At 43.2% G+C, this 121,896-nt stretch overlaps 2 protein-coding genes and 3 non-coding genes across 8 annotated transcripts; 3 read left to right on the top strand and 2 right to left on the bottom strand.

Moving 5' to 3' along the window:
- Nucleotides 1–1,825: 1,825 nt before the first annotated feature.
- Nucleotides 1,826–1,898, bottom strand: TRNAR-ACG (transfer RNA arginine (anticodon ACG)). The gene has a single exon. It is a non-coding gene; the product is annotated as a tRNA-Arg (tRNA).
- A 348-nt stretch (nucleotides 1,899–2,246) lies between these two features.
- On the top strand, nucleotides 2,247–2,339 carry TRNAY-GUA (transfer RNA tyrosine (anticodon GUA)). Its single transcript has 2 exons — nucleotides 2,247–2,283; nucleotides 2,304–2,339. It is a non-coding gene; the product is annotated as a tRNA-Tyr (tRNA).
- On the top strand, nucleotides 2,263–63,753 carry TRIM55 (tripartite motif containing 55). 4 transcript variants are annotated; one of them, XM_062188418.1, is made up of 11 exons: nucleotides 2,263–2,438; nucleotides 12,900–13,128; nucleotides 13,666–13,838; nucleotides 21,580–21,745; nucleotides 22,081–22,176; nucleotides 37,144–37,377; nucleotides 37,708–37,730; nucleotides 37,829–37,953; nucleotides 39,275–39,528; nucleotides 40,921–41,208; nucleotides 62,444–63,753. In XM_062188418.1, the coding sequence occupies exons 2-11, from the start codon at nucleotides 12,961–12,963 to the stop codon at nucleotides 62,564–62,566; spliced, it is 1,650 nt and encodes a 549-aa protein (XP_062044402.1). In that variant the 5' UTR covers nucleotides 2,263–2,438; nucleotides 12,900–12,960; the 3' UTR covers nucleotides 62,567–63,753. The 4 variants fall into 4 exon arrangements, with proteins under 4 accessions (XP_062044402.1, XP_062044401.1, XP_062044403.1 ...); XM_062188417.1 differs by lacking the exon at nucleotides 2,263–2,438 and having other exon boundaries at nucleotides 12,838–13,128; XM_062188419.1 differs by lacking the exons at nucleotides 2,263–2,438; nucleotides 62,444–63,753 and adding an exon at nucleotides 49,556–49,705 and having other exon boundaries at nucleotides 12,838–13,128.
- Nucleotides 2,771–2,859, top strand: TRNAY-GUA (transfer RNA tyrosine (anticodon GUA)). The gene is given in 2 exon segments: nucleotides 2,771–2,807; nucleotides 2,824–2,859. It is a non-coding gene; the product is annotated as a tRNA-Tyr (tRNA).
- Nucleotides 63,754–64,912: 1,159 nt separating the features above from the next.
- On the bottom strand, nucleotides 64,913–65,497 carry CRH (corticotropin releasing hormone). Its single transcript, XM_062189565.1, has one exon. The coding sequence runs from the start codon at nucleotides 65,495–65,497 to the stop codon at nucleotides 64,913–64,915; it is 585 nt and encodes a 194-aa protein (XP_062045549.1).
- Between the last annotated feature and the right edge of the window lie 56,399 nt (nucleotides 65,498–121,896).

Here is a 121,896-nt window from a genome sequence, read left to right as displayed (position 1 = left end):
AGCTCTGCAGGGAGAAAGGTTTGGTCTCTGCTAATTTGCAGAATGTGCATGAATGGACCGTGGTTTCCTCTCCGCTAGATGTGTCAATTTCACAGAAAACTGTTCCTCCTAGAACTTATTTAAAATTTCTGGTGTGCTGATTGTGCTTACTATAGTTTTCCACATTGCAACAGATTTTTCTTTTTATGTGTCTTTATCTTTTCAATGCCCTACTGAGAAGCAAGGGATACACTCACATATGCCCAACCATACATGTTAATTCTCACGCCTGGACTCTGAGGGCAGGAGAGTGAGGTGAGCATCTAAATAAGGCCAGAACAATGGAGGGTTTGAGACTCAGGCCTGAGAAAGAGAAGGGACTCTTGGGGTTAAAGACTGGGAGGGATAAAGCTGGGCAACTTTTAGGGTGGGAGGGAGCACCATGTTTCCAAATGTATGCACTACAGAAGCACTGAGGGCCGCCCAGAGGCACAGGGAAGCCTTTAGGCCTAGAAGTATCTTGTACTTGGTTCCTTAAGTACACCTCTGGATCATTCCAATATATGTTTCTTGCTTATACTAGCTCTTTGTGATTTTCAGTTACAACGAAGAGCCAGAAATCATGCTCTCTTGGCTTTCCTGGAACCTGCTATTTGGTCAAGCTTAGTGTTGAGGAAGTGGGCAGAGTAAGAAGGGGGTACCCCAAGAGGCGAGGTTTGGTGTGGCATTGCAATAATAGCCACGGCGGCCCTGAAGTCTGCAGAGAATACCTTGTTTGCCACCCTTGTAAAATAATGAAAAGGCAGGATAAAACACAAAAGTCCTTTCCTCTTAGCCTAATGTACAGGGTTCAGTTCATGAACATTAAGAAGGGTGCAACATATCTCCCCAGCTTCCCATGGTGGTGATTTTTAAACTCTCAGAAACACTATGTAACTTTAAAGAGGTGGCAGTTTGTTAAACACAAAAATGTCAAAATGTACACAAGAAAACAAAATAAAAACCAGCATCATTTTGTCCAAATAGTCTGAGCTTGTCCTCCACTTAGATTGTAGCTTCTTTCGACCATCTGTGCAGTCTTAGGGAAGCAGCTTTCCCACTTAGAAAAATAGGCCTTTCATTTTCTCTTTCCTGACGACACTGTATTAAAACTTTCACTTTTGGAATTTGCTATCTTATTAGGGGAGATTTCAAAAATAATTCCAAAATTCCTTCCACAAATAAAGCTGATAAATTAGTACAAATTCAAGTTTGTTCAAAACAACACTATGCCCTCTGAGGTCAAAGACCCCTGGGTGGGGTATCCCAAGACATTAAATAATTTTTGTGCAGTGCTAAATAAGCTGGAGAGCCCAGCACTTCGAGAATTGGTCGCATATCATTAATTCGCGAATCACCTCTGAAAATGACTTTTCAAAAACGGCCGGACAAAGCAGGGTCACAGGCCTGACCGGAAAATGAACATCTTTGTTCAAATTAAATATAAGACAGGAACGCGACCAAAGGGACACTTTACGTTGGTTTTTCTCTCTGCCTTGTCGGGGGTGTGTGCAGGAAGGCTCCAGTGTCTTAGACCTGAGGAACCGAGCTGCAGCCGAAGCACTGCTGGGGTTTTAACCAGCTCTGTCTGCGTGACCTGGGAGCTTCCCTCGTCCCCGGGTCCCGCGGCGCCAAACGGGGGCGAGCGGTCAGCCCCGGGTCTTCCTCCCTTCAACCCCGCAAAAGCTGCAGGGTTGGAGCCAGGAAACCAACAGGGAGGCGAAGACAAGGGCAGGCCCCCAACTGTTAGAATTCACGGTCGGGAAGAACGCAGAGAAAGGAACTCTAAAACTGAGGTGACAAAAGCCGAGCCAGGCAGGAGTCGAACCTACAATCTTCTGATCCGTAGTCAGACGCGTTATCCATTGCGCCACTGGCCCTTCACACACGCGCTGCCCCCGACGAGCCTATCCATTTACAGCGCGGTGAGGCCACACCCGACAGTCGTTCCAGGTTGGTAAACCCGAAGTGCGACAGGCAGGCAGGGGTGGCAGTGTTGTCGCAGGGTCTTGTCCCGCAGGGCCAGGACACCCGGGGTAGTAGTGGGGCGCGCAGATACCAGCCGCGCCGTCATTCTGCGCAAGCGCAAAGCACCCAGGCGCCCACTGCCTGCGGAGGGGCGGGGCGCGTGTGCGCCGGACTACGCATGCGCGTTGCCATTCCCGCCCGACGAGGAAGCGGGCCTACACCTGGGTTGAATCTCAGGGGGCGCTCACTGTCACCACGTCCCTTCGATAGCTCAGCTGGTAGAGCGGAGGACTGTAGCTGACTCCCCAGCAGGAGACATCCTTAGGTCGCTGGTTCGATTCCGGCTCGAAGGAGACGGCTGTGTCATTTTTCCACGGCGTCCCCGCCTTCAAGGGTCCCTCCTACAACTTACACCCCAGCGACCAGCGGGCGCCTCTGGCACTTTCGCTGCGGTGCGTGTGTGGCGCCGCCCGTGCGGAAAGTTTTGCGATCGCGGTGTCGGGCGCCAGGTCCTGGCCTAGTGCTCGTTGCTAAGCCAGGGAAGGGGGCGAACGCGGCCACGCCCGGCCGGGCAGGCTCCCCGGGGCCCAGGCCCGGCCGTTTCCCTCAAACCCCGGGCCGCTCCGCCAGGCGAGGGCTCGCTCCGGCGGCCGTGAGGAGGCGGCGGGTCCGCGCCGAGAAGGGTTCAGGAAGCCGGGCGTCCGGAGGAGGACGACACAAAACGCACGACGCCCGAAGACGGTGCGCTGTTGTGGGGCCCCAGAGGCGGCCCGGCCTCCCGCTCCCTTCGATAGCTCAGCTGGTAGAGCGGAGGACTGTAGGCGCCTGCCCGCGGCCATCCTTAGGTCGCTGGTTCGATTCCGGCTCGAAGGAGCGGCGGCTTCGTTTTGTCATTTTTTCCCCTCAGTCAGAGCAGGAGCATTAGTATTGCGGAGGGACTTTATCTTCTCGGCCTCAACGCTCTGACCCTTCTCTAGAGGAAAAGATAAGCAGCCATTCCCAGCGGTGGGGGATTAGCTCAAATGGTAGAGCGCTCGCTTAGCATGCGAGAGGTAGCGGGATCGATGCCCGCATCCTCCAGTTTTCTTTCTCCTCGGGGTACGTTTTTCTTAGACTCTAGAGTCGGAAATGAAATGGAGGGCAATTTTGGAACTACTCTGTAAAAATCCCCAGAAAAAAAAAATGACAGGTACTGCTCATTCGTTTTCCCAATTTTAAATTTTTAGACGCGTTTCCTTTGGGTAACCTAATTAGCTATTTTTCTTTCACAAACAGCGACGGAGCACCGTCACGTCCATTACCTCTGCGATTGCTTTGGTGATTGATGTCTGTTCTACTGGGGACCCGTCTGACGCTAAGACGCCCAGAGTTAGGGGGAACTCACAGAAGGAAGAACAAAACCGGAAATAGAACCCGGGCAGGTCAGCAACTTGAAACTTTGGTCGAGCGGAGGAACCGGGCACTCCTCCTCCTCCTGCTCCGCTCGGGGTGGGGGTGTGTGTGTGTGCGCGCTCCGGGCAGCTCCGAGCTGGCTGGGGAGCCGAGAGAGGCCCAGAAGCCAGGGCTGGCAGCTGGAGGCGGGTCTTTGTAAGCCGCTGTCTTCCTGAGAAGTAGCTGTGAGACCCGCACTGAGAATGAACTGGGAAAACAGTTCTGTCTAGGGCCGAGCTTGAGCCCGTCAGTTGTGTCAAAGAAACTCAAAAACAAGTTCACTGAAAGCCAGAGCTTCAATAGGATACACGTACCCAGACTTTTCTCCCAAATCTCATTTTCTAGAATATAGCCACACAGAGAGACAGTTGAAGCCATCCTGAGCCTCACAGCACAAAATAATAAATCTTCCAGACAAAGGCAGAAACATTACTCTTTTTAAGGGTTACAATAAATCAGTGATATTTCTTAATCTCTCATTTTAGGATCTCAGGAAACCTGTAGACTTTTGTGACCTGTGTGTACAACTTGCTGAAGTTTATTGCTGTGTCTTTCATGATTCAGCATGGTCTTCATTTTTACTTCATTTTCCTATTTTCAATAAAACTTTTTAATGGAATGTTTAAATGTCTTTTAAAAAATCATCATAGAGTTCATGAAAACATTTACAAAAGTAAGGAGAGGAATATTTTTGTTAGATAATAGATTCCAATTTCTAGTTTGAGATTATGTGTGTTCTAGTTGGCTAAGGGGAGAACAGTCATTCAAACTGTAAGTAACCAGGAAAGAAAAAAGCAGGAAACATGTAATAAAGAAAAAGGAAGGACTGAACCCCAAACCCAAGTGGGGGACAGATGTTTGGAACAGGTGAACTGGGCCAGAATAAACAACATCTCGAATCAATAGCCTAGGTGGAGAGGGGAAGTCACAAGTCACATAAAAGGTTCAGAGGTAGAAGCTGAGAGGCAGTATGTCATAGTGGTTAGCCATGTGGGCTGTGCAACCTGAAGGCTTTTCTTTGTCAATTGTTACTGCATGACCTTAGAAAACTTCCTTCACAGTTTGGGGCTTTAGTTTTCTCATTTCTAAAATAGAAATGATAATAATGGTTCCCACTTTTAATTATGGCACAATTTGGGAAGCCTTTGGTACATTGTCTGATACATAGTAAACACACAATAAGCATTACTGCTATCAGTGTGGAAGGAAGGAAGGAAAGAAGGGAAAGACAGGAAGGTAAAAGGGGAGAAGGGAAATAAGCATAAAATGTCATTTCCCTGGCAAGCTATAGATACTGGCACACATTTCAGTGCCTAGAGGCCTGGCAAGCACACCATACACAGAGTGAAGACTTAGAAACATCATTTGAGGGTTTGAATATGTGTCTATATAAATTTTTAGACATGCAGGAAAGAGGTGCTTGGATCTATTGTTCATGGAAAGTAGAACAATCCTAAAAATACAATATGATGATTAAATACATTATGGTATGACCATATAATGGGAATATGTATAATCATTGAAATTATATTTGTGAACAACTTGTATTGACATGAGAAATATTAATCAGATGCTAAATGAATAAAGGGTAATATAAATAATAACAATATAAGCAAGCATAAGTTATTTCTGGACAAGACTAGAACATATTTTAAAATGCAGACAGTAATAATATTTGATAGTAGGATATTGTGAAGCTTTTTTCCCTAAAATTTAAAAATATTTTCCAAGTTTGAAATAAACATTTATCATTTTAATTGGAAATGTAGATAACTTTTAAAAAGTTAAAAGCTAACTTTTATCAGAGTTTCCTCCAAGCCATGCGCAGTTCTAGGTAATTGACACTTATTAACTCATTTATTTCTGTCATACGGAAACCATCGGGTCCAGCTGGCCTCAGTGGTGAATTCTACTGAACATACCAATACCAGTACGAACTACACTCAAACTCTTCCAGAAAATTGGAGAAGGAGTATTTCCCAATTCATTCCATATCATCCATTCATTCAATATCATCCTGATGCCAACACTGGACAAAGACACTACAGGAAAGAAGACTGCAAGCCAATATGTCTTACAAACATAAAAATGTGCAGAAAAATCTTTGCTAATTAAATCCAATAATATACAAAAAGGATATATATCATGACCAAGTGGGATTTATTCCAACATATACAACTGGTTCAACACTCAAAAATTGATGTAATTAAGTGTACTGAAGAAGCAAACCATGTGATCATCTCAGCAGATGTGGAAAAAGCATTTGATCCAATTCAATGTCAGTGAAAAACTGTCAGCAAACTTGGAAGGGAAGGGAACTTCATTACTCTGATAAAGGCATGAATGAAGAACATATAACAAAGATTTTGTACTGAAAAAAAAAAACTGAACACTTTCCTCCTAAGATTAGGCACAAGGCAAACATGTCTATTATAGGCTTTTGACTAACACCAGTGTAATAAGATAAAAAAGTGAAGGAAAAAGGGCCTCTAAATTGGAAAGGAAGAAATACAACTCTCTGTTCCAGTGTATCATTTTTATTTTTTTTAAGATTTATTTTATTTATTTGAAAGACAAAGTTACAGAGAGAGGTAGAGCCAGTAAGAGAGAATCTTCCATCTGCTACTACTTCACTCCCCAAATAACCTCAAAGGCCAGAGCTAAACTGATCCAAAGCCAGGAGCCAGGAGCTTCTTCTGGGTCTCCCATGCAGGTACAGGGGCCCAAGGACTTGGGCCATCTTCTACTGCTTTCCCAGGCCATAGCAGAGAGCTGGATCAGAAGTGGAGCAGCTGGGACTCGAACCAGTTCCCATATGGGATGCCGGCACTGTAGGCTGGGGCTTTAACCCGCCGCACTATAGTGTTGACCTCGTGTATCTTATTTTTAAAAATATTGATTACACATCATAATATTTTTGATTTTTTTGGGTTAAATAAAATATTCCCTTAAGAATTTATGTTTTCTGTTTCTTTGCAAAATTTTGAATGTGGCTCTCAGAAAATTGAAAATCACACATATTTGTCACTCACATCTTGTTTCTTCAGACATTACAGATGGGAGAGATATGCCAGGGGTAGATTATGTCAGGCCCTAGGGACCTCAGTGAGGTCTTTATCCAGGGGCTATATAACCACTAATAGGATTTAAATAAGGACAGATATGTGAGAAACAGATTTCAAAAGGCCTGAATGAATTCAGAGAAATCCGTTAGCAGAGTGAGGTTGCACAGGACAAGAAGAACTTGTGTTAATGTTTTTGCTGTTTATTGGGAGTGTCACTGTTTATTTCTGGCATGTGAATTATGCCAAGAAGTGTTTAGAAGAAAGCACGATATATTCGTTTTCTAACATTTTCTCAAAGATCTTTATGATGAAGTAAAATTTATATACAATATATTCAAAGGAGTAAACAAAAAACTTTCAACCAGAAGTTTGCAAACTATCTAATGAAAGAAGTGTGACAGTGTTGGCTTCTGCTAAGTGCTTTTCAAATTTATTCGTATCTCTGATGTTCAATTTTGTGAAACCTTTCTTTTTCATTACAGACTGAAAAGTCGTATATCCAAGCTGCCTATTGTCAGATAAAAAACCAATGTGAAAATATTAACAATGTAGACAAAAGGAAAATGTTAACTTTTTGCAGATGTCATAAATCAGGAATCCTACTACCTGAAAGAGAATTCTGGGTTATGTTTTTTTCCAATAACTTTTAAAGTTCTATAGCATCACTGACACTGATTCCTTGGGACTTTTCTAATGCCTCTCATTTCCTGAAATTTCGATGAAAAGTTGGTGCTACTCTCATAAATATTCTAGGACCAGCAGGGATCTATACTCCCTAGCCAGAGAGTACAAAACCTGTCAAAAGAAGGTAACCCAGTTCCTCTGGAGAATCACTCATATGCATTTTAATTTTATTTCAAGATTTTTTTACATCTCGTGTTCTAGGGCTGATTTTCTAATATAGATAGTAACCACTAGCCCCATGTGGCCATTTAAATACATGTCTAAATTAAATAAAACTTAGAATTTAGTTCCTGGGTTGCACTAACTATACATATTCCTAGTATTCAATAGACATGTGGGCTAGAGGCTGACCACCAGATATGGAACTTTTCCATCACTCCAGAAAGTTCTCATGGATAATACTGTCCTAGTGCATGGTGTGGTACAGCTTAGTGGCTGAGGTTAAGGGCTCTGAAGTCAGAAGATAGGTCTCTGAGTTTGCCCCATAGCTCAGCAGACATATAATTCAGGACAACTACTTAACTGTGCCAGCTATAACCAGCTTACTGGAGATAACGAAACCTATTACAGAGAGCTATTATACTAAGTGATTGCTACTCAGAACATCATTATTATAGTTGTTATACTGACATAGTTGTCAAAGTAATTTCAGCATCTCCTTGTCTTGGTGTCTAACAAAGTATCTGTCTGGCCTTTGTCCCAAGTTCCTGGGAGGGAGCCTCTAAATTCTGAATGATAGGTATGTCTTTGTTCTTGGTGGTGGGCCCTGAGAGTTTATGCTACAGAGCTAACCCAGAGTGGGGGCCATGCCTCACAGAAGAGCAACCTTGAGATGAGAGTGTTGGGGCTTTGAGGCATATGACTTTTAGTTCAACCTCTTGGGAAGGTTCAGTCATGTGGTCAGTGATTCAATCAATCACACTCACGTGACAAAACCCCCACAAAAACTCTGGACACCGAAGTGCATGTGAGCCTCACTGGTTAACAGTGCTCTCTGGGTGCATTGTTATGCCAGGAGGGTGACACACCTTGACTCCACTGAGAGAGGACATGGTGGCTTACGTTTGGGAGCCATCCCTAACCTTGTCCTGCGCATGTCTTCTTTTACCTAGCCAAAAGTTGAAAGAGATCAAAAGACTTCTCTTCCTTGTTGTCATCCCTTATTGCCAAATACACTGTTGTGTGCATTCTCAAGTCCTTAGGAATCCATCGCATATCCTTAGACTTCCAGAAGATTGGGAAACTGTTGGAAGAGGGCAGAGTGGTGGAGTTTTGCCCGTTTCTTTTTTCAATATTTATTTATTGTTTGAAAGAGACAAAGAGAGTTTCCTTCACTGGTTCTTTTCCCAAATGCCCAGAATGGCTGATATTAGGAGCCAGGAACCCAATTCAGATTTCCCAGCTTCCTTAATTTCTTTTCTTTTTTAAAATTAATTAATTTATTTGAAAGGCAGAGTTACAGAGAAAGATGAGAGGCAGAGAGAGAAAGAGAGAGAGAGAGAGACTCTTGTATCTGCTGATTCACTCCCCCGAATAGCCACAATGGACAGGGCCAAAGTCGGGAACCACAAGCTCCATTTGGGTCTCCTATGCAGGTGGCTGGAGACTTGGGCCTTCTGTTACTTTCTCAGAAGCATTAGCAGGGAGCTTGATCATAAGTGCAGCAGCAGAGACTTGAACCAACACTTATATGAACTGATGCTCATATGGGATGCTGGTGCTACAGTAAGTGACTTAATCTGCCATGCCATAACACCAGCCCCCCTTAATTTCTTAATGTGTGTCAAAACTACAGGGGTACTTCAAAATGTCATCAAAATGGATTAAAAGAAGTTTATTTGGTGTAAGAATTGAAATCCAAGAATATGAAGGGGTCTTCAAAAAAGTTCATGGAAAAAACATATTTTGAAAAAAACCTATGTATTTCAATGTGGTTTCTATTTATTTATTTATTTATTTATTTCACCAAAACAAAAACTACTGCTGATGGGATTCAAGAATAAGGAGTAAGTAGGGCTTCCAATCAAGGCAGCTTCCTGTGTAATTGCTTCCAACTGGTTTCAAGCCCTGTCCTAATGTATGTGATGAGGATGGAGGTAGGAGTGGAAGAGGTAGTATGCCCCTTCTATATTCATACAGTACAGGCTACCTTCAGGAGGCTAAGTAGATTTCATGTCCCCATAGAGGCTTAGGTCCACTCCAAATCCCAGTCTTAAAATGACTTAAATTCTGATTCAATTCCAGAATTGGTCCTACTTCGTAGACTCTGTGAATGATTCGGGAATGGACTGAAGTTTCCTGGTTCCTCCTTAGAACAAGACATTTTCCTTGTGTCTCACTTCCAGTCCACATGCCCACTCCATAGCTCACTGGTCTCCGAGAGAGGGGACAAGCAAGGCATGCTGGGAAGAGAATGTGGAGGGGAAGGGAACATGAATGATCCACTAGGTACTTAGTCCCATGGGAGTCTTGCCAGCTTACTGTGTGACCTCCAGGCACAGTCCTAGGAAAGCGTGAAAGGCAGAGAAATTGGGGATCCAGTAGACATCAAATAATCCACTTGGGGATTTTCATAGTCAAAATTGAAAATTTTCAGAACATAATGCCCTGTCCCCCAACACACACAAATCTTGCTTCATCAGGTTATAAACTCTGCTCACTTACAGATGAAAGAATTGTGATGTACTGAGGCAAGGTCACTTACTTGCCTTAGTCCATAAAGTGAGGTGGACATAGAGGCTAGAGAGAAGTCTGTAAGATGACTCACTCTGCACCCTCACTGTTTGTCACTGGTCCCTCAGATTCGGGCCATCTGAGTCATTGGACTTGATTTTCAGAATAACCCAGAGGCCCCTTCCTCCTTTGCTTCCTCAGTTCCCTCACTCAGGCCAGGACACTGGGGCCTCTCATCTGGTTCATTGGCAACGGTCTTCAATCTGGCCTCGGGCCAGGTTCCTTTGCTCTCATTGTCCGAGACACCCCTGTGAGATAAATGTAACCAGTGGTGCTGTCACAGAAACAGAAATGTGCTGTGAGAAACTTCTGCAACTTCCTGGTGCTTAATTTATGAAGTGCTGAACACTCTGCAGCTCAGTATTCATGACTGCCAGCTCCAGTTCCACACGTTTGGGGATTCTTGTACATCTGCGCCTCTGTAGCTCTGTTCTGGGCCTTCCTCTCTGTGTCCCCCTAGCTGTCCAACTCTCCAGTACTTCTAATTGCACAGTGAGTCAATCAAATGCTAACCCCACCCATGAAGTTTTCCTGACTCCTCCTACTGTGCAATTTTGCTACTTTTGATCATATTGTGTCTGCCAGCTCTTATCTCTACTGTTAGCCAGAGTTTCGAAGGACAATGACCTATGTTTTGTTCATAATTTAGTGCCTGGAGCCTCGCACGATGGAGACACATGATAAATACTCAAGGAATGCTTTATGAAGGAATGAATTCCTTCTGTGTGAACAGGTTCTGCTCCACTGTACAGTCACACAGCACATAATGAAGCTTCAGTCAAAGTCCGGCTGCATATAGGACAGTAACCTCTTATGATTACATTCCCTAGTTGGTACCGTAGCCATCGAAGTATCCAGCTCAGAGCGTGACTCACCTTTGTGGTGATACCGGTGCAAACAAATGAACACTAATGTGTATGTCTACATCTGAGTTTTTAACAGAAGTTTAAAAAGTTAAAAAAAAAAAAACAACTTGAGGCCAGCACCTTGGCTCACTAGGCTAATCCTCTGCCTACAGCGCCAGTACCTTGGGTTCTAGTCCTGCTTGGGGTCCCAGTTGCTTCTTTTCCAGGCCAGCTCTCTGCTGTGGCCCGGGAGGGTAGTGGAGGATGGCCCAAATGCTTGGGCCCTGTACCTACATGGGAGACCAGGAGGAAGCACCTGGCTCCTGGCTTCGGATTGGTGCAGCACGCCAGCTGTAGCAGCCACTTAGGGGGTGAACCAACGGAAAAGGAAGACCTTTGTCTCTCTCTCTCATTGTCTAACTCTGCCTATCAAAAAAAAAAAAAAAAAAAAAAAAAACTTGAATAGGAAAAATGCTTACAGAATATCAGGAAAGAAAACTTTGTACAGCATTACAATATGTTTGTGTTTTATGTTAAATATCATTACAAAAAGGTCAAAATTTTAAAAATTTAAAATTTTTCCTAGGAAATATCTCACATACTATGCTCAGACTTCCGTAACCACTACAACGATAAACTCAATTAATTGCCTAGGTTAGATGAAATGAATGAACCAAGTTTAAAAAAAAAAAATACCTCGAATTTTCTTCCTTGTTTGTAGTTGTTAAATCAGTAGAGAAAGGAATCAGAAAATTCTCCAAAGATCCTCAAAATGTTTGTGAATATATATAACTTATTATTAGTTAAATGGAGCTTATTAGAGTATCAGTAAGCTCTCAGGGCACACAACGCTAAGACTACACAGAATAGTCACACCGACCTACCAGCAGAGGTGCTCCGGGGATCACTGAAAAAAGGTGTTCACTGTTCAAGGTTTTTGAAATCAAGGAGAAATAAGATGAAAAGTCTGCACACAAAAACAGATACACATTTCCTCATTGCTTTTAATATGTTGTAACATTTTAAAATACACTTCTCCTAATTAAACAGTTGTTTCACAAAACCCTGGAAAATGTTAGTATTGATGCTTATGAATTAAGAACCCATCAAAAGTATCAGATATAACCATGGAAAATATTGATTCTTTAAAAAAAAAAACACCTTGGAAAAAGGCAAAAGTGCAAAGGAGTAAAGGTATTTCCACAGGTAAAACACAGGGACACAGGACTGCATTTTTGCTTCAGTTGTCAAAGGCCCTAATTTGAGACCCCTGATGTGTGGCTAAATGAACACATGTCTGCGATCCCGTGTGATTATTGCTGCAAACTAAGTTTATAGTTTTAAAAGCTACCCAAATTTTCGTGTATTTTCAGGTATGTGTAGGGGTGGAAAATACAGGATGAAAGTGGGTTAGGGAGGAGGGAAAGCAACATGGAAGGAAAAAAGAGCACACTAGAGTCTTATGTCACAACCTCTTGAACCATCAGATCATCAGTGTTTGAAAGTTTGCCTTTGTTTAAGTTTTTGAGCATCTTTGTGTTGAAGTCAGCTTTTACGATGGGTTTTTCCCAGACCACCACCAGGACAAAGGTGAACATTAAGCCAGTCTGAATATTGCCCTATGAAGCTAGGATCACGGTTTTCTACACCTGTTTGTCTGTTTCCACCTGTGAGGCTCCTTGTGGTGACTCGCTTCATAGATTCTCAAGATGGCGATGGCGTTTGTGGTCCAGTTAGATTCTCAGCCCTTGTTCTGCCCCTTCCTGGAGAAGCCTGTCACCAGGGTCTGACCGAGCACTCACGGAGAGCTTGGCTCAGGAACCAGGCATGCACACTTGCACTTGTTGACAACTGTCAGCTTCCACCTCCTTCTCCTCACAATCCCCCCGTCCCTGTCTAAATGGGGTTTGTAATCCTCCTTCCCACCCACTCTCTTCACTCCCTGGGGTAAGAATGTTGACTCCTGCTCTCTGTCACCTGTCAGAATCCATCCTCCTGTCACTGGCTTATATGGACAAGTCAGCTCACGGTCACGTGACCCTGGGCTGCTAAAAACAGCTCGGGCACCCACTGTGAACCAGGGCCTGAAACAATGTCCTCCACGGAGAGAAACGTAAAGGACACTTGATCATACAATCCTTGGAATTATTTCTAGGAAACACTTTTAGAAGCCGTTCGGAGCACCCTTCCCCTGGCAGAACTCAGACGGCCAGGAGATGAGCGCATCTCTGAATTACAAGTCTTTTTCCAAAGAGCAGCAGACCATGGATAACCTGGAGAAGCAACTTATCTGCCCCATCTGCTTGGAGATGTTCACCAAGCCCGTGGTCATCCTCCCCTGCCAGCATAACCTGTGTAGGAAATGTGCCAGTGATATTTTCCAGGTAGGTTTGTTTGGAATTTGGGGGGGGGGGAGGGGTTGTGTGGAAAAGATTCCCTCCTCTCCCAAAGGAGTGCTTAACATGAGCTGAATCCCTGTAGGAAACTTCATAAGGCTACATTTATTCTCGGGAAAACTTTATTTGGAGGATTTGCTTTGTGCTTTGCTGTCAACTTCCTTCTTATTCCAAAATCTAGTTTGGTTTTACTGCTAAGAATCAGCATCCATGTGTTATTTTTTTTCAAAGAAAGCCAAACTGTTGAATCTGTGTCAAAAAGAAAATGAATTACTGCTCAAATCATGAACGTTGGAGTTTCTGGCAGGAAGTTTGGGTTGTGGAAACACTGGATGGGAAAGCATCTCAGGCTCACGACGGGGCCTGTGTTTCACGGTCACTTGCTGATATTGCCATGAGGGATTATCTCATGGCAAACTCAAAGTACAAATTCATGCTGTTTGTAGTCCAAGAGAGTGAAAGAAGCCTCAGAAAAATCTCTGTGTGGCACTAATCATTTCTTGTTTTCTTGTTTGGCAAGAACAGGCCTCCAACCCGTACTTGCCCACAAGAGGAGGCACAACTGTGGCGTCTGGGGGCCGATTCCGATGCCCATCCTGTAGGCACGAAGTAGTTTTGGACAGACATGGAGTCTATGGGCTTCAGAGGAACCTGCTGGTGGAAAACATCATTGACATCTACAAGCAGGAGTCTACCAGGTAGTACTGCTGTGTCAAGCCCACTTTGAGGCTTGTTTTGTTTGTTTATTACACTGAATGATTGTTTACCAATCATAGACTAATGTTTTTCACTGGAAAATATTTTCCAAGTCAGTCCTTCCCAGTGGGACCGAGATCACCCAAAGGAGGAGAGAAGGAAGCTGGTGTTAGAGCCTTTGTGTCAATTTAGGATCCATTACCATTAATCCTTTCTAGATGGTGATGTTGAGAGAGGTATAATATTATGTCCCACCTTGATGCCTCTCATTACATACATTTTAGACAGTTCCTTTGTAGCACCAAATGCTATCTAGCAGAAAAATTCTAGCACAAAGCCTTACATAAAATGAACATACATGGCATCATCTAAAACGGCCCCGTTCCTTGTTCAGACAGTCTTGCCTTAAAATGACTGGATAATAATAATAAAAACAAAATCCTTTAACACAGTTTATCACTGTATTGATTTCCTGGGATGTTGTAAAGCCAGGAATAGTCCTTGCTTTAATGGACTTAATTTTGGAGATCTGAAGAAAAAAAAAGGTTGGAGTTCAGATTGTATTTTCCTGTTTCTTAGACTGTATTTACTTACTCTCTTAGCATCCACTTGTTGATTGACTGATACATACTATACATATACACATAAGTATATACATTCATTCACTTCAAAAAAGACTCCTTATTCATCAAACCAATTGGCTATAGAGTTCCTTTCCTAGAGGCAACACTGCGGGAGCTATTCCTAGAAGGCATGACATAAAGAGCTCTTTTTCAATTATGCACAGGTCAGTCCAGTCCACAAAGCTTGGTGGCAGCATTGAGACCACCTAGCAATGGCCTCATTGTGATTCTTGTTAAGGGACAAGTATTGATGGAACATCTGCAGGGCTCTAAGAGCCTTGAGCTCTTCGGAGGAAAGCTGTTCTATAAATCTAACATAATTGCTGTAATTATTATGGATATCACTTTCTGCCCAAGATTCAAAACTAAATTAGATAGTATCAGGATATGGGACTGGAGAAGAAAAACTGATGGCATACTTGCAGAGTTTGTAGCCAGCTCCTTCCCTTGCTCCCAAAGTTTCTTGCCAAGAAGCAAAGTACTACTTTTGTCCTGTTTCCTCATAGATCTGATCTCATTCTATTTCATTACTTTAAAATGCAAATGCACATACTAACTCTTAGAAAAAATGAAGCAGCCAATTAATAACCAACCAATTATCCAAGGAGTTTATCTGAAAACTGTTTCAGTACCTCCTACAGTGCCTTGCACAGAATAATTGCTCCGTAAATGCCTACTGATTAAGCAATACCACAAATATTCTGACATGTTCTATTGATGTATTCCAATAATTTTCTGCTTTACTACTTGCATTGTGGGGTAAAATGTGAAAAATAACACTTGTGATAATGCCCAGAGATGTTAAAACTTGTGGCATTTGTAAAACTATAAGATGTAACCTACCTTTAATTATGAAGTCCGCTTAGTACAGCTGCCAAAAATAGTACCAAGGGCTGGGAAGCAAATCACATGAAAGCAAAGAACCAAATTTCCAACAATAAAGCTCATCTCTGAGTAGACTAGGAATGTTTCTGTGAGTGTCAAATTCTTCTTACACTGTTGTTTCTTGAATCTGTGACTTGCCTTTGGGGCATTTTTACTTGGGAGTAAAACCACAAGTTGACCAGAGGACTTGGCCACTGTGGGTGTAAACCCACTTGTTTTCTAAATATTGACAACATTGCCATATCAGAACCCTGAGTCTAGGAGCACATTAGATGACCTTGGAATGACCTTGCATGTACAGAGTGAGATGAGCCCATAAGTCATTAGGATGTGGTGGTGCAAAACAGAGGGGGATGTTAAATACAGACTGGGAGGTACTGGTTAATTCTGACCTCCCACAGAACAGCCAGACCGTAGGTCTCGACAAAACCTAGCTTCTGGTTCTGGAATGCCGCACGGTGCTAGACTAGCCTGTAGTTTGGGGGATAGCAAGAGAAAGTACTAGTTTGGTTAATATATTTTTTAAAGATTTATTTATTTATTTGAAAGTCCGAATTACACAGAGAAAAGGAGAGGAAGAGAGAGAGAGAGAGAGAGGTCTTCCATCTGCTGGGTCACTCCCAAATTGGCTGTAACAGCTGGAGCGTCTCTGAAGCCAGGAGCCGGGAGGTTCTTCTGGGTCTCCCTTGAGGATGCAGGGGCCCAAGGGCTTGGGCCATGTTCTACGGCTTTCCCAGGCCATAGCAGAGAGATGGATAGGAAGTGGAGCAGCTGGGACTAGAACAGGCGCCTATATGGGATGCCAGCACTGCAGGCAGTAGCTTTACCTGCTATGCCACAGTGCTAGCCCCTTGGTTAATATTAATAACATAATAATTAACTTTAAAATATAATAAGTGAAACTATGTGTTATGTGTCAGACATGTTTCATGTTTTACACATGAATCATCTTTAATTCTCACAACAACCTTGTGAGATGGTGATAACTATTAATATCACCTATTGAAAGGTTTTTAATGTTTTAATCAAAATAATTTACATACATGACTTAAAAAATTCAACAGTACCACAAGGCCTCTAGTGATAAGTGTAGTCCCTGCCCCACTCTCTTCACTCCAAGTCTCACTCCCCAGAGTCAACCTCTTTTAATTCCTTCAGCTATTTTTCTATTTATTGACAATGATATGTATATACCTATCATGTCTTGCACCTAGTTCTTGATTTTGCAGTTTTAGACATTGCTGACTTTCCAGCACAGGTGTCTCAGGACTGAGTCCCTCACAAGGCTGACCTTTACACTCTACCAAGGAATTTTCTTAACTCTCCGCCCATTTAAACCCTTGCTTCCTGGATCCTGTGTTTTTTATCTTCATTGATTTACTCTCTTGTTTTTATGGAATACATCCTTAAGTAAACTCCTAAAATGTCCAGCCCCTTCCCTACTCCTGACTTCAGGGTGTTTGGCTCTGCAATTCCAGAACATTCCCAGGTTTCCACCGTGCATGTTAGCTTGCTTTTTGTAGACTTCTTCCCTGCAGACATAAGATACAAGCCAAATAGGTCACTTCCTTTCATCAATATGTCTCAACTTTCCAACATTTGTTGGAGATCTCTCATTCTGCTCACTTTTTGTTCTTTTTCATTTATACTTTTTTATTTCCTCACTCTCACTTAAGTGGGATTTCAGAAAGATAAATAATATAAATGCCAGTGTTCATTCTGTCACAATTAATTAGAAGATCTTTTGCCTTATTTTTATATTTATTTTTAAAATTTTTATTTATTTTCATTTTACTTGAAATAGAGAGAAAGAGAGAGACAGATAGTGATCTCCCTTCCACTGGCTCACTCCCCAACTAGCCACAACTGCTAGAGCTGGACCTGGCCAAAACTAGGAGGTAGCAGGGACCGAAGTCCTTGAGCCATCACCTTCTGCCTCCCAGGGTGCACACTAGCAGGATGCTGGAATCAGAAGCAGAGCCGAGACTCCAAGCCAGGCATTCTGATACGGGACACAGGTGTAACAAGTGATATCATAGTCATGGCACTGAACTGCCACCCAGTGACTTTTTTAGATATGAGTAAAAACTGTGTCTAACAGAGGTTAAGCAGGTTGTCTAAGCCCACAGAGCCACCATATGGAGAAGCTGAGCGGGAGTAAAACTTTAAGGACATATGACCACAGAGGTACTGCCAGAATCACCTCACCAAGGCCAGATGCCCACTCTTCAGGAATCTCCAGAGTGGTCCCAGAAGCCTCAGAGACCAAAAAGAGCAGGCTATATCCTCTTCCATCTGGCCTGCCCTGAACTGCTAAAGACCACTGCCAACATTTGGCACTGAGCCCTGAACCACATCTGTGAGCTAGGGCACTCTCTCCTCATTAAAATATATTTTCATCTTTATTCCACATGCAGTATTTGTCTCTAGTCTATTAAACGTGTAAGTTATTCAGAGGTTTCTATTATATGCCCTTTTTAAATGGGTAGTACCCCTGGGCTGTGTTGCAACCTAAACAAGAAAAATTCAATAAGAAATATGGGAAATAGTTCTCTCTGTAAAACTGTATCATGAAAAATAATTGAACCATAAGCAGAACCAAACACAGAGCCTAATGGCTGTTTCCACAATTTCAGTAACTGCACACACTGCATACATCTGTGCTCTCCATCACTGTCTCTGGTCATAGCAGTTGACGTCCGAGCAGCACATGAGACACAGGCTGCCCTATGGAAGATGAGCCGTGGTGGTACCGCCTGTGCCAGTTTCCGGTAATTGTGCTCCAGGTCCAGCCTCACCACATTGACTACAAGGCAGAGATTTGTGCGAGGAAAAGCTTCAGAGGTGCACCTGCCTTTGGCCAGATGGAGACTGACAAGCCAGTCCCTAGATGACCCCCAGAGGGCTTTGTCATCTCTGAATTCGGTGTTCAGGTTGTCTGGTCTCTTCCTTTGCCATTCCTGAATGCTAAAGTAACCCCAGACTTTCCCATATTTCCTGTGTCTGGGTGGTGTTAGATCAGAGCACTGGAAATACTATCCATTAATTAGGCAAATTTCCTTTAAATTTCCCACTGGTTCTATCAACAAACACTGAATACTGAGTCTCTCACCCCCACCATGTGAGGTACTGTTCTGCAGACTGGGGAGCCAGCAGAAAAGAAGACAGCTCATGGCCTCTGCCTTCATGGAGCTCAAGAGCTCACATTCTAGTCAAGGAAACAGATCCAGAAGGGGGCATCTCCATTTTCTCAATTGTGGGTCTTACCTTGTTTATCTGAGTTCCAAGCGAATGGCCAAGAGAGAAGGTCATAGGTTTCATGGAAAGCATATTACTACAAAACAGAAATTTCTTTTGCAAAAATCAGATTCTAAAATCTTGCAACTGGAAATCTATGCAGTTTGCTTAGTAGCCTCAGGGCTTCTCTCAATGGTTAACTCAATCTCAAGTATTTGACTTCTTTCTAGAGCCTTTTGGAGAGAGGTACATCAGCAAGTCCTCTCTGCCTTTCACTGAGTTAGATGCTGCAGCTACAAACCACACACACATCAGTGTTAGTGGGGTTCAAACATTTGCATTTGTGGCTCACAGTAGAAAGCATATTTTACACTATGGTAGGTATATGAATAGGTCTGTATTGAATACATCTGTTGTTTCAGGTGTATAGTCACATGTATATGTGCATGAAGTACTTCAAAAAGTTTATGGAAGATTCAATTAAAGCTAAATTTATTTTGGTGCAAAAAATATTGAAACTGCATGCGAGAAGTCTTCAAAAAGCTTATGGAAAATGTACATTGTGAAGAAACTGTGTATGGATTTCAAAACATTTCGCACCAGAATAAACTTATCTTTGAATCTCATTTTTCCAGGTAAAAGAGATCTATTTTTTCATTTTAAAGAGCTAGACAGAGAGAATGAGAGACTCCATTTGCTTATTCACTTCCCAGATGACTGCAATGGCTGGTCCCGGGCCAGGCCAAAGCCAGGAGCTAAGAGCTTCTTTCAGGTCTCCCACGTGGGTAACAGGGCAGTCCAAGCACTTGGGCTCTCTTTCCCAGGCCATTAACAAGGAGTTGGATTGGAAGTGGAGCAGCTGGGACAGGAATCAGTGCTGATATGGGATACAGGTGGTGGCTTTACCGGCTATGCTTGAACACTTGCCCTTTCCATAAACTTTTTGAAGTCTCTTCATGCACATATACACACATGCACATATGCATTATATCAATACTCATTCTTACTGCATGCAATTTATAATATTTCACAGTAATTCTTACTACATGTAATTCACAATATTTATAATCCCATTTTATTTTGATTTTTAACAATACTAGTTATAACCGCTAAACTGGTTTTATGGTCTATAATAATAGATTTCATGACCCATAGGCTGGCGCCGCGGCTCAATAGGCTAATCCTCTGCCTGCGGTGCTGGCACACGGGGTTCTAGTCCTGGTCGGGGCACCAGATTCTGTCCCGGTTGCCCCTCTTCCAGTCCAGCTCTCTGCTGTGGCCCAGGAGTGCAGTGGCGGATGGCCCAAGTGTTTGGGCCCTGCACCCACATAGGAGACCAGGAGAAGCACCTGGCTCCTGCCTTCAGATCAGTGCAGTGCGCCAGCCACTGAAGGGTGAACCAATGGCAAAGGAAGACCTTTCTCTCTGTCTCTCTCTCACTGTCCACTCTGCCTGTCAAAAAAATAAAGATAAAATAAATAAATAAATTTCATGACCCATAAAAACCAGTAGTTTAAAAATGGACCTCAATAGCACCTTAAAAAAGGTCTCAAATCTAAGATGTTTCTAAGTAATTCTAGAAATCTGAGGACAGCTTTTGGATCTGGATTTGAGGTTTTTCAATAATTACTACTGAAAACTGTTAACAGCCTCCATCTTTAGAGAGAATATGTTGAAAGTGCTGGGTTTAGCATAAGGAGATCATATTCACTCCTTCCTCTTCCACAGAGCAACCTCCAGCCAGCACCTGGTCCTACCTCAACCATGAGAACAGATCCCGGTTCCCCTAGCCACAGTTATCCTCCCTTCTTTATGTGGAGCCTCTCCTGGGGCTAGAGGGCTGTGGTTGAGCTCCTCTGAAAAGTTGGTACAAAATCGAGATTTAGCTTAACAGAACACCTCCCCTCTTGATTTTTAAAACTGGATTTCAGAGGGAGAAAGAGAGCGAGCATGTGCTTCTATTGCTGGTTCATTTCCCAAATATCTAACAGGTGTTAGGGAGCCAGGAATTCAATCCAAGTCTCAGCACATGGAAGGCAGGAAGCTAACTTCAGAGCCATCACTGCTGCCTCTCAGGGTCTCCATTAGCAAGAAGCTAGAATACGGAGCTAGAGATGGGATGAAACCTAGGTACTCAGGCTGTGTGGCTTGGGCATCTTAACTGCTAGGCAAACTCCCCTTCTTTGCTTATAATGGGAAAGTGTCTCCTGAGAATCGTGTGCTTGCCCGGAGCCCAGTGTTCAACTTTCAGGAGTTTCTCTAGCCAATTTTTCTTTTTCTTTTCTTCTTCTTCTTCTTCTTCTTTTTTTTTTTTTTAAGATTTGTTTATTTATACGAAAGCCAGTGTGTGTGTGTGTGTGTGTGTGTGTGTGTGTGTGAGAGAGAGAGAGAGAGAGAGAGAGGGAGGGAGAGAGAGAGAGAGGCAGAGACAGAGAGAGATATTTTCCATCTGCTGGTTTACTTCCCAAATAGCCGCAATGACCAGAGCTGGGCTGGTCCAAAGCCAGGAGCCAGGAAGGAAGAAGTACTTGGGAGCAGGGGGTCCAAGGACTTGGGCTATCTTCCACTGCTTTCCTAGTCCATAGCAGAGAGCTGGACAGGAAGTAGAGCAGTGGGGACGCAACCTGGTGTCCATATGGGATGCTGCTGGCAGCTTTTTCCACCATAACCAGCACCCCCCCCTTTAGCCAGTTTTAAAACCTTGAATAACTTGAAATCAGCTATGATGGAAATATTCAGACCTCGGGAATTGGCATATGCTGCAATCAGAGCCTTGGCATCCCACCCCTGCCACAGCAGTTGTTAGAGATTTGTCAGCACCCCATTACTAAGAAGCCAAATTTGGTGGGTTCTGCGTACAAGAAGGACTCCCTAGGAGTTGTCCAGGACAAGGTCACTGGGGTACAGGGAGAAGCTAGGCTTTGCAAAGTGGCCTAAACTCTCCACTCTGCCCCAGCCGGAGTTGATGGACATTTATCTGCCTACCTACTCCACCCAGGCCAGAAAAGAAGTCTGACCAGCCCATGTGCGAGGAGCACGAAGAGGAGCGCATCAACATCTACTGTCTCAACTGCGAAGTGCCCACCTGCTCCCTGTGTAAGGTGTTCGGCGCACACAAGGATTGTCAGGTGGCTCCGCTCACGCACGTGTTCCAGAGGCAGAAGGTAACAGTGCTGCTCTGGCCTCTGCTTAAAATTCTTTGATGGAATATGCTATTCTCAGTGGCTTATAGTTCAGTGTTCTTAGTGTTTTCAGAATCACGCTCTCTGTTAAGAATGTGAGCGGAACTGTGGAATCTCTTTTCACACTAATGCATTCACATATTAATGTTCGCTTGTGCTATCAGGAGGTTCACCAGTTTCCCAAGCATCATTGTTACTCCTTAGGGACTGCATGCACCCTAATCTAAGAACTCAGGAGGACAGTCCTACAATGAATCCACAGTCAGGGGAGATTGGGAAGTCCCTACGATCCTGAGTCCCTTTTTTCTCTTCATTAGTCTGAGCTCAGTGATGGCATCGCCGTCCTTGTGGGAAGCAATGATCGGGTTCAGGGAGTGATCAGCCAGCTGGAGGACACCTGTAAAACCATTGAGGTAAGTCGAGGGACTCCCAGGTGTCCAAACCAAGCCTGCAATCCTGGGGCTTTGTGGCTTTCTCAGTGCCACACCAGGATCCCTAGTCTGACATTTCTCTCTTGTCTCCTTCCTGATGCGTGTCTGAAACATTCACTCCCTGGCATGAAAAGAGAAGTTTCCAGGAGTCAATGAGGCAGCTTTTACCATAAGTAGCAGGATTGTCATTGCATATGTTTTTCTTTGGTCAAGTGCTTTAGAAGGATTAGCTACAGGAAATAAACTCCCAGCAATGGAAATGAGTGTCTGTTGAAGTGTTGCTGTTACAGCCAACTTTATTGGGGGAGACTCAAAAGATCTTAATATAAGCTAGTCGGTGTTTAGAAAGTCACGTGCAGGTGAGGTGTGCACTGCACATCTGTGCTCTGATAGCAGAGCTGTGAAAGAGCTGGCAGGAGCAGACAGATCTGCCTGGCAGTGATTAGGGAATGGGTCAGTAGCAGGGAGCTCATAGAGGCCGAGTTCTGGATCGTTCATCTCTGCCCTGTGCCTGACCCAGTGCCTGGCACATATTAAACACTCAATAAAAACACAGTGAATGAATAGATGAATGGCTGGCTATTTAGTATGGCATCTAAGAATCCTACCAAGGGCTGGTGTTGTGGCATAGCAAGTAAAGCCACTACCTGCGATGCTGGCATCCCATATGGGCACTGCTTTGGGTCCTGGCTGTTCAGCTTCTGATCCAGCCCCCTGCCAATGGCCTGTAAAAGCAGTGGAGGACAACCCAAGTGCTTGGGCCCCTACATCCATGTGGGAGATCCAGTAGAAGCGCCTGGTTCCTGGTTATGGCCTGGCCCAGCCCTGGCCGTTGTAGCCATTTGGGGAGTGAACCAGCAGATGGGAGATCTTTCTCTCTCTCTCTCTCTCTGTTAAGTCTGCCTTTAAAATAAATAAAATAAAGCTTTTTTTAAAAAATAAAATCCTGGCCAGCGCTGCAGCTCAATAGGCTAATCCTCCACCTGAGGCACCGGCACCCTGGGTTCTAGTCCTGGTCGGGGCGCTGGATTCTGTCCTGGTTGCCCCTCTTCCAGGCCAGCTCTCTGCTGTGGCCCAGGAGTGCAGTGGAGGATGGCCCAAGTGCTTGGGCCCTGCACCTGCGTAGGAGACCAGGAGGAAGCACCTGGCTCCTGGCTTCGGATCAGCACGGTGCGCCGGCCGCAGCGTGCCGACTGTAGTGGCCATTTGGGGGGTAAACCAACGGAAAAGGAAGACCTTTCTTTCTGTCTCTCTCTCTCACTGTCTAACTCTGCCTGTCAAAAATAAATAAATAAATAAATAATAAAATCCTAGCAAATATATTATACAAAATTAAAAGCTATTGTGACTGGCATTTTTTTATTTTATATTTATTTATTTACCCTCCAATGGCAGCCGCAGTAGGCACGCTGCGGCCAGCGCACTGTGCTGCACTTGGGCCATCCTCCACTGCACTCCCTGGCCACAGCAGAGAGCTGGCCTGGAAGAGGGGCAACCAGGACAGAATCGGTGCCCCGACCGGGACTAGAACCCAGTGTGCCGGCGCTACAAGGCGGAGGATTAGCCTAGTGAGCCGCGGCGCTGGCCTAAAAGGAAGGCCTTTCTCTCTGTCTCTCTCTCTCACTGTCCACTCTGCCTGTCAAAAAAAAAAAAAAAAAAAAGAAAGAAAGAAATATATATAAACTGTAAATACTGAAGGCCACATGTGGCAGCCTAATGAGGTTAGCTATGTGGCAAATATCTTTTCAAGAACTGAAGATTCACAGGCTAGTTAGAGCCATACTACGTAGGTGGCAAGTATGAGACACGGGTTTGATTCTAGGTCTCTGGTTCTGAAACTCAGAGCAATCTGCTAGAAGTCTTCAGAAAGTTTGTGGGGAATGCATATTATAGAAAAGCTATGCAAGGGTTTCAAAAAGTTTTGCCCCAAAATAAACTTCCTATGAATTTCACTTTTCCACAGTCTGTTTGAAGTGACCTCATACTAACCTCTCCCTGCTCTAAACTTCAGGGCTGTTCTTGTCTTTGGATCACAGGTGCAGAGGACTAAGGTGCTGCATTGCTCATGGCACCTTGTCCTCCTCATTGTTACCTGCAAGACCTGTTATTATCCACCCCCATTCCCCACTCCTGTCCTACTCTCCCTAGGTAACCACGGTTGATGTTCTGTTTTGCTGTATTCTCAAAAAAAAAAAGGTATTGTTTTATATGCAAATCTTCTAACTTTATACATGGCCTGCTGGGTTTCTCACAATGCTTCTTACTTTTCTTTAAATGAAGCATTGTATTTGTAAGATACATTTGTATGTCTACAAGTACATCTAGTCTCAGTTTTCTTCTCTGTAAAAATGAGGTAATCATTCTACTCACTTCATAGCATTACTGTGAGGAATTAAACAAGCAGAAACAAAATGCTAAGCCCAGTGCCCGACATGTGGTGAGTCCCCAGTGAGTGCTGGCTGTTCTTATTATTTCATCATTATAAAGGCAAGTTCTATTAAAGTCAAAGGCCATTTCCTAGATGACAGCTTCAAGAACTTGGCTGTAATTATCTCATTTTCAATTTACACATGATTAAACTCGATCTCCTTTCTTCTCCATGCTCATATTCCTAAAGAGATCTGTGATGAATCTGGGAACCATTTTTAGAAGGAAAGTTTTCTCTGGGTGATGAGACCAAAGAGATTCAGAAACGGGCCGCAGGAGCGTCTTTCTTGGAATTCGTTTACAGTAGAGGCCAAGTCCATACAATTTGATCACTGAGCCATGAATCAGCAGTGCAGTAGCAGGCTGAGTCTTAAGCGTATAAATAGGAGTGTGTTGCTTGTGGGCGAGTGAGGTCATCTCTATACGCGTCTCTGGTCTGCTGGGGCCTTTCCCAGAGATCTCTGTTGGGAGGAATGGGCTTTTTTGTCTGGGATGGAGCAGCTGGAGAACACGCCCAAGAGAAAAGCCCTGTGGGTCACAGTGGAGCCTTGAACAGATGCAAACAATCCAGGGTCCCTTCCGGCCACATCAAAGGACACTAAGAGGGTAGGGAAAAATGGAACCACAGATTTCTCTTCCTGGAGGTTGTTTGGGGTGCAGTAGGAAGCAGCTGTTCTTAATTCCTCTGAGACAAAGACAAGCAGGAACAGGTGTGAAGTTAGTCCCGCTGATGGGATTTAGTGCAGATACTGAAGATATTCCATTCTTCCTAGTAATAACGTTTGTCATACGTGACACCCTTTTATCTACGTATTTTCCTAGGTTACTGGAGGAGGTGGGTAACTATTTCCTGTGAACTTTAAGATGAGACTACCAGTTGGAAGTTTTTTTAATTTTCAGATTTATTTTATTTTTTTTGAAAGGCAGAGAGAGAGAAGAGAGAGAGGAAGAGAGACAGACAAACAGTCGGTCAGGCTGGCGCTGTGATTGTAGTGGGCTAAGCCTCCACCTGCAGTGCCAGCATCCCATACTGGCGCCAGTTCAAGTCCTGACTGCTCATCTTCAGACCCAGCTCCCTGCTATGGCCAGGAAAGCAGTGGAAGATGGCCTGTGTGGGAGACTCAGAAGAAACTCCTGGCTCCTGGTTTCAGATTTGCCCATATCTGGCCAATGTGGCCATTTGGGAAGTGAACCAGTGGATAGAAGTTCTGTCTCTCCCTCTGTCTGTAACTCTACCTTTCAAATAAATAACATCTTGAAAAAAAAATGGGGGGGGGGGAGAGAGAGAGAGAGAGAGAGAGAGCGAGCACTCTTCTTCCACCTCCTGGTTCACAATGGCCAAACGGCCACAAAAACCGGGGCTGGACCAGGCCAAAGTCAGCAACCGGGAGACTCCATCTGGGTCCCCCATGTGGGTGACAGGGACTTAAGTACTTCACCATCCTCTGCTGTGTTCCCAGGGGCTTTAGCAGGGAGCTGGATCGGGAGCAGAGCAGCAGGGTCTTGAACCAGCATTGCAGCATCATAGATGGAGGCTTAACCCACTGCACCATGACGCTGGCCCCAAGGCAGGAGTTTTAATAGTGTTCACCCCCTTTTACTTGCTTATTTTACCTCTGGGATTTTTTTCACAAGGAAATAAGATGAAAAATAATAGCAAACATGTATTTATATATGCTTTTAGGATACACACATTCACATATAAGAGAGTAGAATGCACATATGTCCTATATATAGCCTCCTCTACATTCATGGTGGAGGAGAGCAGCAGAACACACAAAAAGTTAAGAGCAGTGAATAGTGAGACTGCAGGTGATTTCCAAGGCCTTCTTTATGGAAGTGCCTATTCCTGTATCTTGTATTTTTATAAAATGAGTCTGAAATTTTGAATAGCCAATAAAATAAAGAATGAATGAATGAATATGACTTGGATAAGTACAGTTCTTTCAGATCAGTTCTGGTGGCTCCTCTGGAGAAGGTCTGACTTTGATTCCTACGTGATGCTCTATCCTTGATGCTATAACCCTTATCAGAGTACCTGGGTTTGCGTCCCAGTTCCACTTCCATCCAGCTTCCTGCTAATGTGTATCCTGGAAGGTACCAGATTATGGCTCAACCTGCCACTCACATGGGAAATCTGGAATGAGTTCCAGGTCTGGCTTCAGTCTGGCTCAGCTACTGTTGCAAGCATTTAGGGGAATAAACCAGTAGATAGAAGGTTGCTCTCTCTCTCTCTCTCTTTCAGGTAAATAAATAAAGTTTAAATTATAAAACAAAAATGTATGCAATTGCTATGAATTTACAGTAATTGTGAAGGCTACTCTGAGAATGATTCTAGTGCCAAAAAAAGGAGTAGCATTTTCCCTCTGTGATGTGAGCTGGAGGCAAGTGAAAGAGATTTAAGTCGGTTTAGTCGTCCTGGCTGAGAGAGGCTCAGCCTAAGACATTCCCTGAGCTCTGGACTGCAAGCTGATGGAGTTTCTGAGTCATCCTAGAGGAGCCTGGCGTGGTCCGTACTCCACTTGCCTTCCTAAGTGTGGAGATGTTCAGGGATAGGCTGGGACTGGGGGAGTGGAGGTGACCACCCAGGAGCTCTCTGCTGGTGGACAGCCATGCTGTGCTTTCATTCCTCGTCCCTAGAAAACGCAACCTCCTTGTTATCATCTTTACTGGTGACACTCACCCTGTGACACTAGACACCTCAGGAGCAGGCTATTAATACTGGCCCTACCGAAGGCAGGCAAGCAGGCTTAGAAATAAATGATCCCATTGGGCCTGGTGCTGTGGTGTAGCTGGTAAAGCTGCTATCTGTAGTGTTGTGTTGGCATTCCATTTGGGTGCCTGCACCCGCATGAAAAGACCCAGAGGAAGCTCCTGGCTCCTAGCATCAGATTGGCACAGCTCCACCCATTGCAGCCAATTGGGTAGTGAACCAGTGGATGGAAGACCCCTCTCTCTCTCTGCCTCTGCCTCTATGTAACTCTATCTTTCAAATAAATAAATACACCTTTTAAAAAAGAAAAGAATGAAATGGGCCAGCGCTGTGGCTTACTTGGCTAATCCTCTGCCTGTGGCGCCGGCATCTATATGGGCACTGAGTTCTAGTCCCGGTTGCCCCTCTTCCAGTCCAGCTCTCTGCTGTGGCCCGGGAAGGCAGTGGAGGATGGCCCAAGTGCTTGGGCCCGCCCCCCTGCACCCCCATGGGAGACCAGGAGGAAGCACCTGGCTCCTGGCTTCGGATCGGCCCAGTGCCAGCTGTGGCGGCCATTTGTGGGGGGTGAACCAACGGAAGGAAGACCTTTCTGTCTGTCTCTCTCTCTCACTGTCTATATCAAAAAAATATTTTGTTGTGACTCAATGTCTGTTGCAGAAAAACTGCTACATGTTGAATAATATTTGATGTTGAGCATTTTCAATACCTGAAAAATGCCAGCTTTCATAAAATCTTTCAATGATTTTGCAATGAGAACAAATCCATTGCATGGGAGATTTTCAATAAGTTCTTGGAAATGTGCATTATGAAAAAGCTATGTGTAAATTTTGATTTTTTTTTGCATCAAGATAAACATCTTTGAATTGCACTTCCCCATAACATTTTTTAAGTACCTCTGTGTTTCCCAAACAGTGATTTTTATCCCCAAATAGCTTTTTCTCATCTCTGAGACATTATCTATGCAGTTACAAATATGAAGTATGAATCTAATAAGAATAGTTCTAATAAGTGCTCACCAGAATTTAAATGTAATATGCTTAAAAGAATGTATTTCAGGTTTTTTCTCTTTTAAAGATTTCTTTATTTATTTGAAAGTCAGAGTTACGCAGAGAGAAAGTGAGGCAAAGAGAGGGAGAGAGAAAGAGAGAGAGAGAGAGATCATCCATCTGCTGGTTCACTCCCCAATTGGCAGCTAGAGCCAGGAGCTTCTTCCAGGTCTCCCACGTGGGTGCAGGGGTCCAAAGATTTGGGCCATCTTCCACTGCTTTCCCAGGCCATAGCAGAGAGCTGGATCAGAAGTGGAGCAGCTGGGACTCAAATTGGTGCCCACATGGGATGCCGGCACTGCAGGCGGCAGCTTTACCCGCTACCCAACACCTTTGGCCCTGCATTTTAGGTTTAAATTTAACTTTGTCATGGTCTGGCATTGGGCAAGTTGCTTAAGCTTCTGCTCCCTCATCCTCATCAATTTTACGATGGGGTTGCTAACACCTTCTTCATAGTGTTGCAGGAACTAACATGGGGTATGAGGCACAGGCCGAGGGCTGTCTGTTGTTTCTTCAGGTCATCCTCAGAGTCAGCTGGGAAAGCGCCCCTTGTCCTGAGAACAAAAGATCATTTGAACCCTGGAATTAAATGGTGGAAGGAGAAGCCTCTTGGAATTTTGGTTCACTTCAGTGCAAGCTGAGCACCTACCTTCAGAGGGAAAAACTGAAAAGGAATGGAACTAGATATTAGCTCTGTTCTTTAACAAAGAAGCTTTGTGACAACTGGAGATATTGGCAGCCCAGGAAGACTGACTCTGTCCCAGGGAAGTGAGAAGTGTACAGACTGTGGCAGACTGGAGTCCATCAAATATCTACTCAACGTGCCGCTATGTGGCCCAAGTCACAACACCTGCACCTGAGCCTCAGCCTCAGGATTTTACTCTAGGTGATTCTAGGTGGTCTGGATTAGCCCAGGAAATACCCAATGCCAACGACCCAATGCCACAGTTATGACATAGTTTATCTCTGACATGGATGATGACGTCGTGTAGTAGAAAAGACTCTAAGTTTGGGAGGCTCAAGACTCATGGACCCCAAATGGAGCACAATGTTAGCCCTGGCTGGTGGGGGGTGGATAGGACACAGCCTTGTACCTGGAGGACCTTGTTTTTCTAATGTGTCTATTCCCTTTCTTTCTTTTTCTTCCATTCCTTCCTTCCTTTCTTTTTTCTTTTTTCTTTTTCTTTTTTTTAAGATTTTTATTACTTATTTGAGAGAGAGTTACAGAGAGAGAGAGAGAGACAGAGACAGAAAGAAAGGTCTACCATCAGCTGGTTCATTCCCCAAATGACCCCAACGTCCAGAGCTGAGCTAACCCGAAGCCAGGATTCAGGAGCTTCTTCCAGGACTCCCACGCAGATGCAGGGGCTAAGCACTGGGGCCATCTTCCACTGCTTTCCCAGGGCATAGCAGAGAGCTAGATTGGAAGAAGAGCAGCCAGGACTTGAATCGGCATCCATACGGGATGCCAACACTGCAGGCAGAGGCTGAGCCCACTATGCCATAGTGTTGGATCTGTGTCTATCCCTTTTGTAGGGACAGCCTAGTTTGCACTCCTGGGATTTCTCTAAGAGCTTGTGATGAAGGGTTGGACTTCACTTCCTTGGAAGGAACTTCCTACGTTAATATAGTTCTCTCTTCAGTATTATTGACCTTTAGCCTATGATTCTTTCTCTTTCAGGAATGTGGGGAGAGGTGGTGGGAGGAACCCTATTGGCTTGATGAAGGACATTTTGACATACTGTAATTTGAATGAAGCTGCAGCTCTGAGCAACTGTGTCTTGATGAATGCTGGAGGAATGCAGGGGAGATATGAATGGGTCTGGTAGCGCCACAGTTGCTCAGAGACAAGTGTAGGGGCTGAGAGCTAATCTCAGCTCTATTTTAGTCACAGAGTTGTGCTCCTTATATGGTAAAAACAATGGTCATCATTGTGTTGGGCTTTCCGTGTTGAGACCCTAGCCCACGCCCAAGCTGAGACCAATGTTGCAGGGCATGTAATGTAATGTAAGTGCTGTGGAGGATTCTAAAGCTGTCCAGGAATGGAGAGAAATGGGAGAGTCTGAAGACCCTCTGAAATATATCCACATCTCCCTGACCTACCTAGAGTCTTGGAACTGTACAGTCAGAAGGGACTGTATCAATTATCCAGTTCAATCCCTCACTGTACAGATTTTTAAAAACTGTCTGGAGGTTCATTGGCCTCCCCAACATTGTTTACCTAAGTTTTTGTTTTCTTTTGAGCACTGAATGAAGTAGTGGTTTGGGGTATCCACATAAATCCTTATTTCTTTGGGACAGAACAAAACAGAAGTTTTGGATTGAGGACTGAATATTTCTAGATGGACACTGTGTTTATTCACTCATTCGATCAATCCTTCAAACCCTGTTTCTCAGGTGTGTGTCCTGTACCATTCTCTGGATACACACTGGTAGAGAAATAGTGAACTAGACGTGAAAAGCTTGTGTTCTGGGGATGTTTTTATCCTAAAAGGGGATAGAAAATGAAACAAATAAAAAACAGAAAATTTCAGAGTAATAAATGCCGGGGAGAAAAGTGAGTCAACAAAACTCTGACTATTAAAAACAGTGGTATCCTGGTTTTTTGTGTGGTACACTGTCTGCTCTTTTAGTATAAAATCATCTGTTTCTCCCACGGAACACTTCTCTTTGCAGTTGAGTATCTTGTTTTATCTTATTGCTACTAAAATATAAAGATGGCTGAAAATTATTAAAATGTCAATTTTTCATATTTCTATGAAGGCTACAGATAAACAATGGTTTTATGTCAATATTACAGATGTCCCACCTCCAAAGAAACATTAAAAGGACTACTTTTTTCTTTCTTGTTTTTACCTTGATTAGAAACAAATACATCATCTGTCATTATCTTACCATTTCATTTTAGGTAGATGTATTCGTTAGCTTTTCATGACCTTAACAAAATAACTGAGAGGAGCTACTTAGGAAGTGTATTTCAGCCTATAATTTCGGAGGTTCACAGTCCAAGATTGGGTGGTACCATTGGCTTAGGCATTTGGTGAGGCCAGATGATGGAGGGATAATCACATAATGAGTTGGGAAGCAGTGACAGAAACTAGGATGAACTGCGCTTAAATAGCCAAACCTCTCACAAGAACTACTTTCCAATGGCAAGCTCCCAATAGCCTAAAGTCTTCCCACTGGGCCTACCTTCTAGATGCTGAATTAGATGAAGTCTCCATCCTTAATCCATTCATTATTAACACAGGACTTTGAGAACCAAGCCACATTGCACGAGCCTTTAGGGGACACCTGAACTATTATTTAAACCGTAACTGCTGGGATGAATTTCATTTTTGTTAAAATATGGCAAAAATCTTTAATTAATTTGGTTTTCCTATGAAGCCAATAAATAACTGTCCTGGTAGACCCAGAAGGCAGGCCATGGTCCAGCTGGAACCTGTGCATCACAAGATGCTTGGAGCGCTTGTGATGGGGGCTGCTTCACTTCCTGAGCACATTCAGACAGGTGCATGAACACAGAGCATGGAACCACAGACATCAAAGGGAAGAAAGTGGAGAATATTTTAAAAAGTAAAATTGAAAGTTCCAAAAGTGTCTATATTAATTCAATTATTCTCTAGAGAAGTGGGAGGGGGTATAGGTGGGTATACAGCATAGAATTGGGTTTAAATATACATCTTTCTACTCAAATAAAGGAAAAAGTATGCTAAATGCAGAGAGAAATCTTTGATGTCAGAAAATTTTTATGGAGAAGAAATAAACATGGCTGTTATGCTTTCACAGGTAACAATCATCCTCTAAAGTGCGTTTTCTGCAGGCATGTTGATAATGCAGAGGTGCACGGTTTTTCCCATTGCATTTTTCAGGTTATTAAGAACTCAGTGTTTAAAGTGTAATGAGTTCACATTTACAAAGGCTCAGCCCATAGTGAATTTAGTCAAACTAATCACTCTCAGTAGCTAGGTGGCCTCTGAGAACATTTGTTTTCAAAGGACAGACCTGTTCCCTGATTAGTTTGGAAGGCGAATTGATAACCTGAGGCTTCGTTGGTCTCTGACGTTCACACCACCTTGATGGTCTTGTTGTGAAGAAAGATGAAGGGTGCCTAACTTAGTCTCATGTGTTGGTTCAGCCTCAGAGTCTGAAAAAATAGGAGACTTTCAAATTTCTCAGTGTATTTGGCATCTACATCCAATATTAGCCTACTCTGAATATTGTAAGTTAATTTCTAAAAGTTTAAAAGCCTCAATTTCATAATTCCAAGGACAACACATGTTTTTCCACATTCCTGAAACAGAACCGTCTAATTCTGGCCATGTCTTGCATAGAATTATATTCTTAAAGGCAAATGGAGCAGGAAAAAAAGTGGCTTTTTTCCTGTTCAAAATTAGAAAATACAATAATTACATGCATGTTATGTTGTCACTTTCAACGAATTTTTTACTTTTTTTTTTTTTTTTGACAGGCAGAATTAGACAGAGACAGAGAGAAAGGTCTTCCTTTTTCCGTTGGTTCATCCCCCAAGTGGCCGCTAGAACCGGCGCCCCAACTGGGACTAGAACCCCAGGGTGCCGGTGCCGTAGACGGAGGGTTAGCCACAGCACCGGCCGAATTTTATACTTTTGATTCTCTTAAACACTGAGAAATCATGGCAGGCTTTTGGAATTTATAATGCTTGGTATGTAATCAACACTTAATGGATTTTGTTGAATGAATTAACTAATGAATGTAATTCTGAAACAATTTGAAGTTACCTGCCTTTAAAAGCCTACCTTCAGCAGAGTGGGGCTTATTAAAAGGCATATGTATTCAGTTCACAAGTACTTTGTTTCATGCCTCTTTTATAAGTTACTTAAAAGTATGGTCACATCTGGGTGTGGTGTGAGTAGCAGTGGCCCGTAAGTCAAAGCCCTGGACTCTAAGCCAGGCACCAGCAATGAGCAGTAGAAAGACCTTTAGAAAGCGACTGCTCTGCTGTGTTTGGGGTTTCCACTTTGTGAATTGGTTGACTTGAGCAGGTTACTTTTAAGATTCAAGGCAATTTCAAAATTCCACAACTGAATCATTCAAATGAATACATTTGGGACTAGATTTAACAAACATTGGTATAGTGCTTACTGAATTCCAGAAAATATTAAAAGTGCTTTACAAAGTATGTAGGGAAATAATAACAAAGTACAGACCATGCATGGGGTAGCACTTTTTATGCTGTAAAGTATGAGTAAATAAGACTTGCTATTAAAATTATAATAATTTTATTAAAACTCAATATAGTAAAAATCATCAAAAGACTAGAACAGGAATAAAATGATAGTTATAACTGAAAATAATATAGGAATAAAAGTAGTTATTTCACGTAAACCACTAAATGACATTTATATAGCCCAAATGAGTGATCTAATCTTTTTTTAACTTTTATTTAGTAAATATAAATTTCCAAAGTACAGCTTATGGATTACAATGGCTTCCCCCCCCAACTTTCCTCCTACCCGCAACCCTCCCATCTCCTGCTCCCTCTCCTATTCCATTCACATCAAGATTCATTTTTGGCCAGCGCCGTGGCTTAACAGGCTAATCCTCCACCTTGCGGTGCCGGCACATCGGGTTCTAGTCCCGGTTGGGGCGCTGGATTCTATCCCGGTTGCCCCTCTTCCAGTTCAGCTCTCTGCTGTGGCCCGGGAAGGCAGTGGAGGATGGCCCAAGTCCTTGGGCCCTGCACCCGCATGGGAGACCAGGAGAAGCACCTGGCTCCTGCCTTCGGATCAGCACGATGCGCCGGCCACAGCGGCCATTGGAGGGTGAACCACGGCAAAAAGGAAGACCTTCTCTCTGTCTCTCTCTCTCACTATCCACTCTGCCTGTCAAAAAAAAAAATTCATTTTCAATTATCTTTATATAAAGAAGATCAATTTAGTATATATTAAGTAAAGACTTCAACAGTTTGCACCCACACCGAAACACAAAGTGTAAAATACTGTTTGAGTACTAATTATAGCTTTAATTCACATTATACAACACATTAAGGACAGAGATCCTACATGATGAGTAAGTGCACAGTGACTCCTGTTGTTGACTTAACAAATTGACACTTTTGTTTATGGCGTCAGTAATCACCCTAGGCTCTTGTCATGAGTTGCCAAAGCTATGGAAGCCTTTTGAGTTCACCAACTCCAATCTTATTTAGATAAGGTCATAGTCAAACTGGAAGTGAGTGATCTAATCTTTATTTGATCTGAGAGAATATACTAAATATACACGACTTCACTTCAATCTCATTATAAATGTTTGGCTTTCATAAACTTGGATATTCTCACACATATGAAATCACATAAAAGGAAAACTATAAATGAAGGCATCCCACCAGCATCACATCTTAATATAAGTCTTAAATGCTTCATTTTAGAATAAGCCAGAAGCCATCACATGTTCCTGGTAAGCCACATAGGGCTTCTAAATAGCAGAGAGACGTAGTTCAGGTATTTAGTGGACAAATGGTACTTGTAAGCTTAACGCAGAAGAAAATAAAGCAAAAGAAAGTTTGACTGGAAAGCTACTTACAGGCTTCAGTTCCTAGGCCTGGTTCTAACAGTCCAAATTTCAAGCTAAAGGGCTAGAAATGGATGGACATTTGGCAAGTCCAGCAATTTCCATGCCTTGACATGCTTCACAGGCCCTTGTCCTTCTATTTTGACAACCGCTGAGACTCCAGACGTTTTCCTCCCCTTCCTCCACCTCTACTCATCCTCGTCCCTTGAAGCCAAACTTCCGCTAAGCTTTCCCTGAGCTAACACCCATGGTTCCGTTGAAAATGTTCCCTACTCACACAAAGCATTTATTAAGGTCTCACCTTTTGGCTCCTATAAATTCTGGCATATTTGCATTAGTCAAGCTACTGCAACATATTGTATCACTCATCAATAGTCTTTCTCAATCAGTGAACTATGAGCTCCTTGCAAATAGAAACTATGTTTAACCCATTTTTATATCCTAGTTTCTCAGTTTTGCACAGAACATAAAAATGGTGAATTATTTATTAAGTGAATGGATGACAACAGTAACTTGTATTTTCTATTTAAATTATTTTAACCATTGAATCACCTGTATGTGTTACAATTTGGTTAGGAACTGTGAAGAGAAGTGATTGTGTTCCAAGGAAGGTAGGGCAGTAAGTCCTATGTTTCTTGTACTTTTGTGTATGGAATATCTTCACAATCAACATTCTGGCTTAGATCTTCTTCCCCTGCTCCACCACTCTGGGAGAATAGTAGAGGAACTGGGGAGAAATGAATCATAATTTAAAAAAATCTAGTCAATAGGTATTTACTGAATGTCTACTATCCAAGGTGGTTTGTGTTCTAGGCAGACCCAGATTCTATTTTCAAGGAGACTGTGGTTTAGAAATTCCAGAAAATAATGTAAGGGAAGGAAGTCATACACAACACCAAAGAGATTAACATTTACTAAAACAAAAGAACATGTGTTAGAGTTGTACAGAGATCAGAGATGTCAGAGATAAATTAACTAGAGTCCCAAGAAGATCCACATTGGGCAGGAGAGCCAGGCTGAATCATTATAGCTCCCAATCTGCTCTCATCTGTAAAGGTCCTGGACCCAGAGATAGGCCCAGGAAGATTGGCAAACACACATACACATCCCACACTCCAAAAAATAAAAATACAACCTGCAGTTTATATAATCCAAATGTACTAGTTGAATAAAAGTAGCCTAATTTCTAAGGCATTCTCCATTTATAATAACAAGAAGATTGACAGGACTACCATTGTGGGGTAGCAGGTTAAGCTGCTGCCTGTGATGCTGACATTCCATGTGGGTGCCTGTTCAAGTCCCTGCTGCTCCACCTCTGATCTAGCTCCCTTCTGGTGTGCCTGGGAAAACAGTGGAGGATGGCCGAACTTCTTGGGCCTCTGTAACCATGTGGGAGAGTCTGATGAAGCTTCAGGCTTCCGGCTTCAGCCTGACCCAGCCCCACAGTTGCAACCATCTGGGAAGGAAGATCTCTCTCTCTCTCTTTCTCTCTCTCTCTCCCTCTCTCTCTCCCTCTCTCTCCCTCTCCCTCTTCCTCTCCCTTTCCCTCTTGCCCCCTCCCTTATAACTCTATCATTCAAATAAATAAATATTTTTAATATATTTTTTAAGATTTATTTATTTGAAAGTCAGAGTTACACACACACACACACACACAGAGGGAGAGAGAGGTCTGCCATCCACAGGTTCACTCCTCAATTGGCAGCAATGGCCAGAGCTGAGCCAATCCGAAGCCAGAAGCCAGGAGCTTCTTCGGGTCTCCCACACGGGTGCAGAGGCCCAATAACTTGGGCCATCTTCTACTGCTTTCCCAGGCCACAGCAGAGAGCTGGATCAAAAGTGGAGCAGCCGAGGCTGGAACCAGCACCCATATGGGATGCCGGCACTGTAGGCGGCAGCTTCACTTGCTATGCCACAGCACCAGCCCCCTAAAAAAATCCTTTGGAAAAAAGAAAACCAAAAAGATTGAATAATAATTGACTCACTTAGGTAATTTGATAGATTTTGAGTGTGTCTAAATATAAAATTTGATAAAAATGGGATTTTTTTTAAAAAGCATCAACACAGGGAGTATCTATACCTAAGGGGGCAGCTTAAAGGAAAAGGAAAAATAGCCTACATAATTAAATATTCTTGTCTCCCAAAATGTCAAGGTGATTTCTCCAAATGAATTTTCTTTCAAACAGTTTCTAACACCAACTAACCCAACAGGAATGTTGCCGAAAACAGAAGCAGGAGCTTTGTGAGAAGTTTGACTACCTGTATGGCATCTTGGAGGAGAGGAAGAATGAAATGACCCAAGTCATTACCCGGACCCAAGAGGAGAAACTGGAACACGTCCGTTCTCTGATCAAAAAGTATTCCGATCACTTGGAGAATGTATCAAAGTTGGTTGAATCAGGCATCCAGTTCATGGATGAGCCCGAAATGGCAGTGTTTTTGCAGGTAAGTCTTTTTTTCTGGTACCAAAGAACAACTCCAAAAGGTGGATCCTGGTAAACTAAGTTATTATCACATTTTCACTCTTTTATATACATTTTGCCTGTGTTATCAATAAAAGTTTTAACCCCTTATATGCTCTTATCTTCATCTATTCAAGCAGTTCAATTATCATTTGTGTTAAATATAAGAACATTCTGTTATAAAAAGCTTTGACTTATGACATTAGAAACTAAGTTATGAGATTCTCAGAGTCAGCATAATAGAGAATTAAGTCTCACAAATATGTCTTCAACAAGAAGAATTATGTAAACATATTTTTGTTTGCTTTCACAGAATGCCAAAACTCTGTTACAAAAGTAAGTGATTTATATTTTAAAGAAAAATGCATAGTTTTTTAAACCTACGATTATCAAATTTTAAACAATGATATGTTTAAAATTTGTCTTCATTGTAGAATTTCTGAAGCATCAAAGGCATTTCAGATGGAGAAAATAGAACATGGTTATGAGAACATGAACCACTTCACAGTCAACCTCAATAGAGAAGAAAAAGTAATACGTGAAATTGATTTTTACAGAGGTGTGTTTGTCATTCTTCTGACCATTTGACCAAAATTGCAGGTGTATAAAAACTGCAAAGAATTGGGTGGGAGGAGGGGTGGGATTCAGAAACACCACTGGAATGGATGTCACTAACTTTACAGGGATCATAATTAATCTCTTCTTCATTATGACATCATATAGTTTGTTGACAGAGTTTATTCAGCTTTGGATTCCATATACCTATTTTAATGACATTATCAGATCTTTGACACTGGATAGTGAAATACATAATAATTGGTGGTGATGATGATAGCTCAGCTTCAACACTACACGAAGTGTTAGCCACAATAATGTAAAGTGTCATTAGGAACAAGGTTAAGGATGAGATAAAAACAAAATGTAGAAAACATCTGGGCTACATATGGTTGCACATCAGCTTGTTCAAATTTCAGAGAACAAGAAGAGAAACAAGTCATAAATAAGTCACAACCTGGAAATCTGGAAATAAACCTGGGTCTATGTTATTGGATGGATCTCATGAACTACAACTGCACCCCTAAATGTATCTCTTACCCTTGGACCCAGAAATCCCACTCCTAGAAATTCATCCTTATGAAATAATTAAAAAGAGGAAAATAGCCTTGGAGTTGACCCAAACTTTGATTATCTTGCCTCATTCTAGCTCATCTAGATCATGACACTCCTTGGCTAAACCACTTATCATACCATGCACCTGCACCAGAATCCACAGACATCATTTTCAAAACAAATTATCTAGGATCAGTCTTTTTAAAAATTACTTAATATTGTCTGTCCTTAATGTTGCCTGAGGGAATATTAAGATCAATGGTTTGGGGAAAGAACCATGACATTATTTGCAGCAAAAAGTGAGTGTATACAGTGAACAAAGGAGATAAGAAACTAAAATGGGACAGTTTGTGTGTGTGTGTGTGTGTGTGTTTATGTGTATCTTCTGAGATAGGGAAGATAGCTACATTTCCATTTGATGGAGACAGATGAGTGACAATCTCAGCCCTGCAGGAGCTTACAGACGTGGCAGACTCTGACAGAAGTCTGAACAGGCTCTGAAGGGTGAGGGTATGATGCACAGTAGGGGTGAAGACTTTGTGCTACAGAGGAGAGCAAGAATGATAGTGGTGGTTCCTGCACATTTGTCCTGCTCTCACTGAACCAGAAACAAGCAACACCCTAGCATGACACTCTTGGGCCCTTCTAAAGTATCTGTTGGAAAGAACTTCCCTAGTTCTGATCATAACATGAGCAAGAAGTACTGACCGTTGACTGTTTGTGGATGCAGTGGTAGTTGTAACAATTTTTAAAATAACTTACCTTACCAGAAGATGAAGATGAAGAAGAAGAAGGAGAAGGAGAAATAGAAGAGGGAGAAGAAGGAGGAGAGGAAGTATTAGAAGTGGAAGAGGTGGGAAATATTCAAACAGAGTCATCTGGAGAAGATGAAAGTCCAGGAAAAGGCATGGTGTCCCTTCAGTCTGTCTCAGAGGTCCGGGCTACCCCAGAAGCAGCACTTCCAGTCTCCTCTCCAGAACCACCTGCGGCCCTGCTCCCTGCTGTGGATGCCCCAGCAACACAGGTAACCATTCAGCAGTCGCTTCCTGGAGGACATGCAGGATGCCTCTTTGCTGTACAGCCTGAATGATCTTTTCTATCTTAAGAAAAAGACCACTGAATGCTAGACATTTAAATGTGGCAGACAAATGATTTCAGAACAGTCACAATGTCAGAAAGAAAAGTCTTCTAGGTTATTCAACAGGTTCATTGTTGTGATAGCTGGCTGGCAAGGTTTAATTTATTACCACTTTCCCAGTAATAACACCTTCAACTCTGAATCAGTCTTTGAGAAGTGTGTGTCTGTGTGTGTGACAAGATAATTTATAGACAGTCAACACCATGGTGATTGGGTCTGCTTTTTTGCTTTGTGAATGCAGATATAGGGTTTAATGTGAGTAATCATGTAAGAAATAAAAGTGAGTATACCTTCAGGACTTTGGATTTCCCATAGATAATAGAGGAAGTAAATGGAAAAAACTCACTAGTTTATGTCCCTGTTGCTTACCCTGAAATAAAATCATATCTTTCCTTCATTGGGCAAGTAAATTAAACTTGGTTATTTGTGTATCTGTCATTTGATGAGCTTGTTTATTGATAGAATTGCTTAAAACTTATCTTAGGAAATTAGCCCAACCCAGACACTGCACTTGGTCTGCTAATTTTATGTTACCAAGAGGTCACTGTCCTTTCCAAACCCTTATGCTGATTCCATGACATTTCAGCAGACAGGAACCAGCCTGTGACATTGTAGGCAATTCATTCTCATTAAAGAGGAGGTTTTGCAAGGTTTTTGCACTTGCTTTCACAGTGGATTGGAACTATCTGTAGAAAGAGAACCCCAGAAGGGAAACTCAGAGGTGGAATTATAGTCAATGCTCTGTTTCTCAGAAAATCAGACTAAACTAATGTTTATGGTTCCTAGAATCTTGAAATTCCAGGTATGCCAGCTGCTCTGACATTGAAAAAAGAGTATTGACTAAATAAGAGTTGGATTTGATCAATGAGATCAAGTTTTGGTTTTTATAAAGAGGTTTTGGAGTCCCACATATAATACCAAAAATTAACGGGTCAATAACTTGATTTTCCCATATCTGATATTTTAAAAGCAACTTTCACTCAAGGCTTCTGCTTTCTACCTGCTTGGGCTACCACTTGGTGAAGGACAAGCACAGAAGTTAATGGGGTGCATCCAGTGCCATATACTGCCAGACAGGCAGTGCTGTTTTCAGCATTCTGCCTTTAGCACTTCTAGAGTGTGGGATGAGTGTACAAGACAACCATTGAGTTAGGCACTACACACAAAGAGCTCAGTGTTCAAACTCCAAGAGAACTAAAATCGACTGCCTTTTCTTCTTCTTCTTCCTTTTTTGTTTTGTTTGTTTTTTTACTTTTGAATTCATCTGTCCTGATTAAGGGGGAGGTGGTGCCCACTGGCTCCCAGCAGACCACAGAGTCTGAAACACCACTCCCTGCAGCAGCAGCAACTGCGGATCCCTTGTTGTACCCTAGTTGGTATAAAGGCCAAACCCGGAAAGCCGTCACCAATCCACCTTGCACCCAAGGGAGCGAAGGTCTGGGACAAATAGGGGCTCCGGGTTCTGAGGATTCGAATGTGCAGAAGGCAGAAGTGGCAGGAGCTGCAGCCATTGAGAGGGCAGCAGCGAGTGGTAAGGAAACTAGTTCACCTGCAGCTACTTCTCAGGTTAGTGTTGATGCTCTTGTGTCTGAATGCTTTCCCATGCCTACTGGGGTCCCGCTCGAATAGGCCTCGGCAAGAAAGAAGGGCTTTCAAAGGGGAGGGAGGGAGAACCCAAGGTCTTGGGAAAAATACGGAAACAACTCATCTCCCCATTGTTAGCTTTTTTTTTTTTTTTTTTAAAGCACTATATGAAAGAAACAAAGTGTTGACTCCACTCTGCCCACGTGTGGTGATCTCACTCACACCTGGCTTCCCAGGGAAGGGGGCACAAATGAGCCCAGCCCCCGGCATGCCCTGGAAACCTGCTTTGTCTGCAGTGACTGCCTGTGCCCATGGGTTCCCTGCGACAGCAACTTGCTCTTGCTCAGCCTTTCCTCTGTCCTCCTTGGGCTTCCAAAGACTAATGACCTGCTTTTCCCAGCAACCCCTAGGAGCACATTAGAATTAGTTTTCAGTCTCCTCTGGCAAATAACCACTGATTCATGGATTCTGAGAGTACGTTGGCTGCGGTTAAACAAAGATTGTCTTGGCTTGACTAAATCGTGCTGCCTAAGCTTGTGCTCCTGGGAGCAGAAAAGCGCAGGGTTTCCACCGTTGAAGTTTTTAAGGGACTCTTGATAGCTTTTGTTGTTGCTGTAATGAAAACTTGAAGTTATATCTTTTCTTAACTCTTGGTTAGATGTTTGCATGTCTTAAAGAATCCATAGAAGAAATGCTTTATGGTTTCTTCACAAGGAAGAGTGTTCATGGCTACTTCATGCTCATGAGTTTTCTTAAATGTTGTGTTGGATATGAGTCTTGCCCAGGCAAGAGGCTGTGTTCAAGAAGTGTTCTCTAGTTCTGTTCTTCTGGGTCATCAGGTGACTATGAAAAACAAACAACATTCCTCCAAAAATCAGAAAATAACTTTTTGTCTTAACAATATCTACTCAAATAGACCTCAATTTTATGAAGGAATAAACGAAATAAATTTGGGGAATTAAAAGTAGCATGCTTTTGTGTCAGGTATTTGTCTCACAGATGAAAAATGGCAAAAATTAATATTTGGTGTGAGAAAAACCTATTTGAGGTAGTTTTAGATTTACAAAAGGAGTAGGTTTTGATTATTTCTAAAGAGGTTACAGGAATTCTTAGATATCTGATGGAAGTTGAGAAAAGAGGAGCTGTTCTCTGAAAATGGTTGTGCAGCACCCTTGGAGGAGCGTTTAGGAGGGCTCCAATCCCAAATGCAAAGTCCATCTCAATAATGTTGAAAACGTTATTTGTGATAATGCCAGTGAAGCTTTCTTCTTGTTTTCTCACAGGAGTTAGCAATCTGCCTAGTGCTTTTGGCTTTTCTCATACTTCACTACATCTGGAGTCAGATTCAGAGCTTGATTTTTACTTTAATGGGTAGGAAATATTTTCTTTTCCCTTGACTAACATCTCATGCAGTTTCTTCCATAATGTTACTCTTCTGTAGGCCCACAGATGAAGTTCTCTGCCAATCTCGAGGTTCAGTCATCTATAAAAGAACCACGTTCACAGATAATATTGTGACTCAAGCTCGCTGTGATACGATTGCCTTAAGGCACCGGAGAAGGAGGATTGCTCCTTTGTCTATTCCTGCATGGAGGGGAACCTCGACTCAGAACAGGGACTCCGTCCGCAATTATTCAGTAATCCAGTAGTAGTGAACCTTCCAGGATGACCATGGGGGCAGGGGTCATCTTTAAAGGTGTCCCTATGAGGACTCATTGCCCTTCATGTAGGGAGGAATAACAAAGTGCTCATTCAGGAAATGTAGGGTTTCCATAGATTACGCAGCAGCAGCATCCCTGCGTACAGCAGAGATGCCCAGGAGATGGAAAGATGACTCCTGTCTGTCAGGAATGCTATCCTAGGCAGTTCCAACATGAGTGTCATGTATATAAGGTGACTTCTCAGTTCTCTTTGAATGTTCACACTCAACTTCCCCCAGCATTTTCTCCTGGGAGAGGAGAGCCCTGAGGAAAGGTGGTCTGGGTACAGTCACATCTAAGGAATTGCAGCCAGGTGCGGTCTAACTGAATGAAGAGCCAGAACACAAGTGTGCACTCACTACCCACAATGAAGGAGAAGCAAAGCAAAGCCATAACGTCCCTGCGTTTTGTTTTCTCACGACCAAGCCTTTGCTTAATTACTGTTAAGAGGTTTGCTTTGGGACAAATATCTTCAATAGCCTTTTGAAGGTTTTCTGTTTAATTCATATTTAAAGATCCAAACCCTATGGAACTTTTAAGTAAATGACCCCACCAGGCCTAAGACCCAACTCCCTGTGCCTATGGCTCAGAAGTGGTTCATGGTCCCTGTTGCTGAGAAGACGTGGCTGTTTCTGTCTCAATGACTTTTCCTGGGTTGACAGAGCCCCCATCATAGGCTTCCTCTCTGCCTCGTTAGCCGTCTGCTCTGCAAGGGTAATGGGATCTCCGGGGGTCCCTGCCATGTCTGTAACTGTGGATGAGCAGGACCCACCCCCAAAGTCTAACGGTCAACTTGAAACTTGCACACTCTGCAATACTCTGAACGCTCTTATGGTCTGCTCAGCTGCTTAACTCCTTCTGACATTACTTAGACTTAATGACAAGGAGAGAGAGTATTGGTAGTGGACTTAGGAGGGCAAATGGAGACAGAGAAGACACTGTGCTTTATTGGAACCAGGGCCTAACTGTGGATCTGAATAATTGTCTAAAGAGTTCTGTTTACAATTCTGAGAATTCGAGTTTGGGGCTTTGTCACCATCTATACATGTCCTTGTAGTGCTTCTCTGAGGCTGCAGGGGGAGTGTCACGCTTCATCATGGCTGCTATCCCTTGAGTCCTCCCCTGTATGCTGACATCCCTATGCCTGTCTGGTGAGATGAGAGGGTGGCAGGTGGGGTGGGATAGGGTGTGATGGATTGACAGTATTGCAGAGTACCTTGCTGCGTGTTCTCAGGACTTGAGAACAGGCCTTTCACAAGGAGAAGGACACCTGCTCATATACAGTACTACTCTTTGGTCCCAAAACAAGATATGGACCTGACGGTAGAGAACTCATGATAGTAGCAAAGTCCTGGCCTCTGAGAATTTTTTGCAGGCCTTGTTCACCTTCACCACCTCAGGACCCAGTTACCAGGTTAACATTTGTCCCAAGATTGCAAGATTGGCTTGTTGGAATTTCATGCTTTGTCATTAGTCTTACATTGAACTTTTAGGATGTGCTACCAGAGTCCTTGCTTCATGACTAGTCCTACCACTCTTTCCTAGATGGCCCCATGTCAGGAGTGATGTTGCCTCGGAGCCCCAGGCGCATCTTGGGCTCACATGTTGGTCTGTAAACTCACTGCAGCTCCCTGCAGTTGAACTGAAGACCCAAAAGGAGGCAAATCTTTAATTCCATGTGCTTTCCTCACATCCATTCGCACAGGGAAGCCTGCCCTTGATTTTGCTGTCTCTGAGTTGTGATGCTGGATGATTACTACTTCGTCACATAAGCACACAGGCAGGTTATGTGTTAGAAACTGGCCATGGGGCTGGCATTATGGCACAGCAGGTTAAGCCATGGCTTTGACGCCAGCATTCCATTTTGGAGTACCATGCTGCTCTGCTTCGGATCCAACTTCCTACTAATGTGACTGAGAAGGCAGCATGAGATAGCACAAGTACATAGGTCCCGCCACCCTTGTAGGAGACCAGGATGGAGTTCCTGGCTCCTGGCTTTAGCCTGGTCCAGACCTGGATGTTGCAGTCATTTAGGGAGTGAGCCAGCAGGTGTAAGACATCTCTTTCTCTCTGTCTTTCAGTTAAATAAATCTTAAAAGAAAAAGAGTGACAATGGCAAAAACCAGATGCCAGGAGTGTACAGTTGGCTTAGAGATTAAGACACTTGTATCCCATTATCAGAGTAACTGGGTTGAAGTTTTGGCTCTGCTCCTGATTGATTCTAGCTTCCTACTAATGTGCACCCTGGGAGGCAGCAGTGGTGGTTCATAAAATTAGATTCCTGCCACCCACATAAGAGACCCAGACTGCTTTGTAGCTCCTGGCCCCAGCCTTGACTCAGCCTTGGCATTGCAGACAACTGGGAGTAAGCCATGGATTGGAGCACTTCATCTCTCTGTCTTGCTGTCTCTCTTTCTCTGTCTCTCAAATTAATTTAATCTCAGCTCCCTCTAACAGCAGTGGATGGGACTTCTAATCTTTGTTAGATCACAGAAACATTGTAGCCTTTCCCATCTTTATTCTCTAAAAAAATATAATTTCTCAGCAAGGTGAGGATTTATCTCTATAGGATTGACCCACATTTTAAACTCTGGTGTCCCATATCAGAACACTGGTTCAAGTACAGGCTTCTCCACTTCCAATCCAGCTCCCTGCTAATGCTCCTGGGAAAGCAGCAGATGATGGTCCAAGTACCTGGGTCCCTGCCACCCATGTGAGAGTCCTGGGTGGAGCTCTTGGCTCCTTGCACATGGCTAGCCCAACCCCAGCTATTGCAGCCATGTGGATCATGAACCAGTGAATTAAAGGTCTCTTTCTCTCTGTCTTAATCTCTTCCTCTCTCTCTGTCATTCTGCCTATCAAATAAATAAATAAGAATTGAATCTTATGAAAGGCCCATCCATCCTTTTACAGGCGGAACTTTGACCCTTGTCATCCCCACACCTCCCAGAAAACTGTGCAAAGACCCCATATCTGGTCTGGCCTTTTGCTGGAGTACCACCTTCTAGGTTATCATTCATCTAGGCCATGCCTGCTGTATGCTCCATCAATGAAAAGAGAGTTTGGTAGATATAATATTCAATCTACTTCATTTATTAACTTTTAGATTTATTTTGAAAACAAGACACCATGCCCCAGTCAACGTCAGAAAACAAGGCAATAATCAGGTAGAAAAAGGAGGCATTGAAGCAAGTTGGCTCCTCTTAGAAAGCACTCTCTCTGAAACCTCATGTCTTGGGCATGCATGGATGTGACTATTTCCTGGTCAAATCTACTTCCATCTGATATTTTTCCTCTCCTACAACTAACAAATGCAAATTACACTGAGTGTTAACACAGGCACTGTCCCCAGGCCCCTCTCACTCCCAATGGACAATTGAGAATTTAATTGGAAATACGTGTGGCAATTAAGTTTTTGCAGAGGTAGGAGCAGCAGCAATGAAAGCCCAGTTCATGTGCCCCTTACCCCGATCCTGAAGCAACTTAGTGACCTTGTATGGAAGACCTTGTCCAGACTATTCAATGGGAGCTGTGCAGGGAACAGGGGTTTCTAGAGCAATGTCTCCCTTATTGTGGATTAACTCAGCAGCTGCACTGACTGATACTTGAGCTGGACACAGCAACTGCCTCAAGGTCAGAGCCCTCCCCCACCACACCATACACACACCCTGGCAAGAGCCATGTGCTTTGAAGATGAGAATCTTGGCATTAAATTCTCTGTACTTTCTGCCTGTGTTAAGAACCACAGCTCATGTATTTCAAGAGCATGAAGGCAGTGGTAGTCAGGCCCAAAATCTTTACCATATCATAGCTATTTGCCATTTTAAGAAAGGAATAGCTACTTTTCATATTCCATTCTTCAATCCTGAAAATAAACTAGTTGGATAGAAATTCTGCCAAGGCTCTATACAATAAAAATATCAATTAAATAAGGAGAGAAGACCAGTCTTGGAGCTACTCCTGTGTCTGGCTCTGGGCACTTATTTTATTTTTTAAAAATATTTATTTATTTATTTATGTGAATTGAGAGAGAGAGAAAGAGAGAATGAATTAATGAAGATTGTCCATCTACTTGTTTACCTCCCAAATTCCACAACAGCCAGGGCTGGGCTAGTCGTAAGCCAGGGGCCAAGAACTCCATTCAGGTCTCCTATGTGAGTGGTAGGAACTCAAGTACTTAAACCATCATCAATTGCTTTCCAGGCACATTAGCAAGTAGCTGGATTAGAAGAAGAGTAGCCAGAACTCAAGCCAGCACTCTGATATGGGATCTGGGCTTACCTCCCTGCACCACAGCACCTGCCCTCTCTGGGCATTTAATTTCTTTGAGTCTTAGTTTTCTTCCTAGGGAAACAAAGGGCCCACTCCATGAGTAGCTCCATCTGTGTATACAACACTGGACAGGGCCAAATCTAACACTGGGAATTTTATCCTTTGATACAGGATGTTTTCATGGAGAGGGTCGTGAACTTAGGCCTGCCCACCAGTCATTCTGGTGACAACAGTAACAATAGATTCTCAGAGAAATAGTCCATTGCATTTCTCAAAATATAGTTCTTGTATTGAAGCTCATAAATCCACGTTTCCCAAACTGTGTTCCAAAGTCTCTTCCTAGGTACTCATTTGGCTGAATGTTTACACAGTTGCTATTCCTTCTTCAGATACCATAAACTTTATGGCAAAATCCATGGTGCCTCAGCTCTGAAGTCCACCTAAAGGTTCTTGTACACTTCACTTCCCAGTCAGGCAAAGACAGAAGGTACACATTAAAGGCAGTCACAGAATAGTAGATGGACAAGGCAAAGAAAGATAATTGATTTTTCAAGTCATCTTTATTGGGGTAACAATACACTAAAATTTATCCATTTCAAGTGTACAGTTCAGTGAGTTTTGACAAATACATAGCATTGTATAGCTACCATCATAATTAATGTAGATAATATTTCTGTCACCCCCCAAATTCCCCCAAGTGCCTTCACAGTTAGCCTCCTCCCTACATAGCAGCCTTTGACAACCACTGATCTGTTTGCTCTAGAGTTTGTTTCCAGTTCTAGGTCATATAGATGAAAAGATATAGGAAGTACATTTTTGTGACTGGCTCTTTTCACGTAGACTGCTTTTGCCAGCCATTCATTATGGTTCACATATCACCATCTCAATTTTTTATTCCTATTCATTATTCCATTGAGTGGATAGGATATACCACAATTTGACCATCATAAATGAAGCTGCTGTGAACATTCACATATAGGTCTATGTGAATATGCTTTCATTTCTCTTGAGTAAATACCTAGGAGTGGAATTTTGAGTTAAATGGCAAGTTCATGGTTAACTTTATAAGAAACTATGACATTTTTCCATAGTGACTATTCAGTTTTGTGTTTACATCAGCACTGTATAAGAGTTCTAGCTACTCTGCATCCTTGCCAGCACGCAGTGCTATATCATCTTTTACATTTTAGCCACTCTGATGGAGGTGTATAGTATCTCTTTACGATTTTGACTTCACTTCCCTAAGGATTAATGATATTAAGCATCTCTTCATGTGCTTATTAGTCAGTTTTGTATTTTCTTTGGTGAAGTAACTGTTCACAAATTTCCTTCACTTTTTTTAAAAAAAAGATTTATTTGTTTATTTGAAAGGCAGAGTTACAGAGAAGCAGGGACAGAGAGAGGGAGAGGGACAGGGAGAGGGAGAGGGAGAGGGAGAGGGAGAGGGAGAGGGAGAGGTGTCTTCCATCTGCCGGTTCACTGCCCAGATGGCCGAAATGGCCAGAGCTCAGCCATTCCAAAGCCAGGAGTCAGGAGCTTCTTCTGGGTCTCCCACACGGGTGCAGGGGTGTCCCTATGGGATGCCAGCACTGCAGGCAGCGGCTTTACCTGCTTTGCCACAGCACCAGCCCCCTTTCCTTCACTTTTGATTGAGTTGTTTGTCTACTTAGAGAGAAGTTCCTTATGTACTCTGGATGAAACATCATTATCAGACATTTGTAGATGTTTTTCAAGCAGTCAAATCGCTGTATTCAAGTTTCTAGATTTAACTGTGGACTGAAAATATTTTAAAATATTGTGTCTGTTCTGAACATGTATAGACCTTTTTTCTTGTCAGTATTCCCTAAATAATGCAGTGTAACAACAATTTATAGAGCTTCTATGTTCTGTTAAGTATGCTGAGTTACCTAGCGATGATTTAAAGTCTAAGTGAGAATGTGTGTAAATTATATGCAAGTACAGTGCAGTTTTACAAAAGCCGCTTGAGCGTTCACACATTTGATCTCCAGAGGGGAGTCTGAAAATGAGTCTCCTGCAGATACTGAAATACAATTATATTTTATACCAGCCTTTGGCTGCTTGTTTTTTTTTTCACTTTCCTCACTGTATTTTGAAGAATATTTTTCATTTTAACAAAATCCAGTTTATCGTTTTTGCTTTGTGGCTTTGTGCTTTTCATATTCTATTTCAGAAATCTTTGCTTAACTCAAAAAAAAAATCACAAAGATTTTTCTCCCATGTTTTCCTCTATGATTTTTATAGTTTTAGTTCTTAAATTAGATCTAAGATCATTTCATTAATTCTTGTATATCTGAGGTAAGGATTGAGATTTGCTTTTTGACTTTTTTGTTTTACAGATGGACATCCATTTGTTCTAGCACTGTTTGTTGAAGTTCCTTTTCCTTAATGAATTACCTGGATAACTTAATAGAAATTCAATTGGCCAACTGTGTGTAGGTCTATTTCTGGACACTATTTTGTACTATTGAACTGTGTGTTTGTTCTTCTACCAATACCATGTTGTCTTGATTTTTATGGCTTTATAGAAGTCTACAAATAAAGCAATAAAAGTCCTCCAACTTTGATCTTGTTTCAATATTGTTTTGACTACCAGTTTTACTGATTTTTTTTAAACTAACTTGGCTGTATTGATTTTCTCCATTGATTTTGGTCACTTTTTCCACTTTTGTTTCTGCTCTTTTCCTTATGTTAACTCTGGGCTTAATTTTCTCTTCTCTTTTTTTTTAGATTATTAATCTGAGATCTTTACTATTTTCTAACATCAGCATTTAATGCTATACATTTTCTTTTAATTGCTGCTTTAGCTGCATCTCACTAGTCTTAACATTTTGTATTTTCATTTTCTTTTAATTCAAAACATTTTCAAATGAATCTTGTAGTTTATTTTTTGATCATGAGTTATTTTAGATGAGTGATGTTTAATTTCCAGATATATGGAGATTTTTCAGATATCTTTTTGTTTGACTTTTGGTCTAATTTTTATGTCAAGAGACTACATACTTCATATGTTTCCAATCCTTTTAAGCTTATTAAATATTTTTAAGACCCAGAATATTATCTATCTTGGTGAATGTTCCATTCTGTGGTTGTTGGGTAAGTGTTTGATACATTCCAATTAAATTAGCTGATTCATAATGTTGTTCAAGTCTGCTGTATCCGTACTGATTTTCTATTTATCAATTGCTGAGGAGAGAGTTTGAAGATCTCAGACTACAATTGTGGATTTGTCTATTTCTGCTTGCAGTTCTGTGAGCTTTTGCCTCACGTATTTTGAAACCCTGTTTGGGTACATTCACATTTAGCATTGTAGCATTTTCTTGAAGAATTTATTCCAAGATTTGTGTTTTTTTGAAAGGCAAAACTCCCCGTTGACCTCTCCTCATTTTGTTTCTTCATGCCCAAAGTGGAACTCATTCACATCTATATGGGAGTGAGGTACAGGGAGGAGCCTGGAGGAGGATGATACTGACAGTCCTGAAGGCAGTTTCCCAAATGGCGAGCCTGGGGAAGCCTGCATCCAACAAGCCTCTCTTCCCTTTCTCGTTCAGCCACATGCAGGGACAAGTGCAGCAAGGGCCAGCATGGTTCATGCACCTTTAAGTGACTGAGCTGAGCCTCACTAGCTGGTGATTGGTTGTCACTGTTCTTTGGGGCCTTATTTTTCATCTTGATGTCAATTACTTTATGAGCTAACATCTCTGAACATTTTCATGACACATCTTTGCCCTAATCCACCCCCTTGCACTGTCTAAACTGACTTTCACAGAACTACAGAGGCTGCCTGTCACAGGCCATTGACTTCCAGCACTGGGCTTGTCCTCTTGGCTGGGAAGACCTGATGATTCCCAACCTAAGGGTCAACAAGATGCAGATGTTCCTTCCCTAGTCCCTGTGTCCCCAGTTCCTTGCTTTCTAACACATCATCAGCTCATAAAGCGTCAGGAGCAGTGTGGGTCACCCACACTCAGTGCTCTTCACTCCGAACTCAGAGGTGACAAGAGGGGGTCAGGGCAGTGGCTTAATGAAGGCAGAAGCAGTGGGGAAAGAGTCTCCAAGGAAAACCAGTCCCTGTCCATCTTACTCCCATGACCCACCTGTAAATGTTGCCCTGTGAGGTTATAAAGATGATTCTAAGGGAAAATAAGAAATATTTCATTTTAAAAAGGGAAGGAGAGAGTGAAGGGAAAGGAAAAATGAAAGAAGAAAGGAAAGACACACAGTCCTATGGTTTAAAGGTTTAGAAAGACAGAGGTTAGGGGCCTGAGTTGTGGTGCAGTGGGTTAAGTCACCACTTGCCACCATCCCATTTCAGAGTACTAGTTCAAGTCCTGGCTGCACTGCTTCCAGTCCTTCCAGTTCTTGTTAATGAGCCTTGGAAGGTAGAAAATGGTCAAAGTATTTGAGTCCCTGCCACCCATATGGGAGATCCAGGTAGAGTTCCCGGCTCCTAATTTCAGCCTGACCCCATCCTGGCTGTTGCAGGCATTTGGTGGAATAAACCAGCTGATGGAAAGATCTGTCTTCTTCTCTCTGTTTTTCATATAAATAAATAAATACAGAAATAAATCTATTTTTTCTAAAAGGCAAGGTTTGGAAAGCTAACAAAATTCGCTTCTCCTCTTGAAACAAGGTTTATTTCCAAGGCTCTCAGAAACCAATACATCTCCCCAAACCTGAGCTCTTATCAAATTTCTCCCCCAAGATTCAATCCCTTAAAAAATTCCCATTTTCCTAAAATGGGACAAACAATGAGCCAATATTCCAGGGAGAATATGAGCAGATATGAGCCCTGCATCTTTACCAGATATAACATGCAAAAAAATATAAAATCATCTTCTTACAAATGACCTTTGAGACCAAAGCATACCTTCTAATTTCAAGTGCAAACATCTACTCTAGCTGCCACCAGAGACTAAGAAGTAAGACACTAGGGACTGGAAGGCTAGAAGCCTCTTTTCTAAGTGAGATTAATTCTGTAAGGTATTAGAATGTTAAAAATAAATAAATAAAACAGCAGACCAAGAAAATGATTTCCCATGAGTGTGACTGTAGGTCCTATGTTCTTTGAAATGATCTATTTCCCGAAACAAACTGAAATGAATGAGAATGTAACAATGTTCTCTACATTTAATTGAAGGATTCAGAGTGTCAAGTTATTTTCAAACAGAAATTCCTGCTGAAAATGATTGCTTTGTGTTTTACAAATTAGGAGATTCAACTTACAGGTCACTGATATGCAAGGCATCCGACTATGCTGGAATTTCAACTTGTTAAAAATAGAGAGTACACTGATCTGTGCTCAGGACTGGCCTACATTTCCTGCATGACAGTAATCCTGGAAATTACATGGAGTGATGACAGTGGGGTGCAGGCATTTTTACAAAGAAAAAATTACAGGAATGAGTATAGTTTTCCTTAACATCTTAAGAAGAATATTACATGAATAATATTAATGCATTTGCCTTTGTATACTACAACTGCAATTTTGTTTTTCTGTTTTCTTTTTCCCTTTTTCCTGCTAGGAAATTGACATCCTAATAACTGTCAATTTGGAGTTTTACTAAAGCAAACAAACAAACAAACAAAACAACAAACAAATCAGCCCTAAAATTGTAGATTGTATTTCTCAGGATGAAACAGCATCCTAAGTAAATGTCACTCTAATAGGAAGCTAGAACGGATATATCCATTTTACAGAGGGAAACATAATGCAAATTGTGTGTGAGGAGAGCAATGACTTCATTTCCCCTGACAACTTGTGCCTACAGCTCTGCAATTCAGTGAAAATATGTGCTGGGGGAGTTGTTATGACACAACCAGTGGAGCTGCTTCCTATGTTGTTAAATTGCTTATTATTCTGATTTAACCTAAGACCCTTGTTAGCGTTGTGCTTCCTGTGGGTTTTTCTCTGCCTTTATTTGTGTTTCTCAGTGATTTCCATGAAATGCCATTTTCCCCACGACAGCCCACAGAGTACAGAGTTAATTCATCATTGTTACAGCATCTAAAAACCCCGAGGGCACATGGTGGTAGCTGTAACCAACATGTGCGCATTGCTCCACGATTTACACGGTCTCTCAGAGAGATGCTTTTATTCAAACCACACCACCCTGGGTAGCAGGAGCTAGGAAGCTTCCCATTTTACAGTGGAGGGCAATGAGGTGCCTCGTGGACGTGTGACGTGCTCAGGACCGTACCTAGGGACTTGGTGTTTTCTCATCTGATCCTTGTCCTCTACCGGGGGTTTGATGAACACTGTTAAGGGAATCCTCATTTCACCTGGGCTGGTGTGACTGGGTCAAAAATCAGTGTGACCTCAACCTTGACTCAGCCCTCATGCCAGAATGGCACAGCTTCACAAACTGAGTCATTTCTGGGCCTCTGCCACTTGTAGGGGTGTGGCTGTACATGACAAATTCGTCAGCTGCATCCCATGCTGCTGACCAACTGATCTTGCCCTGTTTGACTTCCTCTGCTGGGGTTGCCCCTGAGTCAACACCAGTTGCACTCTTTTCCTTTTGGGTTTGGGGTCACTATTAACAGCTCTCAGTGCTTTATCTTTAGTTTGTTGAGAAAATTCCTCAAACTTTTCTCTCTATAAATTGGATGTAGCAGTACTATCAACCTCCCATCATTATTTTAAAAAAAAAACTTTTTAAAAAAGATTTAGTTATTTTATTTGAAAGTTAGAGTTACAGAAAGGGAGAGAGAGGCAAAGGCAGGGAGAGAGAGGGATCTTCCATCCACTGGTTCACTCCCAAATGGCTGCAAAGGACAGGGCTGGGCCAAGCCAAAGCCAGGAGTCAGGAATTTCATCTGGGTCTCCCACGTGGGCTCAGGGGATCTAGGACTTCATTTTCTGCTGCTTTCGCAGGCACATTAGCAAGGAGCTGGATTGGAAGTGGAACAACCAGAATTTGAACCGTATCTACCAGCTATGTCACAGCGCCAGACCCCCTCCCGTCATGCTTGAGGTTTGCCTAACATAAGGTCAAGAATCCCTGTGTGAGGAATTCACAATTGGATTCTCTGTAATTCAGTTCTATTTTCAGAAAGAGCAAAACCCATACAGACTCTATACAGGGACATTACGTTGTGAAATTCACATGTAATCTGCCCCCAACATGGCCCGGTCAATTCCCATGTTAGAAGCCAGATACTATGTTAGAAGCCAGGGAAACAGAATACACCATACTATCCTCCTCTAGGTTAGGAAAAAGTGATGAGTGGGTTTAATTTCTTCCCCTTTGATGGACCAGAGGAAATTGTTCTGGGTTCCTGACCTTCCCTTAGCAAGAAGCACGTAGCTAATGGCAACAAAGCCCCCAGATCAACTCCCTTCCTCCATCCCCTCAATCAGGTGTCCACCTGCAAATCCTCCCAGGAAAAAATGCTTTTTACTGAGTGTCTTCCTTCCAGAGCTCTTTTAGGGGTCCCCTCTTTTCTTCTTCCACTGGCATTCATGCAGTGTGTGCTGTTTTCACAGCTCTGTGATTCATCCTTGCTCTGCCCCAAGCAAGAAATAGCTCCATTTCTGTGACATAGATGCCACTGATGACAGAGATGCCTAACAGAGTTCCCCGAGGCTTAGGCCTTTGGCTGTGAGCCATGGACAATGCCTCAGTTGCTTCTCACTGTTGGCTACTGGGCTGGGTTCTTGGCTATACGTTCCTTCCCAGTCAGGAATCTGTCATGCTCAAGCTATCCAAGGGCCTGAGGTTCAAGAATGCAAAGAAGAGGAGCAGGCCAACACTTGGGTTTGATTTTTCTGAATGCACATTCTAAACACAACCTCAACATGCCTACTCCTGTTTCCAGCACCCGGCATTGATTCTCCCACCCAGCCTAGCAGGTGCAGGATGAGTACTGGGTGATTGCCAGCTCAGCAGCCTCAAGTCTAACTTTAACCTTCCTATACCCATTCCTTTAAGGCCAATGGATTTCACTGTAGATGGGAAAGGGTGCTTTTGAATTGGTCTAGAGAGCTTGGCATTTAACATGTAGTGGTAACCAGACCCTCTGTTGGGTTGAATTTCTGATTGGCGTTCGCTGCCACATTCAGAGATTGAGGATTGGCAGCCTGAATGTGGGAGCCTGGACACAAATTTCCTCAGTGCTTCCAATGCCCTCTCAATTGTCTGTCATCTGTCATCCTTCAGGGTAGGGCGTGAGTTTCTAGGCAAAATGTATCTGGCAGCCATGTATATTAAGTGCATTATCATGCATTAATGTCTTAGTTTCCATGTATTTTCTCAGTTTGATTGTCATCACTTGGATCAGCCTGAGAGAACAGAACACAGGACAGGTAAATTTTTAGGGGACAGAATCACGAGTAGGGAGAGAATGATCATTTGAGGAAGAGTAGATGCTGGCAAACCAAGAAGGCCCTGGGAAGCCTGGCATGTCCTGAAGGCACTGGTTACTGATGAAAATAAGCTCACCCTTCCACTCTGGGCCAACTGAAAGCAATGATACCCCTTCTAAATGTGGCTGGCCATATTTGGGGAGAGTCAAGGTTAGGAAAGCACCTGTCTAGTTTTGTTCAATCAATGGATCGTGTAGGGCAAGACCCACTGAGGTAAAAGTGACATTGGTATTAGCCATCAAGCCAAAGCAAAAACATGTTACCAGTCTACGCCCAGTTATAGCCGCTGTGCTGTATGCCCCGGGATGCATCTGCCTCCAAGTGAACTTTGAGGACCATTTCATACTTTCATTGTCAAAAAGCTTGCCATGAAGCACACTGGCCTTTTAAAAAATTCATCACATTTAGCATAAAAATCAAGCCAAAGACTCCATTGAACACTTAGATTTCTTTTCTTTGACATCTTACTAAGGAACAATCTTCTGTTAAGAGCGACAAAGCTTGTGTGCTGTTAGAAGCTAAGAAATTGACACCAATGAAAAAGCAGACCAAGAAAAAATGTCCATAAAACACAAGGCACAGTTTGCTTTCCTCTTAATTCTGCTCTGAACATAGAAAATGTACACATATGACAATAAATGCCAGCAGAAACCATCCCTGCAACAGAGGAGACAAAAGGGAGTAGTAATGGTGGAAGAGGTTCATGCCACTGGGGAGAGCACACTTAGCTCACCTTGCAAGTTCCGTAGTTCCGTGTTGATGAATTCTGTTTTGTCCAGCCTGTAGACTCAACCTTTAGTGTAAAGTTGCCTCTTTTTTTTAAGATTATTTGTTTATTTGAAAGTCAAAGCTACAGAGAGAGAGACAGAGAGAGAGACAGAGAGAGAGAGAGAGATCTTCCATCTGCTGGTTCACTCCCTTGATGGCTGTAACAGCCAGGGTTTGGCCAGGCTAAAGCCAGGAGCCAGGAGCTTCATCTGGATCTCCCATGTGGTACAGGGACTCAAGCACTTAGGTCATCCTCTGCTGCTCTTCCCAGGCCTTCAGCAGGAAGTTGGATTGGAAGTGGAGCATTCAGGACACAAACTGGCGCCCATATGGGATGCCAGCATCCCATGCAGTGGCTTTACCTGCTATGCTACAATGCTGGCCACAAAGTTACCTGCTTTTTAAAAAAATTTTAACTGTGATTAAAAACTGAAGAATATAAAATGCATCATCATAACCCTTCCTAAATGTACAGTTTAGGACTGCTAAGGACCTTTTTTATACTGTAAAAACTGAAACTCTATATTCATTAACCAAAACTTCTTCATAGATCCCTCCTCCCCAGTTCCTGGAAACCACCATCCTACTTTCTGTTTCTATGAACTTGACTGTTCTAGATACTTAATATAATGTAGCCATTCAGTATTTGTCTTTTTGTGATTGGCTTCTCTCATTTAGTGTAAGGTCTTCAAGGCTTATCCATAATGTAGCACATGCCACATTTTGTATGTACACTTATGCACATGCTTCATACCCATTTTTCCATGCATGGACACTTGGATTGTTACTACCACTTGGCTATATTATGAATAATGTTACTGCAAACAAAAATGTACAAATACCTATTTGAATTCCTGCTTTCAATTCTTCTGAGTATACACTCCAAAGCGATGTGTCTAGATTATATTGGTAACTGTTTAATTTTTTGAGGAACCCTCATCCTGTATTCTATAGCAGCTGTACCATTTTACTTTCCCATCAACAGTGCACAAAGATTCCAATTTTTCCACACCCTCACTCCTGATTTTTCACAACCAATTCACATTTTTTTCAAAATATCATTCGACCATCCTGTGAAGGCCCAGTAAACCTGAATCTGTCCTGTGCACAGAGGAAAATAGGTGTCCACAGCCTCTGGCCAAAGGTTTGGCCCTGCCATGAAGGCGTGAGGGAAGCCCCGTGCTCACCGGTGGGGCTGTCACTCAGCAGACCTCAGGAGAGGCGGAGCACGCTGCTCCGCGTGTCAACAGCTCGTGGTTCAGACGGCCTCTCTTGTCAGGGATGATGCCTTTTTTTTAAACTTTTATTTAAGAAATATAAATTTCCAAAGTACGGCTTTTGGATTACAGTGGCTTTTCCCCCTCCATAACTTCCCTCCCACCCACAACTATCCTATCTCCCTCTCCCTCTCCCATTCCATTCACATCAAGATTCATTTTCAATTATCTTTACATGCAGAGGATCAATTTAGTATATATTAAGTAAATATTTCAACAGTCTACACCCACACAGAAACACAAAGTGTAAAGTACTGTTTCAATACTAGTTATAGCATTAATTCACATTGTACAACACATTAAGGACAGAGATCCTACGTGGGGAGTAAGTGCACAGTGACTTCTGTTGTTGACTTAACAATTGACACTCTTGTTTATGGCATCAGTAATCTCCCTAGGCTCTTGTCATGAGTTGCCAAAGCTATGGAAGCCTTTTGACTTCGCCAACTCCGATCTTATTTAGACAAGGTCATAGTCAAAGTGGAAGTTCTCTCCTCCCTGCAGAGAAAGGTACTTCCTTCTTTGACGGCCCATTCTTTCCACTGGGATCTCACTCACAGAGACCTTTCATTAATTTTTTTTTTTTTTGCCAGATTGTTTTGGCTTTCCATACCTAAAGTATTCTTATGGGCTCTTCAGCCAAATCCAAGTGCTTTAAGGGCTGATTCTGAGGCCAGAGTGCTGTTTAGGACATTTGCCATTCGATGAGTCTGCTGTATATCCTGCTTCCCATGTTGGATCGTTCTCTCCTTTTTAATTCTTTCAGATAGTATTAGCAGACACTAGTCTTGTTTATGTGATCTCTTTGACTCTTGGACCTATCATTATGATCAATTGTGAACTGAAACTGATCACTTTGATTAGTGAGATGGCATTGGTACATGCCACCTTGATGGGATTGAATTGGAATCCCCTGGCACATTTCTAACTCTACTGTTTGGGGCAAGTCCGATTGAGCATGTCCCAAACTGTATAAGGGATGATGCCTTTACATCATCAGCTCTTGGGGGGGCTGCTTCACCTTACCCTGCTCTTCTGTGGATTGAAGCAATACCTTGGTACCATAATCTGATATTCACTCTTTTCCTCTCAAAGGATGTTAAACAGTAACAGGGGGAAAGAAAGCCAAATAAAAATAAAAGATCCTGTGTTCTGAGTGAATCTAGTTCATGAATATTCCAAACTACTGGTCAAGCTTATGTAAGAAAAATAGATTTTCCTCTAAGTAAAGTTATAGCACTCCCTTCTGCCAATTTTTTGGTGGCTCTTGGCCTGTTAGAGTTGAGTCAGAGGGAAAATGTTGACCCCTTATTCCATCTCCCAGTTTTATTTTCTGACTGAACGTCATATTTGTCAAATAAGTAACTCCAGAAGGATAGAGCATGGTGTCAAATGATGGTTTTGCTTGCTCATTTGTTTTTGCACCTGAGGAAAATGTGTAAAGTGTAGCAACAATATGATATCAGCAATCTTGTTCACCTGATTGTATGTATCAACCTAGACTGGTTGAGCATGTAGCTTAAAAGCAGATAGAGGAGATCAGTGCTTTGTTCTGTTTCGTATGGCATCAATATTTCCAAGAAACAGTACCTCCTATAATAGGGAACAGTCAACTTTTGGAAAACAATTTGAAGGGACACACATGAGTCTATTTGGAGATGGCTATAGGAAAAACGTCTGCCTTGGTTTGATGGGTTATGGCTACAGAAAGAAGGTCACTACATCTTTACTTCACTCTTTCTTTGTGAAATAGCCATTCATGGTACAACTGTTGGGTACAGAAGTTAAGAAGCAACTTAGGAAGCCTTCATCCCATTATTAGAGTGCCTGGATTCAAGTTCCAGCTCCACTTCTGATTCCAGCTTCCTGCTAATGCACACCCATTGATGCAGTAGGAGATGTACCAAGTAGTTGGGTGCCTACTAACCATGTGGGAGATCCAAATGGAGTTCCTGTATCCTGGCTTTGGCCTGGACCAGCCCTTGTTGTTGTGGGTATTTGGGGAGTGAACCACCAAATGGAAGATTACCTGGCTCTGTGTCTTTCTCTATTAAATAAAAATAAATTAATTGATTTTTTTAAAAAAATAGTTATATATAAAGTCAGGCCGCTTGGAGAAACACAACAGTCACATGGATGGATATGATTACAATATGACAAACGGATCATGAATCATGAAAATAATGTCCAGTTGTGGAAAGATGAAGTTGTAAATTCAATTGTCTTTTCTTACTGGAGGTCATTGCTGTTGAATATAACTCATCATTATCAGTCCCCTAGATGATTTTGCATGGCCAAGAGGCCTCTTCACTGCTATAAAAAAGAAGGGAGGAAGGAAGAGGGAGAAAGGCAGGGGAAAGAAAGAGAAGTGAGGAAAAAAGGAAGGAAGAAACAATGGAAGGAAAGAAGGAAGGAAGGAACAAAAGAAGGAAGGAAGGGAGGGAGACAGGGAGGCGAGGGGAGGGAGGCGGGGGGAGGGAGGAAGGGTGGAAGGAAGGAATGGGCGCAATACAAGACAGACATGGACAAAGTGCTTTATGTGTATTATTTATTGAGTCCTTACAGCAACTTTATGAGGTAGAGTCTCATATATATTTTTACAGAAGAGAAAGCTAGACCAAGGAGGAGGTGTAATCACCTAAAGATGCTCAGGATAATCTCAACCCTTGGCTCTCTCCCTGGCACTGGCCTTTCTTCTCTGAAAAATTACAATTGTCTATATTCAGAGGAAAATCTAAGAACTGCCTAGAAACATGAGGATGTAGAACAGTAAACCCAAATTATGCAACCCAAAATTTTGAAGGCTATTGGGTAAGAACAACTGAAATACTTCAAATGGAAGATACACTTCAATCTTTAGTTCAGGAAAGCATTGTATATATTCAGTCCCAAATGGCTGTTAACCACCAGCAGTTTCCATTGGTTTTGTCTTTTGGATATTTCAGAACAGTTGTCATGGAAGTTCCTTCTAGATTAGAATCTACCTTCAAAGAGAAGAGGCCACATAGTGGAGTCTGATGGTCTGTTTGTCCAGGCAGAATTCATTATCTACTCAATACAAAACCATAAAAAAAAAAGCATTTTACATTCCAATGATATGCCCAGATGACTTGTTTATTTTTCCTCTTTTGGTAATTAATGATAATAAAGTGACTATGGTGATGAAGGGAAGAGTTTGCCATGTATAGACAGGTGCAGGATTCTGTCAGGGTGTTATTTATTCCACTTCAGTTCTGAAGACATTCAAATACCTAACCTATTCCAACAGAATCTAGCAGCATTTTTTGTAACATAAACAAACAAACAAACAAAAAAAACTCACTCAGTTTTACTTTATATGTCAGCTGTTCCTTCACAGAAAACTAGGCACTTAGTTTCATTCCACTGTGGTTAATATGATTTTTCTGACCTTCTTTAACTTTCTATCAAGAAGCAACACACATATAGATCAGCAGCAACTGTGAGGGGTTTTGATTATTGTTGCATTGAATCTATAAGTCAATTGAGGGAGATTTGATGTTGTATTGATACTCATGATTCTGATCCTTTAAATTGGCCAAGTGTGCTGTTATTTAGCTCTTTAATTTCTCTTAATAGAATTTGATAGTTCCAGTGTACAGATCTTGTGAATTCATAAAGACTTGGGATCATTTTGTTGACTCTGAAACATCGTCCTAAAACATAGTTAGGATAGAATCTGATAAGGTGAAGGCCAAGGACTCATTTTTCTCCCAAAAATACTTTGAGTGGCAATGAAACAGTGTAGTTACCAATGTTCTCCTTTGCCTGTGCCAGGTGGTTTTCCATTCATTTAGCAGCTTTGTGCATTTACCCAGGGCTTCTTAGCTGAATGCATGTGACTCTTTCATTGCTTTGGAATGAAATTCTAATCTGGTGGTGGTAGTTTTACCAATAAAGTCATCAGAATATGTTTGCCTATTTCTCATAGTTCTCCTAGGAAGAACTGTGGTTGTTGTGGTATTTTTAAACGGAGAGTTAGAATTAATAAAATCAAGTTGCATTTCAGCAAGACATCTTCATGATTGTCCCTCATCCCATTAAGTCATTATTTTAAAAATTCAAAACAACGTAAAGTTTACTAATGAGATTAGGTTCACCAGTTTATTCAAAATAATAACCTGTATCTGCCAAGCATTTATAAAAGATAATTATCTTTTATCAACTTTGATATTAGATTTGCTTTGATATAAATATTGTTATTAAGTTTCGTTGCCTAGAGAATAAAATCTCTTCATGATTTGTTCAAATCTCAGCCTGCAGTTTTTCAAAAATTACTGTAAGGATAATATATATATTTACATATAAATATGATGAACTTAGAACCTGCTTGCTTTAACAGTGGGGAAATTGTATTTATACATCCTGCCACATCATGCAATGTAGTGATGCCCTTTGAATTAAAATTTCTCTTCTTGTATTCGGCAGGCTTTGCTAAACCAAAATTCCTAGTGATTTCAAATGACTTTCATCTCAGTAGCTGATGTACAAGTGGACTAAAAAAGCAAACAGTAGAAAAGCCTCAACTCTTTTTCTCAAGAACTTCCTTTCACTGCATGCATTACTCTTGTCCAATTTTGGATCGTGAGTGTGAACTGCTTTCATGGTTCTTGGTCAGAGCCATGATAACCTGAGCTTGCTTTCCATCCTTAATAATAATTATGTCCCATATTTTATTATATGGCATTATTATTATTATTATTATTATTATCCTCTGTTTTCGGTAGGAAAGTACCTGGGCCAACCCCCAAAGGATTAGTTTTTCTTTCTCTGATTCACGTTTTCTCCTGTTGCAGATTGGATTTGAGGCCCCTCCCCTCCAGAGCCAGGCTGCAGCTCCAGGGAGCACGCATGGAGCTGATTCAGAGCCAGCTCGCCATGTCTTCTCCTTTTCATGGTTGAACTCCCTGAATGAATGATGTTCATTCCAACTGCTGCCCCTCCGTCTGCCTGGCTGAGATACACATAGGCAGCAGGTGACTTAGATGAAATTAACATGATGCAGACGATGAATGGGACCTGTAAGTGGGATTTCTGCAAAGGAAACAAGCAAAAACTGTTATCCCAGATGACTTACCTAACACATTGAGGGAAAAGAACACTCTGAGAAAATAGCTGCAGTAAACATTGGAGAAAAGAAACTCGACCTTCTGGAAATCTTTTACTGTGTGGGAAACATTGTGAAGGGTGTGTTAGGTGTGGTACCTGTGTTTGTGTCAGTAACAAGTGGCAAATGTTGAAAAAAGTAGGCACTACACTCTCATCTCTAATAGGCACTAGCTGTTTGGTATTCTATCATAGTAGTTCTTATTTCTTTTTTTCCTCAACAATGCAGGTGGGCAGTGAAATTCATTGCCAATTTAGTAGTGACTGATTTATCAATATATGGGTAAAAGGTAAATCATTGACCAAAGCTATGAAATATTTCACAAAGTTGTCCTCATTTCCATAGTAGACATCACTGGGCATATATCCAGAAATGTCCTTTAAATCTGGGGGTGCTTCAGAAGGCTGAAGCCTTGTGACATTTTTCTAATCTTATTTGTAGATTGCCATATATCTCTATTCACATATCATACAGATGCATGAAAAGAACTTCTAGCAGGAGCTCTCTACTTTTTCATATATCCACTGTGGCACCAATCTGGTAAACTATAGAACAACTGCATGTATTTAAACACATAGGCACATGAGACACAATTAAATATATATGCAATTTATATTTAAATCATGCTTTATTTGTTGCACCGTAATGCCTCCTTCAGTATACAAATGTAATGACTCTGTACGAACTCTTAAATAAATGCTGTTTTTAAAAATTTAGTCATAATGATTCATGCAGTGTTGCCTATTGTCACATTAGTCTATTAGTCAAGTGTACTTCAAAGGCCTCAGGGGAAGAAGTGTATTCATACATACAAGTTAATTTCGAAGTATTAGACATTCTGTTGCATTTTTCAAGTTAAAACTAAACTACCAAGGCCAAATGCATTGTAAAACTAATTAGGTGTGCTACTTAGAAGTGAGTAAAGATAATCCATATTCCTAAGAATCAAAGCAATTAAGGTTGGCACAGATATAAACGTGCAAATTAATTCCTGCAGTTGTTAAATAATAAAAATTTTCCTGAGTGTCATTTTATAGCCACTAAATTTAGTCATTTTAAGTGGAGATGCCAACAAGTTTCTCTTATTAAAAGTGGTCACTGGAAAACATCTTTGGTTTTATGGTACCAAAGTCCTAGCACGATAAAGTGATCCATCTCATAGTAAAATAAATAAATAAACAAAAGTTATTGTTAACAAAGATTTATTTTATTTATTTAAAAATATTTTTTTAAAAAAAGCAGTATATTGCCTGTCTAGTTTGGAGGAATGCCTGCCTCAACCAGCCTTTCTCTTTTTCTCTCATCTGTCCCCACTCTCCACAGCTATTTCACATCTTATAATTAATCAGAGTTAACTGTTATTTCCATCACGATTGATCTTCCATTTATGGAATCACCAAGTTTCAGAGCTAAAGCAACTTTTCCAGTTGTTGACGTCAACTTCAGAGGAGTCATCTCAGGAGTAGAGATGAGCCCAAGCAATTGCAGGTCTGTGTGAGCTTCTGACATAGATTTGTTTATATTTTTAGAGGGAAATAAAATGCAGGAAGTTTGGACTTTTTTTTTGTTGTGCTGAAGAAAAACTGGAGGAAACTAGGAGCTGAGGGCATTTCCGTGTGTGAGCACTGAAGAGGAAAAATAAAGTCATGACAACCTTTGCAGCTTTTATTAAAAATATAAATATTCCACATTCTCTTACACAACCAAGTGACCAAGGATTGGAAAGACGTTTTATTACTGAAACGTTTACAAGAGAAAGTCGACTCAAAGAGCTTACAGGCTTCGTCTCACCCACCCACTCAGGAGCTGCTTTCCGCTTGGCTCCAACCACAAAAAGAACAATTGGGTGATTTCTATCTGCTTCTTGGAAACCTTTCTTCCCTCTAGGGTCTGCATTCTCTTTAAAACACACTATAAAGACAGCTGGAATTGGAAACCAGAAGGAAACAGTACAAATAAACATTGTGTTTGTAACTGCACGTGAATACATTTTGTGCATGCTAATTAAGGGGTATAGACTCTCTCCCTGTACATCTTCTATGTTTCAAGCTATATAAAAATAAACAAATGATATCAGAGCAGCGCTATGGTACAGAATACTTTTTTAAATTATTTTGTGTGCTAAATGCAGAGACTCTTTTTGGCCAAACGCACCGTTTCATTTCCCAATAATCTCCATCAGTTTCCTGTTGCTGTGGGCTTGCTGCGCTAACTGCTCGGCCCTGGCCATTTCCAGGACTTCCCGCAGAAGGTGGAAGGTGAGATCCAGGGAGATGGGGGGCTCCTCGGACCGCCTCTCCCTCTCCGGTGCCTCCTGGCGGCCGCCGAGGGCGCTCTCGGCGCTGCGCTCCGAGGGGCCAGCGCGGCTGTCGAGCGAGCGCCCGGACAGCGGCAGCTGCTGCAGCAACACGCGGAAAAAGTTGGCGGCTGCCTGGTCTGGCAAGGGGCGGCCGCCGCTGCCCGCGCTGGCGAGGGGCGAGGAAGCGGGCGAGAGCGCGGCCACCGGGCTCCTGCCGAGGTTCCCCAGGCGGAGGAAGTATTCCTCTCCCATGCGGAGCAGGATGGGCCGAGGCTGCGGCTGCTGGGGCTGCGAGGGCGGCGGCTGCGGCTGGAAGAAATCCAAGGGCTGGGGGGCCTGCGGGACGCCAGGAACCGGCCCCCGGCGGAGGAGGGCCCTGCAGGGCGGGCAGGGCAGGAGGGCCACCAGCAGGACGCCAGCCGACACGAGCAGCGGCAGCCGCATGTTAGGAGCGCTCGCTGCAGCAGAGGCGGGCGGAGGGCGCAGAAGAGCAGGGAAGAGGAAAAGAAAGAGTTGGTCAGAGTTTAGCTCTGCTGGGAGATGCCCTCGCCTGTCTTCCCGCGGGACACCCACGCACGTGCCAGGCCCCGGCCTCAGGGACTGGGCGGGCGCTGTCCACGGTGCTGAAGCTGCCCTTCGAGGACATCCAGGGTTGGAGTAATGGAAAGGGGGACTCCCCCAGGGGCTCGCCCCAGAGCCCATCCCTCGCCAGGCAGCGAGCCTTAGCATTTGAGATTCCAAAGGGACGGTGGTGCCTGAGTTCTCTTCCCAACGACCCCCGTGCCCCCCGCCCCAGCCTAGAACAGGGCAGCACATTGAAGACCTCACCCGCTCTGACCCCCCTTCCCCCCTCCAAGGTATTTCATCATTTTCCTCCAAATTTCTTCCCCTCCTCCTCCTCTTTCTGCTCTACCTCCTCCTCCTCCTTCTCCTCCTCTTCCTCTTCCTACCCTCTCCATCCCAGTCCTTGGTTCCTTCTCTCGGGGGTCGGGATTGATGGCAGGGACGGGGGCAGGGGGAGTTTTTACAGCAAGGGAAGAGTAACTGGCAATTCCGGTAACGGTGAGCAGCCGTCTAAGTTTGCTTTTGCCACTTCTCAGCCGCTATGGGAATCTGAAGGTGCAGTCAGCGCACACAAGCACACATGCTCGCACAACACACGCGCGCACACATACACGCGCCAGCCCGCCAGCCCGCCCGCCGATACAGGGCAGCCCGCCCCAGGCTTGCACCGCCGCGGCTCCGGCAGCGCAAAGTTGGCGGCGCGCTCCGTCCAGGCGCTCCCTACCTTCCCCGGCGCTGCGCAGGTGAGAGGGACGCTGCCGCCTCTCTGCAGAGGGACGTCGCTGGGGTTGGTTCTGGAGGTGTTCTTCCCTTCTCTTTTCTGTCGCCTCTCTGCTTTTCTTTCCTCCTCTTTCTCTTGTGTCTCTCAATGGACTTGGGTTCTGGGTTTCTCCACAGCAGAGGCTGGAGTGGGGTTTTATAGCCTCGACCCTCTTCAGAAAGCACGCAGCATTTGCCTAATAAGCTGACGCTCTCTTGACAGCTCGATTGCGTGCTGCCTCTGCTCCTGCATAAATCATAGGGCCCTGCCAAGGAGCGAGGGACAGAGTTTTTGCTATTTCAACACTGAATCTCACATCCAATTATATCAACAGATATTTATCGCCTCCTTGGTGACGTCAACGAGCCCTAAAATGGAAGGGTTTCTTGTGGCTTGTCCATTGATAAAAATTCTTGAATGAAATTTCCCAAGTGTGAAAACGTACTGACCTCTTACTATGGAAGGCCAAACTGAGGGGTCAGAAAATAGACAGCAAACGGGAAGGGAGAGTGGAAGGGAAAGAGGGAAGGAAGGGAGGTCTACCCAGGCGGTTTTGCCTGGAAAGCAACACCCAGCTAGAGAGAGTGGGTGTGGATCCCCTGGCCCTCTCCCTTCTAACCCTGACTAGTTGTCCCAGACAACACCTCAGTATCTGAAAATACCTCTTCACTGGAGGCAGAGCCCCATCATCTTTCTGCCTGGAGGAGAATGAAGAACCAGGAAATATGGGGGACATCCAGATTTTAAGCTTCTATCTGCTTTCCTCTCCTAAGAGCAGACAATAGAATTAAAAATCCACCGAGGCAAGACCCATCAGTCTGTTGAGAGGCAGCTCAGGGTTTCAAAAATGATGACAAGAGCTAATCTCATGATAAAAGGACATATACCTGCATTAGTTAGAGGTGCAGTAACACATTTGCATTCTCACATTGTCACTGATCCCCCTTTGTTTTTCCTCTCAGAAACTGAAATTAATTGTAGGCTTTTCTATTCCCAAATTAAAGAGAGAAGAGAAAGAACCAGTGAGAGATGCCTGGGTTAAACAATTTTTATTTGCCTTTCTCAATGCAAACTCAATGAGAGAGGCACCCATTCTACCATCCTATTCTGTTGGAAAAGGCTTAAACTGCATGATAGCAAGCCTGCATTCATCAGTTTTGCTTTTTCATTAATGAATATTGAGTCTGTGAAAAGATAATCTCATTTATTTTACTTCCAACTACCATCAACATCCTTGATAGATTTCCCATCAGGAACATCCGTGTTGTTGTTGTTGTTGTTGTTGTTGTTGTTGTTTTTTTGTCTTTTGATTTTTCCAAATTCAAATGTGCTTCACATAAGCCTGATAACTTAATGTTCTTTGGCATCACTACAGAATGGAATGCTAGGCCTATAAAAACCACGCCCAAAAATACTATCATGTAGATGGGAAGCAGGTGCCTCTAACTCTGCATTTCAAACTCTGATGACTGTGATTCAACTCAGCTTCCATATAACCACCAGAGCTGTTTACCAGAAATGTCCTGTTTCTCATTTCTGTTACCTCTACTGCCTCCTTTGTAGTGAATGTGACACAGGGGCAGTGAGTATTTCAACTCCTACTTTGGACAACAGCTCTTAGAAACAAAAAGAATGTAGAGAGAAAAATGCTGTTTCCAGAGAAGTCAGTCCATAGGTGGATCACTGCACTATGGAATGTACTGTTGACACAGAACAGAGAAGGAAATGTGTCAAAAGTTGTGAGTTGTTGCTAAAAGGTCATGATTATGGAGAATGATTGAGCCTCTGCAGGAAAGCTTTGTTTTATACAAAGCTTAGTTTCTGTTACTGAGGGCTTCTCTTAAAAAGCTGAAATGAATCTCAACATTTTTCCTGGCTTTCCTTTATGGCCCCTTCTCTGTCTCCACTGGTAGATTTCAGTTTGGATGTCAATCTGGGGGTGGAAATTTGGCTTGGAAAGGGAAGTTGCAGGTAAATGGACTCAAAAGAGGAACTAGGAAAGGAATGGACTGTGAGTTTTGCTGGTGAGGCCTGGGAGTTGTCTACAGAGAATCACAACAAGTTTTAGGCTCTGACCATTCCCATGTTCCTTCAGCTCTCTCTCCTACTGGGCCATCTGGGGAATGTTGTTTTTGTCTAGCTCCCTTATCACCACTGAGTCCTTTTTGTGAAGTTTTCCTGGAGAATAAATACTACAGCACTATAATTTACCCCAAGTTAGATTTTATTAAATCATCAAGCATTCACGTTACTAACATCTTAAAGAGACCACTTGATTTAACTAAGAACCGGAAAGGTTTAGTGACTTATCTAAAAATCACTCAGTTAGTGATAAAGTCAGAATTAGAACTCAGTTCATATTATTTATATAACAAATATATATAATTCATTTTCCAATAGAAGGACATGAACAAGTTGAAGTGAGAAGGTGAATTTAGATAAAGCAATGTATTCATATTTCCTTATTTTGGTAAAACTCCCAAGGCATGATAACACAGAGATTCTCTCTGCATGCTGACACTCCTAGACTCTGATATTAAATTTCTGTGTGCATGTACTATAATTTACCTTTCAGCCAAATCTGGTAATTATGACAAGATGTTTTTCACATGCTTTGCCAATTTAAAATGCATTCATTTGATTTCCCTCCTATGTGACCAGTGGAATAAAGTGATCTTTGATAAAGTATAGAAGGTGAGAGTTCCTAATCATGACACAGGTGTGTGACTAGTAAAATGACATAATGAAGAAAACATATATGTATAGTAAATTAAACATCTGAGTCCATAAAAAAACCATGAACACATCTGATCTTTTTTTTTCATTTTCAATTATCTTTATATACAAAAGATCAATTTAGTATATATTAAGTAAAGATTTCATCATTTTTCACCACACAGAAACATAGAGTGTAAAATACTGTTTCAGTACTAGTTATAGCATGACTTCACATTGGACAACACATTAAGGACAGATCCCACATGAGGAGTAAGTACACAGTGACTCCTGTTGTTGACTTAACAATTTGACACTCTTGTTTATGGCATCAGTAATCTCCCTAGGCTCTATCTGATCTTTTTTAAAATTTTTATTTATTTATTTGAAAGGCAGAATTAGAGAGGCAGAAGAAGAGAGAGAGAGAGAGGTCTTCTGTCTGCTGGTTCACTCCCCAAATGGTCACAATGACCAGAGTTGGGCTGATCTGAAGCCAGGAGCCTGGAGCTTCTTTCAGGTCTCCCACATGGGAACAGGGGCCCAAGCACTTGGGTCATCTTCTACTGCTTTCCCAGGCCATAGCGGAGAGCTGGATCAGAAGTGGAACAGCCAGGACTTGAACTGGTGCCCATATGGGATGCCAGCACAACAGGTGGTGGCTTTACCCACTACGCCACAACACCTGCCCCAATACATTTGATCTTACGTGAAGGAATAACTTCTTGAAAGGAGTCGCTGAAAACCAATTGAGGGATCAGCTTTGTGGGTTAAGCTGTTGTCTGCAATGCCAGCATTCCATATGGGCACTGCTTTGAGTCCTGTTTTCTCCATTTTTGATCCAGCTCCTTGCTAATGTGCCCGAGAAAGTAGCAGAAGATGGTCCGAGTACTTGGGCCTCTGTACCCACATAGGAGACCTGGAAGAAGTTCCAGACTTCAGCCTGCCTCAGCCCTGGCTATTGTGGCCATTTGGGGAATGAGCTTGTGGATGGAAGATCTCTCTCTGTCTCTACCCCTCTCTGTCTTTGTAACTCTGCCTTCAAAATAAATAAAATCCTTTCTTTTTAAATTTTTAAAAAAATCTTTAAAAATATTTTTTTAATATTTGTTTATTTATTTGAGAGGCAAAAAGGTCTTCCCTCTGCTGGTTCACTCCCCAAATGGCTGCAATGGCCAGAGCTGAGCTGATCCTAAGCCAGGAGCCAGTATCTTCTTCCAAATCTCCATGGGGATTCAGGGGCCCAAGGACTTGGGTCATCTTCTACTGCTTTACCAGGCCATAAGCAGAGAGCTGGATCAGAAGAGGGTCAACTTGGATGTGAGCAAGTGCCCATATAGGATGCTGGTACCATAAGTGGAGGCTTAGCCTATTATACCACAGTGCTGGCCCCAATAAATAAAATCTTTTTAAAAAATCAATTTAAATGCTTTAGAATCTAGAACACAATCAAAATACAAGGGCACAAAAACCAGGGATTACTTCATGCTTTAAATCATACTTCCCAGTAGCACAAAATAAGGCAAAAAAAAATAATAATAATAAAATAATAAGGTTGGGGCCGGCACTGTGGCATAGTGTTTGTAAAGTCGCCGCCTGCTGCATCTCCAGTTTGAGTCCCAGCTGTTCTTTTTCCGATCCAGCTCTCTGCTATGGCCTGGGAAAGCAGTAGAAGATGGCCCCAAGTCCTTGGGCCCCTGCACCCACGTGGGAAACCCAGAAGAATCTCCTGGCTCCATGGCTTCAGATCGGTGCAGCTCTGGCCCATTGCGGCCAATTGGGGACTGAACCAGCAGATGGAAGACCTCTGTCTCTCCCTCTCCTTCTCTCTGTGTAACTCTGACTTTCAAATAAATAAATAAATCTTTAAAAAAATAAGGTATAGTTAAATTAGAGTAGACATGACGCAACAGTCTAATTTACAAAGAAATATCAGAAATAATACGAATTGCTTGCTACATTTCTGTTACTTGAACCTTTTTGTACAGGTGAAATGCTTCTATTTAGCAAAGCTCATAGCAAACAAGTGCTCCAATTTTATTAACTGAAAAATTTGTTGAGATGAATCTACCATCTTCAATAGCAGGCTTCAAAACTGCCCAGATGGACAAGTGAGTTGGTAGTTGCTGGTGACTGTGCTGTATACACATGGATTAGTAACTACCTCTGCTTTCAGAGAAGGGCTGGGGAAAGGCTCTCAAGCCACACATTCGTCTAACTGCTTCCCCAGGAACAATAACTTTCATTAGCCTCCTCTGATTATCAAAACCCTACTTTCCCCCAATAGAAAACTTGGAAAAACCAAACAAGTATAAGGAAGAATATATAATTCCTCAGAATATGAAAATCTAGAGACAATCACATTGATTGCTTTGTTGTTCCTCTTAATTTTCCTGAGCTCATCTATTTTTATATAACTGAGTTAACACTGCACTCTTAATTGTGAAATTCTGTCTTTAAAAAAGTCCTCTTATTTTAAAACTTAAAAGCAGTTGACCTCTCCTAGGTCCTGTAGGTATGCTCCTTCCTCGCTGCCTGCATCTTCCGTCATCAGCCTTTTCCATCCCTCCCTGGCAGCTTACCCTTCTCCCTCCTCCTGCCCTCCTCCTCCTGCCTGCCTCGCTCTGGACCATTTCCTGCTGCTTCCACATCTTGCAGCCATTTCATCTTGTCTGCTCTTTTTGTTTCAGAAGTTTGTTCAACTCTCACCTACTCATGCTCCTTATCCTGTTCTCGTCATCATTTGGGATTTATATGTGGAGATTTCAAACAATTCATGCGGAAACTTGAAATCCTTGAGGTGGGTATCCATATTCCATGTCGGAGTGCCTAGGTTCAAGTCCAAGCTCCTCCCTCAATTACAGCTTTCTACTAATGTTTTCCTGGAAAGAAGCAGATAATGGCTCAAGTTCTTGAATCCCTGCCGCCCATATAGGAGACCCAGACTGAATTCCAGGATACTAGCTTAAACCTGACCCATTCCCAGCTGATGGGCATTTAGGAAGTGAGCCAGCCAAGTGAAGAACTTTGTCTGTCTCTATCTCTCTGCCTTTCAAATAAAATAAAAATAAACAAACTTAAAAAAAAAAAGCTTGAAACTGACATGTAGTTATTTTACAATGTTTTTCTTGAACTTTTTGAAGACCCCTCAAATGTATTTTGGGAAGATCCCTCTAAACTCAGTGTGGAGAGCAGATAGGAGGAGCAAGGAGGTGGAAAAATGAGTTATGGCCTTTGGGCTATTAGTGCTGGCCCCTGGTAGAGGGAGCATCATGTGCCCATGAATGACAGGAATGATATAAGGTAATGACAGCGTCTAAGCACTCACAGTACTACCTGGGGGAAGCCACACCACTGTCCAGGTTTGGGTGGGGACAGGGCATCTGTTCAGACCCCACCAGTCAGCAATCCTCTCAGCACCCAGAAGTTGTCACTAGGTGCTTTATTGCCTTTCTTCAGAAAATGCTAAGAACTTAGTTCCCTGCCCCTCTATTTTTTCCCTAAGTTGAGAAGTAACCAACCCTGGGGAAATGACTCAGAGCATGGGGAGAGGGACAATGTTTCTGCTTCTCTAACAAGCCTTGGTCTTGACAGACATGACTGACCTTTCTATTTACATCACAATACATCGAATTTTCTGTTTTAGGCTCCAGATAATGGATGGAGAGCAGTGAGAGGATGTCTGTGAACTTTCTGTCATGAAGCGCAGTTTGCAGGAACTAATGATCTTACAATGGTTGGTCTGAAGAAAGAAATCCATCAACCAAGCATCCCGAATAGGTATTTATATTCATGAACATCGCTCAGCTCTGGAGGAAGAGCTCTCCAAGAAGGCTGCTAGGCATGCTGCTGGCGTTACAAAGAGGGAAAAGAGGAGAGGGCAAGAAAAGTTAAACACGTATTTTAACTACAGAAGTGTTTTGTGTTTTAAATTTTTTATTCTGTAGTGTAGATCCCCAAGTCTTCAGCATTTCTCAGATTTCTTTGACCACAGAACAAATTCAGGGACTAGTTGGGATATGTAATCAGCCCGGAGGCATCTCCTGAGGAGTCCAGCAAGACTCTCTCTGCAATCCAATATTTAAGTCCATGACTGGAGATGCTTGCAATTTTCTACCACTCCTAGGAGAAATTTTAAAATAACACTTTTTTTTTTTTGGTCTTTAAAGAGAGGGTCTCCAGATATGGAGATCTATCTATTTTAAGCCCTTGGAGGATTACCTGCCCTAGATAGCATCACTTTACAGCAAGCAGCTGCTGAGCCCTGGATCATCACCCATAACATGATCAAGTTTGTTTGCACACTTCTAAGTCTGGGCAAGGAGTTGGTCTCCTTAGTCATTTACTGCAGTGGAACTATTTGGGCCTACTTAGCAGAGAAGGACCCTCTTCAAGTATGAAAGTCAGAAGCATCCCAGACAAGAGATTTGCAATGGCCAAATTTGGGCTTTTCATAAAGGAAATTTGATTATTCAAGCGGCAGTCAGCATAGAGGGCTGCAGAGCAGACAGAGACTATGGAAGATAATTTTCAGGAGCTGTAGGTTTCAAATATATTGTTCCTGGTTATGTATTCAGACCTTTTGTGCAGCCTAGAGCAAGATCTTTTCAGCTCTGAGGCTTCTGTCATTCACCTGTGGAAAATGCAATGTTGGCTTCCATCATGCGAGCTGCTGTTACATCTCACCCCTGTGTGTTTGTCTGTCACCCAGCTTGATTGTGAGCTTACCTCCTGGTTCCTTGTGGTCTGTGACTCCTAATAAATAGATCACACATGGTAAGCATAGGTTGTTGGAGAATACCTAAGTGTGATGTGTCCCACTTGGGAAAAAGGCTACATGATTTTGAGGTGGTCTCATAACTGTGAAAGCCAATGACTCCTTGAAGGGTGGCATTGGAAAACTTATATCTGGGAAAGAAAGGATCTATCTGATTTGGAAAATTGACTCTTCTTTTTTGCATAAATTTTAGGAGTGATCTGAGCAACAACGTTCCCAGGATAATAGAAGACTTAATGGCCTCAAGTAGCTGTTAAGTTTAATGTTCCTATTCATAAAGTTAAATATAGATATATATTTTTGAACTTCATTTCATTTTCCAACCTGTTTTCTTTGTGCTTTAATTCTTAATAGCTGTAAAAATTCTGTCATGTGCTAATGTATTTCTATCTTACCAGAATCAACAACAGTTGCAACAATGGGATTTTAGTTGAATGGGTAATTACAATTATATAACCTGAGAAATTTCTTCTATAAAAAGTGTTATTTAACTTTTTTGAATAGAGCAGTGCTATGGACTGAACGTTGCATCCCCCTAAAATTCATATGTTGAAGCTGAATTCTCAATGTGATAAGATTTGGAGATGGGGGGTCTTTGGAAGGTAATTAGATCATTGGAGTGCTGATTCCATGAATGGAATTGGTGCCCTTTCTGTATGAGATAAGAGGAGCCTAATCGCTCTTTCACCTCTTCCCTCCCACTCCTTGCCATGGGAGGATGCAGTGAGAAGACATCCGTCTTCAAACCAGAAAGAGAATCCTCAGCAGACATTGGATCCACTGGTGCTTTGTGATCTTGGAGCTCCAGGCTCCAGAACTGTGAGCAATAAATGTTTGTTGTTTAAGACACCCAATCTGTGATGTTATAGCTGCCCAAACTGACTAAGATAAATGGCATTTCTGGTTTTTCTTGGTATTGTGACTTGTTCTAATACCTTTACTTGAGGATTTCACTAAGAACAAAACTTCAGAGCAGGTGTGCACACTTTTGGAGGGCACACACTAGACTTCTAAGTATGGCTGTTATTAGACTACTGCAACAGATTTCTGGTTCTATGACTTCCTAGTTGGGTGACTTTGGACTAGTTAAATTTTCCAAACTTATTTACTTATTTGTCAAACCAACATAAAATGTTTATATTCCTTTTGGGATTATGAGATTAAATGATATAGGGCATTCAGTGCCTAGGATACAATAAGCCTTCAATAAGCATTATTCATTGTTGCTAGGGTAATGATACGGTTGCTTCTAATTGTTCACCATAGCAGTTCTCTCTAATCCCAGGTACTCAAAGGCTGGCAGCCTATGCATGGTAGTTACTTGCCTTAATAAATGTTTATTAGTGAAATAGAAGAATAAAATAAAAGTGATTGATAAGTTTTTCTCCTAATTCCCAGTCTTTGCAGTCACCCAGTTGATTCTGTAAAAAATGTTTTTTAGTGAACAGACTCTACTTGCCAAAAGTAGTTGCAGGGCTGGTGCTGTGGCATAGCAGGTAAAGCCACCACAAGCCACCACCTGCAGTGCCGGCTTCCCGTATGGGTGCCAGTTGAGTTCCAGCTGCTCCACTTCTGATCCAGTTCTCTGCTATGCCCTGGGAAAGCAGTAGAAGATGGCCCAAGTACTTGGGCCCCTGCACCCGCGTGCGAGACCCAGAAGAAGCTCCTGGCTCCTGGCTTCGGATCAGCTCAGCTCTGGCCGTTGCAGCCATCTGGGGAGTAAACCAGTGGACCTTTCTCTCCCTCTCTGGATCTACATCTCTCTGTGACTCTGTCTTTCAAATAAATAAAATAATTCTTTAAAAAAAAGAGTAGTTGTAGGTTAGAGAAATTGAGCAGGAGGTGCAGAGCTCCCACACAATCTTTTTTTGTCCACTCCACCACCTTGCTCCCCTGAGTTTTCCCCTATACTTAACATCTCACATTGATGTGATACATGTGTCATAATTGATGAACCAATATTGATGTATTATTATTAATTACAATCCATAGTTTACATTAGAGTTCACTCATGGTGTTGTGTATTCTGAGTTTTGACACAAACACAATGAAATATATCCATCATTACACTGTCATATAGAATAGTTTTACTGCCCTAAAAATTCCCTGTACTCCACCTATCTATCCTTCCAATCCCCAGCAACCACTAAACCTTTCACCGTCTCTATAGTTTCACCTTTTCCCAGGATGACACATAGTTGGAATCATAGAGTGTGTAGCCTTTTCTCTTTGGCTTCTCTCTCTTGCACAATATCCATTTCAGGTTCCTTCATGTCCATTCAAACAAAAATTCAGTTTTACTGAGAAATAGCTGATATTTTGTCTTGGGAATCGTTCATTTGGCTATGGTATCCCTGCTTGGTAAATATCTGCTCCCTTAAGAACTTTTTTTTTTTTTCATGTTGAAACTCCCATCCTTAGGCTAGTTGTTTATTTGTTTAACTGAAAGGGGGTACTTTCAAAGGAGAACTTTCCATTGTAAGGAGGAGTTAAAAACAACACTGAAAAATGCTTGGTAGGAGCAGGCAGGTTGCTTAGTGGATAAGATATCCACTCATTCCACATTGGAGTGCCAGGGTTCAATTCTCAGTTCTGGCTCCTGATTCCAACTTCTTGCTAATGCACACCCTGGGAGTCAGTGGTGATGACGCAAGTGATTGGGTTCCTGTGCCCCACATGGGAGACCTGGATTGCATTCCCAGCCCTGGCCCACTTCCAGCCCAGTCTTGGGAATCGTTCATTTGGGGAGTTAATCAAGCAGGTGGGAGCTCTGTCAGCTGTCTGAATCACCCTCCCCTTCTCTTCATTTCTGTCTCTCTCAAGTAAATGATTTAAAGGTGTTTTGATGCTTGGTAATTAAGTGCTAATTGGTAATGCATTGCTAATTAAAGATAAAAGAAATACGCATACCTTTTCCATGCCAAAATTGGGAAGTCCATCACTTCCTGGTGGGAGCCTCCATTGTCCCCACAGCAGCAATGGATGAGCCATTCTCCAAACTTGATGGAGATGACCACTCATGCCAAGCTGCCTGGCAATTCTGTTTCTTCATGGACAGCTTCATTGCTGCTGGACAACCTCACTATCATTCTATTCCCAGTCTTTGCTCTAAGACCAAAGTAATAGAAAATAATCACTCTTCATAAATTTTAAAATTCCTCTTTTACTCATCAAATCTGTCTCCTTGCATCATTCCCCTGGAGAATCCATTCTGTCTCCAGCCGGAGGCAGGAGGTGGAGATGGAATAGGTACAGCTGCCTTTGTGCCTTCCCAGGAGGCCAGTCCCAGACTCTCAGCTCTCCCAGACTTAATTTCCTTGATAATTTTGTGTTCATCCTGTTCCACCACTCTTCTGCAACCTTCATCCTCCCCTCTACTTCTTAAGCTTTATACCTTTCAAGCATTTATGAACGGTAGTTGCTTCACTGGTCTTAACTTAGAAAATGCACAAGTATGTTTATTTGGTTCTTTCAATGCTATCTTAAAAGTCATCTTCCTGGGCCCTTGAACTTTTCATAGGCTTTTCTGTAGCAAAGAGGCTGTAAAAGAAGGCTCTTGATCAAACCATCCAATGCCAGGTGACATGGATTTTTCTGAAAGAGCTGTCATCTCCTTCCTGCTCTCATTTCTGGGTCTAATCCTGGGGCAGATCTTGATCATGGAACACCCATTCCCCCACACAGAGCTTAACTCCTGGTGCAGAGCAAAAGTGATAGGATTGATTGGAATGGAATTGGGAGTACCATGAAGGGCATGGCTCAAAACATCTACCCAAGCCTCAGTGATGCCCCCATGCTGTATCAGAGTTCCTGAAACCATATCAACAGTGAGTAACTTCTTTGGGCAAGTACTAAGCTAAAAACCAAGAGTAAAATTAAGAAAAAACAGAAATGGGCTGAAAATAGGTGTTTTGATGAAATACAAAAATGCCAACTATATTTGTATCTGCTGGGGCTGAATCAGAATGTTCTGGGGGATCTAAACAGGCTGAGAAAGTGCTCAGTGCTCTGGAGCTAGCCACTAAGACTTTTCTTCTGGGAAATGTGGCCACTGCGGCTCCCTCCCTTGTGGTCAGGAACAGTACACTGATGGCCTCCCTTGTTTACACTCTCTAAATGCTTATTTTCCTTGTCTCTAACCCCCTACCCTGGAACCCTGCTGGAAGTAGCCACATTCCATAGATGAGGAAGTGGAAGCTCAGAGTGCATGAGTGACTTGACTAATATCTCCCAGCTGGTGTGTGGATGGGTGTTAGGATTCCTAATGAGAATCTTCCCTCCCCATTTACTTTTCATTGAGGTCTCTGTGGAGTTCCAGGGAGGGGTGAGGCAGCCTCCCCTGGTTTAGGAGGAACAGCCCCCCTGTGTATGCCAGGTTTCCAGGTTAACTCTTTCCTCAGCACTAACCACCAGGTGCAATGATGAGGCATACCACCCTGTTTAAGTTCATGTTGTTCAAGAGAGAACTCAAATTCCTGGGCTGTACGAGAGCAACTCTGGAAACGTATCCAAGCACCAGCCCTAGTCCTTCCACTCTTCACTATTGGCTTCTCCTCTTTATTTTCAAATCGTTAATTAATTAATTAATTTTATTTACTTGAAAGGTAGAGGGGCAGAGAAAGACAGAGGACCATCAATGGTTCACTCTCTAAATGCCTGCAACATCCAGGACTGGGCCAGGCCGAATGTGGGATGCCCAAGTGCAATCCAGATCTTCCACATGGGTAGCAGAGACCCAAGTACTCGAGTCATCATCTGCTGCCTCCCAGCACGTGCATTAACAGGAAGCTGGGTCAGAAGTAGAGCTGGAACTCAAACCCAGGGACTCCTATAAGGGATATGAGTGTACCAAGCGGTTTCTTAACCACTGTGTCAAATGCCCATCCCTGCCCCTGTCCCTGTAATTTTAATTCTCACACCTCTTCATATAAACCACACTGAACAATCCATTGCATTAATCCTTAGCAGCCATTCCCAATTGTTACTACCCTCTAGCCAGCACGCTTAAGCAAATCCTCAGAATACATCCCCACCTCCACACATCTCTGAGCCTTGAAAAGATTTGCACAGTTTCTTTTTTTAAAAGATTTATTTATTTATTTATTCAAAAGTCAGAGTTACACAGAGAGAGGAGAGGCACAGAGAGAGAGAGAGGTCTTCCATATGATGGTTCACTACCCAATTGGCCGCAACTGCCAGAGCTGCGCCAATCTGAAGCCAGGAGCCAGGAGCTTCTTCCAGGTCTCCCACGCAGGTGCAGGGGCCCAAGGACTTGGGCCATCTTCCACTGCTTTCCCAGGCCATAGCAGAGAGCTGGATCAGAAGTGGAGCAGCTGGGGCTCAAACGGGCGCCCATATGGGATGCCAGCGCTTCAGGCCAGGACGTTACCCCGCTGCTCCACAGCGCCGGCCCCTGCACAGTTTCTGTCTATATAACGGATATTATAAGTTGAGACCTATGCCCACACCAGTTTGTGAGTTAATGTTTGCTATATGGAGGCCAGTTCAAACCAGCTATCTGCAATGGGAAGAAGGCAGAAAGTAACTTGCAAATTCTGTGTATAATGAAGTGAGGCAAAAGCTCACATAATGAAGACAAATAATTATACAACATTTGCATGATTTTTTTAACAACACAAGACAAGACACAGGGAGCTGATTAGCATTCTGCCTTTGCTATGAGTCTTTCTTTTTATCTCCACCATTTGGTGGGATAAATCAAAGCCAAGTGCAGGTCATGTTGTTTTGCCAAAGTTGTCTTATATACCTGCATTTCCGCCAGGCAGCCAAGATTGCTCTGACAAACTTAACTTGGCACAGGTGACTTCTAAGTCTATGACTTCTCTGGGGTTATGACTCTCAGCTGACACCCCTGTGCCCAGAGAAAGACCTCAATTCAAGCTTTAACTACCAAACTCCAACCAGTCAGAGAGTACTAAAAACACGTGTTACTCATCCTGAAAATATTCACTGAGTGTTTCCTATGTCTCAGATCCTGTGTTAGATGCTAGAGATAACAAGACAAGTAAAATCCCAGGCGCCTTGCAGGAAGGCGTGTGGTGGTGAGCACTCCACGTGTGGATCCAGAGAAAGCAGTCTACCTCTGAAAGCAGGAAGGAGCAAGGGTTTGGCTCAAGAAGAGCTCCACAGGGGAAACCACATCTGAGATGAGATTGGAAGGAGCTGGCCAATAAGCATAGGCAGATGGCCATTTCAGACAGGATGGAAAGAGGCAAAGTGTGAGGAAGCTCCAGGTGTTCCAGGAGCAGCGCGTGGTTTCCTACAGTGCAGGAAGGTGTGCAGAGAGGACGACATTCAGAGTTAAAGCTAGAGAGGCCAGTGAAGGTGAGCTCCGGAAGGACCCTGAACTTGAAACGTGATTCCAAGTCAGTGAGGGTGTTAAGCAGGGAAATGACATCAGAGGGTGTGCATTTGAGAAAACACAACTCAAGAAGAGGCAGGAGCTGGGGCAGAGGGAGATGTCCACAGGAACCTTGCCACTTTGTCTTGGGCAGTGAGGCAGATGGTGGGCGTAGGAGGAGAGCAGTTTGGGATGGGAAGATGATGAGATTTCTTTGGGAAATAATGAGGCTGAAGAGCCTGGGCGAAGAGGCAGGTAGAAATAGCCAAGCTGCAATTGCATATAGGAATGTGAGCTCTGGAGAGCTGTCCAGGAAGGGTTAGAAAGCTGGAATTCTCAGCCAGAAATTAAGCCATTGCTCTGAACAACCTAGGACAAGTAAGGGGAGAGCAGAGGAGGACCATGGAGGGAACCTGGGGGAAGGTGGTAGGAGGAAGAAGGGCTCAGGGGAAGACTGAGAAGGGGGAGATCAAAAGCAAGAAGGAAAGCCAAGAATGAACAGTATCCGGAGCCAGGGGAGAGTGCTCAGGAAAAGAGAATGCTACATAGAAGCAATGTGATGTAAAGGTTGAGAGATGGTATTTATCGAATTTGGCAACATGGAAATTTTGGATAACTGTATCATTCAGGTCCAGTTAGCAAAATAGAAACCACATTAGCTATTTCCACAGAGAAAAATTAATATTAAAAACTACGTAGGGACTGATGCTGTGGCATAGCAGATAAAGCTGCCATCTGCAGTGCCGGCATCCCATACAGGTGCTGGTTCGAGTCCTGACTGCTCCACTGCTGATCTAGCTCTCTGCTATGGCCTGAGAAAGCAATAGAAGATAGTCCAAGTGCTTGGGCCCCTGCCCTCACGTGGGAGACCCAGAAGAAACTCCCAGCTCTGGCTTCAGATCAGCTCAGCTGAAGTTGTTGTGGCCATTTGGGAACTGAACCAGCAGATGGAAGATCCATCTCTCTCTACCTCTACCTCTCTGTAACTCTGCCTTTCAAATAAGTAAATAAATCCAAAACAACAACAACAAAAACCCTGTGTAAACGGGAGTTGGAGGACTGAAAAAGCAAACAAGAGAAAGCACAGAAATTGTAACCACAAGAAGCAACTAGCAGGGGACAAGGGGAAAAGGTTGGAGTCACTCCAACCGGGTCCCTTGGAGAAGCCGCCCTGGGGCTTAGCTGCAGCCTCTGAGAGAGGGGATGGTGCGTTCAAGGTTCTGCAACCTCTAAGGCTCAGAAAAGAGGCCTCATGGAGCTGGGCCTCTGGGGCAAGGATCCTGTGCAGCTGGAGCCTGGTGCCCTGGAAATTGATGGTCGGCCCAGCGGAGCAACTGGAATGTTTGAGAATGGGACCATGGCGGGTGGTCTTGGAGGTGCTGGAGTATGGCTGGTGTTGGGCAGTGAGCACCCCCTTCTCTCCTTCTGCCTCCCGTCTCTCTGTAGTGTCACGTTCATCAGCAAAACCCAGTGTGGAAACCAGAAGTCAAAGGGGAAATACAGCCTGTGGAGTCCTGGCTCCAGGTTTCCAAAGCAAAGTCTAGAAAGGTGAGCCACTGGCTTTCTAATCACACAGTGGCCCTCCCAACTGCAGTTTCCTGGCTTGGAGGAAGGCCACCTAGCAATGAGCTGAGAAGCAGAGATGGGCACAGTAAACAGGAACTACCTTTTTCAAGATAGAGAATAAGGTGATAGGAGAAGGCATTTAATTGTTTTCTTGTTCCTTTGTTGAAAAGGGGGACCTTAAGGCAATAGCGTGTGAAGGAGATGGTGAACCTGGAATCCCACGCACAGGTAAAGAACTTGCTGAGACAGAAGCAAGGACGCTGATTCCTCTGACAGGTAAAGAAAAAAGTTTTGCAAAACACCCACTTTGGAGGTGGTGATGTGTCGGTGTACTGAGTTGAATACAAAGTGACCCAAATGGAAAATACTTTTCCTCTCCAGCCCAGGAAATCTTTCAGGCCTTCACTCAAATCTTTACTCTGGCTTTGCTGATCCACCTACCTAAAAATTTCAACCACCTTCTCCCACACTTGAAATCTCTCTCTCTATCTATCCTCCATGTTACTTCATTATCTGATTTATTCATCTCTCATCCCAGAATGGAAACCACTACAAAGGCAAAGATTTTTGTCAGTTTTTGCACACTCTGGTAACTCAGAATTAAACAATGCTTGGAGAGGGCTCTATGGTGCAGTGAGTCAAGCCACCACTTGCCACTCGGGGTGCCTACCTCCCATATCGGAGTGCCGGTTCAAGTCCCAGCACCTCTGCTTCTGACCTGGCTTCCTGTTAATGCATCCTGGGAGCGCAGCACACAATGACTCAAGTGCTTGGGCCCCGGCCATCCATGTGGGAGAACCAGATGGTAGTCTCTCCTCTTGCCTGCCTTCCAAGTAGCTGACAGTAAACAAACAAACAAATAAATAAAGCTTGATCCAATGTAGGTCCTGAATAAATAATTGTTGAACACATGATGAACAAAGTTCCCATATAAGTAGTATAGGAACAAAGACTAGGCTACACACATCAGTTGGCTGGCAATCAGAAACTCTGCTGGGTCCCACGAGGGACATCGAAAAGGAAACAGGAAGCTCCATCTATCACAGAATCTGTGATAGCTGAAGAAACTAAACGAATTCTCACAGAAGGTGAGAAGAGAATGATGGAACCCCACCCTCCTTCTTCCCAAACTGTATGCTCTCCTGGATCCCTGGAGACCGCCTCCACAGTACTCTTTCTGCTCCCTAGCCCAGGATTCAGTTCCTTCAATACAGAGTTCTCAGTCCCTTCGGGAAGTGGGATGTGGAAGTCCAGTCCCACCTGTGCAACCCTCACACCAGCCTGACACGGGTGGGTGTGTCCAAAGCCCCCTCAGAGCTGCCTTTGATGGGCAGCAGACCCCTGCCCCAGGTAGTGGCTACCAGTGCTGTCTGCCCAAACGAGGTGGGAATAGTTGGGATCAAATCCCCATTTTCAAGAGTAGAAGGGACCTCAGAGTGCTCTGTGCAAAGGATGCAATCAGCAGAATAAATGAGCATATGCTTTTCTTAGAAGACTCACTAGGTAGACGGTGCAGTCTTTTGGAGAAAACCCAAATTTAGTGCACTCAATACACATGCGCATGTATACACATCACAGGGAAAGGCACAGATGTCACACCCACCCACAGTACTCCTATACAGTGCACATACACACACACACCTGTTTACAAGGCTCATCCTCAGTGTAAGAGTTTAGGGGAAATGGCTAAAAGAATAAACTGAATGAACAAACAAAATCACTCTTTTACTTGTCATCATTTTTTTAAAAAGATTTATTTGAAAGTCAGAATCACAAGGACAAAAGGAGAGAGAGAGAGAGAGAGAGAAAGAGAGAGAGAGAGAGTGAACCATCAGCTGGTTCACCTCCCAAATGGCCACAATGGTAAGAGCTGGGCCAGGCCAAAGCCAGGAGTCAGGAGCCTCTTCCTGGTCTCCCAGGCAGGTTCAGGGTCCCAAGCACCTGGGCTACTGTCTGCTGCTTTCCCAGGTGCTTTAGCAGAGAGCTGGATTGGAAGTGGAGCAGCTGAGACTGGAACAGGTGCCCATATGTGAGTTGTTGGCACTGCAGACAGTGGCTTAACCCACTGTAATCAAGTAGTGGAGGATGGTGCATAGTAGCCAACCACTCTCAACCCTCCCAGTATTAAACGCACATTGACTATTGGAGTTGATTTTTTTTTATAAAAAATTTTAGGTAAAGGGTTCCCCCTGCCAAAGCTCTTACTTTTTTTTTTTTTAATGATTTGCTTATTTATTTAAAAGTCAGAGTTATAGAGAGAGAGAGAGAGATCTTCCATTCACTAATTTATTCCCCAAATGGCCACAATGGCCAGGGCTGGATCTGGCTGAAGCCAGGAGCCTGGAACTCCATCCAGGTCTTCCACATGGGTGCAGGGGCCCAAGGACTTGAGCCATCTTCCAATATTTGTAGGGGCTGGATTGGAAGTGGAGCAGCCAGGATTCAAATAGCACCCATATGGGATGCCAGCATTGCTGTGAAGTTAACCCACTGCACCACACTGCCTGCCTCCAAATTTTTTACTATTACTAAAACTTCTTATTCTTTAAAAAATTCAATAATTTTTTAGGGGCTTTCTTCTTTTAGTGAGAAGAAGTCTCTGAAAGGAATCACAATGAGCTTATCAATAAATCACTCGAAAGCAGGAAAGTTGAGTCAGCAGAAAGGACAGTAGACTGGGAGTCACCTGAACTGGATTCCAACCCTGCCTGGTTTTTTTTTTCTTTTGTTTTTTTTTTTTTTTTAACTATTACTTAATGCAATCAGGCAGGTTACTTTTTCTTTCTGAGAGTGAGTGTTCTCATAAATTAGGGACTGTGGCGGAAATCTTTGCTTAAATACAGTACACTGACCATCATTATCTATATTCCATCTGAAGGCCCCTCTCAAATATTTTACACACACGCATGCACACACACACATGTTGTAAATCTCTAATCATGAGAATTCCTTTGGGGATCAGGATATCAATACATTTCAGGGGATAAAAGACATTGATTTGTGTGGTCACAGATCAAATAGGGTGGAGAAGCCATAGGCTATAGTAATATAGAAATATAGCCATACACCTTATTAAACCTTGGAAAGCTTTTGTATTCTGGGACACCAATTGTTGTAAAGGGTTGGAAAAAGTCATGGGTTGATTCACACAGGGGACAATTTTGCCTCATGCTCAGGGGACATTTGTCTGGAGAGACATCTTTGATTGTCACAACCAGGGAAATATTCCCAATACCTACTGGTTAGAAGCCAGGGATGCTGCCCGACATCCTACAATGCACAGGACAGCCCCCACAGCAAAGAATCATGCAGCCGAAAATGTCAAGAATACCAGAGAAATCCCACTCTAGACCTAACAGCTGAACGCCCACTTTTACACCCTCTCCCTATTTACAGACTCATGGCTGTTCATCACCCCTCCTTGATGTACTCAAAACTCATATGTTGCATATCTAATACAAGTGCCTCACAATACGACTGTAATATGAGATAGAGTCCTTCGAGAGGTAATTAACTTAAAATGAGACCCTCAGAATGGGTTCTAATCCAACTTGATGGTATCCTTATAAGAAAAGGAGATTGAGACTTATAAAGAGATGACTGGTTTGGGAATGTGCTGCAAGGACACAACAACAACAAAAAATGCAGCCATCAAGTCAAGAAGAGAATCTTCAACGAAAGAAGTAACTCTGGCGTGAGCAGTTGGCCTAGCTCAAGTCCCACATCTAAATGCCTGGCTTCAGTATCTAGCTCAGGTTCCTGCCCTCAGCTTCCAATGAGGCAGACTCTGGGAGGCAGCACGTGATGGCTCAAGTAGCTGGGTTCCTGCCACCCATGTGAGAGATCTGCATTGAGTTTCCAGGTCCCAGTTTATGCCCAGCCCATCCCCAGTCATGGTGAACATTTGGGAAGTTAACCAGCAAATGGGAGCTCTCTTCATCTGTCAGTCTCTCTGCCTCTCAAATTAAAAATATAAAACCCTAGTGGGGCCAGCACTGTGATGCAGCAGGTTAAAGCCCCATTCTACAGTACCGGCATCCCATATGGGTACCGGTTCTAGTCCCGGCTGCTCCAGATCCAATCCAGCTCTCTGCCATGTATGGCCTGGGAAAGCCGTAGAGGATGGCACAAGTCCTTGGGCCCCTTCAACCACGTAGGAGACCCTGAAGAAGCTCCTGGCTCCTGGCTTTGGATCAGCTCAGATCTGGCCATAACAGTCATTTGGGGAGTGAACCAGTGGATGGAAGACCTCTCTCTCTCTCTGCCTGGCTCTACCTCTCTCTGTAACTCTGTCTTCCAAATAAACAAAATAAGTCTGTAAAGAAAAAACCCTAGTGATACTTGAACTTATATTTTCAACCTCTAGAACAGTGAAATACCTATTTTTTAAGCCACATAGTTTGTGATCATTTATTATTATAGCTAACTAATATACCTACAATGTCTAAGTATTGAAAAGATTTGTCTCCAAAGAAATGGAATGACCACAAAGAAAAAATTACAATATGGCTGTTATGGATCCCATAATTATTGTGTACTTCTCCCCATCACACAATGGGAACTGCCAGTCTGCAGGCAACATTGCCATCCCCACACACAGAGCTCAAGATCAGTTTAGTTCCTGGTTCTCAAAAGTGATGGAACAGCCAAAAACTACCAGACTCCTGAGGGAAATCTACAACACAAAGAGAGAAGCCAAGATGAATAAGCAGCATATGTTACTCTGGAAGGAACAGAAATAGTTTAAAACACAATTTTAAAACTTGCTAATAACTATTCCTAGAACAGGTCATAATAAGTCATACCGTCAGCCAAGTACAAATAAATAACAAGGAAAAACTGTTGTAAAATAAAAACACTACTCTGACATTTAAATAGATACTAAGTAAAATCTAACAAAACCACCAGGTAGCAGAGCAAGGACAAAGAGATGTGAGAAAATAAGAGGAAAATAAGATTCATAGAAAATCACTCCAAGGGACCCTGCTCCTGAGCAATAGGGGTGATAGAAAGAGAACGCAAAGAGGAAGAACTCATCAAAGAAATGTCACTATGGATTTTCCTGAAGCCAAAGAACATGAGTCTCCAAATGTTTTGCTTTTAAGATTTATTTTTTTATTTATTTAAAAGGTAGAGTTATGGAGTGAGCAGGAGAGACAGAGAGAGATCTCCCATCTGCTGGTTCATTCCCCAAACATCTGCAACATCTGGGACTGGGCTGGGCCAAAGGTACAAGCCAGGAGCTCCTTCCAGGTCTCTCACATGGGCACAGGGGCCCAAGCACTTGAGTCATCTTCCACTGCTTTTCCAGAAACATTAGCCAGGAGCTGGATCAGAAGTGGAGCCACTGAGTCTCGAACTGGCACCCATAAGTTATGCTGGCATCACAGGCAGAGGCTTAACCTGCTACTCCACAATGCCAGCCCTGAGCTTCCAAATTAAGAAGTCAACCAATTGCTCAAGGCAGTGGTTGACACACATACTCACTAATGCACCCTCATGCACACACATACACATCTAGGCCCATCATTATACCATTTCAGTACATTAGCAGTTAAAATTGTCTGTCAGTGCCATGCTGGCAGCCCAATATCACGAGGTTCTGTGAAAGAAATGTGATGCTGGGCAGCAGGAGCAGTCCACTTGTCAGGAAGGCCTCCTGGAACCAAGGCCTGGCCAAAGACCTCACCATACCCCATAGCATGAAGCAAAGAATGCTGGGAACATCTGGGTGACCTCACATGCAAGACAGGTCTTCTTGGACCCACCTTGATGAGAGGTCTAATACTGATTAATATCTTTGCTCTGATACCCACCCTGCCTCCTTTGGTGTATGTTTCCAGATCAGCTGACGCCATTCCAGATGAGAGACAGGCATTCCTTGCCCCAAGGAGGCCGCTCTTCTCATTCTTCCTATGCTTCTCCCCACTGGTGTCAGTGAATGAAAGGCAGGGGTGCCGTTGATATTGAGATAATTGATTGCTCTTTACAAATGTGATTCAGCATAAAGAGTTTCACAGAAGACAGATTTGGGAGGCACGCTGTTCTATGTTCAGGTTGTAAAATTACAAATAGTAAATTCAGCATAATCAGAAAACAAATAATTGTTCACATTTTCCTGTATACTCTGGATAAGACTTGCATTTTTGGCCGGCGCTGCTGCTCAATAGGCTAATCCTCCGCCTGCGGCACCGGCACACAGGGTTCTAGTCCTGGTCGGGGCGCCGGATTCTGTCCTGGTTGCCCCTCTTCCAGGCCAGCTCTCTGCTGTGGCCCGGGAGGGCAGTGGAGGATGGCCCAGGTCCTTGGGCCCTGCACCCACATGGGAGACCAGGAGGAAGCACCTGGCTCCTGGCTTTGGATCAGTGCAGCGCGCCAGCCACAATGCGCCAGCCATAGTAGCCACTTGGGGAGTGAACCAACGGAAAAAGGAAGACCTTTCTCTCTGTCTCTCTCTCACTGTCTAACTCTGCCTGTCAAAAATAAATTGATTAATTAAAATTAAAATTAAAAAAAAAGACTTGCATTTTTAATCATTCTCAAATGTATCACAGCAACAACATTTGAGGTCACCGGCAGCCAGTCTCAATGAGTGACATGATTGAGATTACACAGCTTAAACAATGCCACATAGAACCATCAAGATACCTCAATTAGAATTTATAAGACTACAATGACAGAGTCAGATGATTTAAGTACATTGAAAAAGTTTTCTGAAAAACTTTGCCAATAAAAAAAAAAAACCTGCCCATTAGAAATTACACAGCTTAAGTAATAATATGCCACAATTCAATAGGTGTATTGAAAGGAAAATATAGTTCTAGATTATTTCAATGAAAGCAAGTTCACAAGAGCTCGGCATTGCAATAACTGTATTATTATACTTTTCTCAGTGGTGGCAGATATGAAAATAGTCAGGAATGGTGCATTTGATAAAAAAAAAAAAAAACAGAGAGATGGTACCTGGACAGTATGAAGAGTCTTCACCTTCACTGACTGAATAATAAATATGTAAATACCTCATGTCTATTCATTATTTTAAAATTTTCAAGAAAACACTATGCCATCTTCGGGCCCATGAATTTCGTACTAATTTTTTTTTTTCATTCTCATTGTTTTTTTTTTTTTTAACTTTTATTTAATGAATATAAATTTCCAGTGTACAGCTTATGGATTACAATGGCTTCCCCCTCCCATAACTTCCCTCCCACCCACAACCCTCCCCTCTCCCGCTCCCTCTCTCCTTCCATTCACATCAAGATTCATTTTCAATTCTCTTTATATACAGAAGATCAATTTAGTATAAAGATTTCAACAGTTTGCACCCACATAGAAACACAAAGTGAAACATACTGTTTCAGTACTAGTTAGAGCATTAAATCAAAATGTACAGTACATTAAGGACAGAGATCCCACATGAGGAGCAAGTGCACAGTGGCTCCTGTTGTTGACCCAACAAACTGACACTCTAGTTTATGGCGCCAGTAACCACCCTAGGCTGTCGTCATGAGTTGCCAAGGCTATGGAAGCCTTCCAAGTTTGCCGACTCTGATCATATTTAGACAAGGGCATAAAAGACAGAGTGAGGATAGTAACCAATGATCCTAAGAGTGGCATTTACCAGGTTTGAACAATTATACAGCATTAAGTGGGGAAGAGGACCATCAGTACACACAGGTTGGGAGTAGAGCCATTGGTGGTAGAGTAGAGGTTATGATTACAAAGGAATGAGGCCCAAGTGCGCTAGACAGGGTCTAGAACAAAGGACAGAGTCATTATTAGATGTGCTAAGAAAGGTGCTCTCTAAGCTACAATTAAGTTTTCTGATTGAGAGGCAAATAGAACCTGATAGAAGGGGCTTGATAATAATCTATTGGGCTTTAGGCCTTGTAAGTTAAGAGGCCCAGACCTATCTATCTCTTCACATGGGGTATATCCTAAGGGAGGTGTGAACCTCCTAGGGGAAGGCACTCTGTTGACTTTCATTACTTGGCTGGCCTGGGAGGAGAGCTGGCCAGGTAAAGGCAGGAGGCATCTCTAACAAGAAATTTACAGTTCTGCCTGCAATGTTGCTGACCCTACTTGACCATCCCCTCAGCTGCAGTGGTCACTTTGGAAGTTGGGCTGAGTGAAGGGCTTTTCAGCTTGGAGCCAATAAGATCTGTGGCTCTGACCTGGGCATCCTTCGACTCCAGGGCAGGTCCATTTCCAGTGATCCAACTCTTGGCAGAGCTGCCAGGGCTCTTCACAAGCTGACTTCTGCTGAAGCCCAGGCTTACCACATTGAAAGCCACTGCAGTGGACTGGCCTGTTGGGTCTCCTTGAGGGCAGATCACTGTACAGATCAGCCATTAATAGGCCTGCCACCCATCGCTTCTGATGCCTAGCTTTCTTTTCCTCCTGGTTTGTGTTAAAGCAGACCAGACGATGCAAGTCAAGGGAGTGCCTGTATCCCATCTCTAATCTTCGGTGGCCTGAACTACAAGTCTATAGTCACAGGCATGTTCTGTAGTAGTTTTTCTAAGGTAGACAATGCCCATGAGGAAAATTATATTCTCACTTTAAAACTTTCTTTCCCTTTGGTCTGAAAGGGAGGTTTTTTCTACTTACTGTATACTTCGCTGATGGCGAAGTGAATCTAGCTATGAGATTATTAGTTAAGTTCTTATTTTGGCTATGCTATTACAGAAAAATGTTAGCCATCTCTTTTATAAGGTCTAAAGATTAAATTGTGCGTCCTACAGATTCCTTCATAATAGAATTAGTTTCCTACCTTGAAGAGAATAGAGAAATGAAAGAATAAGTTGGGCTTAGAATAGAGAAATGAGGGAGCAAGTCCTAGATCGCTTGCTGACAATAGCAATATCACATGAATACTTAGCAAACTGTTTCAACCATTAGATAACAGCTTAAGAAAACATTTACCAGAAGGTCCAATGCCTTCTATAAATTTTAAGAATCATGTATTTGAAATCACCTCTTAAATATCTAACATGGCGTAGTTTGTTTAACCAGTAAACTTAAGCACAACCATATAAAATGTTTTTAGTTTCTTTCTACCAACAAGTTTAAAACATATGATACACAGATTCAGGTCACACAAATTAAAATATATCTTTGATTGATTTTAGCAGCTTAAATTTATGGATAATCTTATCTATAAGCCATTTAAAATAAAACTCTTAATAAAATATCCTATGTGGACATACAATATGTACACACATATAACATAGCATAATAGACCAATATAGCAATTTTAATAATAGCTTTTAAAATCTTTAACTCTTTTTGTAGATTGCCAATTGATTTGAATTGCTTTTTGTTTTTAGATTACTTTAACACATTGCTTTAACAGAGCATCAGAGTTTAATTCTATGTCAAAGAGAAATTGAGCTTCCTGTGATCTTTTGCTGTGAGGTTTCCTTCCTTTACCTTCTTTCATATTGGTGACCATGTTTCTGTGTTTCTGTGGGTAACACATCTTTAAGCATCTTTTGCAGGGCAGGATGAGTGGCAACAAATTCTTTCAGTTTCTGTTTGCTATGAAAAGTCTTAATTTCACCTTCATTCACAAATGAGAGCTTTGCAGTATATAATATTCTGGGCTGGCAGTTTTTCTCTCTAAGTACCTGGGCTATATCTCGCCATTCCCTTCTAGCTTGTAGGGTTTCTGATGAGAAGTCTGCTGTGAGTTTAATTGGAGATCCTCTGAGAGTAATCTGACGTTTCTCTCTTGCACCTTTTAGAATCTTTTCTTTATGTTTCACTGTGGTGAGTTTGATTACAATGTGTCGTGGTGAGGATCTCTTTTGGTCACGTTTATTAGGGGTTCTATAAGCTTCCTGTACTAAGATGCCTCTGTCCTTCTCCAAACCTGGGAAATTTTCTGCTAGTATCTCACTGAAAAGGCCTTCTAATCCTTTCTTCCTCTCCATGCCTTCAGGAACTCCTAGAACCCGAATATTAGGTTTTTTAATAGTATCCTGTAGATTCCCGACAATATTTTTTAGATTTCTAATTTCTTCTTCTTTTCTTTGGTTTGCCTGTTTCCTTTCCTGTTCTCTGTCTTCTAAGTCTGATATTCTCTCTTCTGCTTTGCCCATTCTGTTTTTAAGGCTCCCTAATGTGTTTGTCATTTGATCTATTGAGTTCTTCATTTCATTGTGGTTTTTTGTCACTATCACAGTTTCATGTTCTACTAGTTGTTTCATTTCATTTTGATTCCTCCTTAATATTTCATTTTCATGAGAGAGATTTTCTATCTTGTCCATTAAGGATTTCTGTAGTTCAAGAATTTGTTTTTGAGAACTTCTTAATGTTCTTATCAATTTTTTGAGATCCGCTTCTTGCATTTCTTCTATCTCATCATCTTCATAATCTTGAATTGGGGTGTCTTGTTCATTTGGGGGCGTCATGGTGTCTTGCTTGTTCTTGTTACCTCGGTTTTTGCGTTTGTTGTATGGCATGTTGGAGATATTTGGTTTCTTCACTGTGGTGTTTTTTCTTGTTACACTATGGCTCTATATTAAGTGGACTGTCTGCTTTCGGTGGAGCCTTAGAGGCTTCAGATAAGTGTGGACTGAGAGCTGGGTTTGGTTCCTCAGGGTTGAGGGTGTGTCAAAGATGACACTCCCAGGTTAGGCGTGGTAAATCTCTCTTTCTTTCTTTTTTTGATTCAAAAGGGAAGTAATTCCGCACAGCTAAACGTAATTGGAGGTAGTTAGCAGGCAAATGATATACCCACAGGAGCCAGAGATTGGAAGCTCTTTCCCAAGGACCACACAGGGAATCTCTGCTGCCCTCAGTGTGGGCTCCAATTCTCCTGCAGTCTCCCACTGGGTTGCCAAGTTAGATGCTAATCTCCTGTTATTTCACCCCTCCCCCCAGAGTCAGGTTTTTCTGCTAGGCTCAGGGCCAGTGCAGACCTGAGGTCGCCCTGCTTATGACGTATGTCCAAAATGGCGCCTGCTCTGTCTTGCTCGCCTTTGAGAGGTGAGCGGAGAGAGAGAAACTCTTGTCCGTATCGGTCACTTTTTTTTTTTTTTTTCCTCTCTCTCTTCTAGTTAGCCTGGTGAACTTTTCCCCACGGAGTTTCAAGCCTCGTTCCCTCTAGTCTCCTCTTTCTGCTTGCCCGCTGGTGTCTCGGGCTATTGAGGTTCGGCTCACCTCGCGTTCCAGCGCTGGTGTGTTGAGTCTGCCGCTGGTGTCCCGAACTTGGGCTCCCACGCTCTCCACGCAGGTCCACTGTGAATCACTAGTTCCGGAAGAGTTTCCGCCGCTGTTTCTTCCCCTACTCTTCCTTGACCCTGCAGTATCTCCACTTTTATTAACCTGTGTGTCTTGCTGAACTATCAATGTGCTCCCTTCCTATTCCGCCATCTTGCCGCTCCCGAATTTCGTACTAATTTTAAATCAAATTACTGGGGCCGGTGCTATAGTATAGTAGGTTAAGCTTCTGCCTGCTGTGCCAGCATCCCATAGGAACACCGGTTCAAGTTTTGGCTGCTCCATTTCTGTTCCAGCTCCCTGCTGATGGCCTGGGAGAGCAGTGGAAGATGGCCCAAGTGCTTGGGCCCGTACAACTGTGCAGGAGACCTGGAAGAAGCTCCTGGCTCCTGGCTTCAGATTGGCCCAGCTCTGGTTGTTGCAGCCATTTGGGGAGTAAACCAGTGGATGGAAGACCTCTCTCTCTCTCATTCTCTCCCTCTCTCTGTCTGTAATTCTGCCTCTCAAGTAAATAAATAAATCTTTAAAAAATAAGTAAATACAATTATTTATGTAGAAAGAGGTCACAAAACAATAATTGTCTGAGATCCCATACACCTAGGTGTAGCCCTGTTTTAGGAAAACTATTTGAGGATGTGATGCAGTCCATTAAGTAAATCAGGAAGACAGAAATCTTGGGGTACAAGGAACATGAAATTTAACCTATAAAAGCAAAAAAATATAAGTCCCAGCGTGACAAATATGAACATACATCTGGAAATCAACCAGTATAGATTAAAAGAGGAGAATGTAGGCTTTCTGGGGGGAAAAAGATTTTTAAAAATTTTATTTATTTATTTATTTATTTGAAAAGCAGAGTTATTGAGAAAGGGGGGGGGGACGAAGAGAGCAAGATCTTCCATTTGCTGGTTCACTCTCCAAATGTCTGTAACAGCCAGAAGTGAGCCAATCTGAAGCTGGGAGCCAGGAGCCAGGAGCTTCTTCTGGGTCTCCCACATGGGTGCAGGGGCCCAAGCAATTGGGCCACCTTCCACTGCTTCCCCAGGTACAGTAGCTGGGAACTATATCAGAAGCAGAGTATTCGGGACTGGAATTGGCACCCATGTGAAATGCGGGCACTGCAGGTTGCAGCTTTACCCACTGTGCCACATTGCTGGCCCCACAAAACAGAGACCTTGAAGAATAGCTAATATAATTTCAAAACTTTGACATGAGAAGCTTATAAGAGGAAAGTTGCAATGAGAGGGGAAATAAGGCAATCAGAAACCCTTGGGAAAACAAAATGCTGTACAAGAGAGGCAACATAATCATTATCTTCTATTTGACTCTATAGGAAATCACCCTTGGATGAACACTATTGATTTTTAAGATTTATAAGCAATACATAAACAAGGTGTTACAGAATTATCAAAAACATAATGTAAATATCAATTTTAACAACACAGAGTAAATATTCAAACTCTAAAACTTTGAAGTAGAAGTAGTGAGGAGAGATGAAAGGAAGAGATGGGGTATGCATGGCCTTGTCTTTTAAGGTGTGGAACCAAGAGTTACAACCCAATGATAACTTTAACAATGAAATTGTATATTTTTAAAGTTCAACATTATTCCATGATGAATCTACAAATGGTGTTAAAACTATATTGGAAGGATGGGGAGGGAGATGTGGCTATGATAAGCTAAATACTCAAATGCCAGAGTAGTAGATATTAGATAACAGAAAATTGAATTCATATCTTCATCTAGGGAGTAAGATTTGAGGTACAATGAGTAGGCAATTATTCTTTTCATTACAAAAATTTGATTCTAAAAACTATATAGTGACATTTGACAGGAATTAAATTCTAAAAACAAAATTACAGAATTAAAATGTGAGGATTGGACAAGATAATTTCTAAGGTCATTTTTATGTCTAAAATCTATGGGAAGTCCTCCCAAAGGTTAGTCCTCTCAGAGGAGAGCCTGGGATTTTCCCCTTAAGAAAGACTGAAATATGAGCTCATTTATCCAAGCTGACTATTGGATCAGAAGCAGCTCCTGCCACTGGGAATCTCATGAACAGTATTTTAATAAATGTCAGATTTTCACTCCTGACCTTATTTTGTCTTCTCAACATTTCTATGAAGCAATTATTGCAATCATCTGTATTTCAGAGACAAGATGCAATTAGACTAAATTAATTTTACTGAATGGCATGAGTTTTAAATTGCTAGAATGCCACTGAACACATGGCCTCATCACTCTCAGTCCTCTTCTATCTCGCCAATTATGCCTCTTGTTGTGCAGGAGGAGAAAAGCAAGAAAAATTCTCTGCCTAGAATCCACACCCCTAGCAAGATGTCTATGTAAATGCACTGCCCAGAGGTTAGTTAACGCATTTGAGAATATAATGGAGGAAGATGGCAAATTATAGCCTCCTTCTCCATTTGGCTCATGAACATCACCCATGTGACAGCACACTTTCCAGGGATCCTCAAAGCACCTGGAAGATTCACCCTAAGTAATTGGCACCAAAACAGTGGCCTTGGGTGTGACCATGTGGATCCCTATGTGCAGCACTTTTATTTGCATTCAAATCACCTATTTCTTGGCATTGCTTGCAAGTCCCAAATCATAAGGAGTTACTCGAGCCTTTCTCTCTGGTGCCACAATGAGGAGAATGCTTCAGGCACAAGTGGCAGTCAAGAGTATGGAACTCAGAGAACACTAAGCATACCTGCCACAGGCAACTTACCAATCACCTGCATGGAGCTCTGTCCCATGCAAACTACCTACATCAAACTTACACTTAGTGCCATCAGGCTTCATAGTTCCTAAACAAATTGTTGCCTGCTAATGAAAGACAAGCCTTTTACTTGAAGAAATTCCATGAGAGACTAGAGAGAGTTTATATCAATTTCCACTAAAGATATGAAAATTGTAGCCTCATAGCAACCTTGGTCAGGTCTACTGGTACCCACCTGATTCTTCTTGGTTCCATTTCTTTATTTTTTAAGATTTATTTATGTATTTGAGAAATAGAAAGACAGAGAGAGGGATAGGATAGACAGAGAGAAAGGTCTTCCAACTGCAGGGCTGATCTTGAGCCAGGAACCAGAAGCCAGGAGCCAGGAGCTTCTTCCAGGTCTCCCACATGGGTGCAGGGGCCCAAGCACTTGGGCCGTCTTCTACTGCTTTCCCAGGCCATTAGCAGGGAGCTGGATCAGAAATGGAGCTGCCAGACTTGAACCGAAGCCATATGGGATGGGCACAGAGGCTTAGCCCAGTACATTACAGCTCTGGACCCTTGGTTCCACTTCCAACTGTCCTCTTTCCTCTCCTTAAAAGCTGGCTTCCCAGAAACAGGCTTCATGGCTGTTCCCCAAGTTTGACCAGAACAATGTTGCCTCTCCACATCTCCTATTCCTTCCTCTCCAAGACACACGTAGGAGATAACTTGATAAGTAACTGCACTGATGTATTCCCTCCCAATGACACAATCCCCACATCCAAGAACTTGACAGGTTGAAGAACATGGGATCCCTGTGGCAGGTAGACTGATGTGGTGGCCACTTGGAAACAAATCACTGAGAAATCCTCACATCTCCCTAGGAATACCATACCTGAGGTCACTCATCCATGATGCCAAACCTGCCTGGCATGCCAGCAGTGACATGGGCTGCTTGGAAGACTTTCAATTATCTATGCTTTGTTGTAGAAATATGGACACCTCTCTTTAAGCACCTGCCTGTTTCTCATATTAACATTTTAATATTATTTCAGTTTTATAGTCAGCTCTCACTGGTTACAATAAAGTCCATTTTTTAAAATTAAGTAAAATCCAATCATAGTATTGATAGAAATCAATGAAATAAGCATACAAAATTTCCTTAGTATGTGTGAACTTAATGTTTTTAATTGATTTTTAAAAAATGTTCAAAAGAAGGGTATGTAGTTGTTTGGCATATGGTTAAGATACTTCTTGGGATGCCTGCATCCCATCTTGGAGTGCCTGAATTCAAATTCCAAGTTCTGCTTCTGATCCAGCTTCCTTATAATGCAGCAGGTACTTGGGTTACTGACACACACAGGGGAGACCTGGCTTGAGTTCCCAGCTCCTGGTTTTGGCTAAGCCCAGCCCCAAATATTGAGATATTTGAAAATTGAACCAACAAATGGAAGAGCTCTCTCTGTCTCTGTCTCTGTCTCTGTCTGCATTTCAAGTAAATAAAATTTTAAAAATTCAAAAGAGACAAAAGGTGAATATTTTAAAGGCTCAAATTAAGATTTAAGAAAAATAAAGTTTGCAAAATAAGCATGAAGAAAAGAGCAACTTATATAAGTCTTACAGATCGATTTTCATATTAAACTCACATATTCTAAATAAGAAAAGAACTACAGTGTTTTAAATAAACACATTGGCTTCCTCTTTTTAGTGGGGAGGGTACATAAACCTAGGCTAACTTTCTTGAATGGATATGCAATAGACTATTTATACATCGTCCCTGTCCTGCTTACATTATGACTAATCCTAAACAACTTAGAGAGTCAGATGGCTGAGTAGTTAAAGCAGCAAACATCTGATAAACAGAGGGTCATTTCTGCCTGAAATCCAGATACCCAAGCCCCACATTCCTATGGGACCACTTGGCAATAGCTGCAAATGGAAGCTGGCAAAGCAGCCTACCGAGTCCCACAGCCTACAGGTGAGGAACGACGAGGGTCCCTCAGGATCTGCAGGGTGCAGTCAGCTGGATGAGGTGGCAAGGAGGGCTCCTCAGGCACCTCCAGGAGCTTCTAAAGCAAGTTTCCATTTTCCACCTATCTTGTGAAAGTCTTCCATGTGGAGCTTTCTCTTGAAAATCTGAGGACCAAAAACATGCATCCACCTGCTGCTGATTCTTCATGACACCCACATCACTAAACTCTCTCGACCTCCCAAGATAAATCTTCTATAAAGCAAGGCTGGGTCTGCCCCCAAAGCCTCTCATTTCACTAACACTTAAAAATATTTTCTCAACATTCTCAGGCAGTGCTCAAAATCGGCCTGCTATATATAGAGCCTCCTTTGTGGAATAGCAAGATTATTTTTATCGTTTTCCGACTCTCAAAAATCTGACCTGTCACCAAAGAACTTCTAAAAATATCAGGATGATAATGAATCCTTCACGTCACTCCCCTCCTGGCTGATGGCTGCACCGGCAAAGTTGGGTTTTTATTTATTTTCTGAGGGAACTCTCTGATCACAACACTAATTATTTCATTGTTTTAAAATGTAAGACAAAATAGCTAGCTAGGGAAGGTGGTTGATTGTGTTTCTACCCTTAAGGAAAAGGCATTTTTGCAAAATATTCAGTTCAATCCATTTTCTACCTTTAAAATAAACATTTGAAAGAAAGAGAGGAAAAGAGATGGAGAGAAACTGAGACAGACAGTTCCCATCTGCTGGATCACATCCTAAATGCCCACACTGACCAGGTCTAGGCCAAACTGAAGCCAGGAGTGAGGCATTCCATCCAGGTCTCTCCTACGGATAGCACCGACCCAACTACTTGAGCCATCAGCCACTGCCTCCCAGCATGTGCTTTAGCAGGAAGCTAGAGTTGGGAGCTGGAGCTGGAACTCAAACCCAGGTACTCTGCTCTGGGATGCCAGTGTTCTACCTGCTAAGACAAATGCCTGTCCCTCTCCCTATCTTTTAAATCACAATTTTGAGTTGGACGTATATTGGAATGGATCCTAGAAGACAGATCATGACTGAGGAGAAAACATTTTTTTTTAAATTTTTGTTTTTTGTTTACCACAGCTGAATGAATTCAGCAGCAGCATTACTGAGCACCTACTATGTGCCAGGAATGCAGAAGACACTGTTTGCCCTCACATAGTTCACAGCCTACCAGAATAGACAACCTCATTTTGAAATAACAGTTTGATATCATCAATGTTTGTACAAATATACAAGAATGAGAGCACCAATAAGGAAGCAATAAATACTGTCTAGGAAAGCCAGAAGGGAACTGTAATGGGAATCCAACTGATATTTTAGAGATGGATCCCAACAACTTCTTGTTGCTCAGAGACTGTATCTGATTCTTGATATATCTAGAGATGACAAAAAAAAAAAACAGCTTATTTTAGAGCTCTGTTAGAAGCATCTGCTCCTTGGGTAGAATTTAGAATATATCCTTGGAAATGGGTCCTCCACAATTTATTCTTGGCAGTTGGTTTCGGAGAGTCTTTTCTCAGCCGTGCGTAAATAGAAATCCCTACTCATTGCCTTGCAGATGCACTGAATAGAAGGAGCATTCCAACTGGAGATGCTTCACGTGGAGACTGTCCATTACTCTAACAGTGACAGATTGGGCGAGGTGCATCAATTACACCGTCCACTGCTATATTGTCTATTATGTTGGCAATAGGTTTTTCCTTATTTTCCTGTAGGTTTGGGAAGGACAAGATGAAGGAGACTTCCTTGTGTAGAGTGGGGCAGACCCTTGTTCTAGTGGCAGGAGGCTGGAGTCAGAGTAGAAAGAGAACCTGCAAAGGACAACCTTTAAAAGGGACATGATAACAGAACCTAGGAATAGCAATGCACAGTAGTGTGTTTTAGCTTTTCCTTTTATCCGTGGTAGAATTTGTTAAATTTCATCACCTCTTGTTGCTATATTAGCAAGCACTGGAGAGAAAAGAGAAGGTACCGTCACCATGCTCTGGGGTAACATGACAAAAGACTATGAGCGCATCAGACAATTCTTCATCAGATGGCCTGCAGAGACCATAAAGAAACTGGGAGCAGCAGGCCAGAGCAAGAAGGTGTGCATGATAACTAGAGAGTATCTAGGGGCCTGTGAACACTCTGTGTGAATTCTTGGGAAAATATGTAAGTGAGTAGTTTGGATATTCTATAATAAATATTGGGGAATGGGGCTCAGTCAGGTCAATATCTCTTTTTCAAATTTAGTTACTTATTAAAATTTAATCTAGAAAATGGTATGTTTTTATCATGCACAGCATGATATTTTGAAGTATACACACACTGTGGAATGGTTAAATCTAGATAATTAGCAAATGCATTGCCTCTTATAGCTATCACTCTTACGAATCTGTCAAATATCATTAAGGGAAAGAAGCACTGTTCCTACAACTCCCCCATCTCCAACACACACATTCACACACTGCAGAGGCTAAAAAACACTTCGGTATTTCAGCTTTTCAAGGAACAACAATAGTTATGGGTTTTGAAGATCAAATAGAAGTTCATTGGGCAGAAGAAATCAAATGAATGAGTAGAGCCTTTTAAGGGAAAAGCAGTATACCTTGGAATGGCTGAAGCAGAAATCTCCATGACAGTGTCCTGACCCAGGTATCTGTTTTCCAGGCTGAGTTGGCTCTCCAGCGTTCCACCTCAAAACTGGCTTGCTTTTCTTTCACACCTCCTTAATGGCTTTTCCCTTCTGCAGGCACAGACTTGCCGCTTCCACTGGCAACCATGGCCCTGGTCTGCTAAGCACACTGCCACTCTTCCGTTTGCTTTCCAGCTTCCAACATTTTATGCATCTCTCACAGCACCTCTCCCTTTCTTGTATTCTTCTAGATCCATGTGTTTTAAATTCCTTTACTCTGAAGTTTTGGACAGGAGTGCAGATGACTGTATATGTTCCATCTATGGTCTTCTTTCTCAGTTGCATTTCACTTATCAACTCATTAATGCCATCTAGTTGAGAATAACACGACACATGATGTTGCTTAGAATTAGCACTAACCTCTAAAAGGTCTTATAAAATCACAGACCCTCAGGGTTGGAATGAACTGGAAAGTTCAAGCCATCTAAGCTCTCATTAGATGTTTGACCCAGGAAATTTCTTAGCTTGCCTGAAATACATTTAATTTATTGAGTGATAGTGTTATAAAGCTGTGTTATTGTATTTCTTAGCAGCATATATCATATTTAGTAACTACAACAGGTGCCCCCTGGTGTTGGAGGGCATTTATGCCTCCCCACACTCCCACGAGGAAGGGATCAGTATGCTTCCCGCCCCCCCCTCCCCAAAGAAGGAAATTGAAGTTTAGTCCAGGTTTAACTCACTCCCCAAATGATTATAATTTGTACATGAAAAGCAGTCTAGTCTTGAACCAATATTCTGAGACTACAAAGATTGTCCTCTTAGCTGTGATGGGTCCTAGATTTAGGACCGCTGGAGTCCTGAGGAACCTAATTGTTCTGCTGGGTGGCTGATGTGTGTTTCTTGCCTTTTCCACTTACAGTTTGGCACTGCTGTGATGCTTGGTTGCTATCGCCTGCACCGAGATCCTCAGGGTTATGACTCACACCCATCCCAGGTGACTTCTGCCTACCAGCCAGATTATCCTTTAAAATGTTAGCAGCCCAGGGGAAAGAAAAAAATTTTTAATTAGCTTGGACTAAACCAAGAAGATAATCTGTTGTCAAGATGATGTGTAATGCCTTTCTAGGTAGACAATCAATCAATGGCACTGATTTGATCATCCATTATGTCAAATCACCATTGTTTACATATTAAATTAGAAAGTGGACCAAACCAAAGATTTTGGGTTTGGTGGTCTCTTTTTGGCAAAATGATAAACAAATGTTTTTTTCTTATTCAGTTCTTTCAGTGGTTGAAGTTGTTCTACCAGTGTAAGCAGATTGAATGGAAACTACACAGAACTCTAATTGAGATGACTTAGGGCCTGGTCACAGCTCTGTAACTGCTATTTTGAGAAATTCACCTAACTTCTCTGAGCTACACTTTCAGAATCTGTAAAAAAGAAACCTAACACACAGCAGTATTTTGAGTGAAACTGAGACAACATACATGTAACTGCTTGGCACAGAGGAGGAGCTTGATAAAAGCTCATTTATCAGTTGTTTTACCCAAGAGTCTCCAGGAAATGTTGAAAAGGTAATTATTCAATAGAGAATGGGAGACAGACACTGAGAACATGTATAAGCAAATAGAAAAGCGTGGGCCAGCGCTATGGCTTAGCAGGCTAATCCTCCGCCTTGTGGTGCCAGCATACCGGGTTCTAGTCCTGGTTAGGGCGCCGGATTCTATCCTGGTTGCCCCTCTTCCTGTCCAGCTCTCTGCTATGGCCCGGGAAGGCAGTGGAGGATGGGCCAAGTGCTTGGGCCCTGCACCCATATGGGAGACCAGGAGAAGCACCTGGCTCCTGGCTTCGGATCAGCACAATGCGCCAGCCAGAGCAGCCATTGGAGGGTGAACCAACGCCAAAAGGAAGACCTTTCTCTCTGTCTCTCACTCTCACTGTCCACTCTGCCTGTCAAAAAAAAAGAAAAAGAAAAGAAAAGAAAAGAAAAGAAAAGAAAAGAAAAGAAAAGAAAAGAAAAGAAAAGAAATGATTGTATGGGTCTGGCGCTGTGGCATAGCAGGTAAAGCCTGTGGTGCTGGCTGTTCCACTCTGATCTGGCTCCCTGGTAATGGCCTGGGAAAGCAGCAGAATATGACCCAAGTGCTTGGACCCCTGCACCCATGTGGGAGACCCAGAAGAAGCTCCTGGCTTCCAACTGGCCCAACTATGGCCATTGTGGTTATTTGGGGAATGAACCACCAAATGGAACATCATGCTCTCTCTCTAACTCTCCCTTTCAAATAAATAAATAATAAATCTTAAAAAAAAGAAAAGCTTATATGTCTGAAATCTCACATCACTCCACAGCATCCATAGGATTCCCAGGATTGACCTCTCTTCTGACAGCTGCACTGGTCACGAGAGTGGGCTTGGAAGCCCAGAATTGCCAGTTCACTTAAGTGTGCCAGGATCTGCAGGGTGTCTGTTGCCTGCAACCCCCACCACTGTTACATATAACCCTGCCTGAATTTCTACAGTTCCGTTGATCTAAGAAACTTCTCTTAGACTCACTATAGATGTTTTCTGAGGATAAACAGTGCCACGGGAAAAGAATTTTACCCAGGTAGATACTATAGTCTCCTAATGTCTGCTAGCCATAAACTCCAGCTGAAAGTCTGAAAAGTTTGCCTCTTTCCTGGGTCTTCTAGTGTCAGAAGAACTCCAGGGAGAAAGGTGGACGTTTTGACTCTCAGATATTGAAAATCATGGTGCCAACCTGGAGAGGCATGGGGAATCCCATGAAGAACTGAATGCCTGGGCTTCAATCAGAGCAGCCTCCATCTACAGAGGCTCCCTGGTGCCCCGGGGGCCCTTTACATCAAAAAGGGAACGGGGCATGGCCGACTTGTGATTGAAACAGGCTCTGGAGAAGCCCTCGGCATTCACATCTCAGTCCCACAGTGGATGCTGGAAATAGTTCACCATCCTGGATTCATGAAGACAGGAGCGCATGGGACAAAAAGTTTCAGGCTCACTGTATTTCATTCCCCCAAATTGTCCTTGTCCTAGAGACATGTACCTTTCAGGCAAGAAGTCATTGCGATTCTCAAAGACTTTATAGGAATTGGGTCATCAGACTGGTACAGTGAATAGGGTCCCTAGTGGGCTGAGAGCTGCAAGACTGAGTCCCAGCTCTACCAGTGATGGAACACTGTAGGCAAATTGCTTAGTCTCTGTGTGCCCCAAATTGTTTGTTGTTATTGTTGTTGCTATTGATTAATTTAAAAATATTTTTAAATGAGGGCATGGACCTCAATTGTATTTGCCTGGACCAGGATTGTCTCTCTGGACTTTTCTAATTCTAATGATTTCTTATGTTTCTACAAATCTAACAAGAATGAGTCTAGCTTATAGGATCATATGACTACCAGAGAATATTGCATAGTTAACACTACAGTCAAACCCTTCTTATTTCTTCTGCTGCGTGTTTGATGGAATTATGATTTATAGGATGGGGTTTCTAGATTCTGACTGAGCAGCCAATGCCAGAAGAAAAGATGAGAGTTGTGGCCTTTAAGCTGTTGAAAAGCTATATTTCTCATAACCTAAGTGGCTCTGACACTATGCACCAGAGCCTGACAATTAAATTTCCCTCTAAATTTCAACCAGGGGACATGTCATATTGTGAGTTGAACCACTCTGATGTGAAGGCATCTCTTCTCTCCCATCAGCACCTAAGAAGCTGTCAGTGCCAGTTTCCTTGTTAGTAACCAGTCTGCTTGCTGTGACAGTACCCCACAGTTTATATCAACTGAAAAGGCTGTTCTCTGGAAACACAGGAGCGACAGCTGAGGAACGGAGTAGAGCTGGGGAGGTTTGCAGAAGGCCCCAGGGCCGGAATTAAGTGTGCTGCTCACTTCACCAGAACAAGAGAAGCGAGTACTGCTCAGACCAAAGGCAACACTCCTGCTCCGTGATGCATTCATGGTGCCGAGAGCGCATTTCCAGGGCTGCCCTCAAGAAAGCCTGGGTTTACGACTACATTTTCCCTGCTTTGCATCAGCACAAGCAAGGCAGTGTCCTCCATAGTAGATGCTGTGCTGTTAGCAAACTAACCAACGAACCCCATTCCTCTGCCCCATGCCTGCCGTGCATGGGAAACACATCATACCCCGTATGCAGCCTCACCTGCATCTCTGTTGCAGGGCCGGGGAGGTTTGGTCCTCACCCCCAAGCACTCTAAGGCCCTTGAGCAAAAGGGTCTCAAGGACACTTGCTAAGTATGATTTGTCACAGAAAGACCAGGGATCACAAGACAGATGGCTGTTAGCCTCATTGGAAGAAATAAAACAAGGGCATCAACATGAGAAAATTTTCCACAGAATTCCATGTGATTATCCTGGGGGATTGAGAGATGAGAAATGGAAGATGGAACAAAACCTCTGGAATCCTAGAAGATCACAGCCATAAAGAGCTGGATCTGGAGGGGAGATGAGGGGGTGGAAGAGTCCATCAGAATCCACCCTTCTCATAGGCATCAATATGTTGTCCTCCCCGTCCTCCTTCTGCCCCAGCTGATGTAGCCAATGGCTCTCCTGTTCTGCAGTCTCAGGTCCCGAGCTGAATTCTGCTTCCAAGGCCCCTTTATTCCTTGTTCTTCCTTTAAGCAAGGACTGGAGTTGAATGACTTTTGGAGATTTAGGTGAGATTTGGGTAGGAGCACTGTTAAGTCTCAACAAGAAGTTCTTAATGTGTGTTCTCTAAATATACACTCTTGGCCGGCGCCGCAGCTCACTAGGCTAATCCTCCGCCTGTGGCGCTGGCACCCCAGGGTTCTAGTCTCGGTTGGGGCACCAGATTCTGTCCCGGTTGCTCCTCTTCCAGGTCAGCTCTCTGCTGTGGCCCGGGAGTGCAGTGGAGGATGGCCCAAGTGCTTGGGCCCTGCACCCACATGGGAGACCAGGAGGAAGCACCTGGCTCCTGGCTTTGGATTGGCGCAGCCTGTTGGCCATGGGGGCCATTTCAGGGTGAACCAATGGAAAAAGGAAGACCTTTATCTCTGTCTCTCTCGCTCTCTCACTGTCTAACTCTGCCTGTCAAAAAATAAATATACACTCTTTTGTCATAGCCTTGTGGTTATTTGAGGATAAATCCTTTATTTTGGGGCCTGCCTTGTGGCATAGTGGGTCAAGCTACCACGTGTGATGCTGGCATCCCACATGAGCACGAGTTCCTGTTCCCAGCTGCTCCACTTCTGATTCAGCTTCCTGATGCTAATGGCCTGGGAAAAGCAGCAGGAGATGGCCCAAGTGTTTGGGCCCCTGCACCCATGTGGGAGACCCAGATGAAGCTCTTGGTTCCAGGCTTTACCCTGTCTCAGCCCTGGTCTGAATCCATCTGGGGAAAGAACCAGCAGATAGAAGATCTCTCTCACACTCTGTATGTCTTTCCCTCTCTGTGTGTAGCTCTGACTTTCAAATAAATAAATCTTTTTTTTTTAAAATAGTAAATCTTTATGCAGAACAGGCATAAAGAAAAGTGCACATGGTATAAGATTGCACGTTCAACCTGCACCCCTCATGTAGCCAGCACCTGGACCCAGAAACAGGAAGTCACCAGCAGCCCCTTCCGCTTATCTCTTCCAGTCACCCTTCCCTGAAGAGTGAATCACACAGTATGTTCTCTTGTGTGTATATTCTTTCCCTCCAGGTTGTTTCTGAGACTCATCCGAAGCATTGCATGGAGCTACAGGCCTCGCTCTGCACTCCGCAGTGCCCACCATCAACACCACAGATGCCCGTGCTGCTGGGCTGGGCACCTCGGCAGCTTCGAGCTGCAGGCTGTTTCAGAAAGTGCTACTCTGAACATCCTGATGCACATTTTTGGTAACGATATGAAGCAAATCATATTTTTTAGTAGTATCTGTCCTGAATGTGGATATTCATGAGTTCTTTTTAAATATTGAAGAGGCAGAGTCACAGGGGCCAGCGCTGTGGCATAGCAGGTAAAGCCGCTGCCTGCAGTGCCAGCATCCCATATGGATGCAGGTTTGAGTCCTGGCTTCTTCACTTCCAATCCAGATCTCTGCTATGAGCTGGGAAGGCAGTGGAAGATGGCCCAAGTCCATGGACTCCTGCACTCACATGGGAGACCTGGAAGAAGCTCCTGGCTCCTGGCTTAGGATAGGCACAGCTCCACCCATTGTGGCCATTTGGGGAATGAACCAGCAGATAGAAGATCTCTCTCTTTCTCCTTCTCTCTCCCACTCTCTCTCTCTCTCTCTCTCTCTCTGTGTGTGTATGTGTGTGTGTCAAACTAAAAGAAGGGAAGGGAAAGGAAGAGAAGGGAAATCTTAAAGGAGAGTGAAAAGCACTTCAGGCTGTTCAGTGAGGGAAGGAGTGAACCGGCACTGTTCACCATTTCCCAGCCCCTGCATCCCATTCAGAGCTACACAGGACTCGTCTGTGAGGAATGGAGACACCAAAACCCCTAAAAGCCAACTAGCTTTCATTGCTTCTGTTCACCAAGCAGTAATTCATGACCCACTGTTATATAGTTATAGTGTGGGGGGGTCATATGAGGAGTCTTCAAAAGGTTAATGAAACAAGAATATAATTTATGGAATAACTAACATACCTTTTAAGTACTTGCATACATTTTAGAAAGTACTTATATAACCACTATTTGTAATTGTACTTTTATTATCTTCCCAAAGAAAATAAATGCAAATTTTTGTAAAATTACTGTAAAACAGTTTGGCACATGCTCACTCGGACTTACCCCTAATGGTGAAACTAGAAACGTACCAGGGGATTCCAAATCAATCCCACCAAGGTGGCATGTACCAATGCCATCCTACTAGTTAGAGTGATCAGTTTCAGTTCATAATTGATCATAAATATAGGATTAAGTGTCAAAGGGATCACATAAATAAGACCAGTGTCCACTAATAATAATTGATAGAATTAAAAAGGAGAGAACAATCCAACATGGGAAGCAGGATACATAGTAGACTCATAGAATGGCAAATGCCTTAAACAGCAATCTGGCCTCAGAATCAACCCTTAAGGCATTTGGATCTGGCTAAAAAAGCCCATGAGAGTTTCTCAGGCATGGAAAACCAAGATACTGGCAAAAATGACCTAAATGAAAGATCTCTGTGAGTGAGATCCCAGCAGAAAGTATGGCCCATCAAAGAAGGAGGTACGTTTCCCTGAAGGGAGGAGAGAACTTCCACTTTGACTATGACCTTGTCTAAATAAGGTCGGAGTTTGTGAACTCAAGAGGCTTCCATAGCCTTGGCAGCTCATGACAAGAGCCTCGGGTGATTACTGACATCATAAATAAGAGTGTCAATTGTTAAATCAACAACAGGAGTCACTGTGCACTTCTCATGTAGGATCTCTGTCCTTAATGTGTTGCACTGTGCAAATTAACAGCAAAACTACTACTCAAACAGTACTTTATATTTTGTGTTTCTGTGTGGGTGCAAACTGTTGAAATCTTTACTTAGTATATACTAAGTTGATCTTCTGTATATAAAGATAATTAAAAATGGATCTTAATGATGAATGGGATGGGAGAGGGAGTAGGAGATGGGATGGTTTGAGGATGGGAGGTGGTTATGGGGGGGAAAACTGCTATAATCCAAAAGTTGTACTTTCAAAATTTATATTTATCAAATAAAAGTTTTCTTGGCCGGAGCCGCGGCTCACTTGGCTAATCCTCCGCCTGCGGCGCTGGCACCCTGAGTTCTAGTCCAGGTCGGGGTGCCGGATTCTGTCCCAGTTGCTCCTCTTCCAGTCCAGCTCTCTGCTGTGGCCCAGGAGGGCAGCAGAGGATGGCCCAAGTACTTGGGCCCTGCACCTGCATGGGAGACCAGGAGGAAGCACCTGGCTCCTGGCTTCGGATCGGTGCAGCGCGCTGGCTGTGGCGGACATTTGGGGGTGAACCAACAGAAAAAGGAAGACCTTTCTCTCTGTCTCTCTCTCTCTCACTAACTCTGCCTGTCAAAAAATAAAAATAAAATAATATAAAAGTTTTCTTAAAAAATTACTGTAAAACACATATTGTGAAAAAACTACACATGGACTTAAAAAGTTCTTTGCACCAAATAAATGCCTCCTTTAATTCACTTTCCATGAACTTTTTCAAGTACCCTCACATTTCTAACAAAACTTTTAAGTGTCTTCTTTTGAGGACCTTTTATTACCCGTATTATCTTTATGGCATCTAATGGACATGGAGCCAGGATCATAGAATCTACTTGGAAAGAGTTTTCAGAATTCTCCTGGATCCCAGTAAGATGTGCTCTAAAGCACTTGATGATATTTGCCCCTTCTCCCTATGTGTCAGTCAAATGAGATGGAGATGGACAGCCAATAGAAGAGTCTCTTGTCATGTGCAGCATTGAGTGAGAATTTGAGAAAGGAGGGACATTGCCTCTATCTGCTTACCTTTGGTGTAACAGGCAGGGTGGTTTGTGATTGACACAGACTTAGGCTCCAGATCTTGTGGTTTGAATTCAGGCTCTGCAGTTTGCTAGCTATGTGATTTTGAGAAAAAAAATATTTTCAGCATTGACATATTAACTTTATTTTTATTTGAAAGCTAGAGAGACAGAAGAAGTGAGAAATAGAGATAGAGAGATGTGTCTTTCCCCAAATGTTTGCAACAATCCAGGGTTGGTCTCAGCTAAAGCCAGGAGCCCAGAACTCACTCTGGGTTTCCACATGCATGGCAGAGACCTAAGTACCTGAGCCAACACCTATTGCCTCCCAGGGAGTACAATAGCTGGAAGCTAGAATTGAGAGCAGTCAGGACTCAAACCTAGACACTACTATACGGGATGCAGGTGTCCTGAGGGGCATTCATAACTGCTGAGCCCAATGTCCGCCCCCTTATTTTGAAGACCCTTTGGGTCCCTTTTACTCGTCTGAAAAATGAGGCTAATAAGAGCATGTACCTCCTGAGTCAGCTGTAAGCAAGAAATGCATGAACATAAGAAAAATCCCTAGGAGTTGTGCCATAATGTGTTTGCTACTTGCTCTTAGCATGGGAAAGGGAACTAATGAGAAGACTAAGGTAAGGAGATGGATTTGTAATGAGGCCAAGGAAGATAGAAATCTAGGCCCACTTTCAGGATCTCCTTCTGAAATCAGAAGGATATGCTCTAATCTATGTGGGAAACACATTCAGCAACAAGAAAGTGCCTTAATACTTGGTCTCCAGCCACCAAAAACTCATAGGAAAGCACAGAAAACCAAGGTGAGAGCGACTGCTTTCATTCCTGTATAACCTCTATACCTGTTGACAAGCTGCTCTGTGCATGTAATTTGTAGGGCCAATGCATTGAGGATCACTTAAAAAACATTTGTGAAAAAAAAAATCAAGGGATAACTAAAGTTGATTGGATTTGCCTACCAGTCATGTTACTTAGTGGGAGAAAGCAGAGTGAGTGGAAAGTAGATAAGAAGAGGTAAACAGCAAGAGTTGGGTTGATCTCATTTCTATACCAGGTCTGTCCTTATCCCATAGTAAGTGTTCTTCTGTGATGATAAGAGTTAAGCTTCCCCCGTTACTAGTCTGTATACTAAGGTCTGTATATCTCTTCCCAGCACAATGCCTGATACATAGAACTCTTGGATTTTTTTTTTTTTGAAAGAACGGATGTATGGATACATGATAGATACACATGTCCAACTATGATATTTGCTCTTTCTCCCTATGTGCCAATCAAATGAGATGGAGATAGATAACAGATGGTTGATAGAAATATAGACAATTACATAGATACATTGATACATAAATGACAGATACATATATATACATATATACCTAGAAGATAGATGATAGATGATGATGGATAAAAAAGAGACAGAGAGACATGTAAATTTCTTCTGATAGCTGATACATTTGAAATATAAGTATCTCATTTTTCACAAATAATCAAGTTAGTTATGGAAATTTCTAGATTTCACCCAAAGTAGTTTTTTCCTGTATAGGCATAGAGTTCTTGTGCATATCATTATGCCATAAATTGTCTTTTCAATTTCCACTAACATTTTATCACTCACTTGAGCAATTTTCATAATAGCTGAGACACCAGCTAAAACTGTTTCACAAAGTGTATTTTTTTTTCTTTATGGGTAGAGTATATGGTGAATTGCTTATATTCATAGAATCAGATCACTGCTGAATATTGCATTCCACTGCTTGATTTACCCCAGAGTCCTATTTTCTAGTTAAGAGCTGTAATTGTCTCTGGCCTTTATTTGAAAGGCCAGAGGGAGGGGGGCAGGAGAGAGAGAGAGAGACTGATCTTCCATCTGCTGATTCACTCTCCAATTGGCCGATCTGAAACCAGGAGCCAGGAGCTTGTTCCAGGTCTCCCACCTGGGTGCAGAGGCTCAAGCAATTGAGCCGTCTTCAGCTGCTTTCCCAGGCACATCAACAGGGATCTGGATTCGAAGTGGAGCAGCTGGAACTTGAACAGGTGCCCATATGAGATGCTGGCACTAAAGGCAGTGGCTTAACCTGCTACACTACAGTGTCGGCCCCTTTTTCTCTACTTCTATCATAACACTTTTCAAGTCTTTTTTTCTTACATCACAGAAAAATCTATTTTTATTGCATGAATGGTGCCGTAAAAGCAGCGATCTAGACAGTCAGCTAAGTGTTCTCACGAAGTCTCCCTGCCATATCAGCCTGGAAGCCACAGGTCACAGAAATCACTCCCAGCTTCAGGCCCCATGATGTCATGCCTCAGCCTGCAGATCACCTCCACTCATGGATGATTTTTCCCAGCACAAGTAAGGCCTTCCAGGAACAACAAAATCTCGTGTGGACAACCACCTGAAGAGTGCCACCAATATTTCTTTTCTTTTTTTTTAAAGATTTTATTTAGTTATTTGAGAGGTAGAGTCATAGACAGTGAGAGGGGGAGACAGAGAGAAAGATCTTCCATCCATTGGTTCACTCCCCAGATGGCTGCAACGGCTGGAGCTGTGCCGATCTGAAGCCAGGAGCCAGGTGTTTCTTCCTAGTCTCCCATGTGGGTGCAGGGACCCAAGGACTTGGGCCATCTTCTACTGCTTTCTCAGGCCATAGCAGAGAACTGGATTGGAAGAGGAGCAGCCAGGACTAGAACCGGCACCCATATGGGATGCTGGCTCCACAGGCAGAGGATTAACCTACTGCGCCAGGGCGCCAGCCCCGCCACTAATATTTCAAAAACAGTTTCTATAAAGTAAGACCTAAGTAGATTTGGGTTTTTCTGTTCAACGTTTGTTCAGTGATATGGGAGGGGACTTCATTATGTTTGCAAGTAATGCAATGGTATCTATTGGAGATAAAACACCATGTACTTTCAGACTTAGAGAAGAAGCAATAGTTTTAGTAAGGAGTGACATCAGATGGCATACTCCACAAAGTAGTATGTACACTCAGAATCACATATTTTTGGTCTAAGGGCTTGTATTTCAGTTCCTACTCCAACAGAACAAAAACCAGTCTGTTAGATTTCTGAACTTGGTTTTGAGGCCCCAGTCAAAGAAGTACCACTTGCTTTTTTTTTTTTTTTAAGATTTTATTTTATTTATGTGAAAGGCAGAGTTACAGAGGCAGAGAGAGAGAGAGAGAGAGAGAGAGAGAGAGAGGTCTTCCCCAAATGGCCACAATGGCTGTAGCTAGGCTGATCCAAACCCAGGAGCCTGGAGTTTCTTCTGAGTCTCCCAGGTGGGTGCAAGAGCTCAAGGACTTGGGCCATCTTTGATTGCTTTCCTAGGCCATAGCAGAGAGCTGGATCAGAAGTGGAGCAGCCAGGACTCAAACTGGCTTCCACATGGGATGCCAGCACTGCAGGTTGTGGTTTTAACCACTATTCCACAGCCCTGGCCCAGTATCACTTGCTTGTCTGGGATTACTTTGCTTATGTTACATCCTGTAAAATAGTGTAGTTTTTGGTCCATTTATTTTGAATCTATGTGAATATTAAGATATATTGGATATCTCTAAAAATAATGTATTTAATTTGCTGTTCCAAAAGAGAGGGCTTCAGGAGTTGGTGCTGTGGCATAGCGGGTTAAACCCATGGCCTGCAGTTAAAGTCCCAGCTACTCCACTTCTGATCCAGCCCCCTGCTTATGCACCTGGAAAAGCAACGGAAGATGACCCAAGTAATTAGGCTCCAGCACCCATGTGGGAGATCTGGAAGAAGCTCCTGGCTCCTGGCCTCAGCCTAGCCAAGTCCTGGCTGTTACAGTCATTTGAGGAGTGAACCAGTGGGTGGAAGACCTCTCTCTTTCTCTCCTTCTCTCTCTCTGTAACTCTGCCTTCCAAATCAATGAATACATGTTTTGTTTTCTTTTTTATTTTTCCAAGAACATTGGACTTTAATTTTAAGCTGTTGTTAAAACTGCAAATGCTTCCCCTTGGAAATCTCCTTGTCCTTGCAGAATGGAAGCGGCTCCTGGGATGAGCACTCCCTTTCCTCCCACATTGGCCTGTGATCTCCTTCGAGCTTGGCCTCAGCCCAGCTGTGCCTCATTAAAAGCATTTCACTGTGGACTGGTGAATGAAAAGGAACCCAATGCCAGCACAAGAGCCTCCTTTCATTCAACCCCAGAATCATAAAAAGGCAAAACCTTGTGAGCCCAAATAAAGCCTTTTTCTTTAGTATTATTTTTTTCTGTAAAAAAGAGAGAGAAAATCTCTTCCCTGATCACAATTCCTGACAGTGCTTTAGCTTTTCAGAGCCCTCATCCCATATTCTCTCCTTGGCGCATTCTCAGATTAGCAATTGTCACAGCCAAGTGGTTGTAATGCTGTGCTTAGGCCGCCTGTCTGTTGGGAGAAAACCCTGGATCTCCATCGAGGGCATTAGGTGTAACTATGCTTCTAATTACCACATTACAGGACCTTGAAATAAACTGAAACTTTGGAGTTGTGCTCAATTAATAAGAGGTGTCTGGAGTCCACTTAGAGACACAGTACTCAGGACAGCTGCTTGTGGCTCTGACCCAACTCTAGCTAGATGGGGCGTGACTATCCACTGCACCCAATGATTGCCCATATCAATTGGGCAGCAAAGTGTTAATCATCGAGAGGCCAGTATAAGATCATCTTTTCATGAAGTAGGTATTCTTGCATGATCATGGAGGGTTTTAAGCATCATTCAAGTTTACAACAGTCTTCCCAAGTGGTGTGACTATCAGACTGCCAGAGACACATCTTAAACACCCTACTCCAGACCTACCAAACTACGTTTTCCAAAGGATGCTTCTGCCAAGGGAAGGATGGGAAATACCAGTTTCGTGACCGCTTTCCAAAACCATCCGAGGATTGGTTGCAAAAACACAGCTCAATTCTGTCTCAAGTATTTGTGAAGTGAATACTGTGCCCTTCCTACTGTGCTCTCTGCCAGGTCGGAAGAAAAACAAAACAATAAATTACAACAAAACCAGGTTCTTCCCACGCACCAGGCACTTCATACATCCCTCTCTAAATCCTCATGACTAACAAATGCATCAGGCAAATAGCTCCCCATTTTACACATAAGGAAACTGAGGCTTAGAAAAATGAAATCACGTGCTCACATCACCAGTAAATAATGGAATCCTAATTGTTCTGGCTTTCACCACTACCTCCACTACCTACCCTTCTACTCAAGTGAGATGAGACCTGTGCCTGGGAGAGAATTCGAGGCAAAATGTTTTCTGTAGGTAAGTAGGACAAAAAGGAGGGTAACATAGGACGAGGAAGGGCGACGTGAAAAAGGTGGTGCTGCTCTTACTGTATTTGTTTAGTACCTGCATGCCAATCAATGGGTGCTTGAAGTGTGTTCTCACTTTTAGTTAAATTCTCCATATCAGTCAAGTGAGAATGGGGACTCAAAGCCCCTTTCTGACATAGAACTGAAGCTCTTTCCACGTTCTCCCTATTTCATTCAATCCCTTTCCCTGCCCTTTATCCCTTGCCCCAACCACAGCCCAGCAAACAATCTTCAATGCGTGCACTTCTGCAGAGGGGCCTAGGTGGTGCTGGTTATGGGCCCAGCACAAGTGGGCGCCAGTCATTGCATATGCCGTAGGAAACTTCAGCACATGTTCCCACGCAGGTTCTGATGCACACGGAGCTTATGAAAACTTCATTTAAAGTGGACTAAATTGTTCGCAATGATTAAATGCTCAGGGCCCTTCAGAAAGTCCCATGGCTGTTAGTCACAGCCATTCATGCTCCTCAGAGCGTGAATCAGAGGCACAGCCCCTTTGTGTGAGGCACTGAAGGGCCCTGACACGAAGGTGGCCACTGGAAGAGGCAGTGGGGGTCATACACGGCCAGTGCTGCCCAGACAGTGCTATTCCGCTTCCTGTTTGCCTTAACGTTCCTTTACAAACTTTACTAAGAATTACACAGAAGCAGGGACTGACCTTAAACTAAAATGGCCAAGGTTGGTCTCGCTTCTGTGCCCCATCCTTCCCTTCCTGGGCACCCAGCATCTTTACACCCTGGCACCAAAGCACCCAAGGGAGCCTCACCCAGTGAGCCAAGGCACTCACTGGTCAGGTACAGCCTTGGTGTGTGGCCCAGTTCTAGAGAGTCTCACTGAGTCACCTACTGGAGGAGCCCGCATCTCTCAGAAGGGGCTTCTGCCTCTCTCACTTCCTTGCACTGTTTTATCACTCACTCTTTTACTCCCTCACTGCTGTGCTAGAGGACAGTGATGGCAAAGGAACTAATTACGTATCTGCTATAGCAGGCACCTCAGAAGTGCTCCTCAATGTGAGTCCATTGATTAGTCATCATGACTTGGTGAGTGAGAAATCTGTGTATGTAGGAGGGAAAAAAAAAGTGGAATGATGGAAAGTTGTATGGCTACCAGGTGGCCGAGTTGAGCTTTGAATCCAGAACAGAGTCTGAAGTCATCACTTTTCACTGTCTATTGTGTTCATTTGGGTCCTCTGAGAAGCAGATGCAAAGACAGGATTGGAAACAGATTTACTGGGGACCCTTCCTGAGGATAACGGAGTTGGGGAGGAGGCCTGCAGATGGAGACGTGGGTCTGGCTTCTATGGAGAAGGCAGAGAGAGGCACTCTCCGGCCAGGGACAGCCTTGGTGTGTGGCCCAGTTCTAGAAAGGCTCACCCAGAGTCCAAGTCACCTGCTGGAGGAGCCCGCATCTCTCAGAAGGAGCACACCATGCTCAGCCATAGGCTGGGAACAGCCCAAAGGAAGTTGGCTTCAACCTGGTTGTGGTGGAGGATCTGGAAGGGGAGCAGCTTGGGGCTGTCAGTGGACATTCCCCACACAGGAGACCTGAGATCTGAGCTGGGCGTTTTCATGGTCACCGCAGTCTACCCAGATTCAGAAAGTGGCTCTTCCATGGATGGCACAGGTGTCACTCTCAGGGGACAGTTGGATGAGAGAGGTTACGCACTACAGCTTACAAGGCCGCAGTTAGTCTTGGGACCGGATCTGGTTGTCTCTCCTCCACTCTGTTCAAAGGTACCCTCATCTTCAGCCACAGCCTGGGCTTAGCTCCTCATCAGGCAATTTCATAGAAACCTTCACTCCTGAAGGGTCTGAGACACTGATCACTATATTCCCCTCAGAATGGGTTTGTGGCATGTGTCTGTTCACAGTCACAAAGCAGTGAGAAGGGTGCACCTTTGGCCTGGTGGTTAAGATGCCAGTTAGGACATCAGGGTGCCAGCGTTCAATACTCAGCTCCAGCTCCTGACCCTCGCTTCCCACTAATGCAGAACCTGGGAGGCAGTCGTGATGGCTCAAATAGTTGAATTCCAGCAACCAACATAGGGGGCCTGGACTGAGTTCCCAGCCCAGCTCTGGCCGTTGCAGGATTTGAGGAGTGAACAGCAAATGGGTAAATGGGAATGGGACTTCTCTCTCTCTCTCTCTCTCTCTCTCTCTCTCTCTCTCTGTGTGTGTGTGTGTGTTCCTATAAAAATTTTTTTTTAAAGAAGAAAGTTTTTTTGAGGTGAAGAGAGCATCAAGAGGCCTCCAAGTGGATTCGTGGGCCCTGGCTTCTGCACATTCCTTCTGCCACCACAGTATAAAAGCAGCTCTACCTCCCCCTGCTGACCAGGATGGTGACCCTTTTTCCTGACAGTTGATCCCCAGTCATAGGAGTCCAAAGGGCCCTGGTGACAACCTTAGCTTATCGCTCAAGGGGACCCTTGTTGTGCCCTCTTACAAAGGAACACTCCTGCCGTGGACCAACTCTTCCAGTTGTGAGAACTGGAATCAGAAGACTCCTCAGCGTATCACTAGGAGTAACAATAACAGAGCCATTCCTACCATCACTCCTTGGTCTCCAGGCCCGTGCATTATGCCTCTCGGGGACACAGGAGAGCCTCCCTTGGTCTCTGATGTGATGCACGTGCTACAACAGCATGAAGGATGACAGCCTCCATGCTGGTGCATCCACTGTGCCTCTCGGAGGCCATCCCAGTGCTCTGTGAAGCTGACTGCTTCTGTATTTGGCATGCGACCTGAGCCATCATCATGGGACCAGACTCCTGCGACTATAAGTGGGTCCCAGCTTAGGTGCTACTCCGTGTGGATTCCACACCTGGTGACAGTGCGGGCTGAGGGTCTGGATGGAGGAACAGCAAATCCACGTTCTTGGCAATAAAATGCTGGCCCCTCAGGATGGGAGAGGCCCAATGTGGCTGGCTTATCACAAGAATAATGCCATCCTGGCGACTCCGTGCTGCTCTCTGTTGTTGACAGGCAGCAGTAACTCCCAGAGTAAGGTGAGTCCCTGCCATTGTGCCCAAACCAAACCTCCATCTCTGCTGCTCCCTCCATTCCTGCGCCCTTCCTGTCAGTTCTAGTGGCTGCTAACATCAAGTAGCCCACTGGCCAACCTCAGCTGGTATACTTGGTTATTCGGTGCCTCTTCCACAGTGAGTGCTTTCTGGTGGGTGCTAATAGAGGAGCCCTATGTCTTCCCACCAGAGAACATCCTTCACAACCCCCTGCACAGATCTCCTTGTCTCCAGCCTCCCAGACCTCCTCCATGCTCCTGACGGGATGCCCAGACCATCAGCCACTGCCCAGAAATCTAGCTCTATGATGACCTCTTCTACCATCATTCCCGACCTGCAAGGAAGTAGCACCAATGCACATCCTAGTGATGCTGCCACCCCTAGCCCAGAGCTTTCCACCTGACCCTAGTGAATGCTGTGTCCTCTGAGTCCTCTTGTGGAACAGAAGCCTCTGCTCAATCCCTGGATCACATAATATATCCACTCCAGGGTGCCCATTTGTGCCTTTTTATTCCTTCTATTGTCTGCTATGAAAACAAGCATTTTCACTGTGCTCAGCAAACACCTTTGCTTTTTCCAGTTTTGAGGGGCCGCCCTAACCGTGGCCATGCCTCATCTCCTTGGGTCCTGGCCACAAGATTCAAGTGCATGTCTCAAGAACGTGTTCCCAAGAAAATGAATTCTTGTTCATCACAGTACTCTTTTTTTCCTTTTTTTTTTTTGTTTGTTTGTTTTTGTTTTGTTTTTTGACAGGCAGGGTGGATAGTGAGAGAGAGACAGAAAGGTCTTCCTTTTCCATTGGTTCACCCTCCAATGGCTGCTGCGGCCGGTGCACTGCGCTGATCTGAAGCCAGGAGCCAGGTGCTTCTCCTGGTCTCCCATGGGGTGCAGGGCCCAAGGACTTAGGCCATCCTCCTCTGCACTCCCAGGCCACAGCAGAAAGCATCACAGCACTCTTAAAATCTAATTCCTAGAGTGTTCCTCTGGTATCAGGCATATTCTAGAAAATTCTGATGTTCTTCAATATATAGTATATAATCTCCCTCCTCTGTTTTCAGGCCCAGCAGTTTCCCCAGGCACATTATGCTGTTATCTGCCTGGCAGCCAGGAGAGGAAGAGGGATCAGCTCCTGGTGATGCAGGGAGGAAAAGCCTTTGCAGAACTCCTGCATAGGGAAAGTCCAGCTAGAACCAGGGGAAGGTTCAGGGCAGCCTCCAGAGATATCCATCCAGATGGTTCCTTCCCATGTTCCAGGGTCCCAGATTTTCTTAGCATGACAGACCTGCTCTGCAATTCTCTCTGATAGCTGGCCACTGCTCTGGCTGTCCAGCTTCCACTGCAACAGGGGTTCTCTTTCTGCACTACCAGAGATGGCCTGTGGCTCTCACGTGTGGCCCCTACCTGCTGGTCAGCACCTTTAGCTTCTTATTAGAAAAGCCACCATCTGGTTGTCTGCAGGGTATCAGTACGACAACATAGAAACTGGGCTACCCCACTGATCTGTGGACATCTCCCTTACCCCCCAAATTTTCAAGTGCCTCAATCATCGAGTCCCCTCACAGGGCCATTTTCCCAGGCCATCACTGGAAAGAAGTTTAGTATTTTCATCTCCACCTGACTCCAGGGATCCCTTGCACCTTGTGCCCCATTCATCATTCATAGGCTTCCCTCTTTGCCTTTTGGGCTTTAGGAAGCCTGTCTCACAGCCCCATCTCCGCCATATGCTTTCTCAGTCCACTCTCACATTACTTTGTGTCCTCCAAGAGTGAGACTTGCAAGAGGCCTTATTGGGGGAAAGTACCTGTGAGGGATGTAGGGGATGAGGCAGCAGGAGGAGATAGGCAAAGCCTGCAGACCCCAGTGCCAGTTGGTGCCTGTGAATAGTGGAAAGGAGTTCAGGAGAAGTCTGGGACTTGTAGCACAGTTCCCAAAAGGCTCACCGGTTCCCAGGGAGTCCTTGGAGTGAAAGTCACCTGTTGGAGGAGCCCCTTGTTTCTCTCTAACGGACTTGCAGGAGCACCACAATGGCCAGTCACTGGTCAGCTGGGGGCAGTGCCCAGGAACTGTGGCCTGTGTTGCAATCATGGTAGGGGATCCAGTGATCGCTATAGCAGGAGAATTGAGCAATGCATTTTTCAGAGCACCACAATGACACACTAAGGCCCAGACCAAGTCTGGCTAGCATATTAGTGACTGGAAATGTCTTGATGTATTAATCTCCTATGAGAGCATTCACATGTTGATAGCTAGACACAAAGGAATGACAATAATAGAGGAATGTGAAGACGTGTAGCTGAACTTCTGGGAAAAAAATAACTCGGTGCAATTGAGTCTTCTCTTGCTCTCTACAAATCATAAAACAGAAAGCTCCTCCGCATGGTGCCAGTTTTGAAGAAAGATATGCCCTTGATAGCCTCATAAAATGGAAATGATGCCATTTTAGAATTCAAAGGAAAATGTTCCTTTGAGAATGAAATGCTCAAAATAAAAGTCCATTTCTGCCTTCCTTTCTTGGGTTGAAAGGTGAATACTTTTAACATGGAAGGAAGCAATTTTTCCACCTGCATTTTTAATGGGCAGGGAGAGAGGGTGGTGATGGCAGTGGGCCCAGACACGTAAACTGGAACAGACTCCAAAAATCACGGTCACTGTACCTCAACCTCCTGTCTGGCAATAAGCCCTTGTGCAAGGAGCTCATCTCCAGTTCTTAAGAGGTTAACCACATTTGACTTGCATGCCTCCAGTGACAGGGAACTCACTGCTTCCTGAGGTAGCTCATTTTGTGGTTAGGCTGCTCTATTTTTTGATGTTGTTTTAAAAACCGGTTGAACCAGCCCTCTATGCCACACTTGGCAAAGGTTTATCACAAATTATCTCATTGACTCTTTATAATGACCAGGGAGACTTGAACATTTTCCCATTTTACAGAATAAGAACCTGAGACTCAGAATGGTTAAGCAATTTGCTCAACATAGCTGAAGTTCAACTCCAAACCCAGCTGTCTTCTTGGGACTCTCCACGAATGCTTTAGACTATGCTGGAATCTGTCTCTAGATTCTGTCTTTACTGATCCTGGTTCACACTCAGGGGTGTCATAGAACAAGCCTAACCTTATCACTTCCATGATATCACTGCGTGTATCTGGGTCAGCCATGGTGCTATTCCTGATGCCACTTTAATCGCCAGGGTAAACACCCAGTTTCTCCAACGCTTCCCCAAATGCATCATCTTCAGATGTCTCACCCAGATGCACTTCAGCTCCCTAATATCCCTTTTAATGTGATAGACCCTGAACTGGGCACATCCTGCAGATATGTTATGACTTGTGCAATGTGGAAGAAAATTATCTCCTCCCTTCCACATCACACTATGATTCTCTTGATACAACCACATCTTGCTATTGACTCAATGAACATATGAACAGCTAGTGCTTCTAGGTCTTTTCACACAAATGGCTGCTAAATTGTGTCTTCTCCATTCTGTACTGATACAATGAGTATTTTTGGATCAAACTCATTCTGCTCAATTTTGAAGAAATTATAAATTATAAATGTAAAGAAATTATAAATTTAAAATTATAAATTTTAAAGAAACTATAAATTTCTTGCCTTTACACACCACTTGTTCCAGTCTGTTGAAATTCGCAGCCCCCATGACATGATTTCAATGTCACTTTTAATTTGAAGTGATGACCTGATTTCAAATGGTACCAAATCATGTCATCCTCAATAAATTAGTGTTTTTGAGAAAGCATCTGAGAGTTGATAAACACGGTCCTGTTTGGCCTGTCCTATTTCCTCCCATCCTGGGACCTACTGAGAACTGGCCAACTCCTTCCCCTTCTACTCTCCCACCTGCCCCAATGCTGCGCTCTCCCTTGATACTCACAGCATTCTCATAGCGTGCACTTCACCTGCTGGAAAGGCAAACTTCCCCGCCCCCTCACAGTCCTGCAGAATCGGGCTCTGCGCTTTAATGAGATTCCAAGAGCACACTAGGTTTTAGAGGCTCCAGTCTAAGGTCTTGGGTCAATGACTTAAGGCCTGGCCTCAGTTTCCTCATCACGCAGCTGTCTCGGAGACCTAAGCTCCCAAAGTTCTCTAGTCCTCGGCTTCTCTCTCGACTCCTTCAGTAGCCTGGGATTTTCCCCTGGAGCTGTTCTGCAGTTCCTGGTGAGGCCAGGGAAAATTGATGGCTGATCTCATGATACATTTCCTCCCTTTCAATATTAATAGACATAAATGAGAATCTTGACCTCAGGATGGGCCAGGCATGGGTTCTGAAGCCCAGAATCATTTGGTCTCGTCCTAATTGAATACCGGACTTTTAGCTGGGTTCCAGAAATATGACTCCAGCACAGAGGTCCAGGCCTCAATGAGGGCTCCAAGTTGTGTCTCATCTATCTGGAGGGGAAGGGAAAGGGGGAGGAATGAAAAGGACATCTCCCCAGGGGAGACAAGAGCACAGACTCCCTTGAAATCAGAGTTCAAGTTCCAGCCTGTTTGCTGATTGGATGCATTCCTCAGGCCTGCACCTATAGATGGGGAGAACTAGGATCCGCAGGCCTGGGCTTGCATAAGGATAACCTCTGTGACATGTTTAGCCCAGAACAAAGCCCTTGGTGGCGGTATTTCTTATTTACTTTTTCATTTCTAAAAATAGAGATATTTTGATTATCCCAGAGGGTTGTGTAAGCATTAAAGAGTATAAATGAATATATGAGCGGTCTTCAAAAAGTTTGTGGAAATGTGTGTGATGAAAAAGATTATGCATGGATTT

The sequence above is a fragment of the Lepus europaeus genome, chromosome 4 (assembly GCF_033115175.1).
Source record: "Lepus europaeus isolate LE1 chromosome 4, mLepTim1.pri, whole genome shotgun sequence".
Taxonomy (NCBI): Eukaryota; Metazoa; Chordata; class Mammalia; order Lagomorpha; family Leporidae; genus Lepus; species Lepus europaeus.
This window is presented reverse-complemented; position numbering and strand designations above follow the sequence as displayed.

Bases quoted from the DNA above. Each gene is read 5' to 3' on its own strand.
- TRIM55 (XM_062188418.1), top strand. From the start codon at position 12,961: ATGAGCGCATCTCTGAATTACAAGTCTTTTTCCAAAGAGCAGCAGACC. The intron at 37,954-39,274 runs GTGTGTTTGTCA...TTACCTTACCAG, and splicing joins TGAAATTGATTTTTACAGAG to AAGATGAAGATGAAGAAGAA. The intron at 39,529-40,920 runs GTAACCATTCAG...GTCCTGATTAAG, and splicing joins TGGATGCCCCAGCAACACAG to GGGGAGGTGGTGCCCACTGG.
- CRH (XM_062189565.1), bottom strand. From the start codon at position 65,497: ATGCGGCTGCCGCTGCTCGTGTCGGCTGGCGTCCTGCTGGTGGCCCTC.